The sequence below is a fragment of the Ursus maritimus genome, unplaced genomic scaffold (assembly GCF_017311325.1).
Source record: "Ursus maritimus isolate PB19 unplaced genomic scaffold, ASM1731132v1 scaffold_35, whole genome shotgun sequence".
NCBI lineage: Eukaryota > Metazoa > Chordata > Mammalia > Carnivora > Ursidae > Ursus > Ursus maritimus.
Window position 1 is genome coordinate 8,387,311 of NW_024426119.1, and position 142,309 is coordinate 8,529,619.

At 49.1% G+C, this 142,309-nt stretch overlaps 3 protein-coding genes across 3 annotated transcripts in view; all 3 read right to left on the minus strand.

The window, feature by feature from the left end:
* Positions 1-8,457: 8,457 nt before the first annotated feature.
* Positions 8,458-67,303, minus strand: PLA2G4E (phospholipase A2 group IVE). The gene is made up of 20 exons (XM_008702220.2): positions 67,121-67,303; positions 37,034-37,106; positions 30,970-31,106; positions 28,882-29,013; positions 27,946-27,986; positions 25,885-25,927; positions 24,979-25,042; positions 23,950-24,110; positions 23,761-23,850; positions 23,345-23,382; positions 21,505-21,640; positions 20,108-20,244; positions 17,724-17,946; positions 15,180-15,294; positions 14,584-14,721; positions 14,122-14,229; positions 13,379-13,582; positions 12,384-12,550; positions 10,980-11,163; positions 8,458-10,540 (listed from the first exon to the last, which is right to left on the minus strand). The coding sequence occupies exons 1-20, from the start codon at positions 67,301-67,303 to the stop codon at positions 10,323-10,325; spliced, it is 2,592 nt and encodes an 863-aa protein (XP_008700442.2). The 3' UTR covers positions 8,458-10,322.
* Positions 67,304-85,096: 17,793 nt separating this feature from the next.
* PLA2G4D (phospholipase A2 group IVD) lies at positions 85,097-107,166 on the minus strand. Its single transcript, XM_008702315.2, has 20 exons — positions 107,122-107,166; positions 102,879-102,951; positions 102,554-102,690; positions 101,863-101,994; positions 101,092-101,132; positions 100,709-100,751; positions 99,345-99,408; positions 98,844-98,980; positions 97,924-98,034; positions 97,757-97,794; positions 97,444-97,579; positions 97,021-97,157; positions 95,583-95,805; positions 89,781-89,898; positions 89,158-89,295; positions 88,810-88,917; positions 88,477-88,668; positions 88,034-88,200; positions 87,203-87,389; positions 85,097-86,126 (listed from the first exon to the last, which is right to left on the minus strand). The coding sequence occupies exons 1-20, from the start codon at positions 107,164-107,166 to the stop codon at positions 85,900-85,902; spliced, it is 2,454 nt and encodes an 817-aa protein (XP_008700537.1). The 3' UTR covers positions 85,097-85,899.
* A 28,765-nt stretch (positions 107,167-135,931) lies between these two features.
* The window catches only part of PLA2G4F (phospholipase A2 group IVF), a 15,142-nt gene continuing 8,764 nt past the window's right edge, over positions 135,932-142,309 (minus strand). The window contains exons 13-20 of the mRNA XM_008702314.2: positions 142,051-142,273; positions 141,043-141,157; positions 140,680-140,817; positions 140,483-140,590; positions 139,298-139,492; positions 138,865-139,031; positions 137,865-138,051; positions 135,932-137,577 (exon numbers count right to left, since the gene is read on the minus strand). Coding sequence (XP_008700536.2) covers positions 137,357-137,577; positions 137,865-138,051; positions 138,865-139,031; positions 139,298-139,492; positions 140,483-140,590; positions 140,680-140,817; positions 141,043-141,157; positions 142,051-142,273 — 1,354 coding nt within the window. The 3' untranslated portion in view covers positions 135,932-137,356. The remainder of the gene's footprint in view (positions 137,578-137,864; positions 138,052-138,864; positions 139,032-139,297; positions 139,493-140,482; positions 140,591-140,679; positions 140,818-141,042; positions 141,158-142,050; positions 142,274-142,309) is intronic.

A 142,309-nucleotide genomic window follows, 5' to 3' on the forward strand; every position in this document is an offset into this window, starting at 1 on the left:
GATATTTCTTACTTCACACTGCCTCCACTAAATTCTGGGTCGATTGAAGGCCTTTTGCCCTTATTTTTTTAAATTTGATTTAATGTAAAATTGAAGTTTTAATCATCATCCTCATTATTACAACCTAATTACCACATATTGACATGTAAAAGAGTTATTGTTACCTCCTAGATCTCTCTTTTTCAGGTTAAAAAGACCCGTCTAGGGGCGCCTGGGTGGCACAGCGGTTAAGCGTCTGCCTTCGGCTCAGGGCGTGATCCTGGCGTTATGGGATCGAGCCCCACATCAGGCTCTTCAGCTATGAGCCTGCTTCTTCCTCTCCCGCTCCCCCTGCTTGTGTTCCCTCTCTCGCTGGCTGTCTCTATCTCTGTCAAATAAATAAATAAAATCTTAAAAAAAAAAAAAAAAAAAAAGACCCGTCTAAATTGAGGCTGGGAGACATAATCAGCTATCGCTTTTGGTGTTCTAGGAAACAGTTCGAGAATATTTCTCAGTTGTTTTAGAGTGTTTCTCAGGTGTGATCCATGGAGTCACCTGCGTAAGAATAACCTGGGATGCTTGTTAAAATGCAGATTTCTGGTCATCACCCCAGACCCACTGAGTGAAAATATTGAGGAGGGATTGAGCTCAACAAGTGCTCCCAGGTGATTCTGACATACCCTAAATTTGGGGAAATACAATGCACAACAGGACTTCTCTAACTTGACAGAAATGCAGATTCTGATGCAGGAGTATGGGCTGGGACCCCAGACTGTGTTTCTAACAAGCTCTCAGGTGTTTCCAATGCTGTTTGTTTATGGACTGTACTTTCAGTGCCAGGGCTGTGGTGAAGAGAGAACAGGACTGGGCACCAAAAGACCTGGGTCTGAATCCTGACTACATAAATTAATGGCTATGTGGCTTTAAATGTAACGAGCTTCCTCTCTGCCTCAGTTTCCTTGTTTGTAAAAATGGTAACTGCTTGGGAGTTGTTGTGTGGATCAAATATTTAGAGGAAGCTGTATGTAACTAGGGAAGTAAAAAGAAAGCCAAAGGAAAACGAACTTAGATATCTGCCTCATATCAAAATAAAACAAAGATTAACCCTAATGTAAACTGTGAATTTTGGGTGATAATGATGTGTCAATGTAGACTAGGTTCATTGATTGTAATGAATCGATTACACTCTGGTGCAGGGTATTGCTGGTATGCGATGTTGATAGTGGGAAGCTATGTATTGTGGAGGCAGGGGGTACATGGAAACTCTCTGTACTTTATGCTCCATTTTGCTGTGAATCTAGGACTGCTCTAAAAAATTCTATTAAAAATAGTATATATAAAAATAAATCCATAAACAAAGGTAAAAGGCAAAAGATAAATTGGGGAAAATATTGACAGACATATACAATAGATATATTTAATTAAGGATATTAGAACTATCAAAGCTACTATAAAATTACTAAGAAAGATACGATGCTCCATTAGAAAATGAGCAGAGGAGGGGCACCTGGGTGGCTCAGTCGGTTAAGTGTCTGCCTTCGACTCAGGTCATGATCCCAGGGTCCTGGGATTGAGCCCCGCGTTGGGCTCCCTGCTTGGTGGAGAGCCTGCTTCTCCCTTTCCCTCTGTCTACCCCCCCTGTGCTCTCTCTCTCGCTTGCTCTCTAACTCTAGCTCTATCTCAAATACATAAATAAATCTTAAAAAAAAATGAACAGAGGACACAGGCAACTAACAAGACAAATATAATTGGCCAATAAACATTAAATGATGCTAACCTCCATTAATAATAAAAAAACATAAATTTAAAATAAATAGATAACATTAAGAATGGCAGACTCATTTTCTAAGATAATGCCTAGTGTTGGCAAGAGTGTGGGAAAAGGTATCATCTCATTCATTGCTGAATATGGTGTAAATTGGCACTTTAATGGAGTCCATACTTATCAAAAATCTTGAAAACACACATTCAAGACTTCTGCAACATCATACTTACTGGCGAAATAACTGAATACTAAGATCAGGAACAAGGTAAAGATTCGGTTATTTCACGGTGATAAGTGTTGTACTAGAGGTTCTAACCAATATAATAAGAAAAAGAAAAGGTATCCAGATTGGATAGGAATAAGTAAAATTGTCATCATTTGCAGAAGATATGACCATCTGAGTAGAAAGTTTTATGGAACCTACAAAAAAAGCTATTAGGACTAATAAGTGAGTTTAGTAAGGGTCCTGGATACAATACAAATATATACATATACACAAACCAGCTATGTCTTTATATACTAGAAATGAACAATGGGCCAGTGAAATAAAAAATCAATGTCACTTGTAATAGCATCAAAAACATGAAATACTTAAGGACAAATCAGATAAAAAATGTACAAGGTCTAGGGACACTTGGGTGTCTCAGTTGGTTAAATGTCTGACTCTTGATTTCATCTTAGGTCATGATCTCAGGGTTGTGAGGTTGAGCCCCGTGTCAGGCTCCAGAGCATGAAGCCTGCTTAAGATTCTCTCTTCCTCTGCCTCTCCCCCCGCTCATGTGCGTGCTCTCTCTTTCTAATAAAAAAAAAAAAAATGGACAAGGTCTATACACTGAGAACCATAAAGCATTTCTGACAGAAACAAAAAAAGGCCTAAATAAATGGAGATATGGTTATAAAACCATATACCATGCTTATGAATCCAAAGTCTCAAGATTGTTAAAATATCAATTTTCTCCAAACTAATGTTTAGATTTTAGTGCAATTCCAGCAGGCTGTTATTTTTGTAAGAATTGACAGGCTGATTCTAAAATTCATATGTAAATGCAAAAGACCTAGCCAAAACAACTTTGAAAAAATTAACAAAGTTGGAGGACTTACACTATCTAGTTTCAAGACTTATAAACCTACAGGAATCAAGACAAGACAGTGTGGTATTGGTATAAAGACAGACTAATATAACAATAAAAAAGAGTTCAGAAATAAACTCACACATGTATATAGTCAATTGATTTTGACAAAGTACAAAGGCAATTCAATGAGGAAAAGTGAACCAATAATGCTAGAACAACTGGATATTCATATGCAAAAATGTAAACTTTGATCCATACCTTGCACTGTATGTAAAAATTAACTCAAAATGACTATAGATATAAATGTAAAACTTAAAATTATAAAACTTCTAGAAGAAAACATAACACAGGGGCACCTGGGTGGCTCAGTCGGTTAAGCATCTGCCTTCGGCTCAGGTCATGATCCCAGAATCCTGGGATCTAGCCCCGCATAGGGCTCTCTGCTCAGCAGGGAGCCTGCTTCTCCCTCTCCCTCTGCTGCTTCCCCTGCGTGTGCTCGCTTGCTCTGTCAAATAAATAAATAATATCTTAAAAAAATAGTAGAAAATCTTTGGATATTGTGTAGGGAAAGTTTTCTTAGGTGATACCAAAATCATGATCCATAAGAGAAAAAAATTAATAAATTGGACTTCATCTGACCTTTGAAAGATACTGTTAAGTGAATGAAAAGACAAGGTACAGACTAGGAAAATATATTTTCAAATTACATATCTGATAAAGGACTTGTATCCCGAATATATAAAGACCTCTTAAAATTCAATAATAAGAAAACAACCCGGTTTGAGACATGAAAAAAAATTTGAACAGATACTTCACCAAAGAAGATGTATGGGCAAATAAGCACATACAAAGATGTTCAACATCATTAGTCATTAGGAAAATGCAAATTAAAACCACAACAAGATACTACTACATATCTATTAGAAAGCCTAAAATTAGAAGACTGACCATACCATGCATTGATAGTGGAATGTACAATTATACAACTCCTTTGGAAAACAGTTTGAGAATTTCTTAAAAAGTAAAGCATGTACCTACCACATGACCCAGCAGGGGGAGAGCACAGGGAAGAATTCCTAAGGGCATGAGAAAAGAGGTTGAAGGATTTGTTCTTTACCTTGATTGTGGTGATGGCTGACAGTTGTATACGTCTGCTCAAGCTCATCAAATTGTGTACTTTAAATATGTGCGGTTTATCGTGTGTCAATTTTACCTTTATTAGTTGTTAGAAATGCTCATACTTCTAGACTCAGGAATTTCATCCTGAGGAAATAATCAATGTAAAGCTTTTTCTAAAGCATGTTTATCAGCATAACACTTATAATAGTGAAAAGCTGTAATTAGATGTTCCCCCATGGAGGATTAGTTAGATAGATAATGGATTCCTATGCAGTCTCTGAAAATTGTGTCACGTAAAAAGAATGTTAATGACCTGGGAAAATACTCAGGATATTTTTTTAAGTGGAAAAAAGATTACAGAAGAGAATACATTCAATTACTATGGAAAACAGTATGGCGATTCCTTGAAAAATTAAAATAGAACTACCATATGATCCAGTAATCCTACTTCTGGGTATATATCCAAAAAAACTTAGAAGTAGGGTCTCTCAGAGATATTTGCACATCCGTGTTCGTAGCAGCACTATTCGCAAGAGCCAGGAGGTGGATGCCACCCAAGTTTCCATTGATGGATCAATGGATAAACAAAATGTGGTATATACATACAATGAAATATTATTCAGACTTAAAAAGGAAGTCCTGTCACATGCCACAATCTACAAGAAACTTGAGAACATGATGCTAAGTGAAACAAACCAGTTACACAAAGACAAATAGTGTCTGATTCCACTTCTACGAGGTATCTAAAGTAGTCAAATTCATAGAAACAGAAAGTCGAACGGTGGTGACCAGGGTCTGGAGGGAAGAGAGAATGGGCAGTTGTTTGGTAATATAGAGTTTCAGTTTTGCAAAATGAAAAAATTCAGGAGATCACGACAATGTGATCATAGTTAACATTATTGGCCTCTACACCTAAAAATGGTTCAGATGGTAAATTTTACCTTATGAATATTTTGCCACACTTAAAAAAAAATGAACGTATAGGGTTTTTGTACTTTTGGAAAAAAAATTAAAGTATCTAAGGAAGTGAAAACATGGGAAAGATAAACCCCAAAATAGTAATGATCTCTGCATTTTGGAATGATAAATGATCTTAGTTTCCTTCTTTATGTGCTTTAGCTTTTTTCAGATTTTACACGATAATTATGTTCTTGCTTTATAATCAGAAAAAACATTTGAAGGAAGAAAAAAAGTTATTGCCTTTAATCTTTAAAACCAGTGGAAGTCCTGAAAGAGCCTGGCCCAGAGGACACATCATAATGCCTTACTTTTCTCCCTTCTCTGGCTTCATACGACGCAGCCCCCGCTTTCGTATTCTCGACCCGTCCTTAGCGGAGCGGGAGACAACGCGCGCTCCTCGGGAACGTCATCTCGCATCCGTGTGCGAGCTGTGACCCTCTGTTGGTTTTCCTTCTTCAGACTCAACAATCCCAATTGCAGTCACCTGTTCGCTTAAATCCAATAGTTTTTTTCAGGCTAAAATTTTTCGGAGACTGGTGTTGGTTACCTGGATTTTTGTTGGATTAAATAATTCGTGAAATAAGTATTTTGATAATAAGACTCAACAACTCTCTTTGCTATATGGAAATTTTAATTGTAATGCTTGTGGAAGGGCTTTTTTCTTCTTATTCGTAGTAAGTTCATGTTCACAAGGCTTGTTCTACATATATAATTTTTATATAATTAATATTTTATATAATATAATTTTTATATTATATAATTAATATAATTTTATATAATATAATTAATTTTTATATTACATATTTTTCAATATATAATTATATATACATAATTTTTTTTTAGAGAGAGGGAGAGAGAGAGAGTGCATGCTCATGGGTGTGAGCAGGGTAGGCAGAGGGAGAGAGAGAATCTTAAGCAGGTTCCACACCCAGCCCAGAGTCCAACATGGGGCTCCATCTCACGACCCTGAGATCATGACCTGAGCCGAAGTCAAGAGTGGGACACCGCACTGACCGCGCCCCCAGGCGCCCCTCACAAGGTTTGCTGTAGATTATGTGCAGCGGTGGGCTCTATGTGCATACCAAGTGCCTTGTCTTACTCTGGAACTTTCATTCCCAGAGTAGTTAAAGGCCTGAGAGACGCATGCTAAAGAGATTAGAGGAGGCACTTCGGCCTGGAAAGAGCCCTCTTCATTCTCAGACACACCTCTCCTTTCTCTGTGGCCACTTACCCAGGTCACTGCTGCCACTGGGCGATGTAGCTTATAGTCGGTACTTGCAGTAAGACAGCCAGTTGCCTATACATGGTCCGTTTTTCAGCAACAGAACTCTCATTTTTAGCCAGGCACATTGCCACCCAGGTAAAAACAAAATTTCCCAGTCTCTGTGCAATTAAGTGTGCATAAGACCAAGTGCTGAGACCAATGTGTGGGAGTTGCTGGAAGTCTCCCTTAGAAAGAAAAGAGTTCAATCTTGCTCTCCCCTTCCTCTCTCCTGTTGTGTGGGATAGGGCTATGATGGCTGGAGCTTCAGGGCCCATCTTGGACCATGAGGCCAAGGACTACACATGGAATGGTAAATCGGAGCTGGGAGGAGCAGAACCCTGGACATGCCGGGCCTGCCTCGGACGGCCTCCCTGGGGGCTTCTTTCACATGAATGTATTGAAGCCGCCATTTGTTAGGTCTCTGCTAGTCAGAGATGAACGTAATTCCTAACTAACACTGAATTTGTTCCTAGAAATGGAATCTGCAGTAAGAGAACCCAAAATGTGACATTCCCTTGGTGGAAGAGAGGGAGGGTCAGCATTAAAGAGGCAATTACTGCAGGCTGAGATTTAAAATAGAGCCACACGTATTTTTCGAAATGCCTACTATGGAGAGATGGGATCTTGGTCCGCTCCACTTGAATCCAGGCTGGCTTGTGCGTGCTTCTGCCAACTGCGTACTGTGGAAGTGATGTCCTGTGACTCCTGACACTAGATCATAATACACCATGCACCTGTCACTGTGTAACACTCACTCTTGGAGCCCTGAGCTGCCATTTAAGAAGATTGATGATCTTGAAACCACCATGCTGGGGAGGCCATGTGAAGGTGCTGACAGTCAATCAAACTGAGCCTGTCCTTCAGCCCTCCCGGCCTCTCTCACCCAGGCACCGCACATGTGAACGAAAGAGCCATCTCAGAGGTAGATCCTTCAGCTCCGGCTATTCCAGACCGCAGCCATCTGAGCCCTCCCCTGGCAGTTCAGGTCATTTCAGCGGAGGCCCACACATGAATAAGAGTTGTCTTTGTTGTGCCCTTTCTAAATTCCTGACCCAAAGAAGCTGCGGTGGTTCTTTTATGCCGTTACATTTGGGTTTTTGTTTGTTTGTTTGCTCATCAATAGATAATTGGGACAACTGGTAATTCTCATTATCTTAAGGTAAAAGTTTACTTTTTTGTCCCAGAAAAGAAGTTCAGAGGTAGGCAGACCAGGGCTAGTTTGGTGTGCTCATGGTCCGCAGGAGTTCAGATCCCTTTATCCTCCCTGCTACCTGGCATGTGGACAAAATGGGTGGAGCTCCAGCAGCCATATTGAACCAGAAGGCAAACTTGAGGATGGCAGAAGCAAGAGCTGAAAGGAGCCTAGGTATCTGCTAAGAAATAGAGGAATCAATTTCTTCTATCTTCTTTAAGACACTCTTAAGAATCAAAAGATCAAAAGTTTTTGGATCTTTTTGATTATTTAACGAAAAGTAACGTTAACTGGTAGAGAATTTGAATAGATGAATCAAGAACTTAGGAACTGGTTTGGCTAGAGCTAAAGGTTTGAGAATTTTCAAGATAGAAGTGGTAGTTGAAGTTCTGGGTGTAGAGGAGATTGCCTAAGGAGAGTATGGAGTGAGAAGAGAGGAGAGCAGAGCAGAGAACCTCAGGGAACACCAGCATTTAATGGAGGGCAGGGGAGGTGAGACTGCAGGAAGGGCTGGAAAGTGGGAAGGAATCCAGGAAGGATGGTGTCCAGCAAACCTGGCCCCTTCCCTCTAGAGGGAAGCCTAGTTGGCAGCCCCTAATGTGTTCCCCATGTGTACACAGCTAATATGGAACTTTCCCTTTGTTTTGCAAGGCTGTTTTGATGAAGCCCTTCTACGTGGGACCAGAAGGAAGCTCCTTGAAGTGTGGGGTCAATTGTTAATCATTTTTATTTTCCCAGTGCCTACCACAGTGACTGGCATGTAGCGAGAAGGCAAGAAATATTTGCAGGCGGAACTGAGTTGAACTGCTGTTGGCAAGGAAGTCGTGGGAAGGGAGGGTTTCAGGAAGGAGGAGTGGTCTGCAGTGCCAAATATTGAGAACAATCAAGTAAGATAAGGCCTGGAAAGGGCTGGTGCCATTTGGCTCAGTGTATCTGGCAGTCAGGACATTAGTGACCTTGGGGAGAAGTGTTTTCACGGGGACGTGGGGAGAGAACACAGTGGTGGGTGAGAAGCCTAGGCAGGGGTGAGGGCAGGAGGTAGGCTGGTTTTGCAGCATCAGATAATGAATGAAGATGAGTCAACAGCATTTACCCACATGGCCATTTTATTCTGCGCTCAAATAATATAATGATTTTATAAGCCTCATTGTACACACTTTGACGAATTCAAGGCAGGGCTGTCTTCACTGTACAGCAAACAGGTCTTACAGCGTGGCTCACTCTGATTTAAGGAGAGCCTGTTTGTTGTCGACGGAGAGAAAAGATGTCAAAGTGGTGGCTGCTGGCTGCCCTGGCGGAGGGGACGGGTGGCGTCCCAGTTCAGCGTTATCTGGGTGGGGACCAGTTTTGCAGGTCCAGGAGCCCTGTTTACCAGGGGCTTAGGGGAGTTGATGGATTCCTGCTTTCCAAGCTTATAGGAGAGTATGGCATCAATCCACACCACTCAAATTTACTATGTGTAGCCTCATGGGGATGGGGTGCGGGGTGCCGCAGAGAGGAGGTGGGAATCTCCTTAAAATGCAGATTCTGATCCAGCAGACCTGGGCTGGTGCCCAGGCTTCTGCATTTCTAACCAGTTCCCCCACCACACTTTGAGTAGCAAGGATGGATTTTGGAAGCCGATTTTTCTGAACTTTCATTGCTTGTCACCACTCATCATCTCCTAACCACCCAAGGATTGCTTCGGGAGCATAGAGGCCAGGAAAGAGGGCCAAGTCTTCCAGGTGTGCTGGGCTTCATGCGGACCACACGCCTTTCTGGTCGCACCTTCCATCGGCCTGGGCATCTCCATGGCTCAGGTTACGTATTTCTTTAGTCGAGTTCCTAGCCTGATGGGAGGCCTGGATTGATGGGCTTCTCTGTGGCCCAGGGCTTTCCCAGTGATTTGTCTGCCAACCCTTGGCAAGGATGGATGGCCTTCTTCCTCAGGGCTAACCTACTCCTTTAAGGATTGATTCTTCTTTGTTTTGTTCTCTCGGGGCGACTCTCCAAGGGCTGGGGATGTGCTGGCCACGGTGTTTACATGAAAAATAAGACGAATCCCATTTAGAAATAAATAATCCCATCTGGAAACTGGGGAGGAAGGTGGGAAGAGAATGGAGGAGTGCTCCTGGAACAGGCTGGTCGGCGAGCGCTGGCCCGATGCCTGACTGCGTCTACCTGCTCAGACGTCCCTGAGCTGCGCCCCGGATCCTTGTTCGGTGAATGTGAGCAGCAGACGCGAGCTCTGCCTGGCATTTCACTGGCGCTGGGTACTCACGTGAGGCTGCCTGGTTGAGATCCCAGGGCTCACCGGTCCTGGGGCTCTGAGCGCCTAGAGAGGGGCTGCTGAGACCCGTCAGTCACCTGTTTGGCTTTGTTGCTGACGAGACCAGGGCTCGGTCTACTGCTCGGTCTAGATCTTCTGGCATCACACTATCTATGAATACCCTGATTCAAAACAATGAAAACCACAAAATATAATAGCCTATAAAAATCATGACTGCCTTAAATTTAAAAAGGCGTTTTCCCAGTGAACCCAGAGTACTCCTCAGGTCCTCCTCTTATTTATTCCTGGAGGCCTGCTATGCCAGGAGGCCGAGAGGAGTCGAGTCGAGGGGGCTTGGAGCTCCAGCTCACAGGCTGAGGTTTCTGGGGAACCTGTCTCTTCCGCAGGCCACACTTTTATTCTTCACACTTTGGGCATGTGCGGGACCCTGTGGCTACTGGACACCCCTCCCTTCAGGGAAAGGTATAAAAAAATTCCTGTGGGTCTAAAATCCCAACATATGCTCATGTTATGTTCTTTTGTCTCTTTCTCTCTATCTCCCTCAACTTTTTAAATTTTTCATTTTTCGTTAGAAAGCCCAGGTCAGCCTGCCTGTCCCCCTTGCCGGAGAGCAGAGCTGGCTGTGCAGGCTGGTCAGCCCCGATGGGCTCGGTGCCGCTGGCCATAGAAGCAGACACAGGATCGGTGTGGCTTGCCGGGACTTAGGAGGGACACTGGCTCTTCAGACGTTTCTTCTCCACCGCCAGTCTCAAGGCCTGAAGGAGCTTGTCCTTGTTATTCAGGATGTTGTACTCAGAGAGCTTCACCAGCTTGTCAAAGGCAGCCTCTGTGTATGTCAGCTCCTTGGTAGCGTATGGAGTTTTGGGGCCATAAATGTCCACGTGGCCCTGTTCCAGCTCCTCGGGGCTTCGCTCCACACCTGGAGGCAGCAGAAGGACTTGCTATACACAGAGGGTTGTAATGACTTGTGTCTGTATCTCTCCCCATGGCCCATCCCAGCACACGGGGGCACACACAGCCGTACGAATACGCACACACACACGCACGCACGCGCACACCTCCAAGCTTCTCAGGGGAGGGATGCAGCTTGCCCATCTTAGGGCCGCCCTAGCAGGACACAGTGCCAGGCACCTAGTGGGACGTCAATAAATGTTGAATGACAGAAAGAGTAGAGGATGACATTGCTGGCTCCTGCAGGGCTGGGGGGCTTTGCTTTCTTCCCCAAGCCAAGGTTGGTTCAGACTAGAGCTAAGCTGGGCTTCCCTGTTAGTAAAGTCAGAAGACTGTACAAGTCTAAAGATAGGAGCTTTCAGCCCAAGGCCAGCGGGTGGTGGGAACCGAGCTTGGAGGTGGCTTACCTGGGGCCTTGTACTTCTGGAAGGTGTCGTTGATGAGTGGGAAGAAAAGCACGATGGGGGCATCAGGCTCCTGGGGGTTCTCCATCAAGTAGCACTCCTTGAGGCTGTCCTCGTCCTCTTGCAGCTCGTATTTGGGGAAGGGGATGTTCTGCACGGTGCAGTACTCACATGTTTGTTTCATTGGCTGGAATAGCACAGGACATATTGGAGGATTAGGAGGGGTGGGGGTGGGTAAGCGACATGGAGTTCTTAGACCCAGCTTCCTGATTTCCGCAGCCAACCACTCAGGTCTCCAACTACTTTGCCTCCTGGTGCTATTTTTAGAATGAAGGACCTGAGGCAGTAGGTTGGTGTGCGTCCAACTGCAAGCTCCTTCTGAAGGTGGACAGGAGCCCTTTCAATGGTGCTTCACCCAAACACAGACCTGGGTAGGTGTGGGTGGCAGCCTGAGCGTGACTGGAGCTATGCCACGTCTGGCCATGTCTGGCCAGTCTCCTGTCGGTTGTGCGCGGCCTTTGGAACCGACAAAGGGCCACAAGGCTGGAAAGGACTCTGAAAGGTCATCTTTATAAACATGACAGAACAGAAAAAGCAGTGGACTGAGTGTCAGAATCCCCTACTTCCGCCCTCGTTCCAAGCTCACTAGCTGTGCGATCTTGAGCAAGCCACTTTCCCTCTCTGTGCCTCAGTTTCCTAACCTGTAACATGGGAACAAGAGCAGTTGTGCCATCCACCTCAAAGAGCTGGTGTAAAGATCAAGTGAGAGCACGTGTAGGGAAGCACGTTATCACTCATTTGTAAACTTGCGCCCTTATCATTGGTGTCATACTTATCCTCTTTCCTGGGCTTCAGGATAGGACTGTATTAAAGGACACCAAAAACCAGTTTCTTTCCCCTAAAAGGCCAGAACTTTTCAAAGGTAAATAGAGAAAAATAAATAAAAACCTCTGGTCCTGGCTTTTAATATAATCACATGGAGGGGTCATATTTCCTAGGGAAAAGGACAATGTTATTATTTTGAAAATAGGACATTATAAGCTCTTGAAGTGGTACAAAACTTTAGAACTGACTGGACTCCATTAAGGTTATTTTTAAAAAACTCCTTTTTTTTTTTTTTTGCAGCTGATGAATTGCCAAACACAGCAAATGCTCAGATAATATAATTGCTGAAATAAAACTGGAATTCGCTCCATGGCCTCTTTAAAGCCCACACTGCATGTGAGGGCCAGCTGGCCCCCCCCCCTGAGGTTTGGACGGCTGACCTCACATCAGGTAGTGCAGCTTGAGTTGCTCTGATGCTAAGTCTTGGGGCCTGCGGGGAGTGCGTGTTCTCCCAGTTCCCAGTTCCGTGCAGGCTCAGTCAGTGGCCCGGCTCAGGCAGGAGCCTTCCTTTGTCACACTTGCCTTTGTCTGGGACCCAGCGCAGTAATTGAGGTGAATGATGAGGTCGACTTTTCTCTCGGGCCTAAGGAGGGGCGGGTAGCTGGAGTTGACGAAGAACGCAGTGTCCAACAGGCACAAGTGGTTCACGGACTCTGTCAGCTGGTTCGGGAAACCATCTAGCACCGTGTCTGAAAGCCAGGATTTCCAGTTACCATCACGCCCTGGTGCCCTGATCTCAGCGGGTGGTCACAGGCAGCTGGTGTGGATGGAATGTCCTGCCTGGAGCTCCTTCACCTGGGCCTGGGCCTTGGGCGCTCCCCCGGGGAGTCCCAGTGCCCCTTGGGGTGAGCTGGTGCAGAATAGCATTATCTTGGGGTTGTAGCAAGCCTTTCATGGAACACACGTAGAAACCCACTCTGACTCGGCCACAGAGCTCAGGGGGTCGCAGCGGTATAAGACTGTCCTGTAAATTCGTGCACAACCTGGGCCCAGAGCCAGCTGCTGTTTCTGCCCCAGACAGTGAGAATGAGGATCATTAGGCCAGGCCAAAGCAGCCACTTGCAGGCTGTGGCCAAGGAGAATACCAAAGATGGGGGCAGGTCAATCTTCGAGCCTTAGTGGGGTGGGGAGGGGCACCGAACTGAGGCCGCATGACCACAGTTTAAGACCTGGCTCTGCCACTTACCATTTGGGGGTTCTTGAGCTGGACCATCCCTGCCCAACTCTCGGGGGCACCATTCACATTAAAAGGTGCCCCCAGAGCACAACGAAAGAAAGTCAGGGCCCACGTTTCCCCAACAGGGTCCTAACTTCTACCTGCTAGGATTATAGTACAGATTCAAGTAACTACATACCAACACTGCTCCAGCTACGTTCAGAACCTCACCAAACATGGAATACACCACGAGGAGAGTCTGCCCCCCGCCCCCAACGGACATGGTCATCCTTCCCCCACGGCAGCTTCAACAGGCACTTTCCCTTTATCCAGGCAGGGGCAGGCTGCCAGGGAGGGTTACCTCTCCACATGGAGAACTGGCTGTTCTGGAGGTAGTCGGTGTGCAGCTGCAGCCCCAACAGGAAGTTGTGGAACTGGGACACGAAGGCCCGGTGCGTGAGGATGCTGCGGAAAGTATTGGACAGCCACGACCCCGGGATCACCACCGCAGTGTCCAAGACGTTGGCATCACATTTGGGGATTTCAGGCAGGAGGGGCTCATCTTCTGCAGGGGACAGGGGGATGCAAGGCGGGTCACAAGAGCTGGGGTCCCCAGATGGCCCAGGCGAAGCCTGCATGTTACCCGGCACCCAGGGGTCAGCCACTGTAAGTGAGGTTTACACCTTCCTTGCCTGGTTGTTAAGGCCCTGGCCTTGGAGCCGGGAGGACCCAGGTGAGAGACCAGGGACAGGGTGGTGAAGAGGTGAGAGGACAGGTAAGGGGGGTGGGTAGAGAGGATAGGGAACCTAGAAGAGCCAGCTGTAACTGTACTCGTGGATCCCTACCCCCTTAGCTCTCTGGGCACTGTGCCACTCTGCCGGCCCCTCCCCCACCCCCAGTCAGGCCCAAGCTGGCCCCTGGAGCTTGTGACGGAGCCTCGATCACCCTCCCCTCCAGGCAGGGACGACCTCACCTTAACTGCTTTCTCATCTCTGAACCACAGACATGACGTTGAAACATGTGGCAGGTAGACTGGGCCTTGGTTTGTGACCCACCCCTCCCCTGCATCACCCAACCAAGAGGGGAAGCTGTGGGGTCACCCACCGATATCATGCACTCTCTCCCTCGTCCACCTGTGGAAAAACTCCTCCGAGCTTTGGGACAGATTCCAGGCATCAAGCAAGTTTAGTGAGAAGATACTGCTCCACAAGCCTAGGGAGCAGGACCAGTGTGAGCAGCTCTGCCCCAGAGCCCCCAGCCGCCCGAACGTGCACTGCTTCTCCCTTGGCCTTGATGTTGCCTCCTGGTCAGGCTGCTCAGGGGGTGAGACGGACTTCGGTTTCCCTCCCCCCACAGGGCAGCGGGACCCCCATGACCAATGAGGGCGTGCTGGCAAATGCAGGAGGGTCCCATGCTCAAGGGATAACCCAAACCAGCACCTGCACCTAGGACAAGATCCTGGGGGAATGGAGCAGGCCTCCCTGTCACTCCTCTAATTCAAAGGAGGGGGGGGGGACTGCCCAGGATGGGGTGAGGTGCCCACAGGCCTCCAGGGCCAGGAGTCACCTAGCATGTAGCACATTCGCGACTCTGGGATCCTCTTCATCAGCCGCCCCATGAAGAACTCGGAGCCGAAGAGCTCGGTGGGGATGAAGGCCCCGTACTTCTGCAGGCCCACCTCGTAGGGGGAGAACTCGCACCACTCTGCACAAGAGGCAGCAGGGCGGGGTGTCAGTCTCAGACCTGGGCAGCCCTGCCCTCCCTCCTCAGGGCTCCTACAGATCCTGGGCCTTGAGGGGCCTGAGACAAGGAGGCCGCAGTTCCCCCACAAGGCACATGGGGGCGCTCACGACTGGCTTCTGCGGGCCGGGCAAACCAGCTTTGCAACCTGCATGGCTCATCTGCTCCACCAAACGGGATAAATAGAGGCCACAACCGACCTCGAAGCAGGGCAGGTTTCTAGGGTCCCACACTCTGGGCACCTTAAGTACCCCTGTCCCGTCAAACCTCTGCTGCTAGAAAAGCCACAAGCCCCCACCAGCCTGACCCAGCCACACAGAAGGGGTGGCAAAGGTATGTGGTGGGTTGTGTGTGCTGGGGCGCTGGGTACCTTTGCCTGCTGAGAAGGGACACCCTTATAAGTTTCTAGCCACCGGTGTTACCTCTGAAATCCTGGTTGCTTACATCATCCTTGACATTGATGGTGAGGTAGACGGGCAGGGGGTTCTGGCCCTGGCACAAAGCAGCACGCTGATCTGACAGTTTGGATTCATTTCTCTGTGGGAAAATGAAATGATGAAGGAGAAGAGGCAGGCTGGAGGCAATGCAGAATAGGGGGGACGGTCTGGAACACCAGCAGGCTGTTCCTGGCTCCTGAGCCCACCCGGCCGCTGTGTAGGTCCCAGCTGACACCACTCAAACCTGCTCTTAAAATGTACCCATAGAATGTTTGCTCGTCCCTGGGCTATCCACCATCCCAGACGTATGGACGGGAGTGGGACCGAATCTATAGTTTAGGGTTGTCCCTCAGAGTCCCAGGATTCTCCTTATGTCTCAAGGACCAAAGAAAGAAAAGGTAGGGGTGGAAAAGGGCACCATTGTCCCTCTTCATCCCCATCATCTTCCACCCCACGTACACTGGAGCAGGTCCATTTTTCTTATCTGCTTTGCATGTTGGGCTTCCTCATAAAATTTGTTTGGGAGGGGGAAAAAAGCTGCTTTAAAAAAATTTTAAACAAAAGGCTTGGAAACGGTGCACAGCTGGCAGCCAAGGTCCCTCTAAGTCCCCAGAGCACGGTGCTGCTAAATTGGAGGGGAGCCTGCAGATCAGCCAGGGCCACTGGCCACCTCCTGAAATGAATCAGCCAGTATAGACAGGCCAGTTGGGGGGTTAGAGGCCTATGCTCTGACCCTAGGCTCTAAGCTGCCTGCTGGATGCCCATCCGTGGTTATTCAAGTGTGCGAAGGCCCCTGACCCTGTGTGGGCTACAAAATACACATGTGGGACAAACAACTCTTGGGCCTCCCTTGAAAGGCAAGCAGGTACCTGTCATAACAGCCCAGAGATCTGGGCACCGCAGAGCTGACTGTCCTGGAAGTAAACTATAGACTCGGGGAAGAACACAGTCCATACTCATTGTCAAGGGGGCCCAAGGGAAAGACGCTCCTGCCTTGGCCAGAGTGAACATCAGAGACCTCCTAATTTCAATCCTACATTTGCTTTCCTGGGAACTTTGGCTCCTCCTCATTCCAAATCCTAGGCACCACTCAGGTGTGTGTTGTCAAAAGCCGGGGTGCTTTCCTCCTCATCATCCGCGGCACTGAGTATTGTTAGAAATATTAACTACCACTCATTGATGTAGTTCCCATTGAAGGAATAGCACAGAGCAGGACCCGCATTTAAACCCCATGCTGCCTGAATCCAAAGGCCAACGCCCTCCGTCTCTGCCTGCCCTGCTTCATCATAAGCACAGGTTAGATGGTGGGTTATCAAGAGGGGGAGGGTGGGTGGGATCCGTCAGAAGCTGTGAGCGCCTCAGTTCGGAAGCCCCATTGCCTAGCACAGTTTCTGACATGCAGGAGCTACTTAATTTTTTTGAAAGAAAAAAAATGAAGGAACAAATGCCCTTTGAAGATGAGGTTTAGGTCATCCTTCATTTTAGGGATGACCTTCATCTAGGGACCTCCTAGAAAATAATTTGTTATCCTTCCATCTCCTGGCGAGTTCTGTTTGGAATTCAGAACTCCTTAGATACTTTTGGGAGTGGGGCAGAGAACTGTGGGTCTGGAGAGAAATTAAGTGGGAAGCTCTGCTTTGGGGCCAAGTGACAGCCGCAGTTGGCTCCTCCCTGTGGCCTGTGCAGCTGAAGGGTCTGGGTGTTCGCTGAGCTCGGGACCACAGTATCCCCCTTGATGCCACCGCTCCACCACATCCCCCAGGCACCCCCAGCAGCTGAAGCCCCCAACACAGACTGCTTCTCTTCTTGGGCACACAGGGCTCAGACTGTTGGATCTCAGAGCAGGAAGGAACCTCCTGGGGCCCATCCTCTGTGAGGCGGCCATGAGAAGGAGCCCTACAGACCTTCAGCTACAAGGAGTATAATTGACTCTGAAATCCATGGCTGGGTTTGTGCTGGGGTCACACTTCCCATGCGGCTGCTCCCAGCACATGACTGAGAGCAGCAGGGATCCTGAGGCAGGCGCATTCATGCCCATGGAGGGCACCAAACCCCTCTGACAGACAGCTTGTCTAGAGGACTTTCCAAGGGCCTTGCTGAACCTTCTAGACCAGCAGTCTAGGATGCTTCCACCCAGCCTTTCTTCCCTCTCTTCTCCACCTGGGGTCAGACTTGTATCAGGGTCTGATGCCTCTCCAGGCTCCTCCAGCTCCCTCCCCGTGTTCTCTCGTGGTGTCTTGGCATGGCTCTCAGAGGGCATGCTGCCACTCTGCAGGACTGCACCTAAGCCATCCCCACAAGGGTCTCAGTCATACACTAAGGGGATGTGGGAAGACAATTTCACCATCTTCCTCCATCATGCGCTTGGGCACCTCATGCTTCCTACAGTCCACAGATGAATCTGCAGGTCTAAGCTAACTTCCTTCTGCTGAGAAGTCAGTCCAGATCCCCCCCACCCCCACCCCATGAAGAGAGATAGCTGGTCAACAGCCAGGGCAGGCTGGACCTCAGAAGAAGCTGAGCACCTACCTCATCCCCCAGACAGGCCTCAATCAGCAGGCCCCAGAAATCTGTAAAGGTGACCTTGTAGCCTTCCTGGCTGCGCTGCCGAAGCTCCTCCTGGAATTTGGACAGCTGGTCTGGGAACAGGGCAGGCATCTTGTCCTTGACCACATGCCTCCGTGCCTCAAATATGGCGGGCTCCAGGTTTTTGGAGGACCAGTCGGGGTCACGGTATAAGGTCGCCATGGTCCTGGAGAGAGAGACATGCATGGGGATAGAACTGAGCCAGTCCTAGTCCAATCAACATTGGACCCTGGCCAGAGAGATGGTGGACAGATTGTGGGAGACCCTAACTCACCGGGAGTGGAGCTTGGAGGAAAGGGGTGGACATTATTATTCATAGTCACAGTGGCCACCGTGTGCCTAGTATAGCATGTTGCTTAAGAGTGAGGATGCTGGGAACACCTGGGTGGCTCAGTCAGTTAAGCATCTGCCTTCAGCTCGGGTCATGATCCTGGGGTCCTGGGATTGAGCCCTGCCTCAGGCTCCCTGCTTAGAGGGGAGTCTGCTTCTCCCTCTCCCTCTGCCCCTCCCCTGGCTCATATTCTCTCTCCTCTCTCAAATACATAAATAAAATCTTAAAAGAAAAAAAAAGAGTGAGGATTCTGGACCCAGATCTTCCTGTTCAAAACCAGACTCTGCCACTCACGAGCTGTGTAATCTTGAGCGAGTTATCTAACTGCTCTTCACATCAGTTTCCCCATCTGTGGAGTGGAGAGAATTATAATCGTAGCTACCTCAAAGAGTTACTGTGAAGATTACACGAGTTAATGCAATTTAAAGTGGTTCGAACAGTAACCAGCACAAAGTGCATGCTGGGTCATGGGTGGTGAGGCCAACGTTAGAATGCAGCCTTGCTGATTCTAAATCTTGGACTCTTTCCACTCTGCCACCGTCATTCCCATAATTACGATGCTGGCTACAGATTTATTTCCCCTGCTTCTCTTAACTTATATGTGGGCAGAGGGAAGGAATTAAACAAAGACAGAGATCCCTCTAGCCCTGAGTCTCTTCTTGGCCTGGACCCAGCTTTTCTGTTAATGTCAGAACAGCACCCGGGAACCCCATGTCCTAGGTGACCTTGTCTGCAGCTTCACTGTTATCTGAACAGTGGCCTCTTCCTTCACAGGGCTTGTTTCTGGTCTGGGAAGGTGGTGGTTGGTCAAGAGATGTCATCGACAAAAAGCACCCTGCTCTCCGTAAGATTCACTCTTATATGTTTAAAGAGCTTTCAAAACCATTACAAATGGTTGATTTTAAAAGAATACTTCCCAGTGCTTTCCCAGGCCAGGTGACACTTCCCCCTCCCCCCACATTCCTCTAAGTTCCTCCTAGTCTCCTGCTTGGCCGGCAGTGCTAGAAGGATGCAGGCACCCCTCGACCCTGATGGAAGCAGGTTTTATCTCCTTAGTGTACCACCCATGGGCTATGCCAATAAATGTCAGCTGTCCTTCTGTTCCATCTGGGCTGAAGCCTCAGAGTTCCTGATGCACCAGCAGCCCTTGGCCTTCCAAGGGCAAGTTCATGTCCACTGCTCAAATGAAAGTTACCTAGAGCTCCTCCAGGATGAGGGGCCAGCTTGGGACCTCAAGGGCTCAGAGGCCCACCAGTCCCTGACAGAAGAAGATGCAGGCCTGGTGGTCAAGGGACCCCTCCCACCCTGGACCAGGGCTGTGTTATGACTTCAGTCTTAAAAATATTCTATCATAAAAATATTAAAAATTATGTTTTATGATTGTTATATAAAAACAAATATAATAATGTTGTTTATTAATACACTTTCTTCAACCTAGAATTTTTTTTTTCCCCCCTATCTTAAAAGAAAGTAAAACCTTGTTGTGGGCCTCTACAAGCACTGTGGGCCCTAGGCACTGTGGCTCCTGCAGAGAAGTTGACCTCACACTGGCCTCGCCTTGGGGGGCTCGCTCTCCTTGCTCACCAGCAGAGAGTGACGAAGCCGCCAGGGCAGAGAGAGGGGCGAAGATGGGGGTGGGTTGGGGCCGCCAGAGCAGCTGGGCCGGCAGGGTCGGAGAGGGCAGCTGCCTCTGCCCGCAGGATGGGTCCGTGGCAGGAGTGGTTTCTGCACAGCCAGCCACCGCGTCCCCGCATCCCTGCCGCAGCCCCGAGGCACCCAGCACTGGGAGCCTCTCACAAAGACCCCGTGGGGTCAGTGCTATTGTCATCCCCACTTTACAGATTCGGACACTGAGTCTCCCAGAAGTGAAGCCGCTGCCCAAGGTCACACAGCCGCCCCGGTTTGCCAGTCACGCTGCCTTGGGGCGGGGAGAGCCCCGGCCGGCCTGGCGACTGCTTGCTCTGGGCTCCCGCGGGCAGCGGCCCCCAGGCCTTACCAGGTGGCCCCGGACAGGCCAGTGATGTAGCTGGCACAGTTCAGGAGGTTCAGCTTCTGCAGCCCCAGCAGGTGGCCGTACATGGCGGTCATGGATCTCGTTCCGCCCCCTGTCGCCATGATGGCTATCAGCGGCACCTGGGAGCGTACAGACGCAGACTGTTGGGGCGCTGCGGGCTGGGGGACATGGACTGACAGACAGGCGCTTAGGAAGAACGGTGGAGGAGGGAGAACTGGCTACAGACAGCAGAGAGCGAGACACTGAGTGACCTGAAAACTGCCTTTCACAGAGTGGTGGGCCCCCTGCTAGGTCTAGAATTTGATCTTCGCTCCAAACCCCATAGTTGGTGCGGGTGAACGGCTCTGAAGCGTCCCACAGCTTGGTCAATCAGAACGTCGTGGCTGAAAGAGTTCTTAGCACTGTTCGTCTAGCGCCCAGTTAACAGGTGCTGACACTGGGTCCAGCGGGCCAAGGGATGCTCTCGAGAACCCAGCCAGTGTGCGAGTCCCTAATGGTTCCTTCTGGGCAAGGATAGGATATTAGGGCACCAGGCCCACACCTGGCACATGACAGGTGCTCAGTATATACTATATGCACAACAGCAGGAATCACTGAATTCTGGACATGGGAAGGAGCAGGGCTGTCACCTCTGGATTTACATAGGGTTAAGATGCCCTTGGTGCTTTTCCCTAAAGATGGGAGAGTGGGGAGGGGGATCCTTGCCAAGATGTACTCTCTTTGAGCAGGGCCGGTGAGATCCTTCTGTCTGCTAAGCCCCATCACAGCCCTCCTCGGGCATGAGGGCTCCATCTTCTCGCCTCGGGTCAGCCTCAGGAGACAGGCCCTTGGAAGATGACCTGCTGCCTGGGGGGGGGTGGGGGGTGGGGACCTCAGTCCTACCAGGGAGGTGACAAAGGGCTCTAACCAAGGCATGCTTTCTGCCCTGTGAGAAGAAGCTAGCCCTGCAGGGGAGGCTGCTGCTCTGTAGTTTCCCACTGCTGTTTTTCTGGGGAGTTGTGTATGTGTGCATATTTGGGGGGAGAGAGAAGTCGAGAACAAAGAGCCCAGGGCCTTTTGGGTGGAGGTGGCACTGGCTGGGGAGAGGAGGCCATTGTGCCCCTGCATAAGTAAGACTTCACTGTCAGCTCAGGATCTGTTCGTGCATGGGGAGGAGCAGCGGGGGCTCCTTCCTTTCTCTCTCTACTTTGCCCTCCCCTTGCCGACACGCAACTGAATCACACCCAGCACAGCCCTCAGCCTGGCACCCAGCAAAGGCAGTGGCGAGGCCACCATGGGGCAGAGAAGGGCTTGGGGCTGGCCGGCAGGGTGCGGTGTGGGTGGGACGGGCTCGGCTCAGAGGGGGACGAAGCCCGGCCGGCAGACCTCTGCTTACTCACCTCGTCCACAGGCAGGTCGGCCTCCAGCTGCAACACCTCCTGCAGCGCCTGCGCCACCACCGGCTTCCGCTTCTGCAGGAACTCCTGCTCTGCCGGGCACAGGCTGAAGCCCAGCCGCACGTCCAGCGTCTGAGGGCTATGGGGACAGGGGACCGTGATAAGTGGGTCTGTAGATGTCACCGCCATGAAGACATGGCTTTAGGGTCCGTGGGGCGTAGGCTTGAAGCCTGGTTCTGCCATATACCATCTCTGTGACTTGGGGTCTCTGTTTTCTCTTCTGTAAAATGGGGCTAATCGTGCTTAACTCGCCGCACTGTCTCCAGCACTTAATGGCAAATGGAAAGCCCCCAAAGCCTCAGCTGACACACTCTGAGCAGGTCCTCGACAAAATCGGGACTCATCCCGAACCCTCTGCATCCTCAGCCCGATCTGGAAAGTCCAGGAAGGCTTCTCCCAGGTATCTTCTAAAACCCGAGGCTAGACATGGGTGACAAGGAGCCCTGGGGTCCTTTTGGCCAATCCCTCTGGACCAGGCTCTATAGTAAGGGCTTTCCTGTGGAGTCCACATTCCTTGGTAAGTTCTCCCTGCTCCTGGAGTAAATACTCCTTCTGTGTGTCTGTGCACCTGACAAAAAGCCTTCATAATCCTGCCGTCACCCTCTCATCCCTACAGGTCTGCAAGGCAGGAGTCGTAGCATGTCTAACACTTGCCTTCTTTTTACCATATCCCTGCCCTGGATAAGTCCAGGCTCCTGGCCTGGCAGCCAAGACCCTAGCTGATCTGTGCAACCTCACCTTTTGCAATTTCTTGGAAGGGCCCATTGGCTTTCAGATCCCAGAAGCAGTCCTGTTTCCGAGGCTTTGTGCAGCCCTTGCCCTCCCCAGAAGCTTCCTCCCTCTGCCTACTTACATCCCTGGTGTCGTCCCAGGCTCAGGTCCCCAGGGACTCTGGGTGAATGGGCATTGACAATTTTTGACCTCAGTCTTACTTAGTGGCCCGAGTCACCAACCAGACCACATGTCCTTGAAAGCAGAGCCTGGGAGCTCTGCCATCATGTTTCCTCCATGTTGAGCACAGGCCTAGAGACACAATTATAAGGAAATAACTCTTTCCTTGGCCTCAACAAAAAATAAATAATAAAACAACAGTAATGACAACACTGGTTGATAGTTGCTGAGTGTCCCTCTTGTCAGACAGATCACTGATTTTTGACAAGGGTGTCAAAGGACAATTCAGAGGGGAAGAATAGTCTTTTCAACAAATGGTGTTGAGACAACCGGATATTCACATGCAAAAGAATGAAGCGGGATCCCTATTTCACCCTGTATATGTAAGTTAACTCAAAACCTGTCATAGACCTAAATGTGAGAGCTAAAACCACAAAACTCTTAGAAGAAAACGGGAGTAACTCTTCATGATCTTGGATTAGGCAATGGTTTCTGAAATAGGACACCAAAAGGATGGGTGACAAAAGAAAAAATGTGCATGCACCGGACTTCACCAAAGTTCAAAATGCCTTTGCTTCCAAGAACATTGTCAAGATTGTAAGAAGACAACCTCCAGAATGGGAGAAAATATGTGCGATCATATATCTGACAAGGGACTTGTATGCAGAATATAAAAAGAACTCTCACAACTTAACAATGAGAGGCAAGTAACCCACTTTAAAAAAATGGACAAAGGATTTGAATAGACAGTTCTCCGAAAAAGATATAAAAATGGCCAATAAGCCCATGGAAAGATGCTCAACATCACTGGCCATCAGGGAAATGCAAATCAAAGCCACACTTCACGCCCTAGGTTGAGGAAGTCAGAGGGACAGACAGGAGGGTACTTTACCAGGGTGTAGACTTCATGTGTAATTCACAGTTCTCGCCCTGGGAAGGGAAAGACAGCAGCTTTTCAGGGATGACAATTTAGAGCCAAGTTGTCCCAAGCAAAGGAGGGGCAGCTCACCACACAGTCCACCCTGGCTGACTCAGCACACACATGTGCACACGCATGTGCACGTGCACACTCGCTGCCCTCATCTCCCCTCCTGGCTTGCCTCTATGATCCTCAGCTCAGCCTCTACACATTCTCTTTGGCTCCACAGCGCAGCCCGCAGTCTCCTACCCCACAAGCCTCCTCTGCCCCACCTGAGACAGCCCCCCACCGCGTCACCTCCGCCCCATGCCCCCCCATCTCCCTCCCACAGGAGCTCCGGGCTGTGGGCTGCGCTGCTCAGGGGCTCCTTCTCGCACCCCGGCCCTTACCACCGGCAGGGTGACGGTCTGGCCATCGGGGAGGCAGTCAAGGGGCTGGCGGACAGGGCTGTTCTTCCTGGGTGCACAGCAGCAGCAAAGCTGGAAGGATGGGCGGGTTCTGTGAGGGGGTGAGGGGCTCCTCTGGCAGCCCCGCCTGTGCCAGTCCCTTCCACCACCCCCACCGCCACTGTCTCGTACCCCACGGCTGCACTGGCTCTTGGGCACGTCCACGTGCATGCAGGGCTGGAAGTACTTGGGGTAGTGGAAGCAGGCTGGGTTTGGGGGGCAGGGCTCCTGGCAGCACGAGACGCGTTGGGTGTGCTCGAAGGACTCCTTCACTGTCACCAGGAGGTCCTTCACTGGAAGAGAGGACAAGAGGCCTGAGCCCCTAGAAGCCTCTCACTCCTCCACCCTAGCTTGGACCAGGAGAAAGCCAAGCTGGAAGAACCCCCGGGATGGGGATTTAGAAGCATCTAGGGCACTGATTAAAATGCCTCAGAGTTTCATTCTGTAGGGCTGGGCAGGGCCCAGGGATCTGTATTTAACGAGGCTGTGTGTGATGCGGACAAATGAGGTCCCCAGCAAGCCCTGAGATGTTGAGTCCTCTGGACTGGTCCTCTTAGATTCTGCTTCTCCGGGAGGTGTCCTCTTAGATTCTGCTTCTCCGGGAGGTGCCCTGCATATGCCCTCACCATACAACCAGTTTGGGGGTGCAGCTTCTTCCTCCCTCCCTCTCCCATGTGCATGCAGCTGCCCTGCTCTCCTCTCTTGGGACGGGGCTGGAAGCCTTGCGTGGGTGAGATGGGGTGGAGCGGTGAACAGAAGTGTCTTGTAACTGTGGATCTCTTAGGTCCCTGCTGGCCATAACATGCCAGGACCCTCTGTGGGAAGGGGTACAGCTAGAGGGGCCATGGGTGCTGTCAGCGCCCACCTGCCCTGGGGCTGACCACTGCACCAGACCAGGCATGCAGCACCGCCCCTGTGGGCAGAGTGGGCCGTGCTGTGCCGCTGAGCCCAGCCCAGGGCGCTCGTCAGGCCTGAGAGGTTCTGAGGTCCCATGGGAGCTTGGAAGAGCAGGCAGAGGGTCCCTACAGAGGGTTCATGACCCCTGAGGGTGAGGTGATCCCAAGGAGCCCCGGCCAAGCTCAATGGGGACTGAGCCCAGGGCAGCTGTGGGAAGAAACACTGCCCACCCCCACCCCCAGCAGAAGAGGTCAAAGGACTCACTTTTCCTGCTCTTCCTCCGCCTCCTGCATTCTGCATGAACCTCCAGGCAGGAAACTTGCCGAGACTGCAACAAAGGAAGGGAGGGTCAGTCTGAGCACCAGCTGCCCCTTCCCTCTGCCAAGCCAAATGGAGATGAACCAGGGGATCGATTCAGCACTAGTCTGATTTTGGGCCGGCTCCAGGAAATGATGGTGTGCAGATCACATTTTCTGAACCCAATCAAGGCTTGTCATCTCATTAAGAGATGGAGTATTTGAAAATGAAGCTGTCCTGAAAAATCTAGGCTGTATGGTCATCATTCACTAGGGGTGATGTTCTCAGCTACACATCAGGGATGGAGGCTGATTGACCCAAAATAAAAAGAGGCAACATTGCACCGTGAGCTTTGGAATGAGAACTTCCAATAAAATAGTCTTCTAAAAGTCAGATTCTCTTACCACAGCCTCCCCAAGACTGATTTCCGGGGGAGTGATCTCCTCGAATCCTGAGGCTTTAGATGCATTTAACTGAAATATCTGTACCGATAGCTGAATTATGAAAATCTTTTAAAGCACTGAGCTGGTAGAGGAGTTGGAGCCGGAGGGAAATGGGACAGAGGCTGAATGTGGGAGGAGGCTGCTTCCAAGTAGGTGCTTTTATTGGGGGGGTTCCCAAGGGGAGGGGTGGTCCTTGTGGGATAGGGGATGCTGGGCCAGGGTGATGGATGCCCCAGCTCCCGCCTCCCCGGAAGCAGGGGCCTGGCCCACCCGCCCAAGCCCCTGTTGGTCTGCTTTAGTTGGTCTGACTCCTGGCAGGCTCTGGGACAAGGGCTCAGGTGGGCTGTGTTCTCTCCCACGGTTCTGTTCCCCTGGGAGCAGCAGCCAGGTGTGGCCTCCAGAGCTACAGGAACCTGGAAGGACAAATTACCACCAGCACGCCATTGGTGATGAGGATCTCGGGTGGAGAGGGACTGGAAAACAAAGGGAGACTCCCGGTCAGTTATATCATTCTTGCTTGATTTCTCAAGAGGTGTTAAAGAACCTATAGGGTCAATAATGAGACGGCAGAGCCTCCCTGATCCTTGTCAAAAATAGCAGCTTAAGAAACCTTAGATCACGGGGCGCCTGGCTGGCTCGGTTTGTTAAGCCTTCGCCTGTGGGTTAGGTCACGCTCTCAGGTCCTAGAATGGAGTGAGCCTTGCATGAGGCTTCCTGCTCAGTGTAGAGTCTGCTTCTCCCTCTTCCTCTGCCCCAACCTACCGCACGCTTGTGCTCTTTTTCTCAAGTGAATAAATAAAATCTTAAAAAAAAAAAAAGCAACCTTAGATCTGTGGATTGTCAAGGAGAAAAGTAGCATACATTTTAAACAGAATAGGAAAAAAAAAATCAATGTATAGGTTGGAAGGAGGAGAAGAGTTCCTTTTTTTTTTTTTTTTTTTTAAGGATAACTGTTCTATAAATGCCCTGCCAGATGCCCAACTGTGCTTTAGGGCCAACTATAAGGAGCTGTGAAGATGAACAGGGGGCAGGAAAAGGCCCGAGCCGGCCACCTACAGCAGATGTGAAGAGTTCTGGAGGCAGAAATGACCCAGTCTCCTTTCTGTGCTTTATTTAATTCATGCATTTAACAAACAGTTCTGACCCAGCCAGAGAGGGGCCTGGTGCATATGAAACGTCTTCATGCTATAAAGTCAAGAATATCAGTCTCCAAGGTTACAATTAGCCTAGGGGAGTCTATAGCCTCCCTTGCCAAAATTAGGCCCGAGATGATTGCGTCTCCAGATCAACTCTAACTACCAATTTCGACATGTTTCATTTTGTAAGCTACAATGAATTTTCCCCCAAGTCTTGTTGAATTAAGAATTGGAGGAGAGAGCCCAGATGTTCCTCAATGGGAGACAAAGTTGGTTTTAATTTGTTAATCAGCCGTTGATGGGAAATGAGGCACCCCAAAGAGTTCCAAGCACCCCTAGGGTAGAGGACTCTCTTGGAGTGCAGTTTGACAAGCTTTCTTGTTCTAGCCGCTGCCTCTCACCCTCCCCCCTTTTCCTGGGCTGGTCCTAAGTCCAGGGGCTCAGCCCTAGCAGGGCTACGGAGAGGAGTTGGCTGCCCAATCACAAGGCACGCTGGCATCCTGAGCAGGCTTGTCCCTTCTCTCCCCTTCTCTCTTTGTCCTCTTCTCCTTATCTTCCAGCTCTGGGGCCAAGTTCTACTCGAGTGCCCAGCATAGTCATATCTCTAGGTCCCTGGGTCATTTTCCTAGTTGAAAATGATGGGAAATAACCCCTCATGTTGGACCTGAGCATTTCCTTGGTTGTGGTTCCAGAGTTGGCTACAGAGGGGGACAGGCTGCTTCAGGCCAGGGTTTGGGGGAGGTGTTGTTTTTTTTTTTTTTAAGATTTGATTTGAGACAAAGAGAGAGAGACAGAGAGAGCACGAGCAGGGGAGGGGGGGAGCAGAGGGTGAAGGAGAAGCAGAAGCTGAGCAGGGAGCCAGACACAGGGCTCATGGGGCTCCATCCTAGGACCCCGACATCATGGCCTGAGCTGAAGACAGACGCGTAACCCACTGAGCCACCCAGGTGCCCCTGGGGAAGTTTTGTTTTAACCATTCAGGGTCAAGAAGGAGACCCCCTGGTCCTGACCTCTTTCTCAGCCTGGCCTCTCCAAGGCCCCATCACTGTGTGGCAGGAATTCTTCCCAGAGGCCACTCTCAGGAATGCAAGGGAGCTGAGGCAGGCAATTTGGCCAGAATTCTAGATCTTTGAAGCAAAACTGTTGTCAGTAGAACAAGATGAGTAGGGGTGGGGCCCAGGCACCTACAGCATTTAGAAGACCCCAAGTGATTCAGAGGCACAGTGTGGGGTGCCAGGGGTGAGAGTGGGAGAGGGGAGGGCAGCAAAAAGGCAGACTAGGCTCTGAAATGCCTGCCCGGAACCACTTGGGAGTCAGGACCATGGAGGGGTCCTAGGGGGCTGGGGCCTACTCACCTCTCCTCCAGCAGGAACTCCACCTCCAGCTCTTCCATGCCCTGGCAGAGGGATAAGGGGAAAGCAGCTGTGATCTGGGGCTGCCCCTGTCGCCCCAAAACATGTCCCCTCAGCTTCCCATTGCTCTCCTGCCTTCCCAAGGGGCTCAGCACCTTGGGCAAGGGAGAGCTGAGATACCATCCCCAGCCAGCTCAGCTCTGAAAGATAGGTGCCCCTTCCCCCATGTATTCCTTCACACCCCTTGCTGTGTAACTTCAGGAAGTTGTGACTTCATTGGACCCAAATTCCCCTGCCAGAATGTAAGCCAGGCAAGAGCAGGGGGACTCGTCCTCTGCCGTGTCCCCAGGGCCTGGAACGGTGTCCGGCCTGTAGTGGGAAATCAAGGATTTGTTGAATGATTGAATTGATAACAGCATGGTCTTTTCCAGCTCTGATGTTCTCTGATTTGCAGGTTTTCCCTTCTTTACCCTCATCTGTCCTCTGTCCCCTGGGCTCTCTCAGCAGCAGGACTCTGAGGGCAGAAAGGGAACCAACAACTCCATCTCCATTTTGTACGGTGAACAGTGCTAGGGGCCTTAATTATGTGTCCTTCTCATGTCTATTTGTCTTTCTTCCCACCTATTTCTCCTCCTCCTAGCGATCCATATTCCCGTTCACCCACTCCTTCATTAGGCCTGCCTCATGTTTGTCCCTCTGAGGTTTCGCATTTCAGTGCCACAACCACCCTGTGAGGGAGGCATCACCGCTGCCATTGGACAGATGAAGAAACAGAATGCAGAGGTTACACAGCTAGTAAGCATAGCACTGGGACTGAGCCAGCGGTACTGTTGTTTCCTGACCCGGCGACACAGAGAGAAGACCGTAGAGTGGCACCATGGACATAACCAGCTGCTCCACATGAGGCAGGAGGCTGAGGGCCTGCACACCAGCACCCACCTCTGGGTTGAGTGGGAACTTCACGTGGGTTTTCTTCCGGAAGCAGAGTTTGGTGAGGTCATAGAGGATTGTCAAGAGATGGTCATCTGGGGTCAGTGTGTCTTCATCACAGACGCTCAGCTCTAGCACGTTCTAGGGGAGAAAGGAGGGTGCAAGTCTGGCTACTGTGCTTGCATAGACCCATTTTCCTAGCAAGGAGGTGGGTCTGAGGGATGGGGAACAGCACAGAGCTCCCTGCTCAGGTGTGAGAGACATCTGTAGAATAATGAACTCAGGGGGGATAGTGTCTAAACTAAACTCCTTTCTAACTCTCTGAAGACTTCCTGACCCTCTGCTCTGATTCTCCTGGAGAATTTTGCTCTTTTGCAAGATTGGCAAGGGCCTGTGAAGAGTGAGGGATATCATTTCACCTGGGGGAATAATGGGAGGCAGAGGGAGGCAGAGCAAGCAAGACCCTTGCCAACTCACAGACTGTGTTTAGCACTGGAGTCCCAGGAGCTAAAGACAGCCCATTAAATGCTAGAAAACCCAATTCAGGGAAGGTAACACCTTAATGTTCCAGGGAGGTGATGTGGCAGATTACAGGGATTCTCATACTTGATGGGCTTGGGGTGAGGTGTTTAAACTCTATCTTCTGATTTATCAGCCCCTAAAGAGGTCTCATGGGTGGTCCCAAAGCTGCATGTCAAGAGTTGAGCAGCTACCTGACATCTGGCTGAACGCTGAGGCCAGTGGTTTTGGGTGACATGGATTAGCCTCTGAGGTCTCTTGTTCCAAGGACCCTGGGAGATGCAGGTTGGGGCTGGTTTTGCCTCTTTGGTCCTTATCAGGTCGACATAACGTGGTCTGAGGGTTCCTTACTGAATATGATCTGTTGACCTTGGACTTACTAAAAAAACAGACATGCCCCAGAACCAACCCCGTAGATTCATATGAGCAGCCCCACAGATCTTTAGACAAAGGAAGTTGAAATTCTGATTTCAAGATGGCAGACTGAACCCATGCCAAAATCCCCCTTCCTCACCAAAACCATAAATATGATAGAAGAGATATTTTTATAGTAACAAATATAAAGCCCCTTTAAAAAAAAAGATTATTTATTTTTAGAAGGCGGGGAGCAGGCACGGGCAGAGGGAGAGGGAGAGAAAATCCCAGGCAGACCCTGTGTCAAGTGCAGAGCCTGATATGGGGCCCAATCCCATGACCCAAAGATCATGACCCGCGTTATCATCAAGAGTCAGATGCTTAACTGACTGTGCCACCCAGATGCCCCTAAAGCCATTCTTGAAAGCAAAAAAGGACTTATCATGAACCAGAAATGAAGAATCACCCTAAAATATGGAAGCAGTAAGCTGGAGATGTCAGGCCTCAAGTGCCCCAAGACTGTGATTGATACCTCTATGATGAGGCCAAGTTTGTTTTAGGAGCATTCTGCTGAGGGGGCACCAGGGTGGCTCATTCGGTTAAGTGTCTGACTCTTGATCTCACAGTTGTGAGTTTCGGCTCCACGTTAGGAAAAAAAAAAAAGCACTCTGCTGTGGTGGTCACAGCTCGGTATGCTCAAGGGAGAATTCTCCAGCAGGGGAATCACTATATATCTGAAGAAGGCCGACACCATGAAACAACAGCCCAACAAATTAAAGAATAGACACTCAAGGAGTTAGAAATAATAAAGCCTTCTAAAAAGGAGTTAAGATAGGGAAAACCCTCTGGCTGGAATTAGACTGGCCTTGGACCTAGTGAATAGAATGGCCCTTCCCCACCATGATTCTCCTACTTGGAGCATGTTCTGCAAACACGCTTAGTTTTGCAGCAAGAACCACAAGTTCCAGCAACAATTAGGTAGAAGGACAAGAGAGAAAGGAAAGAAGGTAGAAGGATAAGTAGACTCAGAGGGACAAACATGAGGCAGACCTAATGAAGGAGTGGGTGAGTGGGAAGATGGGTGGCTAGCAGGAGGAGAAGTAGGTGGGAAGAAAGACAAAAGACAAAAGAAAGACACATAAGCAAACAGAAGGACAAGCAGGCATGGAGGGGAATAGAAATGTAGGCAGGGCTGACAGACACATAGTGTCCTCTGAGTCTCACCTTCACTTGGCTCTGGATCTGGAAGCTGAAGGTTTCATTCCACTCTGGGTTCGGACAGTTGGAGATGGTCCTAGTCCTCAACCTCTCATGAGAAGCGGTGGGCAGCCAGAGGCTCACAAAGCAATCTGTCTGGCTCACTGTCCAAGGAAGACAAGGGTTGGGGAAAAGGTGGGGAGCCAACCCGGGTCCAGAGAGGAAAGTGGAGGGTCAGAAGGAAACTTCAGGCAAGTCACTTCCAGAGCAAGCCCTTGTCTCAGCTTCAGGCCTTTGTCTCCCCTCCTCACTCATGGGTCTGACTCTCCAAAGGCCTTTGTCCCAGAACCCCTGAGAAGGCCACAGCCTGCAGGCTAGGCAATTCACAGAGGGGGATTCAGATCCCACTGGTCCTCTCATGGACACGGATGGCTTCTGGCTCTTTTCAGAAGCATGCCAGCTCTCTGAGCAAACACCTCCTAGGTTGGGACAAGGTCTGGCTACGCAGTTTTTCCTCCGCCAGGGGAAGATCTGGAGGATGAGCCCCACAGAGTCCAGTTTAACTCTTGCCTTAGCCTATGCTACCAAGTAGGGCTCTACTCTTCCTCCAGGCTGCTGAGAAGCAAGGGGACAGAGTCTGCTGTGAGTCTGCCCAGAGGGCCAGGGTGGGAAAGGGCTTGGGTGGAATAAGAGTTTAGGAGAATCTAGAACCACCATTTACATAGGACTAATGTCCTGACTGCCAGGCTCTTCATACCCACACTAGTCTCCCAGCAGGAGGCATATGACCCACGAAATCCTCACATCTGCAGCCACGTGTTTTTTTTTTTGTTTGTTTGTTTTGTTTTGTTTTTCTCATTTGAAATGAACAACCCAAGGGCAATGTTGCTGGATGGGCTCTGGAGAAGGGACAAAGGATTTGTTCTTAAAAGGCCCTCCCAAAGTGGAAGAAGGCCTCTCAGGTCTTCTGGCTGGAGCAGCAGAAGGCATAGGGGTAAAAAAAAAAAAAAAATAGCAGCCTAGCCTGGCTCCCTCCATTCTAGCTGGGAGGAGGGAGGAAGAGGTGCTGTGACTGCCCTTGTCCCTCTCCTGGCAATCTGCTGGGGTGATTCCCAGGGTCCATACCAGAGATGTAGAAAATGGTGTAAGTCAATACAGTCCCCAGTGTCAGAGAATCCCCTAGATGGTGGAGCCGGTGTGAAGATAGGAGTTTTATTGTAGTACGACTGACCCAAACTAGTTCATAGTTGTTAGTAGTAATGTCCTGTGAGAGTGAAACACAAGGTGTCCCCCTGGACTGACTAGTCTCATGTTGTCACTCCACTGAGAACACTACCAGAGCTAAGAACCACTGTTTGCATCATGAGCATCCCGAGATTCTGATTTCATCTCCAACGTCTGATGAATCTTTGAGGGCTTGACATTCAGTGAATTAGAATGCATGGCCCTCCTCCCACTGAATAAAGGTAGGATGACACTGCCTTTTAGAGGTCATAATCACTTAATCCAGACACAAAGAATGACCAAAACCCAGAGGAATCTAAGAAAATGATGACCTCATCATCCCCACCCATCCCCTCCATGCCCAACCTGCTCCTCCTCGCCGTCAACTCAGGTGGCCAGGCCAGACATCAAGTATCATCCTTGGCTCTTACATGACGTCAGTTTAACTCTGTTGACCTCTCCAGCCCACTCACTTCTTACTTGCACTGCCACTGCCTTGGTGCAGGCCACCATTGCCTCTGCTGCCACTTCCCGACTGGATGCCGTGGCTCCTGTCTTGCCCTACTCTCGTCTTTTGTCTCAGGAGAAACCAGGGTGATCTTCTGAGAGCTGATCATGTTACTCCCAGTTTAAAACTTTCAGTGGCTCCCATCTGGCCTCCAGGATGAGTCCCAACCACTCAACATGGCTGCCTCTCCCATTTCCCCAGCCTCAGCCTCCTCCTTCTACTCTCTCTATCACCCAGCCCCTGCCCTGCCACCAAACACACACATATGCACTCGCGTGCACGCGTATATACATGCACACAAGCGCTTGCACTCACCCTCTAGACTCCAGCCAAACCCAGTCACTTGTGGGTCTCAGAAGTGCCATGCTGTCTTGCCATTCCTTCTTCCTAGAGCACCATTCTCTTCCACTTTCACCTCACCCTTCCCTTGGCTAGCCCCTTCAGGTTTCAGAAGGAACCTCCTCTGGAAGCCTTCCCTGAGTCCCCGAGTCTTGGCCAGGTGCCCCCCCCCCAGCTTAGGGTCTCTGCCCTTCTCTTGGCAGGACACTGGCTGTACTGCCCCACAGTGCCAGTCAGAGCATCTGTCTCCACTGCACCCTAAATGCTGGGAGGGCCTGGAGACCATGTGTCAGCACTTGCTAAACGTTTGCTGAATAAATTGAATTGAAAGGAAAAGCCCAACTTCCTGCTTGAGAGCACTGTATCAAATTCTGGGCTGAGTCACCACAGACATAGGTAAGCCACTTGGATCTCTAATTGTTCTGCCTATAGGAAGACTCCCCAGGGATCTCCTGGGACCCCCTCCATTGGCTTTTCCTGGACACCGGCCGTTCCTCCTCAGCCTGAGACACTCCCCTCAGGTCTGCCTCCTGTAGAGTAGGAAGGAGCCTGTAGGCAGGGGCCCCACCAACCCATTTGCTTAGCATGATTTGATCGACCCTGTAAATGCCCCTTTGCCTCTAAAATCCCTTTACTATTATCAGTCCATGCCTAAAATTCTCCCATTAAGCCTAGCAAATAAAATCTCCGTATTTTCAGCCTAAGGCTTAAATCTCTAGGTAAGATAAAATACCCCTGGAGGGACAGGATTGATCAGACACCCACACACCCAGCATTGATCTGTTTTTCAGTTCTTTCTGAGAGAGCTCGTCCCACCGCTCTCCACGAGGTTGGGAAGGAGAGTGCAGCCGAAGGAGGGGAAGTTCTGGGGAGGGAGAGGCGCCTTGATGGCGCGAGGCCAGCAGGGGCCTGGAGGATGCTCTGGGGTGGGCATCAGTAGCTGACTAGAAGGAGAGTGACAGGCGCGCTGGCAGTGAAGAAGGGTTAAGCAATGCTGACCCAGTTCTGAGGATTTCAGGGACTGCAGGGGATTTCCTAGGCATAGATGGTTCTAATCCTGTTCCTCCTGGAGTGACAGAGGGCTTGGTCATTTGAGCGACATGCCTCCTTTCCTGGAATGTGGGTGGCAGAGATGACTCAACGAGACCTACAGATGTTGAGAACACTATCTTCCTAATACCTCTGGAGACACCTGTCTCACGTCCCTTGGGGTTCTGGTTTGAGTTTTAACTTGATTTTCCCAAGAGGAATAAAAGCTCTTGGCTGCTGGGAGGTTCCAGGCGCACTCTATTCAGTCCTGGCCCAGGACTTGGTGAAGCGTTCCTTGACAAGGGAGTCATCCCCAAATCTCATCCCTTTCAGGCTCCTTGAAATCTTAGGAAAGTCAGATACACACTAGAGTATTGAACCAGAGGGCAGCTCATTTTTGATCCAAGCTAGAAGGAAACAGTTTGAGGCAAGAGTAATCCAGGACCCAGAAGACATCAGGATAGTCGCCAGCCACATCAGGCAAGGTGGCAACAGAGCCCAGCCTAGGTCCCCTGTGGGGTCTACACACAACATGCCCCAGGCTGGCACCCCCAGATACCATGTGTGCCTCCCACCCTGTTCCTCAGGGGAAATGAGGACAACATAAACAACGAGGGGTTCCTCCAAGGGGACCTGGAAACCTCCCAAAGGCAGCCTGCGTGCCAGAGGGGCTTGTGGGGAAAGGGAAGAGGAGGGTAGTGGGTCAGACCTCAGCCCATTTGTCCCACTGCCTGTTCCCCCATTCCCTCACCTCTGGGATATGCAGGGGACGGGTGTGGCAGAAAGAGGCTTGGACAAAGAAAAGGTCTGCACACACAGGTGCAGGCATGCCGGGAGAGTGTGAAGCCTGGGTGACCCTCAGGGTTGGGACGGACACACCTCAGGAGTGGAGACAAGTGAGGGCAGCTGTGGGCGTGTGCAAGCTGTAGGTATCCCGGGGGCGTGGAGAGTGGGTGAGCACTGCCCAGGGGTGGGTGAAGTGTCTGAGTGACCCACTGTGGTATGGCCAGGAAAGGCAGAAGACATGGCCAGGCCCTGCCCAGGGAACACTTCTCCTCAGATCACTCTCCGGTGGCCTGGGAGGCCCAAGAAGCCCGAGAAGTCCCTGGCTCTCCCACCAGCCTCTTGGCAGAGCCAGGCCCACACTGGACACTGGCTGACATGGGGTCTAGACACTTGCCTTCCGGGGCCCCAGCTGGTGTCCTTTCCGACCCCTTGGCTTTCCCTCAGCCCCAGGGCCCTCCCTCCTCTGCCCTGCACAGTCATGCCTGCATTGTGGCAACAGTTTCTCAGCAAGTGTGTCAGCCTCTCCCCACCTCTGCTCCAGGACAGTCTGCCTCACGCCTCAGGGAATCATGCAATCCCTTCCTCAGGAACTCGGGTGCCCTGTCCCATGGCTCCCCATCCCTCCTCTGCCTGGCCCCAGCCTCCATCTCCTGCTTGTCCCCTGTACCCCTCAGAGTCCAGACCTGGGATCAAACACTGCTTGCACCTTTAGGCAATCACTAGCCCTCCCGTGCCGAACGGGCCTCAGCACTGCCCTCGGGCTGTTCAGAGGAGCAAGCGTTGTTTGGCGGCTGCCCCCGCAGGTGCTCGCAGACGCCCAGTGGCTTCTGTCCCTCCCTCAAGACGGCCTCTCCGCCAGATTGGGCTCCCAGGACCTCTGGACGCTCGCACTCTGCCCTTCTTGGATGCCGGGCCCTCAGAGCAGCCTTCCTTAGCCACTCCCGGCTTTCAGTGTCCTCCTCCAGTTCTTCTTTTAAGATTTTATTTATTTATTTATTTGAGGGAGAGAGAGAACATGAGCAGGGGGTGGGACAGAGGGGGAGGCAAAGGGAGGGGAAAGAGTCTCCAGCAGACTCCCTGCTGAGCGTGTAGCCCAACGCTGGTGCCGCTCTGCTCTCCTAACCTGGAGATCGTGCCCTGAGCCCAGACCAAGAGTCAGAGGCTTAACCGCTTCACTGACTGAGCCACCCAGGCGCCCCCAGTTCTAAATTCTATAGCGACAAGGTTAGAATGCCATCTCCTGTTACTAGTCCATAATTGCTTCGGGTATAAATGTCTTCCCTTGTTAAAATGTACACTTGGTATCATAGCTCCCTGCATTCCCTGCCCCGCTGAGGCCCTCTCTAGCCTGAATCCCAGGGTAAGGGCAGGAGGAATATGATGGAGCTCTGGGGAGCCCTGGTGGCTCTTGAGCCATTCCTGTGTGGTCACCAGTAGGTGGGGACATGCTCTCAGCCCTGCGGCCTTGACACAGCTTCCTCCTCCAAGCTTCTCTCTGGATGGGGCAAGTTGAGGGCGGCATAGGGAGGGCATCTGGGTTCTCCTGATTTCTTGAATCCCACCCCAAAGGCAAGCACGAGGGGAGCATCCTGCCCACCCAAATGCCTTCATTTCTCACTGAAGCTGAGACTTCCCAGGGCCCCCATAGCCTGGGAATGCAGCAGGTGCTGGGATGAGGGCAGAGTGAAGTCTGCAAGAAAACACTGCACAAACAGCGCCGGTGAGTCAAACCGCATCCATGGGCTACACCGCAGAGCTGGTGCTATGTGGCTTCTGCCATGAACTCCAGAACCCGGTTTAGGATCCAAGCACGGAGAAGGTGCACTGGGACTAGGCTGACAGATGGGTCTCCCCCTCTCCTTCACCTCTAACAGCCCACCAACTCCTGCAGAAGCAAGGAGCGCCCACTGTGGGAGAAGCTGCTGCTCCTGGAAATGGGTGCTAGAGGAGGGGGGAGTGGGGAGGAGAGAGTGAGGTGCACAGGGTTCTCAGACCCAGGCAGACTGCAGGGGCTGGTAGTGCCAAGGTCACAGGTGAGAGGAGGAGCCCGGAAACAGGATATAAACCCCAAAGTCTGAAATACAACCTAAGTACAGCAGACACACCCACCCCCATACCCCCACACCCCTCTATGTGTCTCCAGCCAGGGCCTGACTCCAGCCAGGTCTCACAGGCAGAGAAGGGGGAAGACAGGAGGATACTCACCCCTATCAGCCTGTCGGACGTTTTTCATCCGGATGACCTTCACGGTCAGCAGGTGGCATGGAGACAGCCCGCCCTGTGGATTGAGAGGAGAGCGGGCTCACTCTTCAGGCGGTGACACTGACAGAGAGAGCGGCTCACGCCGGCCACAGGCTCCCACTGCTCAGACCCAAGAAGTTCCTCCCAGTCAGTCTGCACTTCTGGGCTCCAGAGGATGGTCCCCAAGCCTGCTGAGGTGAGGGGCTTTCTCCTTCCCCCACTAGGAGCCAGCACACCTTGGAAGGGGACGGCTTCGGGCCTGTTCTGTTCACGCTTCTTCTGTTTAATCTCAGGATTTGAAGTCCCTTCCCTGAGAGTTTCACCCAGGCCTAGAGGAGTCTGTTTACCATTCACTCCTCGCGGGCGCCCAAGGCAGACGCCACGGGACCCCTCCCACCGACCAAATGACCATATTTATAGAGGCCTTTGAACTAGAACCCTTTACACTCCACACAGCTCACCCTATGTTGCCAAAATCTCATTGTACTTTTTTTAAGAGGATGCAATTCTCTATTTAAAATATTATTGGGGTTTTGAGAAAAACATAAAAATATGAAGAAAAAGAAAAGAGTCTCCAGCATCCCACTGCTCAGAGATGATCACTATTATCGTTTTTTTGTTTTTTTAAATGTTGTAATTATTTTTATTTTCAACTCAGACGTACAGAGATAGTTCATCTGTCTTGGCTATGGTCAGAGAAAATAATATTGCAATAGCCAGCTAACATCTATTGAACACTTACTATTTGCCAGACACTTTTCTAACATTTTTAAATCCTCGTAAGACCTTTGTGACAGAGGTATTGTTATCTTTTTAAATTGAAATATAATTGTATTTGTTTTAAGTGTACAGCGTAATGATTTGATGCACACGGATACTGCAACATGATTGCCACGACGAGGTTACATCCATCCCCACACATAGTGACAGTGATCTTTCTCCTTGTCATGAGAACTGTCATCTCTTTGATGTCCTTCCAGCCTCTTCCAGAGCTCCATTCAAGCAGCAACAGCAGAACAATGCCTGGGAAGGCTGCTACATAGACCCTGAGATAGAATTAGGGCCTCGTCCTCCTCCATCCTCAACAGCTGCCTCAGAATCAGAGCAAAAGCCAAGCTGACGGTTATCAGTAGGTCTGAGGAATCCTTTCAGGAGGTTAGCTCTGAAATACTGGGTGTCTTCACAGTTGATAACTTGATCTCACAGGATTCTGTCTGGAGCTGTGTGACTCGAGCCAAGGGCCACACACACCACTTCTCCCCTGGTTCTGGAAGCAGGGCTGGGCCTTTGGCCAGACCCGCTCTGGGCAGGGTGGGCCCCTCATTTCTCACCCCCCACCCCCACCTGGCTGGTGTCCTGGTCTGATCTGGTGAGGAAGCGGGAGTTGGTTTTCACCTGGGAGAGCGGTTGTGGCAAAGCCTGTTCCCACTGGCCTACTTTCTCAGAGGGCAGCTAGAGTTCAAATGGGCCACCGGAGGCCTCAGCCCAGGTGAGGGTCAGTGTTCAGGGACATTTCATAGTGTTGAAGGGCTCTCAGCCATCGGGGTCCTTCTCCTGCCTTCCAGAGGGGCTGCCCTGCCTGGCCCCTGTGTGTCTTGCCTGGAAGGGAATGAGCATTCACGGCTTCCTGCAGGACCTCACTCGAGGTCCCCCTGCCTTCCAGGAAAAGTCCTCTGCTGTCATCTAACCCTGGAACCTTCCAGGGAGGCTGCCCACCTCTTCCAACTCTAACTCAGCAGCGCGAACCTCCTCAGACCTGCCGAGCGTCTGCCATATGCCAAGCGTGGTGTGTGTAATCTCTACATTCCATCTCGCTCAGTCCTCACGACACCCCCACGGAGCAGTTATTATTAGCCTCACTCTACAGATGGCCAATCTGAGTCTGAGTCCTTTGACGTTGGGCCCTCAGCTAGAATCAGAGGAGCCCAAGTTTGAATCCAGCTTTAATTCTTCAGCCTGAGCTTGTAACCACAGCCATGGTGCCACCTTACCTGGAAGCGACCCTTAACGGTCAACACAAAGACAGGTGCCCCTTGCCCCTCACCGCCTCCTCCTTCATCTTTTCCTCTTAGAACCTCTTTTCCTGAGATATTCTTCTTTTCACTCCGAATTCCCCCAAGACTCCAAAATAACCCCAAACTCTGGGAGTCCTTCTACGTGCAATGCTTTCACTAGCTACATTTCTGCCACTAGATTCCACAATCTCTCTTTTTTAAAGAGCCAGTGCACACCAGAGCCTAAGGGTTCTTGGAGGAGTTCTACTTCCCAGGAACCACAGAAGGCTCCTTTGTGGTCTGCCTAGAGTCTCAAATCACAACTTTTAGCTCAGGAATTTGCAGGAGAGACCTGATTCCAAAGTGCTCTACACCCAACTCTGACATCTCGCCAGCAGGGAGACAGAACCTGGCGGGGGGTGGGGGTCAAGAGATGGCCCAGAGGGGTCGTGCTGGGAGGAAGGCAGTAGGAACATGGGACTCAAGTCTTGGGCCCAGATGATTCCAATAACCAAGTCTGTGAAAAATGACCATCGTGGATAAAAATGAATGCACCTATTTTGCTCCTGCTGTAAGCAACTCAGCTGCAGTGGTGCTGGAGGGAAGCACGACTTCATGGCCCCAGAGGTAACTGATACGCGATAGAAAGTTCCAGCAGAACAAAGCACAATGTCTGTGGCTGTGCAGACAGGAACCAGAAACCAGCGACATTGTGGAACCCAAGTTTATGGGGTAGTGATAAGGGTAAACACTTTGAGGACTTGGACAAGCCTGTCCCTAGGTCAGGATGCCTTGGCTGGTTATCAGGGTGGAAATCAAAATATTTAACAACGGCCGTGGCTGGGCATCATGCCAGCTGGGCTGCAGCCCTGGAGCAGGGATGGAAGTGGATCCTCCAGTTCATGGGGGCATTGGAGGGTCGTGGGTAAGGACCACGGAGCACTTAGGGGGGCTGGAGCTCCAGGCAGGAACTGTTTGGCAAGCAGAAGAGTGTATTCAGACACATTAACAACCAATACAGCTGTGGGGGGGGGGGCTGATGGGTTTCGGGGAAGCCGTGTGGGAGAAAGGGCTCTACGGCTCAGGCCGCAGACACACCCAGCTCTGGCTCCGGCCTCCTCCCTGGCCTTGATTCCTGGGGCTGATCTTGCCAGGACTCTACTTCCCCTTGAGACCTACTCAGATCTTGTCAGCGCATGTGGAAAAGATGTCGCTCTTTAATCCTCAGGACTGGCTATTAGGCAATTCAATAGTCCCCCTTCTGACCCCCGACTTCATAGACAGGACCTTGCTATCTATAGTAGGGAGCAAAACTCACCGCCCTCCTCCAGTGCCCACACAGGGAACACTGCATCTGTTCTCACTTAGCACCCCAACCACACTCCGAGGAAGGTGCTATTACCCCTACTTTGTGGAGGAGAAGCCGGGGTTTAGAGAGACCGCATCTCACACGGGCACACTGCACGGAAGCGGCAGGGCCAGGACTCTGACCGCAGGGCATCACACGTTCCACCTGCCTGGGGGCTGGCTCTCATGGAGAATTAGCCAAACTGGCTAAAAGCTTGCTCCAGGTCATGCACTGGTCTACTTAATAGCAGAGGCAGGAGTAAGACCTCAGCTGCCACTTCAGGGCTCTCCCTGCACCCCACATCTAGCTGTCGTCACAAATCGGTCAGGAGAATAATTACCGACGGGCTCCCGGGGTCAGGGTCTCACATGGGGGTGGGAATTGGGGAGAAGGTCTGACAACCATGTTTCAGAAGTGGTGGGTGTGATACCCATCCCCCGGGGCCAGGCGTTCCCTAACCAAACCAGCCCACAAGGTCTGGGGTGGAGGAGAGGGCAGACAGCTCCTAGGGAGCCTGTGGGAACCCTCCCCAGGGCTTCTCAGGGCAGGCCTGGCTGGTGATGCCGCCTCCTCCTCCCAGGAGAACTGGGTGTATCCATCGCACTGGCTCCTTGCAACACCTGCATCAGAGCTCTCAACAGCCTGGTGATAGCTTCCAGGATGTGCGGGCCCTCCGTAAAAGGACACCATTGGGATGGGGACTTTATGGGGCCTCAGAACAGTACCCAGCTAGTCTGGACAACATGCCAGACCAGGGGGCTCCTGGGAGGAGCTACCATGGCTGTTTTCCTTTTTATCACACAGACTAGGTGAGGGGTCAGGGCAAGAAGTCTGGCTCTGAGTCACAGGGCCTCGGGGACCTGGGAGGCACAGGCACAGTTCTCAGAGGCTCCACGCCCCCCTTCAAGGTGCTCTGTCCTTTCCGTGGAAGCTCTCCCCCAGCCCAGGTTCCAGAGACTCCATCAGACTGGGGATGCAGGAACAAGTGCTGACGGGAGGCTCTCCAGCCCCCTGAGGGTTGTGGGGAGATGTGGGGACACCCCGGAAGGTGATGCCTGTCCTGGCCAGGGCAGCAGGGCACCAGGCACCATGCAGCTCGGAGCTCCCCTCCTTGGGCTCCTGGGAGGCTGAGGGGGTCTCCACCTCCCACCCCGAAAGGACAAGACATTTTCAGGGCATCACTCATCTCATTCAGTGATTCAGTGTGGGCTGGGGGAGGGGTCTGGAGAGGAGAACAAGGAAGGAGTTGCTGCTGCCAGTTGTGGCCATGGCGTGCCGATGGCAAACTGGAAGCTTGAGGTAAATGGCAAAGCTGAGGCAGAGGTGGTCTGGAACCCTGGCAACCTGACCGCTGCACCCAGGGTCTCCCTAGGAGGCTATGAGGAGTCAGATGGACCCAGGAGTCTTGACCACAGATCCAGCTGGGCTTCTGGGCTGCCATGACAGGTTGGCAATGTCACCGATCCTTCCGAGACACACAGCACACACTCACGCAGCACAGCAGTGTAAAAGGTCCACGGGGTAAATGCCCGCTCACCGCTAGGGCAGGAGAGCACGGATCCGCCCCTGCAGTGCTGAGCACCGTCTACCTGGGGGCTGGCCTGGCCCCAGAAGGCCCTGAGCCACACCACAGCACCTGCTCCAGTCCGTGGGTACCCTCAGCTGGGCCACCCACACAGGAGCCCCAGCTGGGCCAGACCACTGGGAGCCAGGTCGGGGCTGCCCAAGCCTAGGTGCTCCTTGTCTCCGGAGTCTACAGTGCTCCCAGCCCTCCCCTGCCTCCGCCTGCCTCCCGCCCTCAGCTTCCAGCCCCACCTACCCAGCATGGCTCCCTCACCTCCAAGGCGCAGGGGGCTGAAGGCTTGCCATCTTCTGCTTGGCACATGTCTGGCAGGTAGTGGGAGAGCCAGGCGGGCATCTGCCTGTGCAGCATCGTGGCGGCTCGACCTCTTAGTATCAAGGGACCCTGAGGCCTTCAGATCTTGGAAATGCAGGAACCAGCAGGGGGCTCTGACCCTTGGGGTCAGCAGTCTGCTGCTCCCAGAAACTCAGAGCCACCTGGCCGTCCCAGGAAATGGGTGGCAAGGAGAGCATGCTGGGCCCTCACCACTTAAGGATTAGCCCAGCCATGAGTTAGGAAAGCCTTCTCTCTTCAGCTTATCAAGGTCATGGTTCAGAGTTGCCCTTCGGGGCATCTGGGGGGATAGAGGATGGTACCCTCCCTCCTAACTCCACATAGTCCCACAGCTTGGTGCCCAGACACTGCAGGCAGGGACCACATGGGAGGCAGGGATGATGGTCAGGACTCCCAAAGTTAAAGGGAGAAAAAAAAATAATTGCCTGGATCCTTGGTGAGGAAAGGGTCAAGTGCAAGTGTCCCCAGCTGTCCCTCCTGGGAGGCCAGGTGGAGAGAGGGTGTGCCCAGCTCTGCCTATCTCAGGGCAACTTAGAGGATGCTCCCGCCCCACCCAACTGATCCCTATCTCTGGCCCCATGGCTGGCTCACTCAGGGGCCCGGTGAGGTGACTTCGCCTGCCCGGCTGCCCAGCTGGGTACACTGGGAGTTTCCTGCCTGAGCTATTGCCCGAGGCCCTACAACCGGCTTTTCTGGCCCACATGTTAAAAGCGATTTTGTGCAATTGAGGGTGAGATCTGAACACAGGGCTGACTAGGCCTGAATGCAAGGATGGAAACTGGTTGGTGGTACCTGTGGGACCTCTTCCTGTGCCAGGCAGAGGCGCCCCCCACTCTGCTCCCTTCTGCTTGTCAGGCCCTCCAGAAGGCAGATGGGGCCTCAGCCTGGACCCCTCTCAGCTTGCATCTACCATCTACCCCCTGCCAAGGACACAAACTCAGCACCAACACCCCTCAGTGGAATCCACTAAATTCAATTTTGTTCACATACTTAGTGAGCACCAACTGTATACATGCTATGAAGAGAGGAAACTCCAGGTTTGAAGTAGCCGATAGTCCAGGTGGGGGGACAGATGCATCCAACCCCTCAGAGGCTCAGAGCTCCAAGCCTCCCATGGTAACAGGGGGCATCCTAGAAGGAGCAAGACAAATCCTTCACATTTGTAAACATCTGTGGTTTACAGAGCTCTGTCACATAGCTAATAACTGGCTAGGGAGCCCAGAAAATAGAAGGTGGATGTTGGCTGGGACGTGAAAGAGCAGATCTGGGAAGGCTTCACAGAGGAGGTGGCACCAGATTTGGGTCTTAGAGGATGGCTAGGATTTCAAAAGCTGTTGATAGGTGGGAAAGATATGCTAAGAGGAAGGAACAGCATGAGCAAAAATTAGGAGGCCAGAGAGCAGGGTACGCTCAGCTATGCAAGTAATCTGGAGTAGTAAGCTGTGGAAGGAGATGTAGGGGGGTGGACTGTGGGGCATAGGGAATGTGGAAGTTGGGCAGAGAGAAGGGAAGCTTTGTGAAGGAACAAATCTGGAATGATGCATTAGGGCCCAATAGTTGTGACCCTGAAAGGCCAAGCTTTAAATGTGAACTTACTCTGTGGGCAATGAAGAGCCATTGATGGTTTTGGAGCAGGAGAATGACATGATCAGAGCTGAACTTTAAGAAGACAATGCTGATTGCTGTTGTGGGCAACCCAATCCACAGTACTACAGTGTCCTGAAAGTGAGGGGTGAGGGGTATGGTGAGTTCTGGGGGACCTCCTCACTGGGGATCCTTCCTGTCTCTCCCTTCTCTCCACTTTGCCTAACAAATAGGCCCAGGGCAAGCCCCAAACTCCAGGGCATTTCCCAAAGCCTGGTACTTGATCCTCTCCTCACTGAAGAAGCCCGGCCACACCTTGCTCCATCCATCCAAGGTAACATATGGAAAAATCCAGGTCTCCAAAACTTGTGTTTCCTCAATGTCCACAAACGCCTCAAGAGCAGGGCCTCATTTTAGCTAGATGAAATCAAATTGAATAGGAGGTTAACAGGAGGTGAGCGGGAGCTCCTTCCTCTGCACCCTCAGCGTGGCTCCTGACCCAGGCGGGAGCTGGAGCGCTGGTGAACTGAGAGGAACACTCCAGCAGCAAGCACGTCCTCACTGCCCACTTTACACCCAGCTCTGTGCTGCCTGTTCAGGGCACGGTCTGGAACAATACGACCAAGAATTTATGATCTGGTGAGGGGAGAAGAGGGAGCTGAACTCAGGGGAAAAGGGTCCAGAGTGGACTTTAAGTGGGGCGGGAAGGGAGAGGGGCCTCCGTGGGGAAGGCGGGAAGTGTGCCGGGAAGTTGAGTAAGGAGTGCCAGTCCCTGTGACCCAGTAAGGAGTGCATCAACCTCCCTTTCTCATCTAACACGACTCCAAACGGACACACGGTTTAAGCTAAGCCAGTACTCCTGGTACACAGCTGGTGCTCCAAGCCAGGTCCCCTTCCTCCCCTTGTCCCAGAGTCACTTTGTATGGAAATTCCAAAGTTGTCGCTGCACAGAGTGGAAGGGACTGAGTTCCTTCCTACTCAGCCCCTCTACTCCTTGGCGAGCAGGGAGCCTGACATCTCCCCAGAGACTCCAAACTGCGTCTCCTGAGGCCTCTGGCTGTGGCAGTGTCTGGGGCCTCGTTAACGGACTCCCATTGGCTAAGCTAACCAGGACCTGCCTCTTGCCAGCAGCCCCTTGGCCTCAGGGAAGCCAGCACTGAAAAGTACATTTGTCCCAGTGGTTCAGCTGACATCATCCCCCGAGAACCCCGCAAGGGTGAATTCCTCACCTTTCCTTTTTCAAGATGCCTCTGGTACCTGTCCCTTCCTTCCCATCCTGCCAGTGGCATCTGTCTCTCAGCCTCGTTCTCCTCTCAGGGATTCATCCCCCACACCCCTGGCTGGCCAGGGAGCTTTGTAACCTGCCATTCTCCTGCTCAAATGCATCTGATGCTTACCCATCCTTTGCCAACAAATTCTGGATTCCAGTACCTTCCTTAAAGCAAGTAGAGTCCCCAAACAGCCCTATGTATATATGGAATTTTAGAATATGATAAAGGAAGTCTTTCAAATACGGATGAAAGGATGGGCTATTCGTTATTGGAAAAGCTAGCTTGCCACTGGAATAAAATAGTTAGATCCCAACTTCCTAACTACAAAACCAAATTCTAGACAGATTAAATATCTAACCATTAAAGTAAAACTATAGAAGATTTAAAATAAGATATCGGAGAATATTAATATGATACTGGGATGAAGAGAATCTTCCTAAAAAAGGTACAAACCTAGAAGCCAATAAGGATATATTACCAGACTTGAGTCTAGAGAAACATGAAATTTCAGTAAAGCAAAAAGATGCCGCAAGCACACTGCTACCTGCAAAATATACCCCAAATTTCTTCCTCTTAATAAATATCCATGGGTAACAAACTCACCCTTAAAAAATACCGGTGAAGAGGAAAGTCTTGCCCTACCAGATTCTGAGATAAACTACAAAGCTACACTTCGACAAACAGTATGTTGTTGGTGTAAGAACCGGACCGAGGGGACGAAATAGAGGGATTAGACACGCCCTGATCGTTAAGGGAACTTAATCAATGATAAAGTTGGCACCACAAATCAATAGGGAAGGAAGTTATTTAACAGATGACGTGGACACGAGTGGTTCACTAAATAGAACAAAACAGTTCCCCACTTATTTCTATACTTAAAAAAAATAAAAAAGGCTGTAAATGGGACCAACACCTGAAATGGGAAACAATAAAGTTAATAGAAGACAATGTAGGAGACTCTACTTGTGATCTGGGGGTAAGAAGGATTTCCTAAACTCTTCGAAACCATGAACCATAAGGCAAAAACATTTCTAAATGTCATTACATAAGGATTAAGGACTTTTTTTTTTTTAAGATTTTATTTATTTGACAGAGATAGAGACAGCCAGCGAGAGAGAGGGAACACAAGCAGGGGGAGTGGGAGAGGGAGAAGCAGGCTCATAGCAGAGGAGCCTGATGTGGGGCTTGATCTCATAACGCCGGGATCACGCCCTGAGCCGAAGGCAGATGCTTAACCGCTGTGCCACCCAGGCGCCCCAGGATTAAGGACTTCTATCAACTGAGATCACACAAACAAAGATGATAGATCGCAGACAGAAGGACGAAAGATATTTGCAATGCATTTGCAAATCACCAAAGGATCGACATCTAGCATATACAAAGAATTCTATATAATCCGCAGGAAAAAGATGGCTGTGCCAACCTAAAAATGGAGGAGAGACTGGAACCTGCAGTTTTATAGGAAGGGAAACTCACAAAGCTAACAGGCACCTGAGGAGGTGCTCAAAATCATGTGCTTTCAGGGAGGGGCACCTTGAAACGCCAGTGGAATTTTGCTGTAGCCATTCAATCGGGAAACACTGAGAAGGCTGAATCACGGTTGCCTCTCCTGACGAGACAATGGGGAAGGATGTGTGAGTACAGGGAGATAACAACCAATCATGAGAGCAAGGATGAGACTTACAGGATCAGAGAGGATGCGCTCCACGTCCTCAGCCCTCTGCACGCATGGTGATTTTTTCCCTCCAGCTTTCCCCAGCTTCACGGCCACTGCTCTAGGGCCAGTCATCACCCCCACTCATCTCAACGACTGCGTTAGCCCGACTGGTCTCCCTGCTTCCACTCTTGCCTTCTTCCAAGCCATTCTCTGCAGAAGGCCCAAGTGGTCTCCTAAAAACATCAGCGAGGTTCTGTGAGGGCCCTGAGTAAAACCCTCCGCTGGTGGCTCTCACTTCTTGCCATGGCCCTGAACGGTCCGGTGTGGCCTGGCTGCTCGCATCTGTTCTAGTCCTCCCCTCACGCACAAGTTCCAGCTACACCAACCCTGCACGCCTGGAACATGGCAAGCTCTTCCTACCTCAGGGATTCCGCACTTGCCATTTCCTGGCCTGATATCCCTGACCCTGACTCTGTGGGTTGCTGCTCTTTCTCATGGTCACAGATCTGCTCAAATGTCCTTTTCTCCAGCAACTCTTGTCTGACCGCGCTCCAGACATGTATGCCTCTCGCCCACCTACTCGCTTTTGGGTCACTCTGGTTAATTGATTTGAATTAATGTATCATATCTTGGATTATCTTGTTCATTGACTCTTTTTGTCTCTATCAGACTGTAACCCCTTATAGGGTAAAGATATTGCTTGACTTGTTCATCACCTAGAAACACCTAACCCCACCAGTAAAGGAACGGCTTGAATGTTAGGACACATTCACACACAGGAATATTATGCAAATGTCAACAGAAATAAAGCGGCTAACATTTACTGAATGTACACAAAGTGAAAAGAATATTCTACATGGTTTATATTACCTGTGAAGTAGATGGTATTATTATCTCACTAAAAAAAGAACTGGAACATGGAGAGGATAAGTAATTAGCTCAGGGTCACCACGGTAAGTGACAGGGAGGCAAGTCAGTGTGACCCCAGAACTTCTGGCTCTAATGACACACGCATCGGGAGATGTGTGTTAATATGCTGAGATGTACCAGAACCTCTGGCCAACAAGCTAGACCCGACTGCATTTCATGATGAGGAGACACAAAATAAGCATGAACATGACACGAAAGGACCTTCATCCCAAGGTAGGTAATATTCTTAGTGTTGTCAATAGATCTGGCTCACAAGTATTTTCCATTCTTCCTCTTTTTTTTTCTTTCAAATATTTATTTATTTGACACAGAGAGAGAGAAAGAGTATAGGCAGGGGGAGTGGCAGGGAGAGGCAGAGGGAGAAGCAGGCTCCCTGCTGAGCAGGGATCCTGATGCCGGGCTCCCTCCCAGGACCCCAGGATCATGACCTGAGCCGAAGGCAGACACTTAACCTATTGAGCCACCCAGGTGCCCCTGGTTCTTCCTCTTTATAACAAGATGTTTAAAGCCCAGCTGACCGCTTCGCATCCTCAAAGTGCTTGTGTCCACAGTCAACATTTCTCCATCTTGTGACGTTCCTGCTCCTAACAGTTGTGGCCTCTGGTTTCAACTAGAAGATAGGTTTTATTTTCCAGCTCCTGACTCTCTCTCATATAGCGAGAGTGGCTGGAGCCTTTGGTACACTGCATTTGCCCTTTGTGAGGATGACATTGCCGTTGCCTCAAACCTGACTGAACATGATATAGGTTAGGGGTCTAGACTTTAAAGTTTCATAGACCTGGATTTGAACCCTGCTTCTGCTACCTGTTAGCTGCATGAACTTGGATAAGTTTATCCTTATACACTTGAGTTTCTGCCTCTGTGAAATGGAAAGCATAACGATTTCTACCTCAGGGAGTGGTTACAGAGGCTGAAGGAGATAAAGCACTTAGCACATGGCCGACCTTCTGTCAGCAATGGTTTCACCACAGAGGCGCAGTAACGTCAGAGACACCAACACGTCATCCCTGCCCAAGGAGCTCCTGACTATTTAGGTGAATTGGAAGGCCACACAAGTGGTCTCAGGATGATCCTGTCACATATGAGGAGAGGTGGGAAAATATGCCACTCCGAAAGCATGGCCACCCAGGGCCGGGAAGGTCAGAAGAGGCTGCCTGGCACAGGAAGACCTTGCACTTGCCTTTGAAGGAAGGGTAGGGACCTGATGAATAAAGCAGGAAGGGGCCTGTGTGTCAGGCGAGACAGCATGAGCAAGGGTATGAAGACTCAGGAAGGAGACAAAAGGAAGTCTTGGATATCAAGTGCAAGAATCATGATCTTTTGTTGGCAGTGGTAAAGCTCAGGGCAAGTTTCTGAGCAGAGCATGTTTGAGAAAGACAGCAAATCCCGCTCCCCTGGGCAGAACAGGCGCCCAGCAGCACCGTGTGGTCCGTGCGGCTGGAAGGCAGGCGCGCCTCCTTCACTCAGCCTAGTATGGCCCCTGGGGGCAAGCCCTGGTCTACGACAGGCCCCTGACACACCTCTCCCCCTGCACCTGTGAGGAACGCGGCTGGGTCTCGTCCTTTCCACATGGCCTATCGGCTCCAGTGCCGTGCAGACTGCCTCAGATGCTCTAGCGGCCACCCTGGACCCTAGGGCCTGGGGCTTGGGAAAGATGAAGATCTGCTTATCTGTGCAGGAGGGGGCGGACTCCGGAGCAGGCCTGTAAGTGTCAGAGGAAGATGGTGGGCGGGGTTGCAGATTCTATTCATTTCTTCATTTTGTCTTCAGTCGGCCCTGTCAGGCCAGAGCAGCGTCCTGTCCGTCGCGGTTAGGTAGGGGTTAAGTCTACACAGGCAGACACTACCTTTCCATGTGGCTGCTTTACAGGGTTGGGAGGGCCTCTTGAAATGAATGCAAGGCTGGATATTGACGGAGGCCACATTGGGCAAAAGTCACCTGGCCGTGGAGCCCACACGGCACCAGGTACCCACAACAGAGGACATTACATTGGGGGAGAACATTTGCTCCACACTACGCCCTGATTCTGGAGAAATAGCTTCTGGACAGATACTGCCTGCAAGTGAGGGACTCCATGATTAGGAATTATCCTCTCCTGAGAATCAAAGATTTACCAAGGGGTTCGAAAAATCGATGAACAAAACCATAGTGAAAGATCACCTCACACCTGTCAGATTGGCTGTTATCAAAAAAACAGGAGATAACAAGCGTTAATGAGAGTGTAGAGAAAAGGGACCCCTCATATATTGTTGGTGGGAATGTAAATTGGTGCAGCCACTGTGGAAAACCGTAAGGAGGTTCCTCAAAAAATTAAAAATAAAATTACCATATGATCCAGTAATACCACTACTGAGTACTTACCTAAAGAAAATGAAAACACCCATCAGAAGGAGTATGTGCACCGTTATGTTCATGGCAGCATTACTGACAATAGTCAGGACATGGACTCAACCTCAGTGTCTATCCACAGACGAATGGATAAAGAAGAGATGCCATTTATATATATGGAATATTACTCAGCCGTAAAAAAAAGAATGCGATCTTTTCATCTGCAACAACACGGATAGATAGAGAGGGCTTTGTGCTAAGTGAAATAAGTCAGACCGAGAAAGACAAACACCACGTGATTTCACTTATTTGTGGAATCTAAAACACAAAACAAAGAAACAGAACCAGACTTATAAATACAGGAAACAAGCTGTTGGTTACTGGAGGAAGGGTTTAGGGGGTGTGCGTAAACTAGGTGAAGGGGGTTAAGAGGTACGAACTTCCAGTTATAAAATCAATACGCCATGGGGATGAAATGCACAGTTTGGGGAATCGTCAACAATACTGTAATAACCGTGTATGGTGACAGATGGTAACTAGACTTACCATGCCGGTCACTTCATAATGTATAAAAATATCATATCACTATGATATAAGCCTGAAACTAATAGGATACTGCATGTCAATTACACTTCAGTAATTAAAACAAAGGGTGAACTGTGACCATTTCAACCAATGCAGTGTGTTTTCTGTTTTTGTCCCTGTGACCCCTACAGTCCTGTCTTCCCTCAAACTGGCCGATGGCCTCCACTGCCCCAAGGAAGGAAACCATCTTCAAAATACAAAGAGACACAGAAGTTAAAACATGGCTTCGGAATTTCTCTAGGCCTCAGTTTTCCTATAAATAACAGATATGGAAAAATACCTGGGCAGTCGTTTATCCTGCGGTGTGCGCCCACCTCCGCCGTGCAGTAGCAAGGGTTTACTAGTTAGAGACTCTGGAGATCCCCGAGCCGAGAGCATGTCAGTCCTGCTTCCCACTGAGGCCTGGGAGATGCGGCCTCCCTTTGCCCACTGGAGAGCGGATGAAAGAGGCTGGGGCAGACTCACGGAAACTCTGCAGGGCTGCCAAGGGCTCCAGAAGTGAGGAGGGCTGTGGGCCTGCGGGAGACGGTGGGGCTGCGTGGGTTGAGGGCCACAACGGCACAGCCGGGCTCATGGAGGCTGAGGTCTCAGCTCCGTGGATGCCGCACGATGGGGCGCTCGTGGACAGCCTGGTAGGATGATTGTGCTTTTGGTAAAGTGACCTGTTGGTGAATTGACTTATTTTTTTTTTTTTTTTACTTTAAAAATCAACTTCCGGCGGTATAACTTAAGTACAATAAAACACACCCATTTGATGAGTTTTGACAAACATATACGGCTGTGTAACCACCACCACAATCAAGATGTGGGTCATTTGCCTCCTTCCCAAACGCTGCCTCATAGCCCTTTGCAGTCAGTCCTTGGCCTTTCCCCTGGCCCCAGGGCGTCACAGACCTGCTCGCTGTCACCGCAGGTTAGAGGTGTTTCTCCTGGTGTTCCACATAAATGGGTCAGAGTGTTCAGTCTTTTGTGACTGACTTCTTTTGCGTAATGTCTATGCATCTCTGTACTGAGTTTGTTCTTTTTCGTTGCCGTGTCGTATTCTGCTGTAGAAGTATAATTCGTTTGTCCATTCATCCGTTGAAGGGCAAAGCTGTTTCCAATTTCTAGCACTTACGGATAAAGATGCGGTAAACATTTGCACACAGGTTTTTGTGTAAATACGTGTTTTCATTTCTCCTGGGAAAATACCTAGTTGTTGAATGGCTAGGACTGAATGATTTTTACAAAGCAATCCGGAACTAGGGGCTCATGTGACAATCCCAGGCCCCGGAACAGAGCCTCCCATCCTCAGCCCTTCTCCACTCTTGCTCCTTTCTCTTGTCTTCTCTTCCTCTCCCCTCACCCTTCCCTTTGGCCTTCCCATTCCACAGGCCTCTCCTGCCAGGCCTGAGGGAACCCACAGGACAGATGTTGGGAGAGTTCCTTGCTTCTCCCACAGAAGGGTGACAAGCGGCCCTCACTTTTCTTGGTCTAAAGCTGGCGGACCAAGCATCCCCCAAGCTCTTCCAAGTCTCTTGACATCAGCTTCTCAGGCAGGGAATCTGGGGGGACCCCAGACTCCACAGGGAGAGGATTGGGGAAGTCTTCTAGCAAACTCAGCTCTGGGGTAACATGTCAGGGCTGAGTTTGTACTGGTGCCATTGTTTTAAGAACTGTATCTGACAGTTCTAGTCTATCCCATTCACTGGTGCTCTTTTTTCTTTTTTTAAGGATTTTATTTACATATTTTTTTGGGGGGGGAGGCAGAGGGAGAGGGAGAGAGAGAATCTCAAGCAGACTCCTTGCTGAAAACAAAGCCCAACTCGGGGCACGATCTCACGACCCTGAGATCATAACCTGAGCCGGAATCAAGAGTAGTACACTCAACAAACTGAGCCACTGAGGTGCCCCTGGCACTCTGTCTTTTACCTGAATTTGGCTCTAGCCAAGTTCTAGCAGAGGAACATAATTCCCCACTGGTTCCATCTGGTTCAAGCCCCTGAGTCGAGGCTGTGCAGTCACTTCCTGAGAGCTGCTCCCCACCATGTCTCGGGGCAGAGGTGATGAAGACCAGGCAGTGCTGGCCTGTGAGGGTCTATGAGCAGCAGATGCCTTCACACCACGTCCTGCCTTTGACAGGGCCCCCCAGAGCTGAGGCATGCCTTGGCTCCTTACTGATTTCAAGGTCAGCGTCCGTTCATTCAGGAAAGCACTGCGGTGTGCTGGGCAGAGCCCCGGGCTGAAAGCCGGGCTCCAGTTCCAGCTCCGCAGTATGATACAAAACAGAAGGCTCTCTCTCTCTGGGCCTCACTTTCCTCTGCTGTACAATGGGTAGGCTGGACAGGGTGAGTCCCGAATCCCAGGAGCGGGGCTGGCATCTGTATTTTTTCATCATCTCAGGTGAGTCTGAGACACAGCCACGGCAAGACCATGGAACCGGGAAGGCTCGGAGTCCTTTGCTGCTGCTGACGTCAGGAGTCTGGCCTGCCCTGCTGCCTGCTGAGGCCTCATCAGGCTTGGGCATCAGCTCAGAATGAGACTAAACGGGGGATTCTCAGGGTCCTTCTGAATAAAGTACGACAGCTGCCAAACTGTAAAAATGGTGTGTTTGATGCTAGAAAGGAGGAACAGCCAACGATATGGTCAGGGAAGAGCTAAAAGTGACTAAAAAAGGCTGACATTTGGTGAGGGGGTTGGGAGGTCTGAAGAGGAGAGCACTGGGGGTGAGTGAAAACAGAGCCTGTGGCCTGTTCTCAGCACGATCCAGGGCTGGCGACCCCTCTTACCAGCTTCTTCCCCCAGCTGCATGTGTGAGTGTGAGTGTGTGACTGTGTGTGTGCGTATGTGTGTGACTGTGTGTGTGTGCGCACATGCTTGAGAGGGGGATACACGTGGGCTTTCTTCAAGGGGGTGACACTGAGCCCTCACTGGAGAATAAAGTCCTATTGTGCCGAACTGGATTAGTGCCATCAGCCCCTAGGGGTCCTGGAACGTCACCCTAATGACGCATTTCCACCTGTCCCCACGAGCCTCAGCCCTGCTTGCTCTGCCAGACTCGGGGTTCGTGTAAGCCTCGTAGCTGGTTCAGGCAAAATACCCTGAAGGTTTTTTTAGTGGGATTTGGTTGATGTTGGTGTCGTGAGCAGGGTTTCAGTTAAAGGCTGCACTGAGGAAGTGGTGAGTAGCGCAGGTGACTGACGCAGCAGTGACTTCTGGGAGGCCTGCTCCCACTTGGCTGCTTGCCCTCCTCTGCCCCCGCCCAACCCCTTACAAGTGCTTCAGGGCCCAGGCCTGGAGAGCAGTGGGGAGCTTCCGGGAAGATGCACTGGGACAAAGGGCATTCCTGGCCTTGGGGTGGGTGGGGCGGGCCGGCGTTGGGGCTGACTCTGAAGTTGGGTTTCTATAATCTAGGCTATGCCTGGGTGAGCCTGAAGATGTGGGTGAGCCAAGCACAGCAGATAGCATGGGCCCCTGGGTCTGTGAGGAGCAGAGAGGGGTGGGAGCCCTCTCCCTGCCTGCCTCCAGCCTTCTGGAAGAGCCGCCTCCTGCTGCTAGCTGGGTCCTCCAGCTCTGTCCAGAGTGGGCCCTGGAGGGGGCTGGGCTCAGGCCTCATGTCCCGAGTGCGTGGGAGCTGGCAGCCTTGTGGCCGTCTGCTGCCAAGTACAGGTGACACTTTCCTCCTCCCTCTGTGCACATGCCTTTGTTGGGGTGTGGTAGGTGGGAGCAGGGGGTGCCAATCCTCTTTCTGGTGATACAAATCCTCAGAGGGAAGGACTCTGGGCTCCAAGAGGGCAGCCCAGGCCCCTGATGTACCTGGCTTGGAGCCCTTAACTCCTGTTTGCTGCAAACAATAACCAAAGACTCATTTAGGGAGACCAAACGACCCGGTTGGCCAAGGAATGAGGGATTTCCTGGGACAAGGGACTTTCAGTGCTAAAACCAGAATCTTGGGAAAACTAGGATGATTGGCTATATTATTTCTAACTTTTTGTGAAAAAAAAATTTTTTTTTAAAGATTTATTTACTCACTTGAGAGAGAGATAGAGCGGGGAGGGACAGAGGGAGAGGGAGAAACTTTAGCAGACTCCTCACTGAACTCTCAGCCTGACGCGGGGCTCAATGTGGGGCTGGATCCCACGATTCCGAGATCATGACCTGAGCAGAAACCAAGAGTTGGAAGATTAACTGCCTGCACCACCCAGGGAGCCCCTTGAAAATATTTTTTAAAGCAAAGACAAACCTGGTGTGCCACACGTGCAATTTGTAATTATCCGTACTTATGTGTGTTTATAACTACTTCTAGGCTTTATAATTATTTGAGATAAAATAATTTGATTGTATTCTGACTTTACTTTGCAATATTTAACAATATCTATATGGAACAATTTCACGTATTCAAGCCAGTTCTGAGGTTAAGAGGTGATTGAGTCTGTGTGTGGGATCGTGGTATGTGGACGGAATGACCCCCCAGAATCGCTTTCCCCTTCTTCTGATAAAAGCACATTTGGGATCTTATGGAGCTGTCTGTCAGTCATGGGGAATCTTCCTCCTTCCTCAGAAGTGGGCCGCTGGCCAGCCTGGCTAGTCAGCATTCCGATCCCCTTAGATTCAGAGATTGGTTCAGGAATAATTAGATATTTTCCCGCTTCTTCTTTTTAGGATTATATGGGGGGAGGGGAAGATTTGTGGGAGGGAGAGAGAGATATTATTCTTTTCTCTAGATTATGAACTCTAAGGAAGATGTAAGCATTGAGTTATCACACCATGGAAGGGTTTAGCATAAGAAACTAAGCTGACATAGAAAAAAGCAAAGTTGAGAGATGGGGAGAAAAAGAGAAAGTTCTGAGGATGTGGTCTGGACCACTAAATCCAGCTATGGCTGAAGCCCACCTATCCCTTGGACTTATCAATTACATGAGACAATAAAGGCATCCCTGACCCAACACACCTTATGCTTACTTGAATCCAGCTTCTGTTACTCTGCCACTTGTGGCTGAGGGGTTCTGACTAATACACCTGGCCACCACCTCTGTGGCAGGACTCCATTTGGGGCTCTGTTAGGGAGAGGGGAGGGGAGGACTATTGGGGTTTGTATCCTCTTCTGTCTCCTGAACCGAGTTCCTTACATCTTTATATTAGGGAAACCATATCTCCTCCAGGACACATCTAGGGTGGGAGGTATATGTCTGTGTTTTTATCTTCAGGGGTCTCTTTTGGGGATAATGGGACAAGAGCTCTTCCAAGTTCTTTCTCTCATCTGCTCCCAAACCTCCTCTTGTTTCAGAATCTGCTGAGGTCTCTTGTTGGTCCTTGACTCTGAGAGTCAACCCTGTGATACGTCTACCTCCCACTCACATGCCTTTGCCTTTGTGACATCCCTGCATAGGTAAAGCCTTTCCTAGTCATGGGAGGACCAACGATTGCCTTCATCATTCCATTTCAACACCAGGTAAACGAGGATGGAGAGAGAGAATTGATTACTGTCCCTGCCAAGAGCTGGGGTAGAGGAGGCTCACTCCTTCTTCCGGCTGGGAGTGGAAAGAGGCAGCCATCCTTTCCCAGTGAGTAAGGCTGAGTTGACAGAAGGGAAAGGCCAGCAGGATAGGGCAAGCCCAGAGATAATGCATAGGAAGAAACAGATGGCAGAAAGGCCACAGGAAATGGAAATCAAATCCTAAGCAAGTCGGGATATGAATTCACAAATGAGCTCAACACTTGACCTTCAGGATGACCTTTTAACCCAAAGACATCCAGCTGGGAGAGGATAGGAGGAGGGAAGGAGAAATTGCTTTCCTGCCCACATACAACAGCCTCCCAGCAAAACACATCTTCCCCCGCTTAGCTTTGAATTTGAATTTCTCCTTTTAAAAACGTATTAAGCAAGTTTATGACATACAAAATGTATAGAGAATAATAAAGTTAACATCCATAAATCCACTACCCAGGGTAAAAAATAAAACAGGGGTAACAGAGTTAAGTCCCCTTGTGTGCCCCTCACATGGTCATTTCCCCTCTGTCCTGCAGGTCACCACAATCCAGGATTTCTAGCCATCGTTCCGAGGCATTTCTTCATTCTTTTTCTAAATATGTCTGTATTTCTAAGCTCCATTTTGTCTCACTTTGCATGTTTAAAGGATATGTATTCTACAGTAAACTTGGTGTTTTTCCCCACTAGATATTAAGTTTATAGAATTTGCTTATGTTGTTAAGTATATAGACCTGGCCCATTCATTTTCATAGCTGTAAAGTATACCACAGTTTATCTATACATTTTTGTGTGACGGACATGTAAGTTGTGTCTAAGTTTTTGCTATTACTATATTTCATCAATTCGAATGCATGCATTTTTTTCACATTAAAAAAAATCTCTGAATTAAGAGATACTTATTAAAAATCAATGATGTGTTATACTTTAATTGGCCCTGTTTTCCCTGAGTGAATGATGTACCGTAGAGTCAATGAAGTATATGGTAGCACCAACCGCACCGTGAGCTTTTCTGTATGCGTCATGCTTCTTTAGTGTATATCCCCCTGGAAGTGGAAATTGCTGGGCTATAAGGTATATCACCACCAATTTTAGTAGATATTGCCAAATTGTTCCCCACAGTATTTTTACTGATTTATCCTCCCATCACCATGGAAGAGGATTCCCTGGATATACTCCGGAGTATTGGCTGGCTTTCTGAGTTTTGCTAATCCAATGGGTATGAAATGGTATCCCCTTGTGGTTTTTGTTTTTTTTTTTTAAAGATTGTATTTATTTATTCGACAGAGACAGAGACAGCCAGCGAGAGAGGGAACACAAGCAGGGGGAGTGGGAGAGGAAGAAGCAGGCTCATAGCGGAGGAACCTGATGTGGGGCTCGATCCCAGATCACCGGGATCACGCCCTGAGCCGAAGGCAGACGCTTAACCGCTGTGCCACCCAGGCGCCCCCCCTTGTGGTTTTAATGTGTGTTTCCCTGATTATTAGTAATCTTATTAGTAACCTTGGGTATCTTTTCAAGATCTTTTACTTTCTCTCACCCATATTCTTGGTACTTTTTATCAACTCCCCTGCCTCAGTCCTTCCTTTACCATAGTCAAACCAACCACCATCAATATTTATTAGTCTATAGTAGGGATTATCAGAAGCTATAAAACTATTCATGCCCAAGTGATTCTACTCATGGAAACTCATACCGAGAGAAAAAATGCTACATGCTTAAAAATGTTGATTGCATCTAAATTTTTGATGGTTAAGAGTTGAAAATCATCCAAATGTTAAATAATACATACATTATGGCATATTCCTATGGTTAAATTCTATGCAGTCATTAGAGAACTATAAAGAGGATGTATGCATGTATCTACTTGAATTTAAGGCATAGTAAGGATGGCTGATCATTAAAAAAAAGCAAAAATCATAAATTTCCCTGTAAAAATCCCAACCACCAGAGAAAATGAGATCCTACACTTAATAGCAATATAGTAAGTAAACCTGAGGGGAAATAAATAAAATTTATGTGTAAAAATGATAGCATTACAAATTAATGGGCAAAGATGGATTTTTTGGATATTATGTTGGAAAAAGGTTTTTTTAATGTTTTATTTATTTGAGAGAGCAAGCGAGCGATTGCGCGTGCATGCGAGCATGAGCGGGCAGAGGGGGAGAGGGAGAAGCAGACTCCCTGCTGAGCAGGGACGGAGAGGGCTCCATCCCAGGACCCTGGGATCGTGACGTAAGTGGAAGGCAAATGCCTGACTGAGCCACCCAGGCGTGTCAATATTATGTTGGAAAATGAACTAGTTTCTGAAAACATAACTATTTTGCCATATGGAGAAAGGATACACTGGATCCACACCTCACTTTTTTACATTAAAATAAATTCCTAAACTAAATACAACCTAATTAGTTATTGTTTTATCATTAGTAAGGAAATGAGACCCAAAACTGAGATGCAATGAAGGAAACAAATAATTCTGACTATAGACATATTAAATTTCTCTGTGTCAAAACAACCACAAACAATACTAAAAGACGAATTTGTAAAAATATTTGTCAAATTTACAATGAAGGGCTGATTTTCCCAGTAAACAAAAGGCTCTTTCAAAGAAATACTAAAAAGTAAACTATTTAATAGAAAAATGGACAAAAGATACAGATACCCTGGTAGTCAGGCATATGTCAGCATCTCCCCAACTGTGGTAAATGTTGGAATCACCTGGAGATCACTAAACAAGTATCAGTGTTTGGCTCCCAGATATTCTGATGTACTTGATGGGACATGTGACCTGGTGATTGGGATTTTAAAAGCTTCCGTGGTGATTCTAATGTTCGACAAATTCGGGATCATTGGAATATGCAATAAGCCCGTGAAAGATTATCACTAATAATAAGAATGTAAATCAAAACAACAAAGTGATGCCACTTTTCATCTATCAGATTGGCAAGGATGAGAAGTTGATAAGGCTTCATGTTGGTTCGGGTGTGGAAAGGATTCTAGGAGACTTTGTTGATAAAATGTAAATTGGCACAAACTTTTTGGAGGGCAATTTGGAAATCTTTATTAATATTTAAAATTTGCATGGACTTATATCCAGCAATTCTATTTCTAGGAACTGATTGTGCAGAAACTCTTGTATAAATCCTCAGAGATGTTTGATGTAGCGTTATTCCTATAACTACTTTTCATTTTTGTTGTTGGTTGTTTACTTAGCTTAACAAGGGCTATGGCTTGGGAGTCGTTGATGGACAGAGGTAGCAGTCATTCGCTTCTTAATATAGGCATGGCGTTTGGGCCTTGGGCGTTGCTGACCGCAGCTGGGTAGTACTCTCTCTTAGGAATCCAGTTGCGTCCATAAATTTATGTAGGAGCAGAGAAGCCTCCTGGTGGAAAAAGGAGGTTGGGACCCTGACCCCTTCCCATTGGGCATTCAAATTATTGACATGTCTATGATGAACTGAAGAGACCTCAAGAGACCCACTGAGGTCAGATGGCAGGGAAGGACATTGGGAATCCCAGGGAGGAAATGCCCATAGAGATGAAAGAAGGCTGGACCGGTGTCTGGGACTCAGTATTAGGGCATAGCTTATTGGAATCTAAGGCACAGGGATAATGCTGAAACTTTTTGCTCACTTTGCTACCATGGGTCTATCTGGGACGGAACTGATTCCCTGGGGGGGGGGGGGGGGCGTCGAGAGAGCCTGATTACCAAGTGATAGTTGATAACCTGGTAACTTTTCTGGGGGATTCTCCTCATTAATCCTGACCAGACAGGCGCATTCCTTCGTCTGAGCAAATCAGCAGAGATACTTCTGAAGAGAAGTCTAGAGTCAGCAGAAAAGTGATAGGGGAACCCCCTCATGGACAAGGACAACAGCCTGGGCATCCTCTGAGTTGCCTGGAGAGAAATCTTAGGGAAATAACTGAGATCTCTGCCAACTTGGCAAAGAGGAGAGAGGACTCATTGTAGTTTGGATAGAAATGGCATGTTTTCTAGGCTTTGAGGTAATACAGCACCAAAAATTGGTGGGTATGAGCACACTTAGATGATGTGATGATAATTGTAGCCATTTTTTAAAATCTTTTTTTTCTAATGGCCAAGGAAAACGATTACTATTTGCTGATAGGTAGAAAAGTTTTACAAAATGAGCTCAATAATGCCTGTATATATAAATAAAACTGATTTCTAGGTATCTATGTGCCTAGAAAAAAGAACTGAAAGGAAATCTATTAGGGGTTCAAGAAGTTATTGCTGGATGATGAGATTATTGGGAATGTTTATTTTCTTTATTAAACTTTAAAATTTTCTAGTATCAATCCTGAACATATCTCACATGTTCTTGACAGGAAACCCATTTTTAAAAAAAGTAGGATTACTATATGTTAAATAAATAGATAAAGTAATTGTGTGTTAAATAACTTACATGTTAAGTAAATGAAGAGACAAGGGAAGGAAAACTACTGGATTTTAAGCTTACTATGTGCTGTCATCATACCGGATATTTACATATGTTGATTGCAAAAAGCTTGCAGGTGTATTCTCTAGGGCCTATTTTCTGAGAGCAGCAGGAAGCATTGAGCAAGGACAAGGTCAGGGATGAATTTTTCCTCAAGTGCTCAGAGGCCCTCTCCTCCTCCCACCTGGTCTACTGCCCACCATCTGGATCCTCCTCTTTCCCCCAGCTGGAAAGGGGACAAGGGGACAAGGCAGGGAGCGAAGCCGCGGTTCACTGAAAACTTGGCTGGAGCACAAAGTAGAGCCCAGGACAGCAGGGTCTTGCCACTGCCGGATACGGAAACTAACTCAGGGCATGTAAAGGGCTGTCAAGTACAGAAAAGGATTAGATGGATGTCCTGTTACATCTGGTGGTGGAAATGGGCCTTTGTGGGTGGGTAGATTTGACCTCAGTGTAAGAAAGAACTTGGTCACATGGGAGGTATGAAATTCCCATTGCTGGAATTATGCAGGGGTGCCTGCCTGGGAGGCACAGAAGAGATTCCCCTACTTTGCAGGAGATGGTTCTAGAATCTAGAGGATCTGCTTCAGCTCTGAGATTCTGTGACTCCCTATCCAGCCATGCCCTTGATCCAGGGGAAGGTTCGCTAACCCCTTTAGCTGCTTGAAACATCTGTAGGAGAGGCCTTCTGAGGGTCAGGTCAACCTATGTCACCTAACATGTAAGCAACTCCCGAGATGGGAATTTAACTGGGCGGGGAGGAGAGGGTGGGACGGGGCCAGCTTGGCCTGGTGGGGGAGCTATTAGGAGACGGGGGTCTTTGGGCCCCATAAGTTAGATTCTGTAGGTGGCTGTCTGCCCTGCCTTTCTTAGACCCAGCCCTGGCACTCGCCTCCCAGGGCAACTCTGACAGACATCTGGAACCTTTGTCCCGCATGGCCCTCACCTGCCCGCTGACGCACCCACGTAAGTGGCAGGTACTTATGGGGACCTGCAGCACAGAGATGGAAGATACCAAAAAACAAAACAAAACAAAAAACCAACCAAACCAAACCAAAAACCAGCAACCACCACAAACCAAAGAGGCCTCTGACACAACACAACAACAACATTTCACAGACTAGCTGGAGACTAACACCCACACAGGCAAATGTAGAGGAAAGAATAAGAGTTTTGGAGTCAGAGAGGCCTGGATTCATATCTTGCCTGTGACACTTACTAGCTGGGTAGCAGTAGGTGATTACTTTCTCTCTCTGAGACTCATTTTCTTAACCTGTAAGATGGGGTTAATAGTATCTATTTCACAGGATTACTGTAAAGACACACACACACACACACACACACACACACACACACGCATACAGGATAAGCACGCAGTCTGGCATATAATAAACCTTAATATATTGTAGCTATTGCTATTTTTAATATTTATGCTATGAGACAAATAAGTTGGGAAGAACTAATTAAAGGCAAAGAACCTAAAAGTCAGTTTGAGCAAGAGAAGTCAAGGAAAGCTTTGTCCATTGAGGACAATGACCTTTGGGTACCTATCAGTGCCAGACGCTGTGCTGTACTGGGTGTCAAGTCAGATGTGGCGCTGGCTCTTACGGAGCCGTGAAGTACCGTTGCTAGGCAATGAGGAAGTAAGTGGAAAGCAATTTATAACAATAAATTCTGATAAGTCCGACCAAGGAAAAGCACAGGGTGCTGTTAAAGACCCTAGCAGAGGGTACCCGATTTCACCTGGGGGAGGAGTCACGGATGAGCTCTTGGAGGAAGCAGCCTTTAAGCTAAACTTAAAGGAAGATCAGAGTTAGCCCCGCATGGGCTGCAGGCACAGCATGTACAAGGTGCCGAGAGGTGGTAAGAGCTGGTGCATCCAGGAGCAGAACGTGTGTGGCTGGAGCATTGTAAGTAGGGAGTGACGAAGGGAGAAATGCCTGGGAAGGTGGGCAGTTGGCTGAATCCCATGAGGCCTTGAAGCCTTGGTAAGGATTTGGTATTTTATCGTAAGGGACTGGATGCCATTGACGGATGTTAAGCAGAGAAGTGGTGTGAACACAGTCACTGGCTACCAGGTGGGGAATGGAGGGGACAAGATTGCAGGTGGGAAGATGAGTTGCAGTGGGTCGATGGGAAATGGTAAATTGGGCCAGGGTGAGGGGCAGAGATGGAGAGAAGTGGTGGGATTCTAGAGAGACTTTGGGACAGGCCCTACACAGGAGGAAAATGGGTTAGATATGAAGGGCGGGGAAGGGACGTGCAGTGGGCTTCAGTCACCTAGGGGGAAAGGTGTAACCATCGGGGTGTAACCATCGGGGTGGTCCTGAAGGGAAGTCCACCAAGTTGCAAAGTGGAGGGCCAGTGGGGAGAGACTGGGGAACTGAGCCTTGAGCTGGGCCTGCAAGGAAAAGCAGCAGGAGGACGAAGGGCTCTCCAGGAGGGAAGCAGCAGAATCCACAAGAGGTGGGAAGGAACTTGCGTCACGCCAGGTGGGAGGCACTGAGTGAGCGAGCCCTACTGGGCCACAGGGTGTGTGACCCAAGTTGGGAAGCCGCGAGGGTGGGGCCTGATTTCGCCAGGCCTCTGGAGCCAGCCAGAGGTACCAGCCTCGATGTCGGAGATAATGGGAGCCATGTGGGCTCTTGCCAGCAGCCAGCCAGCCAGCCAGCGGCCCATCTCTCAACGTTCCAGGTCTGTGCCAGACAAGACACGAATAAGTGGCACAGAGGTTGTGCTTTTTACCGACAACGTGCTCCAAGAACAGTATGGGGCATTTATAGAGCAAGGCTCTGGGCTCCCAGGGCAGCACCTCCTTCTTGGTGTCTTCCAGCCTCACGGGCTCTTCTTTCTCAGTCTCCTCCTATGGCTCTTCTGCCTCCATCCAGAAGGCAGGGAGCAGGAGTGCACAGACGTATGCCTCTTCCGTCTCTTCACTCCTTCCTTCACCTCATCCAGCTCTCTGGCTTTAAAAACCATCTATACTCTGCTCTATGTATTGAAACAGATAATCTCCCTACCCTCGCTCCCGAGTCCCCGACTTGTAATTTCAACGGCCCATCTGACATCTCTACTTGGGTATATATCCGGCATCGCAAATATAAAACATCCAAGACAGACACCTCCAGTCCCCTCCACCCTGGACCCCTTTCTACCTTGGTGCTCCCCAGCCGAGTGCGGGTACGCCCCCTCCACTTATTAAGGCAAAACCTAGGAGGCGTCACTGATTTCTCACCCCACATCCAAGTGACAGAAAGTCCTGTAAGTCCTACTTCCAGAAAAATCCAGAATCTGTCCACTTCTACTGTCCACTGTGACCACCCCAATCAAGCACCTGCTGTGTCCTCCTGGACCACAGCAGACGTCTCCTCACTTGTCTCACTGTTTCCCCTCTTGTCTGCCCAGCAGCCCATTCTCCACAGACTGGCCAAAGTGATCTGTGTGAAACACAAATCAGATAAAGCCGCCCCCCCAACGAAAACCCCCGGCAGCCCCCCACTGCTTCAGAACAACATGAAAGCTGCCTCCGGAGCACGGGGCCAGCATAAGACTCTGAACTCGTCTTCTACCACTGACTTCTTCCTCTCATTCCCTGCTCTCTTCTCCCCAGACACACTGGTTTTCTCTGTTTCCAGAACAGATCAACCTTGTACCCACCTCAGGACCTTTGCACTTAGAATGTGCTCTCTCTTTGGAACATTTCCCCATCAGTCTTCTCATGGTTCAGGTCTAGGTTCAAGTGTTACCATCCTCTTGATGGCCCCTCCCTGCTGCTGGTCCCTCATGATCACATATTTTGCTCTGTTATCTGTGACACAGAATTAGTTATCTATTTGCTTATTGTCTGTCTCCCCCATTAGAATGTAAGTTTGAAGAGAGCTGGATCTTGCCTGACCTGCTCAGTGCTCTATCTCCCACTCCTAGAACAACGCTAGGAACACAGTGGGAGCTCAATAAATATTTGTTCAACGAATGAATAAACACTTTGGATGTGGTTCCTGGTCTTGAGATGAGAAATACGTAACGAGCTACAGGAAGAGTTAGCTAGAAAACAGAGTTAGGCTCTGAAAACTGATTTACAGCTAATCTGATAACCTGATTTTTGCTGAAACACTGCTGGATGACAATACCCAGTGCTGCTGGCTCCTAAGGGGGCTCCAGAAAGACAAAGACGTAATCCACATGGTGGTCCTGGAGGGAAACCCTTCCAGGACCAAAGCGGAGGGCAGATGGGGAGCTGTTTGAACATTGGTGGGTCCTTGTGGTTCCTCTAAATTTGTCGTGTAAGTAATCAAGGACTTCTCTGTCCCCAAATGCACACGCATCCTCCCCAATCATACAAGCCCCGCCCCATACATACACTCCCTAACATTAAACCCCCTCCTGCAGAGCTGTGTTTCTTATCTTGTTCAGATATTTCAGAAGGCCTTAAGGAATGACCAACTGACCAGTGTCTGAGAAATTCCACAGAAGTTTGCAAAAATAAAGCACCTAGAAAAACTCTAGCATTTCTCCATAAATCTTAATAAATGACAGTACAGGCACACAGCCATTGAAGTGACAATTGTGAAATTTAAGTATCAACCTAGAAAATATTTATGACTATAATTTTAGGTTTTTCCCTGGACATAGGTCTGGTATAAATATTATAAGCACCACTATATCAACATTATCCAAGAAGAAAAAAGACTAAAATGGACAGTTACTGTATTAAGGGATTGTGATGGATTTTTCCTTTATATTTCCAAACATTTTTTGAAATGATTATATATATATGTGTATATATATATGTATATATATATGTGTGTGTGTATATATACATATATATATGTATATATATATATATATATATATATGAAAATATTAAGGTTAAATACAATGTCTTTGTGTGGCTGCCTCTTTCCCGACCACGTGGCCTCATTCCTGAGCTGTCGGGCGTAGGGATGACAAGGGCAGAAGGGAAGAATTATAAAGTCACTAATGGTCAACATTGCTCCAACTTCATACGCTCCAAGCGTCTGCTAAGCACACTACTTATCCCTCATAATTTTTTCCCCTTAGGTGAAGAAACTCGAGTCTGAAGAGGTTAGGGAGGTGGTCTAAGGTCACAGGCAAAGGATAGAGAAAGGTATCAAACCCTAGTCTGACTCCACAGCCCATGCTCTGCACCACACCAAGGAGGACAACACTCTTACAAATTCTAAACCATCATGTTTGAATGGCAGGCCGCCTCTAAGTGTGAGTGAGGAGGTTTCTGATACCAGGGGAAGCAGGGGCAGGCCCTGACCTCTCTGTCAGGGCAAGAGCTGAGCATATCTCCACCTACTGAAGCATGTTAGGAGCTGGAGTCGTCTATTGTACCACAGGGACTTCTGGAAAGGAGGTGGAGTCAGGGAAAGGGGAAGAAACCTGCCCACTGAGGACTGGGGGATTACAGGAGGGTGGGACAGGTGTGGGGCAGGGAGGTTCAGGGAAGCACTGGGGTGGGACCCTGGACCACTCTTCACTTGCGACTCTGACAGGAGTCACTGGCAGGAGTCCTACTGATTCTCTGGGGCAGTCAGCCTGGTCAAGAGGTAGGGTGGTGTCCTTGGGAGGACTGTCCCCCCCAGTAGCCCTCAGTTGCCTTGTGTGGTGGATGCTGATTGACCGCTGCAGCTGTGAAGTGGGGCCTACCTGAGCCAGGCAAGGGGACCCTATGGTCAAGGCCCAGGATGGACCCACCAACCCTGGGGCCAGACAGAGGGTGAGGCAGAGACAGAGGAGGCCAAGGGATCATGGACAGTGCTCCCTATGAACGAGGCCTAGGCCCACAGAAGGAAGAGGCTTTCCCCTGCAGAGGTCAGCCTGGCGCCACTGCCGAGACCATAGCTGCCAGAGGGACACAAGAACATTGCCTCCTCTCCAACTGCTGGGTGCCTCCAAGAAGCTCACACGCACCCAGAGTAGGAGCTGGTGGGCAGATCTGGACCGACTGATAACTACCTGAAGACACTGTTGAAATTCTGTAGCCCCTAAATTACCAACGGCATTTATTCTCTTCACGGACCAATAGGTGGGGTTCCTGGGGAAGGCCGATGCAGCACATTCCCCCCAACATTTACGACCCCGCCCCGCCTCTACCATGCACGGTTTGAGCGTCTGCTCTGTGCCACACACCCTGCGACACCCGTGTCCACTCTCCTCCGTATCGTAGTAATAGAAATGTCTTCCAGCTCAGGCCTCCCGTGGACTAGCTGGGGGACCTGAACCCCTGAGCCTCTCCACAAACAGGAACGCTAACCCCTTGGCAGCAGAGTGTCAGGCACTTAGAATGCACTCGGTAACAGGTGTCACCGGGTCAAGGAGGCAGGCAAGGACAGGTGAGGGGGGTGAGGGCGAAGGGATTCCTCCGGGAAAGAAAGGAATGAACAAAACAACCTCTTTACAGAGCTGCAGGTGATCTTGCTCAGGGCCAGCAAAGTGGGGGTACAATTCTCAGGGTAGGAGCCCCTTCCCCAGGAATGCAGACATACCTCAGAGCCCCAAGGGGCCATGGGAAGCAGAGGTGGGAGATTAGGAGGTTCTGGGTCCCGTGGCAGCTCGAACTCACTGACATTTCTTTCTGACCTGCTGTCTTCTTCAGCCTCTTGCAGGCTCTGGGGGATGAACACGTCAGTTCCCAGGCCAGGACAGCCTTCCGAGCTCTGGAGAGTCATTCTGGCCACGTCCCCCTCTCTGGGGCTCAGGACAGGCTGCGTGGAGCTGGGGCTGGTCCTTCACAGTGAGGCGTCTGGACATCCTCGGGAAATTTCAAGGGAGTTTTGCAAAAATGTGGAACAATGCCATTGGATTCCTCGGGAAGACAAATAAACCTGATGGATTATTAAGGAGGTGAAAGATGCCAGGGCTTAGCTAAAGAGTCCCGCTTCTCTGTGAGTATTTCAAACAATCTGGACCTATTTTGGGGAAGAGCACGTTCGTGTGCCGTGTGAAAAGTGAGCAGGGGGCTAGGATTACGCTCACCCAGGACGGCGTTCGGGCAAGGGAGGCCTGCCTTTCTGAGCTGGGTCCAGGCTCACGGATAGCTCCTCACGGCTCAGCAGCTATTTTTAACGTCCTGAAATCAGTATGTCAGTGGGGAGGGCAGGAGGAGGCAGGGCTGGAGGGGAGGTGGCGGAGGCTGTCCAGGCCCCCGAGGGAGGCGAAGCCGCTCTCTGGCTCTGAGCTGACAGCCCCACGTCTCTCCATTGAGCCTGAAAATAAATACCTGACCTGGGGTTCAGGGCTGACGGAGGGGGCCACGGTCCAGAAGAGAACTTAATAATTCACCGTGTCTCTCGTTTGAGCTCGCTCTTTGGTTTAATGCATGCTGTGCCTGGCAGCTGAGAGAGAATGCATCATAGCTCCGTGGTGAAAACGGAAACACTCAACTAAAAACAAAACCCAAGCGCTCGGTGTGTCCTGTTGACAAGGGTTTTCAAGTGTCCGTTCAAATGTGCGTCTTTCGTCTCTCTGTGCGTCGGCTCTGAGTGATCCGGCATCCTCTCTAGTATGGACACCCCGTGAGCTCCCCCGTTTCCAGGCTCTTTTTCTGAGGCCGTGGTTTTCCAGGGGAGACTGTCTCTGGCCTACCAGCCGCCGCATGTGCGCCCCGCGGCGGCCAGTCCCGCTGCCCGGAGTCACGCGCCGCCATGTTTCTGCGGGCGCTGAAGACCACCGCGCCTGCGCTCGCCTCCCCACCTGCGCTCGCCTCCCCACCTGCGCTCGCCTCCCCACCTGCGCTCACCTCCCCACCCCCAGACGGGCCCTTGGCAGAAGGAGTATTTTAAGCTGAAGGCGACTGCGAAGAAGCAGATACAAGAAAAGCTCTCTGCCCTCCCCTGTTTGCTTAAAAGCAGGACAAACATTTAGAAAGGTGTCCCTCCTCCCCTGCCCGCCAGGAAGAAGTTCATCAGCGGAGACAACACCTGACCCTCATCAGCCCAGAGAAGCACCAGAGGAGTTCGCGTGAACAAACTTTACTAACTAGCCCTTCCCTTCCATTCCTTCCCCCACGTGTCTTTCTTCCCACAATTTGCCACCCTAGAAATTCAAGGTCCTTTTCCTGTGTCTTGTCTCTTCTCTAGAACCGTCTTGCTCAGGGCACCTGGGTGGCTCAGTGGGTTAAGCGTCTGCGTAAGGCTCAGGTCACGATTCCAGGGTCCTGGGATCGAGTCCTGCATTGGGCTCCCTGCCCAGGTGGGAGTCTGCTTCTCCCTCTCCCTCTGCCCCCCTCTCTCTGCCTTTCTCCCTGTTCATGCTCATACTCTTGCTCGCTCTCTCTCTCAAATGAATAAATAAAAAATCTTTTAAAAAATGTATTGCTCCCAGGGGCGCCTGGGTGGCGTAGTCGTTAAGCGTCTGCCTTCGGCTCAGGGCGTGATCCCCGCGTTCTGGTATCAAGCCCCACATCAGGTTCCTTGGCTAGGAGCCTGCTTCTTCCTCTCCCACTCCCCCTGCTTGTGTTCCCTCTCTCGCTGGCTGTCCTGGGGGGGCCCCCCGCGCTCCCCCCCCCCCCCCCCCCCCGTGCTCCCTGACCACACATATGTTAATGCACTTCTGTAGGTGTTTCTCGGTCATCTGTCTTCTGTCATTCTAATTCACAGGACACCACCCTGGGCAGAGAACCTGAGATGGGTAGAGGAAGAGATTTTTTGTCTCCTACCTGCTACTTGGAAAACATAGCCTGAATGACAGCAGTAATAATGATAAAAGCGAGCACACACGTGGGTCCCTTTACAAAGGAGGCAGTTGGGAAGTGACCTGCAGAGCCGCTGGATCTCGGACCAGCATGGCATGCAGCAATTTCCTAAGTGGGGCCATTTGTGAGGGGCCTCAGTTTTGGAAAACTTTAGTAGAAGCCAGGGCCAGCAAATGATCGGGGAAAATGCATTTATTCATGGAGTAAGTGTGCAGATGCCAAATATGATAATATTTTACTTTTCATTTTGCCACAAGAGAGAGGAAGCTCAAGGTTGGAAGAAAAAAAGTTCTGTGGGTGGAGATATCAGGTCTACAAGGGCATTTAAAGCCAAGATTCCTCAACGTCCAAGAGAAAGCCATCCATGTGACCCAAAAGAACTTCTGATCATAGGTGAACTTTCAGAACGCCGGGGGAAACCTGGGTCAGATTAGGTACTGGCAGGTGATAGCTGAAGATGAGTGAATTAAATACCTAACTGTACCTACATGTTCTCATTTTCTTTCTTTCTATTTCTTCTTCCTTTTTTTTTTTTTTTTTTTAGGGAGGGAAGGGCAGCGGGAAGGAGAGAGAATCTTAAGCAGGCCACACGCCCAGTGTGGAACCCAATGTGGGGCTCGATCCCACGACCCTGAGATCATGACCCGAGCCAAAGTCAAGAGTCAGATGCTTAACTGACAGAGTCACCCAGGTGCCCCTTGTTCTCATTTTCTTAATCTTACCCAATAGAATTTATACATTTAAAAGATAAATACAAATATTAGAATGGGATAAATTAAAGCTTTTTCCGGTCAATATTTTTCAGGCTTAGGGCAAAAGGAGGGCCCAGACACAGCCACTCAGAGCCCTCTGCCCAGCCCGGAGCATCCTGGAGGGTACCTGGAAGGGGCTGCTATGGCTCATGGAGCAACGACACCCCACCATGAGAGCAGAACCCAGAACGGGCGCTGGTTCTAAGCAACTGACCCGTCAGATACTGGGGTCAAGGCTGACTGGGGCTAGTTGGTGGTGGCAGAGCTGAGGGCCCAGCGTGGGAGAAGCCGTGGCTCACTGAAAGGTGAAGAGAGAGAGCAGTCTCATCAGAGGCCTGGATGTGAGGCTGCAGAGAGGGGACCCGGGGCTCTTCCCCTGCCTCCCTTCTTCCTGCCCTCAAAGACCCTCTCCTTGCTTGGTGAAGCTCCCCTTCCATAGTCCCAACTTCAGGGCTGCTCCAAGGCAGGAGCATGGTGACAGGAGAGACGGGGTGAGGGAGCAGAAGGCAAGCTGAGGACGGACGAAGCACAGGCTGACACCCCCCCACCTCACCCCCCCACCCAGACTGGGACATGCGTGGCGTTCCTCAGGCACTCCTGGCTGCCCTAAGACTAAAGGGGGGGGGTGACAAACAGTTAATGGATAGAGTCCTGCAGAACGTGAGTGTACCAATGACTTAGTGATTTACAAGAAAAAAGCATTCTTATCAATAGCCTAACATACAGAGGCCCATAACTCAATTTCCTGGAGCCCTAACATCACCCTCCCCTCCATGAGTGATGTGGGAAACAGAGGCAGAAGGAAATGTAAATGAAGTTAAGTTAAGCAGCCTATTGACTTGTAATGTAGGACTTGTAATAGAGTATAACATTCCTCCAGAAGCTCCCAACTGTCTTAATGTTAATGCTTTGCTAGAAGGAGAAACAACCTTAATGTGACACTAGCCAGCCCTCTGGTATGGTACCCCGAGAGTCTTCCTTAGCGTGTGAAAGTCCTTTTGGACACCTGCCTTTTTCCTTACCTCCCCCAACTCCAAAGTATATAATCAGCCATTCCTCACAACCCCGGTGCAGCAGCTCTTTCTGCCCACAGGTCCTATTCCCTTTTGCACCAAAGAAGTCTCAAGAATTCTTCCTTGGCCATCAGCTCGGGACCTGACCTACATTCCAAAACTACATCACGGGGCACCCTCCGCCCACGGTGCTCTCCTCTCCTCGCTCCTTGTCTGGAAGTCTTCAGCCTCCTCCACCCCAGTCCACACTGCTTCTCACATCAGGACTCTGCTCCAGCCCCCAGGAGAAAATGCCGAAAACAGCTCTCCTTCTAGGAGAGAAGAAGATGAAGCCAATTTGACACACACACACACACACACACACACACACGTAACTGTGGGGTGACTGATGTGTTAATTAACTTGATTGTGGTAATCAGCTTACAACGTGTACACATATCACATCATTACGATGTACACCTTTTTTCCCCTAAAAGATTGTATTTATTTGAGAAGGGGAGAGAGAGAATGAGCGAATGGGTTGGGGGGCAGAGAGGGAGAAGCAGACTCCCTGTGGAGCAGGGAGCGCATGCCACGCAGGACACAAACCCAGGACCCTGGGATCATGACCTGAGCTAAAGGCAGACACTTAACCAACTGAGTTACCCAGGTGCCCACGTCGTACACCTTTTAATTGAACAACCTAAATATACACAATTTTTATTCGTCAATCACATCTCAGTGAAGCTGGAAAAAAAGAATCAGAAGGTGATGGGTAGTGTCCTTAGTGTCGCAGTGGCTGGAACTGCCGGCCTCTGTGGTGGCTTATACTTGAGGCCTGGAGCCCCTCCCTGCAGACCCTCTGGGGTATGACGGCCTGTGGGGGCTCCATTCCCCAACCCGGTGAGCAGAGGGGGAGGAGCCTTCACACGTTGCCCAGATCTGTGTCAGAGAGTATCTGAATGTGTTTTCTCTTTAGAAATGAGGAATGTCTCCAGGCTTCCTCTAGCTTAGTCCCCTGCAAAATCCACTTCCTGCATATTACAAATAGAAGGTAAGCAGGTGAACTTCAACCTCAGCCAAAACACATGTTCTAGTCCTGAGCCGCATGTGCCCAGAAATCCCCGAGGGCCCCCCTCCCCACCAGTCCCACAGAAGTCCCCACTCCCCTGGGCTGCAGCGGGGTCGGTCACTCCCCCCAAGATTCTTGGTGAATACTGGCCCAGAATGGCTTCAGTCGGCATTGTTTCTAATAGAACACATGTTCGAACTTAAATACATACATAATCAAATATTTATAACAGCTGCCCGGTCCCACCCATTATGTGCTGGTCTCACTGTGCTCATTTCTGCATGTGTGGTCCTCTCCCTCCCCAGGGAATGGCTGTGTTGGAGAGAAGTGCTGGACAGGGGCTTGGAGGAGGATTCGAGGGAGTAACAGCGTTTAATGGTGAGAGCAGACACCCCTCTGTGTTTAATGTGTTTAATAGTGTTTAATGGTGAGAGCGGACACCCCTCTGTGTGGCCTTAATACACATCTGCTTTACCATGTGGAGGAAGTTTTGACTCCGTTCTGTTAAATATAAGTAAGCACTTTAATGAGAAGTATACTAATGTGGATGAACTTTTATCTAGAAAATGTTTTATGAAAAAAGCCTAAAATTGTTAAAGGAGTGGGAAATAGGAATCAGAGCAGGGGAGGAGAGGCTGTATATTCCCCGTTCCGTTCCAATTGCTGGTAACAGGAATGTGTTTTTTAACTTTAAAACTTATGTAAATTTAAAAATTTTAAATGAGAGAGAAAAGGAAAAAATTGTACTTTCCAGAACAAGTTCAATGAAGCCAATTCAATTTCTTGACCGATTTTCGATAGAATAACACTGAGCTGTTTTTCCACTTATTTTCATTGGTTTCAAGTCTTTTCCATGGACCATGAAATTGTACCTGTTATAGTGGAAGGGAGGACAAGGTTTTCCTCTACTGTCTTAGGTTCTTGGCTGGAGCTCTGTAACAAAAGACAACTTGTCAAGAGAAAAACGCAAATTTTAATAGGTTAAAAAAAAACGAAACACGTGCAAGGGAACCCCCACAAGAAAAATGAAGATCCAAAGAAGTAGCTGGAGCCAAACACTTAGATATAGTAAGTCGGACAAAGGGTAGTAAACTGTGAAAATGTGGCAAGACAAAGGGGCTTACGCTAGCGCAGTTAATGGTGGAAAAGTAACTGGGAAGGTAAGAGTTCATTTAACCAGGTCTGCTGGATAGATTCCTCTCGGCCTCAGAGCTTCATCTTTGATGACAAGAATGCTTCTTTCCTCCTGGTAGAGGGAAGGCATCTTCCACGAGGGCATTTTACCTCCAGCTTTCAGGACGAGAAAGGAAGTTCAGGTAGCCTCTTGCGCCTGCTGTTTTAAGTGCCTCTTAATCAAAATGACCGACATACCAGAGCAGCAGATTTTGGGGTGGCAAATCTGGTCTCCTTCAAAGCTTCACCTTTGTGAATTTTCTTTTCTGACTACTATTTCTTAACAAGCTAATTTTTGGTAGGTCATTATTTTTATCCCCAAGATGTGATTCTTTAGAAGTTCACCATGTAAAATTTTAGCTGTTGGTTTTATTTGGCTCCGGTTCTTCCTAAAAATCATGCTTGCTGGAAACTGGATACGTGACTGATAATTTTTCTTTTTCATTGCAGAAAGCATTGGTAAAGAAAAGGCATTTCTATGGTATGGTTAAAATGGCAGGATGCTTTGTTAGATTAAAATAATAGTTTAGAAGGTAGGAAGTCCTGTGCATGAAAAAAAAAAGGTATCCTCAGTTTTCAGGGGCGAGTTCTTTAAGGAAAAAAGTTTTCCAACAAGAAAGCCTCCTTATGAGACATAGAGGGAGAAACCATGTACAGCAAGGGTTTGTCGAACAGTCCAGCAATATCAAGTCAATTCATACTAAGTGTTAAAATTAGACCCAGTGGTGTTTAAATTAGAATTTTGGGGATTGGCTCATTGGCATATTTAATTAATTAATTGTGTAGGCAGCATTGTATGTCCAGGTTTGGGGAGCAGTGGACCTACTTCATAAGCATTGCCTCTACCTGTGGGCTTTCGATTTAAGGGAAATGAAAAAATTCACAAATAGAAATATAATGCGCATAATAATGTAAGTTATTTAAGTGAACAATGGTCATCTCATATTGTCTGGAGGACTGTATTTTCTCCAATATCTATATCTTTGACAGAGTAGTTGGGGACAGTTATTGGGAAAAATAATACTGTTTCCTGTTTCCCCTGGAAAGAGCTGGCTCTGTAAAGGGCTTACATTACAGCCTGGCAGCCGGCAAGCGCCCAGAGCACAGGAGCTGCCGCTGTTCTCAGCTGTTGGCTCCTGAGGGCATTCTGGTTTCAGGCAACAAAAGCCCCCTTCATTTAGCTCAGAAAAGGCTTAATCAGGGAGTAGCTGATTCAACTTCAGCCATGGATACAGGGAGGTAATAATCAATTAGAATATCTCCTTTCAGGTCTGTGGAAAAAGTATTGGGTGACATGAGGGAAGTCACAAAAGGCTTGCTGCTTCTCCAGTAGTCCTTGGTGCCAAACTGGATGGAGCGAGCCTGTAGGAAGCTGGCCTGGGTCTTGGGAAGGGAAGGGGTTCCCACAGCTCCAGAGCATTCTACTGGCAAGCTACCCAAACTTTCTTTCTTTTTTTTTTTTTTTTAAAGATTTTATTTATTTATTCGACAGAGATAGAGACAGCCAGCGAGAGAGGGAACACAAGCAGGGGGAGTGGAAGAGGAAGAAGCAGGCTCATAGCAGAGGAGCCTGATGTGGGGCTCGATCCCATAACGCTGGGATCACGCCCTGAGCTGAAGGCAGACGCTTAACCGCTGTGCCACCCAGGCGCCCCTACCCAAACTTTCTGAGCCTCGGTCGCTTCATTTATAAAACAGGGACAATAATGATGGTGCCAGCTTCAGAGAGGTGTGAGGACGCATGCCCAGCACAGAGTAGGCTGTGATCAATGTCAGCGCCTTCTCTGCCCAGTCACCGTCCCAGAAACTGTAGCTTCAATTACCCGGGTTTAATACCAGAACTGATTCACAGAACTATTACAGTTCTGCTGAGACTCCTAAAATGATCTTGGTATAACAATGATTTTTTTTTAACAACTAAAGAAAGATATATTGTCTTTTTTTCTTACCCCATGAAGGGGAGTGTGGCCATCTTCCTAACTTTCCTTGAAGAACCAGCTTTAATGGGGACGCCTGGTTGGCTCAGTCGGTTAAGCATCTGCCTTCAGCTCAGGTCATGATCCTGGGATTCTGGGATCGAGTCAGGCTCCCTGCTCAGTGGGGAGTCTGCTTCTCTCTCCCTCTGTGCCCCCACCACTTGCGCTCTCTCTCTCTTAAATAAATAAATAAAATCTTAAAAAAAAAAAAAGAACCTGCTGTAAGGGTGTTCACTTAGCATTACCCACCCCCCCACACACACGCACACTGAGTTCTTCATGGAAGAGCAGGAGATGGGGCAAGGTTTGACTTGAGTTAAAATTTCCCTCATTCAAGGGGCCAGAATGCAGACAGAGGGAAAGGAAGTTAGCTCAGGGCCAGCTTGTGCCTGAAGCTGTGGTCTAGAAAAGTTTTAGACCCTGGCACCCTGGCACCCCAGGCCTTGCGGCAAGTGTCTATGGGCTGGTGCACACGGCAGGAGCTGAGGAACCCAGAGTGGGTCTGAACCAGGAAAATGGCAGGCCAGCCAAAACCACCTGCCCCCGGGGCAGTGGAGCCTGTGGATGTGCGCACTGAGATGCCCCCTCAGCTTCATTTCCCAAGAGGGAGCACAGGGGCACATCAGGCAGCAGCTGCCAGTGGGGTCCATGGTCAGCCGACCCAGACCACCCAGCAGTGGGCAAGGAAGACACGAGTAGCGAGTAGCAGGAGCTTCTGTACTTCACCATCCAGGCCCCAGGACCGAGCAGGGGCCAGAAGTAGTCCCGTGCTTCAACAGTGACACCATGTGGCACTGAGAGCAAAAACAGCTGGGAATTTTGGCGGAAGGGATGTTGTCTAGTTTCCTCTCCTCAAGATTTTAGCGGCCAAGACCCGCCATCTTTGGGCCAGCAAGCATCCCTGGAGGTTTTGTGATGATTATTGATGGGAGAAATCCAGGGAGGAAAGACAATTTTTTTTTTTTAAAGTAGGCTCCATGCTGGGGCTTGAACTCACAACCCTGAGATCATGAGTCAGAGGCTTAACCCACTAAGCCAGGAAAGACACATTTCGAAAATGGACTAGGTGGAGGCTTGAAGTCAACTATACTAATAACTTTTAAAAATATAATCTCAATTTGAACCCCCAGCTAGGGGGGTGATTATATGCTATTACCTCAGGCACTAATCATCACCCCTGTGTAGATAAAGACCATGTCAAACAGCAACGTCAAGTTATGGAACCTGACATCCAGAAGAGCTCTCACCCCTTCCCGGAGGAGACAGACTCATGATGCTCAGACTTTCTCCAGAAGACAGTGCTCCTCCCCTTCCTGTTGCCTACTCTACTACGTGCTCTGTCATCCACCCAGTTGCTCAATGGATTAGTCAGGACTGTTTCAGTTGTAGGTATCAGGAGCAATTTATTGCCTCATCTAGCTGGGGGAGACACTGGGTTAGCTCACAGAATTGAGAAATGAACATTTTGGGAAGTTGAGGAAGGATAGAATGTGGGATTTGAAGAAATAGGCTCTCTGTCCTGCTCCCACGTCCTCCCTCTGCTTCTCTTTGCCCTTGACCTTATTCTCTCCTAATGTGGACAGTCCCCTTCCACCTGTGGGGATATAACCATTGGCAGCGCAAACTTAGCAAGCCCACATCAAGAGAGAAGTTTTTTTCACCAGGTACCCTTATCCTAGAAAAGGGCTCTGATCAGCTTGCTTGAGTTCAGTCTGGGCCCCTGTGCTAATCCCCAGTGTCAACAAGATGACACACTATGATAGGGCCAGCCCTGGTTACACCCTCTCACCTGAGGCCACTGCGCAGGGGTCATTGGCAGAGAAGAGTGATGGGAACACTTATTAGTAGTGTTAGCCCACTATACAGATGCTGGTGTCCCCAGCATTTTAAAATAAACTGTCAAGTGAAGCTTTATGTACAGACAAAAAAGTGCATGAATCTTAAGTGTGCAGTTCAATGAATTTTCACTGTTGAGCACACCTGTGGAATTAGCACCCTGATCGAGAAACGGAACATTACCAGTATCCTAGAAACCCTCCTTTTGCACTGCTCTCCTAAACCCCAAAGGTAAACAGTAAGCTGATTTCTAATATTTTGGAACTTTATATAAATGCAGTCATTCCGTACTCTTTTATGCCTAGTTTCTTACACTCAACATTATGTTGATGAAATCCATCCATATTGTTGTGTGTAGACAGTGTTCATTTTTACAGCTGCATAGTATTTGGTTGCATGACTACACCAAGATTCATTTATCTATTTCATGGTGATGGACATCCTAGCCATAAAGAGAGAGATTCCAAGTGCTATTGGATTGAGATAGTAGTTCAATGAGAGGTTTTATGTAGGCCTCTGAATCATGTCCTTCCTTGAAGATATATGCATGTCCTGGTTAGTAATTAACATTTAAGGTTGCTACCTGAGTTTTAAATCATATTTTGTGGAATGGTTTACAGTGATGGGTACGCGCTATGCATTTGCAATCCACTGCGCCTCGCCTTTTTTTTTTTGGCCATTTGGCAACAACGCCCCCTGGTGGTGGCTGCCTAAACTGTAACCATGCCTCTTAGAAGTTAATTGCCTGCTTTAAAACCAAGCATTTTATCAAGTGTCACAACCCGGGATGTAATTGTACTTGAACCAGTGATCGCTTATGTAAATAAAACTGCTCTGTCTTAATCTCACAATCAGGATACAGGCCCATCTCTAAAATAATGATAACATATTAAGAATAACTCATTTATTAAGTACCTGTGTGCCGATGTTACGGCAACCGTTTCATATACCGTGTTCTGTGTGATCTTTACAGCAAGGCTGCAAAGTGGTTATTGTTGTCTGCTTTTAGAGATAAGAAAACAGACTAACAAAAGTTCAGTACTCATCTCCAGGTGCACAGACCAGGATCTGGACTTTTCCAGCTCTCGCACGGTCTCTAACGCCTTCTACGACAGGAGGCACCTCACTGTCCAGGTTTGTTCCCTCTAGACCGGACCCCTCCCCAGGACGGCTGGAGAAGAGGTTGGGCTCCCTTCTGTAGCTCTCTGCTGGGAGGCAAATGCTTCTAGCTCCTCTTCCTATGCCTCCCTCTGCCCATGAGGAGGGACATTCACTCCTGCTTTCCCTCGTCCATTTACACAAGAAGGACACATTGTTCTCATTAGTAGAAGCTCAAGACATTGGGACGCCTGGGTGGCTCAGTCACTTAAGTGGCTGCCTTTGGTTCAGGCCATGATCCCAGGGTCCTGGGATGGAACCCCACATCAGGTTCCTTGCTCCGCAGGGAGCCTACTTCTCCCTCTGCCTGCCACTCCCCCTGCTTGTGCTCTCTCTCTGACAAATAAATAAATAAACAAAATCTTTTAAAAAAGAAGCAGCTCGAGACATTGCCTGGGTCATGTTGTACTAGCGGATGGGTTAAAATGCCAAAGGTCAAGAGTCATGTGGGTGTTTTCTCCACCTCCCTGCATCTGCGCAACTTCAGGGCCTCCTGTTCTCTGTCCTTGCTTACCGCTCATGACCAGGTGCTAGGACGACAAACCTTTCCTGGTGTGCCTGGACTTGCAGTGTTCTTGTTCCCAAGCCCCAGGAACTCCCTCAGTCCCAAGCCAGATGACTTCGCTCTTGGTCCTGGGCAGTCAGGACCCAAGTCGTACCACGGATTCGGCTGCCGTAGAGCCTGTGGGAGGATGAGACATTCTTTAGCCTCCTGGCTTGTGATGTGTCTGCCGATCCGGCTCTGCACTGGGAATGAGAGTTCTCGGGGGCTTGTCCCACCGCCAAAGATGGGCTTTGGCAGTATGCGGCGGGGTGGCCTGGCACCTGGACTCTGCAGGGGGCCTGGGTTCGGACCCTGGCTCTACCTCTCTTGCTGGCTCCGTGGCCTGGGGCAGGTGATGTCACGGACTCCAGCCTCGCAGACTCTCAGCACAGCACCTACCTCACTGGGCTAGCATGAGAATTAAATAAGAAAATGCAAAGGTCTCGAAGAGTTCAGCTCGCGGGTCATGCTCAATGAATGGCAGTCATCGCTGGTTCCCTCTGCTGTGCACAGAGCAGCCTCCTCAGGCGTGGGAACAGCATCCTGCTAACTGCCGGCTGCCATGGCACCCAGGTAGCGATCCTCGCTCTTTTATTTATTTTTATTATGGAATGTTTCATAATACAGAAGAAGAGATACCCTACACACTCGCATATAGGATGTAAAAAGTAATAACACACATATACCCAAGTACTCACCACCCCTACCACCCTGGCTCGAGACCCAGAATATTGCCAATGCTTTCGAAGCTTCTGTGTGCCTCTCTGTAATCATAACTTCCCTGTAAGGGTAACAACTAATCTGAATTTGTGTTCATCGTTTTCCTGACTTCTGTTATATGTTTTTACCACATGTGTATATATCCCTAAATAAGATACGGGTAAGGTTTGGATATTTGGGTACTAGTCCAAATGCACCACACTTCCTTGTTTCATCTGTGTTGTGTTGCTGGGATTCATCCGTATCAGTGTGCAAAGCCAATAGCTCTTTATTTTTCCTTGCTGTATAGTAGTCTCCTGTTGGAGAATATTAATTTATTTATCCATTCCCCTATTGATGGACATTTGGATTTAGCTTTTGGGGAACATAAATAGTGCTGCCACAGTCTCATATATGTCTCCTGGGACACACGTGCATGAGTGACTCTAGGGTATAAACCTGATCCTAAAATTCTTCCTTGATTGCCCAGAGGCAAAGGCCTGCTTTTCCTTCCACCTCAGGGTTCTGAGTCCAACATTCTCCTCTCCTTTAAACTCTCTTTTTTTAATATATTAGTTAGGATTTACAATTGTGGGCCACGAAAATCCCAACTCAGGTGAGATTAGGCCAAAAAATGGGGGGAGGGGGGAGGAACATATTAGAATGAATGATCGAACAGTCAGGAGGGGGGCTGATTTAAACTTGGGCTTGACACTGTTGACACAGCACAGTGTCTCTCTCCAGCTCTGGGCCTGGCCTCTGTCTTCCCTCCATCCTCGGACAGGCTCTTCCCTCCTCACAGCCAGATGGTGGCACTCATCTCAGCCTCACCTCCACCCAGGTTCAAGTCCAGTGGGAGAAAGTACCCGCCTGTGTAGTCCTAAAAACGTCTGTTGGTATCTGTCCGGCTGCTCGCCTACTTGTCTCTAAGCCAGTCTCTGTGGCCCAGGAAATGCAGCACGCTGCTCTGAGGCCAGGCCCGGCCACAAGCCCATCCCAGAGTGGGGGTGGTCGGTCAGAGCCCTAAGCTTCTGGGCTGAGAATGGAGGAGAGGGCTGTTCCTCACAAGGGAATGGGCACCGTTCCTAACAGAAGGATAATGACCACAAGATGAATGGCGCATGTCCTGAGCCTGTCACGTGACCTTGGACAAGTTGCATCACATCCTCAGGTGTTCCTTTCTTTATCTGGGGGTGAGAGTGACGAGCCAAAGCTCTGAGATCTGGTCAGGCCCCTGGACTCTGACTGTGTGGGCTCTGGCCGCCTTGTCATTCTCCTCCTTGCTATTCTGGTGCCTTTTAAAAACACAGCTGGTGGGGCGCCTGGCTGGCTCAGTCTGTAGAGCAGGCACCTCCTGATCTCAGGGTCATGAGTTCAATCCCCATGTTGGGTGTGGAGCCTACTTAAAAAAAATAAATAAACAAATAAAACCACAGCTGGGCTTGACCTCTTTAGAACTTTGTGTGTTGGCATTTGTTGCTCCCGTCTTCCAGAGCATTTCCCTAGTTTAAGGCTCAAAAATGCCAGACTGTGGTTCTGAGCACATTCCCCTGGAGGACAACATGGTGTTGGAGGTAGCTCACCACAGGACAAGTTCTTAAATCAAGCCCACCACAAAGGCCAGAAGTCTTTCTAAAGCACCTCATCACCACCACCATTCTTTTCGGCTACAAACTCCTCCAGCCTCTCCTGTGGATCTTTAACCCCTTACAGCCCTGAATCTGATCTGTCATAGAGTTTGGTCATTTTCGTTCTCTAGAATGTCCTTCAGACCCTCTCTGTGGTTCTCCTTGCTTGCTCACATTGACGAAGCCAGCTGCCATGTTGTGACCTGCTCTGTGGACAGGCCCAGTGACAGGAAACCAGGGGCAGCCTCAAGCCAGCAGCCCACGGGCACCTGAGTCCTGCCAGCAGCCACATGGGTCAGCTTGGAGGCAAACTGTTCCCCAGCTGATTCGTGGGCTGATTGCCGGTGATGGCCCAGGCCCACACCTTCCCTGCAGAGGACCGGCTACATCATGCCTGGATTCCCAGCCCACAGAGAGATAATGAGCTCCAGGAAATGGTTACAACGAAACGGAGATAGCAGGAATCCTGAACTTGCTCCTGAACTGTAAGGAAGAGTCTTAAGATTTCACCATTCAGGATGACAGGGCATTTTTTCTTCTTCTAATGGATACTGTATTAGGGTTATTCTGAGAAACAGAACCAACAGGAGATACATATATAAATATATATATGAGAGAGAGAGGAAGAGTGAGAGGGGAGGAGGGGTGGGAGAGGAGAGCAGAGGGAGAGATATTGATTGATTTACTGTGAGGAATTGCCTCATATAATCGTGGAGGCTTTGCGAGTCTAAAATCTGCAGGGAAGGCTGGCAGGCTGGAGACTCACGGGAGAGTTTCAAGGCGTCCAAATGCAGTCTGCTGGCAGAATTCCCTCTTGCTTGGGAGGTCAGTTGTAAACCTATTAAGGCCTTCAACTGATTAGATGAGGCCCACCCACACTGTGAAGAGTAATCTCTTTTACTCAAACTCCACCGATTTAAATGTTAATTTCATCCAAAAACATCCTTCACAGAAACATCTAGAATACTGTTTGACTGTCCAGGCATTGTGACCCAGCCAAGCTGACAAATTTAACCATCAGAGAAACCCTATATCAGGTTAAGTAAATGCCCTTCCATTCCTAATTAAGAACTTTTCATAAATTTTAAGTTTGTATTGAATTTTATCAAGCAATTACTTTTATATTATTATTCTCATTTGGTCTATGCATTGTTAAATAAAATATGACAGGAAAATGAATATCTCTCAGCTCACTCTTTGTTTGCTGTTCCCACTGTCACCACCTGTGCTGAGCAGAGAGCAGATTGCCAGCACGGGCCCAGGGGCAGTGATGAGACAGCTTACAGGGCCTTCCTGTCCCTGAGTCAAGCTCCAGGCCTGGCCCAGGAGGGGCCCACAGGCTGCAGCAAGACCCTTGCACAATCTATATGGAGCCTGTGGGTGGGCCTGACAGCTGCCTGAGTTGCAGTCCTCGCTCAGATCAGGATGGGCTGATGAGACCTCAGGTAGTCAGGGAAACTGGGGTAACAGCAGCTAGTCAGGGGGTGGGGGGCAGGGGGATACAAACACACTCATATGCCCACATGTACACTCACGCAGCAGGTGTGGCCTTAAGCCTCAGCCCAGCCCACTCTGGGGCTGCATAGAACTCCTCCACCCTCTCTCTGGCTTTAGGGAAAGTTCCTGAAATGGAACAAGACTTTTTTTTTTTCTCCTACTTATGCGCCTTTCATGCTCCAGAAAGTAGGTGCCCTGAATCAGCCAAACTGCAAAGTTGAGGACATAGTCCCCCACACTGCCAAGTCTGCCCAGGACTTCTGACCCCACTTGCCAGGGAGCTCACCAAACTGCCGCCTGAGGCAACAGCCTCTGTACAATAGAGCCCTGGCTTCAGACCACCAGCCACAAGGTCAGGGTCCCAGGACGACCCTCCCTTCAGACCAGCTGGCTGTCAATTCCGGGGTCCCCAGGACCTCAGGGTGGATAATTGGCTAGAGTGACTCACAGAACTCAGGAAAGCTCTGTACTTGGGATGACTGTTTATTTTACGGTGAGAGGATAGAGATTGAGACCAGCCAGAGAAGAGACACACATGGCAGAGTCCAGGAGGAGCCTAAGTGGAGCTCCCAGTCATTCCCTCTCCACAGTCACAGGCAGCGTTCCCCATCCAGCCACAGTGTGTGACAATACCCATAGAACATTACTCACCAGGGAAACTTCCCTGGGCCTTTGGTGTCCAGAGTTTTTACTGGGTCTCAATCACATACCTCCCACGTGGCTGACCTTTGGTCTCCAATCCCTCTGGGATGTCGGACTCATGGCTTTAGTTCCATTTCCTCCGGAGGTGGGAACGGATACCGACTGCTCCAGAGGCTCCATCACAAATCACACCCTGAGGCTGTCCAGCAGCCAGAGCCGCAGGCAAACACAGACACTCCCGGCAGAGAGGCATTCGAGATCACCTCTCAGTAGCCCAGAGCAAAGGCCAGACCTCTCTTTAGGTAAGGTTAGTTCTTCGTTGTGCAATGTGGCACACTATAAAGTGAGGACCCAAAGACGTAGTGCGGTTGTAGCAGTTAGAAGCCTGGCTAGATTCAAAAAAATTTTTTTTTAATTTTTTTGGATTTTATTTATTCGAGAAAGACAGAGAGAGACAGAGAGGATGAGCAGGGGGAGGGGCAAACGGAGGGGGGCAGAGGGGAAGGAGACTCCCCACTGAGCTGGGAGCTCAACCCCAGGACCCCACATGACACCAGGACCCCACATGGGGCTTGATCCCAGGAACCTGAGATCATGACCTGAGCCAGTCAGATGCTTAAGGGACTAAGCCACCCACATGCCCCAAATCTGGCTTGATTTTAAAGTCTCTAGTTCCAGTGCTGGCTTTGCCACTTTTGAGTTTAGTGATGAGCAAGTTGCTTAACCCTTGTTCGTGCCCACCAACAAAGTTGGAAGGCTCACAATTCCTGATTTCAAAATTGACCACAAACTACAGTTATCAAAACAGTGTGGTATAGCATAAGGATAGACAAATAAGTCCATGAAATAAGTCCAGATACACATCCTCACATCCACAGGTAACTGATTTTCAGAGATGGTGTCCAGACAATTCAATGGGGGAAAGAACAACCTTTCAACAAATGGTGCTGGAATAGCTGGATACCCATATGCAAAAGAATGAAGTTGAACCCCTATCTCACACCATATACAAGAGTTAATTCAAAATGGATCAAAGACCTAAATGTAAGGGCTAAAGCCATAAACTATTAGAAGAAAACAGGTGTAAATCTTCATGACCTTGGATTAGACAATGGTTTTTTAAACATGACACCAAAAGCACAAGTAGCAAAAGAAAATATAAATGGCACCATCAAAATAAGAAAGCTTCTGTGCTTCAAAGCATGGTATCATCAGGAAAGTGAAAAGGCAACCCACAGATTAGCAGAAAAACTGCAAATCATACATTGGATCAGGGATTTGTATGTAGAAAATATAAAGAACCTTAACAATAATAAAAAAGACACATAATCCAATGAAAATGGGCAAAAGATCTGAATAGACATTTCTCTGAAGAAGATCTACAAAAGGCCTAAAGTGTGTGAAAAGGTCCCTAAGATCATTTGTCATTAGGGAATGCTGATAAGATACCACTTTATACCCACTCTGATGATTGAAATCAAAAGACAGACAGTAACAGGTGTGGTCTACAAAAGGCCTAAAGTATGTGAAAAGGTCCCTAAGATCATTTGTCATTAGGGAATGCTGATAAGATACCACTTTATACCCACTCTGATGATTGAAATCAAAAGACAGACAGTAACAGGTGTGGGCAAAGATGTGGAGAAGATGGAGCCCTGGTACAAGGCCGACAGGAACCTGGTAGACATGCAAAGAAAAACATGTTCCACATACAGATTTGTATGTGATCATAGCAACATTATTAGAGCAGCCGAAGAGCGGAAACAACCCAAGTGTCCATTACCCAATGACCATCAGGTAAAGTGTGGGAATTTTATTCAGCCATAGAGGGATGAGGCCCTGATGCCCGCTACCATGTAGATGGCCTTGAGCGCATCACGCTGAGTCACGGGAGCCAGACACAAAAGGCCACATACTGTGCGATTCCACGTATAGGAAATGTCCGCAATAAGCAAGTCTATAGAAACAGGAAGTAGATTAGTGGTTGCCTAGGGCTGGGGATGGAGGGTTGAGGTTGACAGCTAAGGGGTGAGGGGTTTCTTTTTGGGGTGATGAAAATCTTCTCGAAATGACCGTGGGGAGGTTTGCACGACTCTGTGAATACACAGTAAAAGCCATCGAGTCATGCTCTCTAGAAGGATGAATTAATTACGTGGTATGTGGATTATATGTCACTAAAGTTGCTTGTATAAAAGAAGAGTGAGAAGGAGGAGGAAGGGACGAAGAGGAGACTCTCAGGACACAGCGTGATTCCTGATGCCTGGAGCCACCTCTCAGTCAGGCCCTGCCCTGCCTGTCCCCACTCCTGGTCTGATACGTGCAGCTGGTACCCCAATCCGTTCCGCTGGGCACGAAAGTCACGACATGTGAACATCTGTCTGGTCGGACCCGCTATGTTGCACACTGGTCTGGTGAGGAGTGTACTTTCAGCTCCTCCCCACCCAGCGATGAAGGTGAGGGAGAACTTGGGGGGCCGTGAGACCCACTGCAGAGGCGGCCCAGGCCTGGACAGCCCAGCGAGGGCTGTGGCCGTACCCAGCTGTGCTTGGGTTAAGCCCCCAGCCCCTGGAGGGTTGTCAGAGGGTTGGGGTCCCCGAGCAGCCTCAATTCTGTGCCGCTGGAGGCCTGGCGCCCAGGGCCCGGTGCTTCACGGCAGTCCTCAAGGCCTGCAGAATGGCGCCCTGGCTGTTCCGTACGTTATAGTCACTAAGCTGCAGCAGACGATCAAAGTCTTCCTCCTTGTAGGTCATGTTGAACAGGGAGTAGGGGGAGGCGGTCCCAGTGAGATCCACCTGGCCGGCTGGGAGCTCTGCGGGGCTGCGCCGGACACCTGTCCAGGGGTAGGAGGGGTTAGGAGCAGGACCCAGAGGCCTCCCGAGCTGGGCAGAAGGAAGCCTTGCGGCTGGGCACAGGGTGGGCCACTCCTCACTAAAGGGGCTCCTCGCTTTCCCCCCAGTCCTCTGTGTCCTTTGCCCAGAAAGAGAAATGTGGACAGTAAGGTACTATTTTGAGACCTGAAGCATTTGCTGCCCCCCACACTTCCCTGTGGCAATGCATTCCCACTATTCAGGCAACCCCACCGGATCTGTTTCACCTTCGGGGGCAAGGTGGAAACAGCTGGACCACAAAGTCAGTCAGCTTAGTGAAGGATTCTTAAAACTCATGGAAACAAGAGTCTAAAAACCAAAGCGATTTTTGCTTTGTAAGAAGCCAGTCTTCTTTGAGAGAGAGAATTCCAAGATGTGGGCTGAGCCTGTTAAGGGTAAAGCTGGAAGGTGTGGGAATTAGAGTGGAAACCAGGGAGACAGGAATAATGTACGAAAGCAGAAGTGAGGCTTCCCCACCGGAAAGGTCTCACCAGTTGGCAGGAGGCAAGGATTGGAAGGCGTGCGATGAGGGTTTACATTTCAGGAACACCAGAGTAGAGGCCCAGCTTCCTGAGAAAAGACCACAGGCTGGGCCGGGATCGGCGGGGAGAAACCACAGGTAAATTCTGGAGAAATCTGAGAGCCAGGGGCCCGGGGCCTCTCTGTCCTGGCTGCCTAGCCCTCCAACAACGTGGTGCCTGAGCAGGGGTGGACATGGCTGCAGACGGGGACGACGCAGGAAGGCCTCTGGATGCCGGGATTCCCAGAACAGGGGAGCAGGGGAGCCCAGGTGTAGCTGGCGGGGGGAGGGCAGGGGGGCCAAAGGAGCCTGGGGTCATGACACAGGACAGCAGCACAGTGAGAGCGGAGAGCAATGCAGGGATGTGGCACCCTCAGCAGAGACCAGCACACTGCCGCGTCCAGAACTGAGTGGGACTAGCCTAAAGAGTCCCTCCCTCTGCAGGAGCACTGGGAGGGACGCAGGCAGGGCCTCTGAGGGTCCAGGCTGCCAGGCAGTGAGGAAGGGAGGGGGACTTACCGGGGGCTGAGTGGTCCCTGAAGGAGGCGTTGACCAGTGGGAAGTGCAGCAGGACCGGGGCATCGGGGCAGGAGGGGTCTGAGAAGAGGTGGCACTCTGTTGGCTGGCGTTGGTCCTGAGGGCTGGGCTCCACTCGAGGGAATGGCAGTCCCCGGGCCCGGCAGTACACCTCAGTCTGCTGCAGTGCCTGGTTGGGGAGAGGGGGTCCCAGAGAGAACCGGCTACTTCCTGGTTGTCTCAGGTCAGTGTTCTAGAAAATGCTAGAGCTCCAGCCCGAACGGACTGCTCAGTGTCAGGACAACTTGGTCCTGGCCTGTGTGTGGTCCAGTTAAGATACACAGTGTTTCAGAGGGAGGCGAACATTCCAATGGTCTGCCATGTTGCTTCATTAATATCTTTACGGGAGGAACAGACCCAGCACTCCTGCTCCCAATTGGGATTTTGTTGCTAGGTTATGCAAATCCCAGAGCCTAGAGGGCCTCGGTAGGGGACCCACTTCTGCACCAGGGCCCTATTCCTCCCCCCATCCTGCCCTGCTCCTGAGTCCCCAGGGAGGCCCCAAGGGGATGGCGATGTGGACAAGTCAGGGTCTCCTTCTACCTTCCTCTAGCTGTTCTTCTTGGGGTGGGCCCAGCGAGCTTCCTCCCTGTCCACCTGTCCTGGGAGCCCAGGGCCCCAGCACCTCCACAGTCCTTCCCAACCAAGGGCCCTGGCAGGAGTCTGTGAGTCCTTGGGGACCCAGGAGGTCAGGGCCAGTGGCCCAGTGGCTCTCTCCTGGAGCGTGGCCTGGCTGCAGGGTGTCTGGCGTTCCCAGGGGACAACCAAAGGTACCTCAAAGGGCGAGGGTAGGGAGTAGTCGAAGGCAAGTATGAGGTCCAGCCTGCGGCCTGACCGGAACATGGAGGGACAGCTGGTGTTGAGGAAGTAGCCGGCATCTACCAGGCAGAGCTGGGGCTCCTGAGGAGTCAGCTGGCTAGCGGTGGAGTCTAGCTGGCAGTCTGATGGGGGAGGCAGGTGACAGTCAGGGGCAGCCACTCTGCCACACATCAGCTACCCTTCACACTGCATTTGCCTCCATGTCCCCTTCTGTCCTTGGACATCACTCTCTGTATGCACACGCCACCCCAGCCCTTCCCAAGACCTTCTGCAGGCCAACCCCAGAAGGGGATGCTGTGACACCCCCCCCCCCCAGTCCTCTGCCAGTCCTAACCACATTCCATCTCCTCCCTGGGAGCCCAAGCTTGTTACCTGGGAGACACGGCGGAGGCCCTTACCTGCCCAGGTGGAGAAGTCTTTCTGGCTACGGTAGTCCTGGTGCAGCTGGAGGCCCCGGAGGAAGTTGCAGCTGTGCTGGTGGAGTGGCCTGTCCGTCAGCAAGCCCTTAAACGCCCTGGCCAGTGCTGTCCCGGGTTGCAGCCATGAGGCCTCCAACCATGAGGAGGTCTTCGAGGAGGCAGGAGACTCCTCTGGGCTCAGAGAAACAGACATTGGTCCAGTGAAAGGCCTGGAAATGCCTGGCCCTGCCTGCCCTCGGATAGTGCCCCTCCCGCAAGCATCTGAAGAGGAAGTAGCCTCACCCCAGGCTCCCTCCCTGTCCCGCTTCTTACCCAGGCTCCTGATCTTGTCCTTGATGTGCTGCTTGCGGGTGTCATCAGAGCTGATGAGGCCGTACCAGACATCCAGCAAGTTCAGGGAGAAAATGTTGCTCCAGATACCTGAAGACCAAACCCCCACAAAAGTCAGCCTCAGGCCTCAGCACTCCGCCTCCCAACACGCGGAGGGCGGGGGTGGAAAATGGGAGGCAGGTGGGCTGCTCGGGCCTCGGCTCTTGTCCACAGCCCCACCTCAGTGGCGCCCAGCCCCAGGGGCTCTGCCAGACCCGAGTACAGGAGTCATGTCCAGTCAGGGAGGCCTGGCCCAGGCTGGCCCGAATCTTCAGAGTAATCACCGCTCACCTTCCAGAAAGCAGATCCGGGACTCAGGGAGCCTCCTCATCAGCCGGCCCATGAAGAACTCGGAGCCGAAGAGCTCGGCAGGGACGAAGGCTCCATACTTCAGGAACCCGACCTCATAGGGGGAAAACTCCACCCACTCTATGGGAACAGGAGTGAGAGGCGGGAATGAGAGGAGAGTGGGCTGGGGGAAGCCCCAGCTCTGACAGGGGCCAAAGATGCTGCCCCCCGCCCTGCCCCCCCGCAGCAGGCCCCAGCCTCCTCCCTGCCTGGCTGACTCCTGGGCTTACCACCCCCGCTCCCAGCCCCTTGACCACATCCCCATCACCCACCCCCACCACCAGGACTGTGAGCTCTGCTGCCTGGCTCATCAGCCCATCGGAACCGCCTCCCTTCCAGAAGGCTGAGCAATCTGTGTAGGAGTTTCCTGTTTGAATTCTCTGGAGACCCACAGGGTGCACAGGAGGTGTGTGTGTGTGTGTGTGTGTGCGCGTGTGTGTGTGTGTGTGTGTGTGCGTGTGTATGAGCGTGTGTATGAGTGTGTGCGTGTGTATGAGTGTGTGTGTGTGTGTGTGTGCGCATGTGTGTGTGTTGGAGGGTTACGTGGACAGGCCTAAGGACTGTACCCTTGAAGTCGAGGGTCTCCAGATTGTTCTCTTTGACATTGAGGCTCAAGTAGAGGGGCAGAGGGTTCTGGCCCTGCTCCAGTGCTGCTCTCTGTTCCGACAGCTTCTGATCCATCACCTGGGGTGGGAGGCATGAGGACCTAGGTGTGGTTGGAAGTGCTCTAGAGGCAGCAACTCCACCAGGACTGGGGGGGGCACAGGCTGAGGGGAGGAGGCAGCTCTCCATGGGAATTTGGGTGGCATGGCTGGGTGCACCCATCCAGTTCCCACTCCCACCCCCATATTCCGACCAGATGCAGGGTCGCCATGTAGGGCTATGGAGGTTGTGCACTGCATATCTTAAGAGAATGCCATTCACAAGGACTATGGTGTCAACAGTGACACCCCACCTCTGCTCCTGTGGTCTGTGGCCCATCTTTATGGGTTGAAGGGTGGAGGGGATGTGGACCCTGATACACAGACACAAAGACACACACACACACACACACACACACACACACACACACACTGCTTTCCAGAAAGGACACAGGAATCCCCTTTTACAGTATACACTGTAAGCTCTGTCAGGGGATGGGCTGCCCCTTCTAGATTTACATGAATGTAGTCCAAGTCTTGGCCCCTCTGAAATGCTTTCCAGGCATCCTTGCATCCCCCTTACCTGCCCCCCTCTTTCCTGCTTTGCACAGTCGTATGAAATTGTACCCCATTATTTATTCTTGCCTCTGTTTCCAATTTTCTCTTCAATAAAACACCAAGTTCTGCCTTGATGGCAAGGACTATGGCTTGCCTTTTGGAAGAGCCTCCCAGAGTTCTAGGGGCACAGAAAGGTCTCATTCCATCCCGGACCAGAGATGCCAATAGGGTTCATTTCCAGCATCACCAGCGTTAATGGTGGTGGCTGCCTGGAGCCGCGCTCGGGAAGGAGCCAGCCACAGGCGTGGCTGCTTCTGAGGGAGCCGGACACATACCACAGAGGCACAGTCCCTCTCTCGGGCTCTCTAAAGCGGAAGGCACCTCACTCAGCAGCGAGATCTAGGGGGTTCCCAAACTGCTCAATCTGCCCTTATCCTGATTTACCTAGAAGATGTGCTAAATGGACAGATTACTAGGTTACTTCTGAGAATCAGCAGAAGCCATTGAGGAATTTGTTTTTTCTTCAAACTCCCCAGGTGATTCTAATCATCAGCCAGGTGTCCAGGATTCTAGCCCCACCCTTCCAATGGGGAGTCCCCCTCCCACACCCGCAGCAAGGCCCCAGCATTCCCCGGTGTACTTCTTCCGCCCGCACCCCTCTGTCACTGGTGTGTCATCTTCCCCCCCCCAGTACCACAGGGGTGCCCTATAGGACCTGAGTTATAGGGAACCCACAGGAAAAATCCCCAAATGCGGCTCAAGTCCCTGGCGCTATGTGTCACAGCTACAAGTCAGCCCGCAGGTGCAAGTGTGGGGGTACCGAAGAGGGAGGGAGCTTGATTAGTAACTGCGAGTGTCCTTCTCAAAGTCTTTTTATTTAGGAATCCTGTTTGCCTGCTCTTTGGACATGTAGGATGACGGGAAATGCAATCTTTTACTCCAGATGCACCGTTTCTGACCAGGGGGAAAAGGGTCAGCACACCCCTCCATCTACTGAAATAATACCCAGTATTCTTTTTCCTTTTAATAGCTCACCAGTGGTGGCCGGCCTCTGGATCTCCAGGCCCCCTGTTTCCAAATGAGCATCCCCAACCCCGCAGAGCACCGCTCTGATGACTCAAGGGTCCCCCTGAGGTGTGGGAGTTTGGGTGCAGCGTTGGCGATGTGTTGACATGGTCTAGGCACTGTATGGACAGGGGGACTAAGGGCAAAACAAATTTTGACCAGAATTGAAGAAAAACATGTAAGATCTTCTTAACTCAGGAAAAGACAAGAGAAAAACTTTGCGTTTCTTCCTGAGGAATGGTGAGAAGCTTCTAAGCAGTTCAGTGCTTGCCAGCAAAAGATTAAAGAAAAAAGTTTGAAAGACATGGTTTGAGAAGCACTGATTATAACTGGTATATTTTATAAGCACGTTTTTTTTTTTTACAAAAACTGAAGCAATATTATAGAAGTGTATAGACTAATAAAGTTCCGTGTAAAGTTCAGGGTATACTATTTCTGTAATAATAATATTAATGAAATTGTGATTTCTTATGGAGTTATATTTTCTGACATTTAAAATGACTTTTGGAGCTCTATATTAGCATAAAATAGAGTTACTAAATGCTTTTACTCAAAAACTTAGATTTGAAATACACACGAAATTTGTCTGATTAAGGAATTATTTTAAAAAGCATACATATAATGAATGTTACCTTTAAGAAATGAAGTATGATAACTAAAAAGAAAAGAATAGTTAGAAAGCTTTAATATTGAGACAAAAATTTTAAAACCATATGGGTGCTCATTTTTAAGGATGCATTGTTCGTTCAATAATACTGCAAGATTTCTTGTGAACCAAAAACACCCCAAACCTTATTAAGCTGTCTTTTAAAAAATGACTATAAACCTTGTAAATAGCACCATGCATTAAGTCATTACTGGAGGATCAAATGGTAATTAAATAAAAGTCTTCTTTATAGCCTCGAATCAAACTGCATTTTTTAGCACCTCATAAAGTAAATTGTTAAAACAAGCTTCTCCCAACTCTATAGTAATTAATTGCCACTGCCAGGCAGAAAAGTCATTAATAAAACACAATACCCTCACAACTGAACATGAACTTAAAAAACAGATCTAAAGAATACATAGAATATATTAATAAAATAAAAATATTTCAAGTAGTTACCTTGGTTTTATAAATTAAATGCCATTTCAATAAAATTCTATTTTTTAAAGATTATTTATTTTAGAGAGAGAGAAAGAGTGCACACATGCATGTGAGCAGGGGGAGGGGCAGAGAGAGAGAGGAAGATAAGCAAGACTCCTCGCTGAGCTGGGAGCCCCACATGGGGCTCCATCCTCAGACCCTGAGATCATGACCTGAGCTGAAACCAAGAGTCTGACGCTTCACCAACTGAGCCACCCAGGTGCCCCTCAATAAAAATGCTAACATTTCTCACGAAATGCGACTAGCTGATTCTGTTACATGTATAGACCAGCAAAGGACCAAAAGGAGCCAGGGTAATTCTGAGAAAAACCAAGGTGGCGAATGGGGGTAAACCTGCCCTATCAGATACCAGCATGTATTACAAACATAGAGTCTCTAAACCAGTGCAGTGTTGGCACGTGTTAGAGAATCAGCCCCATTAGAATGGAAGATTGCTCAGGAAGAGCCCCATGAATATGTGAAAGCTGACAAAGGACACAAGAGTAATGCAGATTTGTGGGGAAAAAAGAATAAGTGACGTTCGGAAAGTCTGTTATCCATATGGAGGAAAAATAAAATTGGGTTCGTGAAGATATGTTAAAGTCCTAATTGTGAAAAACAAATCTTTAAAACTTTTATAAGGATATATAGGAAGATATTTTATAACTTTAGGAGAGGGAGAGATTTCTCTTGGGAAACTCTAAAATCACAGACAGTAAAGGAAAAAAATGATACATCAGATTATACTAAAATTATGCATCAAAATCTAGGAGAAGTGATAAAGAATTACATCCAGAATCTGTAAGGAATTCCCACAAAATCCTATTAAAGATGAATTAGTAGAAAAATGGGAGAGGATTTGAGTAGGTAACCCACAGAAGAGGAAGTCCCAATGACAAATATACTTGAAAATATGATCAGTCTCATGAAAAATCAAGGAAATGGAAAGCTACAATAAAATTTTGTATAACACCCATAAAATGAACAAAAAATTAAAAGTCTGAGGAGCATGTAGAGAAAAAGAAACTATGATACACTGATGGTGGGAGTGTGAATTAATGAAACCTTTTTGGAGAATGATTTGGCAATAGGCAGGAAAGCTGAAGCTACAAGCACCCAATGGCTTAACAATCCCACTGCCGGGTGTGTATCTTTGAGGCTCAGAGACTCTCTAACATTTGTGCACAAGGAGACTTATTCGAAACCATCTGGGCAAGTAACATTATATTTTTCTTAAGGATGTATAATAAAAGGTATATGCAATAAAATATATAATAAAGGCAAATAAAGTATTTTATGTAATTACATGTTATGTATTATATAATACAATCACATATACAGACTGAAGATACGAACGTGATGATAAACCCAAATTCAGGATGGTGGTTACCTCCGGGGGTGGGAGGGAAATGGGACTGGGGAGGCATCCACAGGGGCTTCAATTCTTTCTGTAACACACTAGTTCTTAGGCTGGTTGGTGAGACTGTGTATATTCATTACATTATTCCTTATGCTTTACGCCATTTGCTTAGGTCTGAAGATTATTATAATACCTAATGATAAATACTGTTTTTATAATAAATATTTTCAAACTAATACATAAAAAATAAGAATGGCTGGTAATTTCCAAGTAGCATTGTTCTTACCAGCAAGAATAAAATTTAAAGGGGCGCCTGGGTGGCACAGCGGTTAAGCCTCTGCCTTCGGCTCAGGGCGTGATCCTAGCGTTCTGGGATCGAGCCCCACATCAGGTTCCTCCGCTATGAGCCTGCTTCTTCCTCTCTCACTCCCCCTGCTTGTGTTCCCTCTTTCGCTGCCTGTCTCTATCTCTGTCAAATAAATAAATAAAATCTTTATTAAAAAAAAAGAATAAAATTTAAAGAAAAAAAATCCAAAGCAAATTCATTTTTCATGATAATCATTGTTGGTCAAACTCCTGATACCCAAAGATAAGAAAGGTAAGTATCCTTCCTCTGCTAACATATTTGATAGTTTACTTTTTTATTATGAATGTTACAGATACTTTTTTGTGTTTTAGTGGTTTCAAATGCTTTAAAAGAAGTATTCAGATAATTATATGTGGTAAAACAATAGTGGAAAAAAATAACTGATTTTAATTATTGTATCAGTTAATGTAAGATTTAGCAATTAACTTACTAAACTTTCCTTAAAGAAGCAACTTATTAAAAAATATATCTGCTCAGTTTGATCTTCATGGACTTACAATAAACAGTAAAGAAATAAAATAGCTGGGGCATCTGGGTGGCCCTGACGGTTAAGCCTCTGCCTTTGGCTCAGGTCATGATCCCAGGCTCTCTGCTCAGTGGGGAGTGCACTTCTCCCTCTCTCCACTGCTTGTGCTCTCTCTTGCTATCTCTCAAATAAATAAAACAAAATCTTAAAAAAATATATATTTATAATATCTAACAGTGCTAACTCTATGCCAAAGCACCATTGAGTGCTCACAAGCCTGTGAGATAAGTACTATTCTCACTCATCCCCACTGAACAGATGAGAAAACTGAGGCTCCGAGAGGTTAACTTGTGAAAGAACACATAGCTAGTAAGAGGCACTGAGATTAAACCCAGGGAATCTGACTCAAGAGTCTGTGCTTTTAACACTTCCATGAAGATATAGAAGAAAACATTCTATATTGCAGTATTAATAAAATAAAAATTATTTGAGCAATCTCGCGGACACTTAAACATAATGTGAAAGTTCTGTTTGTTTAACTGACCTTGGCATTGACTCGTCCCTAAGCTCTTGAGAGATACAGAAATCTCTGTTTCATGGCAATGAACTGAAAAATAGCCTGACTCAGAAAGGCAGCATCCCTAAGTACAGCACACACTGAGACACTGTGGTCCCACGTCCTTCCCCCCACCCCGTAGGAAATGCGCGCGCGCAGCAGCTAACTGCAAGGCTGCCCCAGCCCCGCAGGCGCACGCACGTCGCACTTGCCAGCATTGGCGCCCTACCTGGCCGTGCAGCATGGACTCCAGCACGAGAGCCCACAGGTCAACAAAAGTCGTGGGGTGGCCCTGCTCCGCCCGCAGTTCCAGCTCCTGGTGGTAGCTCGCTAGGCGCTCTGGGGAGAAGGCCTCCATCTTGCTCTTGGTCAGGTGTTCCCTGGCATATTTGATGGGTCCTTCGAGGTCCTTCTGTGACCACTCAGGGTCCCCGTAGAGGTGGGCCATTGTCCTGAGAGAATAAAGGGACAGTATGGTGGGAGGTGGAGGCCCAGCTTGAATCGCTGCAACTCCTCCTTCCCACCCTCCCATTTCTCCCATGATGCTCCTGCAGCCAAGGTCCTTCCCATCTGGAAAATGTGTCTCGGGTCTCTCTCTCAGATCAGCACTGCCCAATATAAATGTAATGGGAGCCACATATGTAATTTGAAATTTCCTAGTAACCACATTTTGAAAAAGTAAGAAGAGAGCAATAAAAATTAATTTAAATAGTATTATTTTAATTTAGTACATCCAAAAATTCTCATTTCAACATGTAATCAACACAAAAAATTAACATAAATTTATATTTTTTCAAACTAAGTCTTCAAAATTCCCTGTGTATTTAATCGTTATAACACATCTCAATCTGGACTAGGCACATTTCAAGTGGTCAACAACCACTTGTGACTAGTGGCTACTGCATTGTACAGAACAGATATAGACCCTACACCCATCTTCATGGGCCTGTCCTGAAGCCCTTTAAGACTCTGCTTGTCAACAGCTGTCACCTAAAGTCCTCTGAGTTTACTCTCCTTTTACTCCTTAAAGTCACATTTCAATAAGACTCAAAGGAATGAATCTCTAACAGTGAAAAGTCCCACTTCATCATAGGCAGAGTGGGATTATAGGGAGGCAATGCTGTCTTTAGGTAAGAGGTAAGATAGTACCTCTTCATCTAAATTCATCTATACTATAGGGATTGGAAAAGAAACTACCCTAGAGAGTGGTATGAGGATTTAAATGAGATAATAATGTTTAAAGAAAAAAGAGCTACCAACTTGGAGTTCCTGATACACGTCAGACAAGGTAGGTGTTTTACGTGGGCTGCCCCAGGACAATCTTATGGGGTAAGTACTATTACCCCCATTCTGGAGATGAGTCAACTGAGAATCAGAGGAAATCAGTTGCCCAGTAAGTGGTGTTGCAGAGACTCAAACCCCAGCTCCTCCTGAGTCAGCTGCCTTAGGCCTCTCCAGTAGCGTGGAATGGGTGTCCTCCAATGCCTCTGTCACGAGAGGACCTCTGTAAGATCTAATTTCTCCCTTCTGAGAAAGCCACCTGGCAGCTATCAGACTGCACTGCTCACACCACTTGGCTTCCACGCGTAGATGGGTTCCCCTGGTGTCTGCTCCATTACCCTTTGGGACCTGATCATCTCTGCTCTTCCAGTCCCCAGGGCCCTCACCATGTAGAGCCTGAGATGCCGCTGAAGTAGGTCACACAGTCCAGGAGGCCCAGCTTCTGCAGGGCCAACAGGTGGCCGTAGAGAGAGGTCATGGCCCGGGCACCTCCTCCTGTGGCCATGATACCCACCACAGGGACCTGGACCGCACAGACACAGGCTGCCTTAACCAGGACCAGGACGGAGGGAAGGGACCTCGGGGCCAGGGCCTGATGGAGTTGGGGTTAGACCTAGCGCCCAGCTCCTCCCCCAGGAAGTGACAGCTCTTGGCCCTGGACAGGGCCAGAAGGGAGTGAAAACCCCAAAGCTCACCCCCACGCCCCACACAGCCACTCCCGTCTCGCTGACTGGAGTGTCTGGAGAGGGCAGAGGAATCAGGTGCTTCCTTAAGGCCAGTCCAAGGTATTGCACCCACGTCCCCCAAACCTCATCCTCCTGTAGGTCTCTGTCCAGCTGCAGGGTCTGCTTGAGAGCCTTGGCGACCACCTGTTTCCTCCTGCTCAGGAAGGCCTGCTCCTCTGCGCACAGATCAAAGCCCAGGTGCACAGCCAGCTTCTTAGGGCTGGGCAGGAGACAATCCAGGGGTCAGGGGGCACTGCATAGCTCAGCCCCGGGCTGGCCAAGCCCATGACAGCTGCCGTGACCTCCTGGCTCCTGACCCCAAGGGCCACCCTTTCCACAGCACTCCCTGCCTCACGACCACTCCACGCTGTCCCCCACAGATAAGAACGTCCCTTACCAGCTCTCAGTCTCGAGCTGCAGCCTCACTCCTGGGGTCTGAAATCAAAGCAAGAGATCAGACTAGAATATCCTCAACCCTGAGGGGAATGTGGGTATCCCCTGGGGGCCTGGGCTCCCCATCTTTATTCTCACTGGCACTTCCCATCCAGTCTCAAGGCTACTTACATTTGTAGCGGGAATGTTAATCGTCACCTCCTTTCCCATGGCCAGTGACCTCAGGGGCACAGTGAGGTGCCCAGCTGTCTTGTCGGAATTCCAGCCATTGCTTTCAGAGCTCTGGAGGGAAATATTCATTTATTCACCCAATCCTTACTGAGTATCTACACAGTGATCCAGACAGACACAGTCCCTCTCTGATAATATAAAAATAATCACAATATTTATAATTATGATAATTACAATACTTATAATTACTAATTATTAAAATACTTGCGGATATTTTTTGTTCTAACTGAATCGTGTATGTGAATCGATAACAAAATAGGTAATGAACGGATGTTAGCAAATGTTATAAAGGGAAAACAATGGAAAGGAAATAAGCAGTGTGATATGATACAATAACCAAAGGGGGGGGTGTGTGGGGTCTATCTAAGATGGGAGTCAAGGAGGGCTCCTACGAAGAGGGGTCCTTTGAGCTGAGATCTAGAAGAGGAGGAAGAAGAGGAAGAGGAGGAGCAGGCAGCCTTGGAAGCAGCCGGAGGAGAACACAGAAGGCCCTTGGCATGTGGGGAAAGCACGAAGAGAAATACAGCTGGAGCATCATGAAAGAGGGGGGGTGTGGAACAAGGTGAGGCAGCAGAGGTGGGCAAGGGCCAGGCCGTGCAGGGCCTTGGAGGCACAGATACGGGATGTTCTTCTAAGAGCATCAGTGCAGGCACTGTTGAAAGGTTCAGACAAAGTCTGACAAGGCAGGGCAGTCCCCCTGCCCACTCCAGGCTCCTGGTGATTCTCCCTGTCTGCCAGGGGCTTGGGGGCCTCACTGGGGGGTGGCTGGCGAGGCCACAGGGGCCTGGCGTTGGCCTGAGAGGGGCCCGCAACAGCTGGAGCTGGCCCAAGGCGGGGAGAGCTCCAAAGCCAAGACCCACCCTCACACGCGCACTCAGCTCTGCGTCTTGGGCTGCCATGTAATGGAAGCGGAAGGCAGAGGCTGGCCCCAGCGCAGATGTCTGTGTGTTTTCATAGGACCCCGTCAGCACGAGCTCCAGCTCCAGCTTGGCCTGATCTAGGTAGAGAGTGGGCAGATTAGCACGAGGGGAACAAGAGCCAGGAATCCGAGCAGGGACCCCAGGAAACTGGCAGTATTGCTGGGACATGGTCAAGACCTGGGAGTGTGGACCATGGTAGACAGGATTCTGGAGAGGGCCCTCCCCAGCCTGCTGGGCCCCACAGCCCCCATGGCACTCTCACCTCCCACAACATACCCTCCCCCAGGTCAGGGGACCCTCGAGCCCACAGGAGACCTGTTGCCCTCGTGCTGTGGGAGCAAGAGGAAAGAGGCTCTGCTCGGCAGCTCACCTGCCGCCCTGCACAGGGGTCCCAGCCACCCCATCTAGCAGAGACCAGGCCTGGTTCTGAGCTGGCCTCACCTGTGACGGTGGCTACGCTCTCCGTGTGGTCCAGATGGACATCCAGGCATGACAGCTCTCGGGCCTGGGGCAGACCATATCATGGGCAGGGGGCTCAGCAGGGGAAGCAGAGGGCTCCTCAACTTCACCCTCTGAGCCCCATGGTCCCAAATCCACCCCACACAGAACAGGAAGTGGGGGCCAGAGTGGGACTGGAGGCAGAACCGCCACCCACCCCCTCTGATCTGCTAGGACTGCTAAGTCAGATGCTCTGGAGCAGCCAGGGGAGCCCGCCTCCACCCCGTGCACACCCCCAGCTTTCAAAGATTTGCCAGACTTGGGGGATCTCTGAAGGCCGCCCGTCCCTCAGGCACCGTTCTTTCTTCTCCATGTTTCTCTGTGGACTCAGCCTGGAGAGTGCATTCTACAACTGCTCCCAAACAGGACTATGCAGACCACTGGTCTACAGGTGATGGAATGATTAGAGAAGCCCTTAACATTGTAGCAAGGCCAGTATCTCCCAGCTGTCCTCCAGCTGACCAGCCTGCCACAGGAGCCCACTGCATGCTCCTGACTGACTCTCTCCTGCAGACCTGCTGAGTTTACCAACCCACCACTGGCCTCCATCCCCTCAGATCAAAAGCAGCTGCCATAGGTATGATGATTTTAATGTGCATTTGTAAAAGTAATACGAGCCCATCAAACAGGCCCTTGGACGACCCTGAGGGCAGAGGCCTCCTTCCATTTGGGGCTCTAAGCGCCTTGCCTCACATTAGGCCCAGCCCTGCTCCCAGGTCATGCCTGCGTTGCTGGCCTGCAACCTTGGAGTAGAAAGCTTCTAGTGCGTTGTTGACCACCGGTTCCTGTCCACTGCAGCTGTGTGAGTTTGCTCCGTTTTAGAAGAGCTCATCAGGACTTGCCACTGTCTCAAGGAGGAGCTGATTGACCCCCGACTCTATCCCAGAGTTCCCAGGTTGGAAGGGCAGCTCCCTGGAAACTCCCTCTGAGCCTCTGCTGCTTCAGTACCAACACCCCAGCTGGGCCACCACCTTCCAAGGCTAAGAACTAGGAGTCTGTCACAGGTGAGGTAACACTGTCAGGAGCACCTACGATTGCGCCGACACTCCCTAAGCCATCCAGTCTTGGGCCAGAACCTCGCCCCGGCAGCGCCTTGGCCTTTCTCTCTCCATGTTCCCTTAAGACTCTGGCCCCTCCCAGCCCCCAGCCCCTGACCACAGCCCCAGGTGACCACCTAGCTGGGAAGCCAGGGGTGGTCTTACCACAGTGCCCTGTCCCTGCCTGTGCCTTCAGCACCCCCCAGCCTCAATGTCGGCTCTGGAGCCCCTCCCTCCGCCCCCCCTCACAAGCCTGGGGAAGGTGGCTACCACAAGGACGTTGTTGGTGATGAGGTTTTCTGGACAGTCTGACCTGGAAAAATCGAAACATCCGGAGCTCAGCCTGAGAAAGGCAAACACTCCCTGCACTGAGCTGCCCCCTTGCAGGGAAGCCTCCAGCCCCTGTGGGGCCTCCCTGGGTGATGCCGAGGGACCCTAAGTCCTGGATACCGTTCAGGATGACGGAGATGCTTCTGAAGACTGACATGTGAGGAGAGAGAGGGAGAGTGGGGCCAAGGAAGCAGTGACACCCCCCCCTCCCGCAGACTGGCAGGGGTGGAGACACGAAGGACAGAGAACTTGGGTCAAAGGCATTTCCCTAAAAAAAAGCCTGGGTCCTGAGACACTCCCTGGGATGTGTGATTATTACGCACGTTTTTTCCAGCAGGAACTCCACGTCCAGCTCCTCCTGTCCCTGAAATCAAAGATGAGCAAGTCACCAACATTTACACTTATTTTTAGAACTGACACAGTTCTTGGTCCATGCACTGTCGCATCTTGAGCAGTCTCTCAGGGAGGCACAGTATCACAAGTCTTCCCACTTTACAGATGTGGAAATCGAGAACTGGGGAGAAGACGGGAGCCTGCCCAAGTTACCCACAGCTGCAGAGAACAGGTCTCCCTCCCTGGCAGGGCTGAAAGAGGCAATAGGGAGCACGCGCCAAAGGAGGCTTAAGGAAGCCCAGGTCCCATCTTCTGTTCCTCTTGAGGGAGACCTGACCCCAGAACCCCACCATCCCATTCCCCAGCCTTCACCTGCTGGAGAAAGGGCAGAGACCTTCATAACGCAGGCCTTGGGCACCTCGGGAGAGCAGAGAGCAGGTGTGATGGAGCCCCCCACTGCCCCAAGGATTGGTTACACGGAGCTGGGTTTTGACTGATACTAGGAAGTTCTCTACCCTCAGAAACCTCCCTCCCATAGTTGACTAAAATCTCTGCATTGAGCGATTCAGTCTGTAACAGTTTAGTTAAGCCTTCTCCTTTCCTATTAAAATGTAAATATCTCTGGGAGGGGCTCCCGTCTTCTGTGAATGCCTTCAACGAAGGCGCATTCCAGCAGCTGGGAGCAGCTGTGTGACTTCCTTAGCCTGGAGCGAGGGGCGGCGGGAGGGCTGGAGTGCAGAGGGGTGAGACTCCCCACTCACCTGGGGCTGCAGGGAGAAGGTCTTCCGGAGCAGCTTGCCGGGGAGGACTTCTGAGACGTCATAGAGAAACTTGAAGCAGGCATCATCTTCCGTGACTGAGTCCTCATCATAGACATTTAGCTCCAGGACATTCTAGGGACCCAAGAATAGCACATTATTTACTCATTACTGGACTTCATACCTGCTGAGACTTTACTTGATGCCCAGGGTCTGAAAAGATTATTATGCCTCCAAACTTCCTACTTCAAAATAAAAATAATAGTAAAACTTAAAAGCACTAAAAGGAAATCCAACAAAGTTCCTAATCTCCCCCTGCTCATTTTTGTTTTTATAAAAATTCTTCCAGCGTTTCCCCAGTGTGGCACACCCCTCCCCCTTTGCTGGTCCCCCAAGGCATCGTAGGTACCGGGCACTGTAGTAGGAGTCTTCCACGCATTATCTCATTTAACCTCCTAACAACCCCATCAGGAAGGGAATCTTACTGTCTCCACTCCACAGATGGGCTTAGAGAGGAGCAGCGACTTGGCAGAGATAAGGCTCACAGGTGGGTCACACGTTCTCTCCCACACAGTGCACGCAGGTTGGGCTCAAAGACACTCCTCCCCAGGGGCTCTGACTGAGCCCTGGAGGAAAGCGCTCTCGTGGAAAGAAGGAGACAGCCTGTTCCTAGGTGGGTGGTCCTGGCCTTTACCTTGACCTGACTCTGGATTAGGAAACTGAAGGTCTCATTCCACACAGGATGACTGGAGTTGGTGATTGTTTTGGTCTTAAACTTTGTTCCAGGGACGGTGGGCAGCTGTAGGGTCACATAGGGGTCTGCCTCACTCACTGCCAATGTTAAGAGAACAGAGTAAGAGAGAATTCCTTACACTCCTCTCCAGGGGCCTCGCCAGGTTCCTACCATGACCCTGGTGGCCACTGTGGGCAGCCCAGCCCAGCCCCCAGGTTCTCGCCTGCGCATTTCCCGTAGCGCCTGGTCATCTCTACGCCCCAGGAGCCCAGGAATAGTTACTCACACAGGTCAGTCCAGCCCAGGTTCCGTGCCTCCAGAACCCTCACAGTGAGCCGCCAGCAAGCAGAGGCCTCCCCCTGGAGAGAAATAGCAGACCACTCAGTCCTTCCTGCTGGTTCCCCAGCCCCACCCCTCTGGTGGTGAGGTTTCTCCTGACGTGCTCAGTGATGCTGCCAGGCCTTCTGGGGCCAAACAGCTTTTGCCCACTGCTGTCCTTGGAGCCGTGGTCCTGGGCTGCAGCAGTCGGGGCATGGCAGACCAATCGGGGGTGGAATTTGTGGGACCCCTTCCCCTTCAGGGACAGAATTGCACAGTGTAGTGGTGACAGCAGGGAAACGAGGGCCAAGGCACGGCCACTACAATGGACATGTCAGTTTGGGGTGTCCCACCCCCAGAGCTCCCAGAAAGCATATAACTCTACCGCCCAGCACTGCCTCCCTCCCCCCACCGCGCCTTCTGGACAGGAAGTGGTTCTTGACACCAGGGAGGCTGAGCCCTGGGACACCCAGCCATGGGTATTCACCCTCTCTTGGGTGTGAAATAGGAAACTTGCAAGAGCATCAGGCCACTACCGTGAACAGGAGGCCATTGTGTACTAAAACCCTGGGGAGGCCACGTCAGCCCACAGCCAAGCCCAGCGAGGAGGAAGCAGAAACTGAGTGGGCACAGGCTCATGGGGGCAAAGGGAGCAGAGGTGGCGGAGGAAAAGCAGAAGGCACATAGGGTGTGCCAAGTCCTTCTGGGGACAGGACACAAGGGGGCTCTCCTCAAATCCCTACTGCTGAGGTCCTTGCTGCAGCCTGGAACCCCAGGGAACTTGGGTTCCTGATCTTCTTGAGGCCTAGCTATGAAGCTCTTTCTGGGCGCCTGGCACCAGTTTCTTATGGTAAGCACCCCCCACCCCCTCCAATCTGAGACAAAGGTGGCACTGGGCTTGCATGACTAACATTCGGCCTTGTGGGGTCGCGGGAGACAGTGTTGTGACGAAACCAAAGAGCTCTTCTGCCTTGTGCCCTCCCGTCACCAGGTCCCCTTCATGCCTGTGACCCGGAAGTCTCCGTTTGGGCTCTGCACAGGTGCTGTCTACTGAGGGCTGCTTCAGTGCCCGCAGACGTGCTGTCCGCTCGCATAGAGAAATTTAAAGGACGATGAGGCCACAGCAAAGCCATGCAGGACTAGTGCCCTGTGGGTCCCCGCGTCACTCTCCTGCACCTTCATGCTCAGTGTCTGTCATTCCTGTCAACTCTCTGGCAGAACACGTGACTCCCCAACCTCCCTGCATCCCCCCACCCCCAGGCACACTGGTTTCTCCTTTCTTGGGGATTAACTCCAGGGACACCAGCAATGTTTTGACTCCATAGGCCTTGAGCTAGAGCTTATAAATGGCCGAGATGTCATGGCTTTCTAGATGCCTGGCCGCATTTGCTCCCCGCACCCAGATCCATCACTGCCTGCCACAGAGAAAGTGCTGGCTGGGCTCCTGGGGCCCTGGACGGAGCTGGGCTTCCGTGTGTACGCTCCAAGACAGGAGAAAGACAGAGGCAGCCCAGACGCCCCCTCATCCCTGAGGCCCTGGCCTGTGGGAGGCTCTAGAGCCAGCTGGGGCTACAAAGTGTCCCCACTGACTCCTTTCCAGCCAGTCACCATGCCCAATTTGAGCATTATTGCCCATTTCTCTCTCTGGTCACCAAGAGCCTCTCAGCCTCAGACAGCCCACTGTCCCCTGCCAGGATATTTTCCCCAGGGCGAAACCCCATTTCTCATTACCTCTAAAACCATCATTAACACAGAGCACCACAGGATGGGCTGTGACAACAAATACAATGATGGGGCGTTACTCAGGAAGGTCGAGTGGAGCGAGCAAGGCAGGCCCCAGCCAGGACATCTGGATCTAGACCTTAGTTCCCTGCTTACTTGCAGTGTGACCCCGGACAAGTCACTGAACCTCTCAGTGCCTCCATTTCCTCGTAAGTAGAGGGACTAACTAAAGAGGCTAAACGTGTTAATGCCTGTAGAATGCTTAGCAAAAAGGGAAGCAGTTTCTAGATAATTTGTCTTATTACTATTTATCAAGTGCTTGTTATATTTCTAGGTGCTGAACTAAGCAGATTAGGTATTCCAACTTGATTTATCCTCCTACAACCTCCTAAGATAGTACTCTCATTTCCTCCCATTTTATAGACGAGAGAATTGAGGCTTAGAAAGGCTGCGGTAGGTCAGAGATTTAGCCGGTGACCTAGTTAGGATTCAAGCCCCGGTCTTCAAGGCCAGAGCTCACATCCCCTGTACTGTTCTACCTTCCCAGGACTTTGCTCCTTTGTGAAAGCATGCAACTTTCCCCACTGCCCTGTGGATATCTAAACAGTAGAATTTCATAGATTTGTTTTAGACCAATATGGATATTGAACTAACTAATAATGATACTCCTGAGGGCAATGGGTCCTCTCCTTCCCTGTTGAAATGTCCTCCCGTCTGAAATACTGCCTTAATTGATGACTGCCCCTGAATGCTATGAAGGGATTTTCCAGCAGGGATCCCCCCGCCCGGCTTCCTGTAGGCTCCTGGGAATACCTCCCTGCTGAGAGTCTCAGCCACTGTTTCTCCCTGTGCAGGGACCCCAGGGCCTCCTCCAGCCTCCTCCCTGTGGCCCCTGCCCATCACAGGGGATGTGACCCAAGCGAGTCTGACGGGGCTGGAGTCCCCATAGAGGGGTCCAGACCACGGCGTCTTCACCAGCAAGAGAAAAATGAGCGAGTTGCCTTTCCCCCTGCTGGCCCCCAGTGACCCACTGCGGTAGGCGAGGTTGGAGAGAGGAGGAGTGGAGACTTCAGGCACAGCCTCAGGCCCTGAGGCTCCTGAGTCATGCTGAGCTGATGCTCCTGGATCACGCATCAGGCACGTCCCAGAGCAAGGCCTGGATGTCGGGCCTGCCCTGCCAGCCCAGCTCCCACTGCCAGGGCAGGCTCTGGTCCCCTGTTCCAGCAGGAGCGAGGCTGGGTGAGGCCACTGCTGAGGCTGCCCCAGGAGCCGACTTGAAGGCTGGGAGTTAAGGGCCTGATCTCAGGGATTCAACCAGTCCCAACAGCATCAGCTGGAGGCAACGTGCTTTCCAGGCGTGTGGGCAGACTCAAGCCCCCAGAGTCACCGCAGCTTGGGCTTCGGATCGCGCCTGGGCTGGTCTAGAGCAGGCAGAAGGGAGCAGGAGAAGGATGCCCAGCCTTCTCCAGGGAGATGAGGATGAAGAGCGATACAACAGAAACTTCCATAGCTGGGTTCTGGGGCTCAAGTTCCCTATGGGAGCCCCTCCACCACCCTGCTCAAGCAGCCTTGGGGTCTTCCCAGATCACCATCAGGGTGTTTTCACTAATGTCCATCTTGGGGGGGGGGTCCTCTAGACTTCGGGCTGACAGGGGCTGGGGCAGGAGGTGTTGTCCTTCAATGGAGGGGTCCCTCTATATTTCCCTGGATGGCCTGGTACTTGGCTTGAGCCAGGAACACTGGTCTGGAGCTACTTGACTGGATCTGACTCTGGCCTGGGTCTCAGGGCCAAGGCTCCAGAAACCTGGCAAAGTCTGCCAATGAGACAAATGCTTCAGGATGGTGAGCTTGGCACACTTAGCCTCTTTCATGGCCCACTGCCTGGGGCACCAGGGGAGACCCGAGGAGCCAATCCTTCTTGGCCTTGGTCCACAGCAGAGGATGAGAAATCTGGGCTGAGAGGAAGCAATGGAAGGAGTGGGGCCAGCAGTTTGTAGACCTCTTTGGTCTGGTTGCAGCCTCCTCTCTTGGCCCAGTAAGTAATTGGCAGTGGGTGGGGAATTGGCCTGGCAAAGCTCTGGGGACACACCGGGTGGTTCCTTGTCCCCCGCCAGTTCCAGGAGGCCCATGACCTGCAGTGATGAACTATTGGCTTGGTGGAGTGTCCTCTTGTGACACACAGCCACCGTGTTCTCAGACGCAGCATGCGAGCTCTGGCGGGAAGGAGGGTAAGAGGCACTAGGGGACACAGGCCCTCACTTCTATGGATGCTGGCCATCCATCCACTCCCCACCCATGCCCAAGCACAGACTCTCTTACCCTCTGCCTCCCACCCTTGGCCTCTGCCTAAGAAGAGACCCCAGCTCTGGGACCCAGGCCTTCCCCAGAGGCCAGAATCACCTTGGTTTTCGCTGCATCAAGCTTCTCAGAATGCACCTGGCCCCAGGCCCTGCCCTGAGTGATGCCCATGGGCTTGGCGACACTGTTACCTGGTGAGGGCGGCCAGGTGGTCCCCTAGTTGTCAGTCTTTCCATACCAAGCCTTCTGGCTCCACTCCAAGACCAGCTCCCACCAAGACACCAGCTCCCTGGCTAGCTGGCAGCAACTATTCCAATGGGATGGGGCTGTGAATCTACCCGCCTCCGAGGAGCCACAAACCTATAAACAGGTTGGGGCTCCACCCCTGGGTCACTCCCTTAGCCTAGCATCTTCCCCTTTTCCCCAAGAGGCTGGGCCAACCAGCATCTCCAGAAACCTCTGGCAGGGCTCCAGGACCCACAGGTGGAGCACCCCTTTCAGACGTGGGGAATCACTACTGCAGATGCAGCGAGGAGGGGAGACAAGTCCTGGGAGCAGTGGCCGGAAGCTGATTCCCCTGAGGCTGAAGGTCTGGGACAGGGTAGGGGAAACCTACCCTGGAAACCTACCCTGGAAACCCTGCAGTCCAGCCCCCACCTGAGCCAGGCAAGCCTCTTAGGGAGGAGGGCTGAGCATATGAGAACAGACAAGAGGCCAGACCTCCTTGGCAGTTCTCTGCAGCCAGGATCCTGGGTATCATAATAAAGGCAGTCGCAGTGACAGGCCCTGAGCAGAATCTGGAGAGCTACAAGGGGAATCTAGACTCTCTGGTTCTAAGCCCCTCACTTTTAGCTTTACCCTCCCTCCTTCCCTTTGGCTTATTCTAAGGAGTTTAGAAGATTTCCATTAGACTTAAATGGCCAACTTTGTAATACAGGTAACAGAGACCAATCAAGACACTCTTAGACTATGAATATTACAGAAGAAAACTTTGTGAAGTTACCTGTTTAGACTGCTCAGCGTCCACAGCAACACTCAGTGTTCTCCTGAAATGACATGAATTCAGTTATTTCATTGTCAATCTGCTATGTAATTGAACAACATGATTTGTTTTTCAAGGCAAATGAAACTGAATTAACGTTAACTTAGCACAAATGGATCTAAAAAGTATTATTACAGGGACGCCTGGGTGGCTCAGTTGGTTAAGTATCAGCCTTCAGCTCAGGTTATGATCTCAGGGTCCTGGGATCGAGTCCTGCGTCGGGCTCCCTGCTCAGTGGAGAGTCTGCTTCTCCCTCTGTCTCTCCCTCTGCCTTTCCCCAGCTCGTGCTCACTCTCTCTCTCTCAAATAAATAAGATCTTAAAAAAATAAAAATAAAAAGTATTATTCCAGAATTGGCCCAAAAAAGAAAATTAATAATAGCCTATGAAAACGTGAAAAACAATTGAATGGGAAATATTTCTAATTTGCACGAGCCAGATGTCTAACGAAAAAGTAAATGTAAAATGTAGAAAACTATGAAGAACGACTGATCCCAAAGTGGGTCATACACGGAGTGATGCAGAGTCACACAGCTGGTCTGTGGCAGAGCCCAGGATTATGCTCTCCGGACTGAAAGTCTGCGTCCCCTTCCCCAGTCTGGGCTTTGCCTCACCTGGAGCCTGCGTACGCTCCATGGCCTGAGCCTGTTTCAGAGCCATCCCTGGACTGTAGGAGTCCTGAGAAATACATCTCGCTGAGGAGTGAATTCACCTCTCCCTGAAGTGATGTGGGCCTCATATGGGACCACAGATTGTCGGGGGGAGCGACAGAGGCAGCGCTGCGGCATCGCCTTCCATGAGGTAACCCCTGTCACACACGTATGGCAGGGCCAGGCACCCCCGTGTCCCCAGAGGACTGGGGCCCGGGGCTCAGCTGCTCAGACTCGGAGGAGAACTTGGTGCTCAGTTTCCCCATCTGGGCAGTGACGGTGTGGTTGATGCTAAGCCTGGTAAAAACCATGACATTCCTGACTCAGAGGTTCTTAATTTGGGGCTAGGGCCCATGGATGGGATTTGGGGCACACTCAGTGGTTCCTGAAATTATATACAGAATGATGTGGGTGTGTATGCATGTGAACGCTTCTGGATAAAGGGTCTAGAGCAGCACTGTCCAATAGGAATGTCATGCAAGCCACTTATGTCATACTAAATTTTCTAGTAGCCACATTTTAAGAAGTAAAAAGAGGAGAAATTAATTTTAATAGTGTCTTAATTTAACCCAATAATCTAAGGTATCATCAGTTCAACGTGTAATCAACATATGAAATTATTAAGGAGATATTTTACATTTCTTTCACACTAAGCCTTCAAAATCCACTGTGTGTTTTACACTTAGAGCTTATAATTTTGTGTAAATTTCCTAGGCTGTGCTTTTCATCCCCACCACTTATTTATTTTTTAAGTGGAAGTTCATACCTCTTAATCCCCTTCACCTATTTTGCCCCTCCCCCAGCCCCCCAACAGAGTTGGCTCTCTGTATTTATGATTTTGTTTCTGTTTTTGTTTGTTCATTCATCTGTTTTGTTTCTTAAATTCCATATATAAATGAAATCCCATGGTATCTGTCTTTTTCTGTCTGATTAAATTTGCTTAATATAATGTCCTCGAAGTCCATCTCTGTGTTTTCCCAAATGATAGATTCCATTCTTTTTTATTCCCTTATATGTATCTACACCACGTCTCCTTAACATATTCTCTGTTGATGGACATTTAGGTTGATTCCATATCTTGACTATCGTAAATGATGCTGCAAAAATCCATAAGCGGTCCTATATCTTTTTTAATTAGTGTTTTCATTTTTTTCAGTTAAATACCCCAAAGTGGAATTGCTAGATTGTATGGTTGTTCCATTTTTACTTTTGTGAGGAACCAGTATACTGCCTTCCACAGCGGCTGTACCAGTTTGCATTCCACCAAGAGGGCATGAGTGTTCCTTTTCTCCACATCCTCGCCAGAACTTGTTATCTCTTGTCTTTTTGATACTAGCCATGCTGACAGGTGGGAGGTGCTATCTCACTGTGATTTTGATTGGCATTCCCCTGATGATGAATGACGTTGAGCATGTTTTCATGTGTCTGTTGGCCATGTGAATGTCTTCTTTGGAGAAGTGCCTATTCAAGCTCTCTGCCCATTTTTAAATTGAACTGTTTGTGTTCCCAGTGTTGAGTTGTATTTGTTCTTAATCTATTTTGGATATTAGCTCCTTACCAGATAGATCATTTGCAAATATCTTCTCTCATTCAGTTTTGTTGATGGTTTCCTTCACTATGCGAAAGCTTTTAGTTCAATGTCATCCCAATAGCTTAGTTTTGCTTTTATTGCCCTTGCCAGAGGAGACAGAATCCAAAACATAGTGTTAAGGTCAATATCCAAGAGTCTACTGCCTGTGTTTCTTTTAGGAGTTTTATGGATTAGGTCTTTAATCCATTAGAGCTGATTTTTGTGTCAGAAAGTGGTCCAGGTTCACTCTTGCATGTAGCCATCCAGTTTTCCCAGCACTTACAGCATATCTTAATTCAGAATAGCTACATTTCAAGTGTAATAGAGCGGCCACATGTAGCTAGTGGTTACCTTACTGGAGCAGGGCTATAGAGGGGCCGCAGAGTAGGCAAGGACAAGGGGAAAAGAATTATGTGCTGAGACTTAGAACCTTGCTTGGTTCACACTCAAAGTGGGAAAGGGGAGGGACCAGTAACAGGGGAGCAAAGTTGTTGGTGTAATTCTTGCTGATCTCCCCCCGGCCCCCAGCCTCCCTGCAAAGGCTGTGATTAGGGAGCAGGGCCTGGGAGAGGTGGTCCAAGAAGGACAAAGGTCAGGGTGACGGGACAGAAGAGGGCAGAGAAGATTTGGGGGCAGTCCTTCTGAAGCAGGGCCAGCAGACATAGCAGGGTTTGGCTAAGGCCACATGTTGCTCACCTGGGCCAATGGGATCCTGGGGGTGGGGGGGAGGACATGCCTGTTGAGCCTATCAGGGCAGGCTCCACCCCAGCTGCCTAGCTGGAGGGGACCTTGGACACCTCCATTTTCCATTCTGTCATCCCATACCCTTTGCTTGCTTCCTTCTACTCTCTCCTCTCAGAGTTTGTTCTACATTCACAGTAAATGGACATCTATTTTTACATTCTGCATCCATAGACCCTTTAATTTCCCCAAATCTCCTCTGTGGAAGCAGCTCTTTCCCCACTCTCAGCCTCCAAGGATTGGGTAGTCCTGTTGCATCTCTAGCCGCAGGAATGCAATGTGTGCCACAAGTTTCGTTGGACTCGTGACTCAAGCTGGCACAAAGGAAATCCCGGTACATGAAAGTACTGAACAAGGTGATTTGTCTTTCCTGCCAGGCAAGCCCCTGGCAGGATATGAAGCAGAAGCTACTGATGGTAGACATCTTGCCATCACAAGGGGAAGACTGTCAGAAAATGGAGCCAACGATAATAGTTAACACTTAAGCAACTCTTACTCTACACAGGCAGAGGTGGGTTTATTGTGAAGCCAATGTTGTGTAAGCTTCCTGCACATGCCCTCCCGAGGCTCTGAGAGGACCCTAGCAATAGGTTCTTGTGCTCACTCACATGTGTTAGTAAAATTTGCAAAAGTAAGCTTTTTAAACTGCAATTGGTTGAGACCCCTGTCTTCCCATTCTTTCATCTCTTCTGTTGGCACTTACATGACTGTGTATTTTTAGGATCTGGCTAAGGAGAAGGTGAGTTGGAGATATGATTAATTTTGATTTATTGGGACACGGTTATATGGTTTGCAGTCAGTTTCATGTATACTGAAGTTATTGCTAGCCTTTGTGATTTAGGAATAGCTCCCATAAAGACTCCTACCTCCCACTGTGCCAACTCATCTGGCATTGTGGCACAGAGGTACAAGACCAGAGATTGTACTGAGGTATGAGAAGAATAGTGTGGAGGAAGACAAACGAGGTTGGAAATATACAAAGCCAGAAACTAGTCTGTGGAAAATTTGTCCAATCAGACACATAAAGTCCTAAGAGAAAGATTTAGTTTTCCCTGACACCTGATGAAAATAGAGGTCTCTCCTGAAGGAGATGTTTTCAATGTCTGCAATGTACTTTTTCCTTTATTTGAAGGGAGTCGCAAGAAATGGAAGTTACCATATTCCTATACAATAAGTAACTAGCATATCCACAATAGCTCAGATATGAGAGACATTTGATAGATGTTGTGGCGGATTTGATTTTTTTCTAAAGACGGTTGCAAGAGTATCTCCCATCCTTCATGCTCTTCTAAAACCTTGCAAGGGTGTGTGTGTGCAAATTCCCCTCTTCTTGAATCTGTGGGTTGCAGACTCTCTCTGATGGGATCTGAGCAGTCTGCTTGACTCCAAGGTTAGGTCATAAAATGTGATGCAGCTCCCCCCGCTGAGAGCTGTGAGAGATGCCCAAGTCCCCCTGTGGTTGCTCTACAGTGAGGAAGCCAACCCCTGTGGAGAGGCCATGAGTGGGGCTGGACTCGCCAGTCCTGTCTCCAAATCCTCTCAGCCCAGCTGCAGGCTGGGGGATGAATGAGCCTTCAAATGGATCCAGCCCAACTGTTGAGTCACCCCCAGCCTGTGCCCTTTCTGAATTTCTGACCCACAGAACCTGTGAGCCTAGTAAAGTGGTTGCTGTTTTATGCCATTAGGTTTGGCTGGAGGGGAGGGGCGTGTTACAGAGCCATAGTCACTAAATCAGAGGTTTTCCCAAATTTGCAAACAATCCTAAAGTTTGACATGACACTACCAAAGAAGAGTAGCGAAGCAGAAAGAAACTACTGATAATTAACTATATGACCAACAATTTTTTTCAAGTTTGTATTTCAATTTCTGTTAGTTGACCTACAGCGTAATATTATTTTCAGGTGTATGATGTAGTCATTCCACACTTCCACAAAACATCCAGGGCTCCTCACAACAAGGGCACTCCTTAATCCCCACCACCTATTTCACCCATCCCTCCACCCTATGACCAACAAGTTTTAAAAATCCTCAGACAAGCCAGAGGGAAAATTGCTTTCTATTTGCTCTGAAGAAAATGATATTGCAAAATCAGTGTTGAATAAAGAGGAGTCAAAGAGTATGCAACCAAACAATGAAGGGAAATGTGTAGAGGTTAATTAATGACAATTAGTATAAATAGTATGTTATTTTTAAATTTTTGTGATGTTTTGGCATTTATCAGGCTTTTAAAATTTATGTTTTTGTGTGATTTCTTTTATCATTCCAAATAAATACTTTTGTACCTAGTTTTGTATCAACTTCAGGCTCCATGAAACATGGATCTAGGCCATATATCACACTGTTCAAAGCACTTTATATATGTAACATATTCATTCATCCCCCAAAACTCTGTGAGGCAGGTGTTATTATCCTCACTTTACAAATGAGAGAACTGATTCAGGAATTGGTTGAGGGACTGCCCCAAGTCACCCTGAGGATCTAGTCCAGAGGCAGTGTTCTTTTTTTTTTTTCGTGTGCACCACATCTTTATTCATCCATCAGTGGACATTTAGGCTGCTTCCATGTCTTGGCTATTGTGAATAATTCAGAGGCAGTGTTCTTAACTACCACCTGCAAGAAGGTCTCTCTCCAACAGAAGTGCAGGCAAGGGGGAGCATGAGAAAGGCCCTGGATCCATCCTTACCTGAAGGAGTAGATCTAGTTCTGGGCTTTTCATTTGGGTCTCAGCTCTTCCCTCACCCACCTTAACTCCAGGAAAGAAGGGTTCACAGTTACTCCTCTCCCTTTACCTTCCCCTAGAAAAGCATTTGATGACAGTGTCATGGAAGAGAGGAGGTACCTGACAGGGTGGAGAAGGAGACAGAGCTGATGTGCAGCCAAGTCTCAATTCTAGGCAGATGTCCTGAAGCGGGTGGTGAGACAGGTGGCAAGATGTATCGTGTAAGGCAGGGATGACACATGCTTCAGCATTCAGCATTAATTAGCATGTCAAGATCAAGGCATAGGCAGGTCTGCTCTCTTGCCTCATGAGGAAGTGATTATTCACTCTGTTGGCAAAAGAGAAAGGACCATTTCCTGTCCAGGACTGCTCAGGACCAAGCAGGAAAGAAACACTGGTCTTTCTCATTCTAGGACTATTGGAATGGATAAGTCTTTGTCTAAGCAATGGATAGGATACACCCAGTCAATCCATTCATTCATCCAACAGATATTTATTGAGTGTCTACCATGTCCCAGAGAGAGAGCCAGGGGAGTAAAAACTACCCTGATCCCCACTAAGGAAGCTTCTGTCAGGCATAAATCTGTCTTCTACATCACGTCTCTCAGCCAGTAGAACACATCAGTGTCTCAGAACCTGGGGCTTTACACTGAAGGTTCTGGAGTGCTGGGGCTGGTACCTGACCCAGAATAGAGCTTCTGGAATTTCGAAATAAAGAGCCATGGAAGAGCTATAAACAAACATTATTCAGCTAATTAATTTTGTCTGGAGGCAATGGTAGCCAGTACACGAGCTTCAGGATGAGTTAAGAAATAAGAGCATGTCTCAAGAGCTACTGATGTAACTGGATCAACCTCCCTGCAAGACTCCTCTGCCTCCCCTGCCTGGCTTCCTCCATCTCTGGAGGACTCTGCCTGCCCCCCAACTCTGCCCTATTGGTCTCTTCCTCTCAGATTCCTCTTTTCATAAACCTTCCACACACTGGAATGGTGTGTGAGCATTTTCAATTTATTGTATTTAAAACTTTTACGTTCTAGTTCATAGTTTTAAAAAAAGGTTAGTTAAGTCCTTTATACATTTCAAAACACAAACCAAAACAAAACTATTGTAAGCATGAATAAGGCCCTCTATTGATTTTTATTTCTGTGGATTAGTTTATCTCAGTAGAAAAAATCTTTCTCTAAACTTCAGTAGTGGCCTCCTCCACATCACCAGATTTCACGGGAGAACACTACCCAGACCCATGTCCAGCGTTTCAGGTATCCTGCTCTGCTGCCAGGAGTTCATATGAAATATACTCTTCTCTCTCCACCCAGCACTGACTCATCTGAAATGTGGTAGTTTTCCTGTAAACACCCAACAAACCAACAACCCCAAGGGGGAGGACCCTGAGACAATGATCAGCTTGCCAGGGTTTAGGAGAGGTGTGGGGTACAACAGTGCCACCTGCAAGGCCTGGAGCACCAGACAACCTGACCCCTTCCTGTGACCGAGTAGAGCAGCACCTGAGGCTCCCCTCTTGTGCCAAGAACTCTTCCCTCCCTCTTGCCCCACAGGGGGTGCAGTGAGTGAGATGGAACTGAGCACAGGGGGTCAAGCCTGGCCCCCATCACATTTCTCAGCCACAGCTGTGGTTGATATCTTTTCTCATGTAGAGGATTTTAAATATAAATATAAATGTGCTTTTAACGTTTTGACCCTTCCTCCTTCTCATCCTCCCCCTCTTGGCCAATGGCACCTGTTGTCAAAGCTGGAGATAAGAACATACAAGGGGCTCCCCTCTTTTACTTCAAGTCTTAAAGTCAGCTCTCCAGAGACAAGGCCAGAAGGCTGGACATTGTGAGAAAAACAGTTGCCAAAGTTTCCCTTTACATATCACAAGCAAAGCTTTGAAATGTGAGTCCTATGTGCTTAGGACACAGGTGCACCCAACATAAAGATGAATGGAGGGGTGCCTGGGTGCCTCAGTCGGTTAAGTATCTACCTTCTGCTCAGGTCATGATCTCGGGGTCCTGGGATCCAGCCCTGCGTTAGGCTCCCTGTTCAGTGGGGAGACTGCTTCTCCCTCTCCCTCTGCCCTCCCTTCATGCACTCTCTTTCTCTCTCTCTCTTTTGTGCTCTCTCTCTCTTGCTATCTCAAATAAATAAACAAAATCTTAAAAAAAATGTTCAACAGAGAAAGGCCCTATAATTCTGGGATGGGGAGGATGGAGAATAACAAGAAGTCAGAGAGTCATGTATCTCAGCTCCTGCCTCAGCCCCAAACCCTGAGAGGCCATTATGCACATCTGTGACCTTGGTCTTCTCCCCAAAGATGCACCCTGGGAAAAGTCACATCCTCTGAGAGAAGTGTTTGTTTGACGTGGTGATGTCCATGGTGTCGTTAGAAATGATCGAGAAAGGATCTAGGTAGGGCAAGAGCCAGTAATGGTGGCCCCCAATCTCTCTAGGTCCCCTTATGGTATGGAAGAGATCCAAGAGTCTTCCTGAGCCCTCACCGAGGGTGTAGAAGGTAGCTAAGTTGAGAGCCAGGGACCAGTCTAGTTCTGCCATCAAAAGGCATGAGCTATGACAAAAACTACTGCGGGACCAGTCTGAGTCAAGAGATGGACATGGTCTGGATGAGGCACAGATTATTTTCAGCTCCCAAGAGAGCAGAGGTGGGTCTGAGTCAGCAGGGTCCTGGCCCTGACCTGGCCAGCATAAAATAGGACAGTTGTCCCACCAGCTGTGGTATCAGCTATGGTGCAACCAAGAGCCCAAAGCCCAGGCCAGGGAAACCCCAGAAAACCCCAGATAGCTGGGCTACATCCCCTCAAGGCTGCTGAAACTCCCTGCTATGCTTAGCTGCCATCTTGACTACAAGGATGGGGTGGAGATTTCCAGAATAAGCATTTCCTAAAAGTGGTTGAGTTGACCAAGAGCCAAACCTGAAGTGGTAGATTTTAGTTCCTCCCAGGCCATTGCAACTTCCCCCTTACACATCCATCTAGAAGCTTGGGGGCTGGGATATAAGATGACACAAGTTATCAAAATGAAAAGAAATCTAAATGGGACTTCTGGAAAAAGGTTTGCAGAGGAGGAATCCTTAAGGGAGACCTGGAAGATGAGTTAGTACTTATTGATCATTACAACACCAATTTACAGTATTCTGTGTGTTTTAAAATGGAGTACCAGTATATTTATTGGTATAAAATATTATTTCAGAAGTCATCCAGCCCCTGTGCTCAGCCTTTTTGGCTATCTGCAGCCCCTCCCCACTGCCCTGTCTACCACTTCCCAGACCCTCTTCCCACAGCCCTTTCTAGGCCATCTTTATCACTCAGTTCCTACAGCCTCTTGTCTTGTCCATATCATATTACCAGCCCTTCCTATCCCCCCGCTTCCCAAGAAGGCTGAGTAGAGGAGCCCTGTGAAGCAGATGCTTCCTACTTAGACATGAGTCAGGAATCCATGAGACCCTTCCATATACCTCCCAGTGCAAATGAGTGGCCTGGAAGCAGAAGTCCTGGGAGCCCCATTCCTGGAAGCCTCTGACAATAGGCCGGGGACCAGCTCGATCAGGGGCTGCCCCTCTGAGGACACTGGGTGGAAGACACTGAGATCAGAGGTGACAGAGCCAGCCTTTCTTTGGTATCTAAAATGTGGAAGCAGAACATGAAATCAGTCTCTACATCTTAAAGCCAATATCAATGACTGTTGTTCCCTTTATACTGAGAATACTTGTTGAGCACAGCTCTTGACTGCACAGTCTGGCACGGCAGCAAAATTCTAAATCAAACCGAAGTATATTCTGCATAGAACATATTTATCTATATTTCGTTCATCTTTAAGAAAAGGAGAAAATTATTATCAACAAGGCAAAGCTTCTATTGAAAGAAACATGTACTCTCTAGTTAAAGATTTTTCTGAACGCCTGGAATATGAATGTGAAAGTATTGAAATTAATAATCATAACTTTGGGGGCGCCTGGGTGGCACAGCGGTTAAGCGTCTGCCTTCGGCTCAGGGCGTGATCCCGGCGTTATGGGATCGAGTCCCACATCGGGCTCCTCCGCTATGCGCCTGCTTCTTCCTCTCCCAGTCCCCCTGCTTGTGTTCCCTCTCTCGCTGGCTGTCTCTATCTCTGTCGAATAAATAAATAAATAAATAAAATCTTTAAAAAAAATAATCATAACTTTGGACAGAATACTCTGTCTATAAGTGATGAAACTAAAGACCAAGACCATCAGCAAACACTTTCTTTGAAACAAAAAACATAGCTAGATATTAAACGATTACAATCTCTACAAAAAGATAATTCATGAGTTTCAGTAAGATTTTCTCAAAGTTATCAAATAAGAGCTGGTCAGAAGACCCAGAGGAAAGTTAGAAGTTTGGAAGTTTAAAGTTTGAAAGGTTTTTTTGTTTGTTTGTTTTATTGAAGAATAATTAACATTGACTTGTATAGATTCAGAAAGAGCTTTTCCAGCATCTGGGATTATTGGCTCTTGACTCCAAGATAATAACTTTGACATACTTAGTTTTTTAAGAACATAATTATAAAAAAATCAAATAATGTTATTTCTCTGTCAACTTTTCATTATTAAATATTCACCTTTTCATATAGTGTTTAATTTGCTATTTTAAATATTTTTATTGACTTTCAAGGCTAACTATATATATGTTTATGGATATATATATATATATATATATATATATATATATACATATATTTAATGTTATTATCCTATGTAAATGGAGGGCAAAGAGCAGTGGGAGCAGGAATGCAGGTCATGTAGCAGCCTGACTATGGGCAGCTCAGCACTGAGGGGTGCACTGGTGGGAAAGGATGAGACTGCTAAGCAGAATGAGTCTCCTTTTCACCACCCTACAGTCTGCTGACCCTGGAGAAGTTCTCAGTATTGGTTGGTTCAAAGTGGCTTGGGGGAATGAGAAACAGGGACAGAGAAACAGACTTGCTCAGATCAAAGGATGAATCCATGACAGAGCCAAGAATCTGGACCAGGATCTCTCACACATGTACACACTCATACCCTTTCACACACATCATTTAGCTTCCAGAACAATAAGCCCACATTTGCATGGAGTGGCAGGTGTACAAACTGGCCCAAGTTCAAAGAGCCAACTGTGGATGATTAGGGAGGAAACTGAACACCCATCAGCAGGAGCCATGCCAGCATGGGTCCATCACCCCATAGCCTTCAGGAGGCGGAAGGAAGTGCTGGGTTTTGAGGGGGGATGCGAGGGGCTGGAGAGCTGAGAGAAGGAGACAAAAGGATGGTGAAACAGAAGCCAAGACCAGCAACTGAAAATAAAGTATCAGTAGAGACATAATGGTGAGTGAAAGAAACCAGACACAGAAGAGTACACACTCCATGATTCCATGATTATCAGGATCTGGAACAGACAAAATTAATCTTTAGTGATGGAAGTTTAAATTGGTTACTTTTGCTTGGGGTTATTTTCTGGGAGGAGGCACAAGGGAATCTTCAGATGAGATGAAAATGTTCTATGTCTTGACTGAGGTGGTGGTTACTCAAGATGTGTGTTTATGTAAATATTCAACCAGCTATATATCTATGATTTTGTACCTTACTGTATAAGTTACACTCAATTAAAAAGTAAAACAAACAAACAAACAAACAACAAAAACAACAATAATAGAGCTGGGAGTCTCCATTTAGAAGTGGGGTCAGAGAGTGAAAAAGTAAATTAATTGGTTTAAAACACTAGGAAAGCTCAGGTACCCCTAAAGGTAAAAATGCGATGAATCTGCAAATAGGATGATGGATTGGAAACTGGTACAAGAATCCTAGTCCCACAAATTTCCTGCCAAATCCCAGCAAAAGATGGAAAATTTACTCTAGGGAGAGGAGGAAGATTTGAGGACAACAGACAACTGTGAATAGGCAGTTTGAAAGGGAGTCCATGTACTGAAATGAGTGTCACCACCTCCAGACTTCTTTCCCCACTCAGCCCTCAGAATGCTGAAAGCCAGCCATATGCCTCTCCTGCCACCATCCATAACCATCACCACCAGGCAAGAGAATAGAGATTTCCTTCCAGGGAAACTGAACAAAGAAAGAGAAAATGCTACCAGTACTAAGAGGTAAGCATTTTACTACACAATTTTGGATCTCTGTCTAATCAACCTACAGTGAAGTCCCTACTCAACCAGGTCAGACCATATGCATAGGGCTTCTGAGGTCACTTGAGTGCCTCACTCTTAATGTGCTAATAGTCAGATGTCACCAGACATTTGAAGAAATTCTCTAAGTCATCTAATGATGACAGAAGATAAAAACTACAAACTAAATAAAAAGACTTAGAGGAAACAGAGACAATGCAGGAGATAGAGGAAAACTTAAAAAAAAAACCTATAATTAATATTTTTGGTGAAATAGGGCACCTGGGTGGCTCAGTTGTTAAGCATCTGCTTTCGGCTCAGGTCATGATCCCAGAATCCCAGGATTGAGTCCCACACTGGGCTCCCTGCTCAGCAAGGAGTCTGCTTCTCCCTCTGACCCTCACCCCACTTGTGTTCTCTCTTTCATATATATATATTATATATATATATATATAATATATTAGTGTGTGTGCGTGAAATAAAAAATATGAGGTACCTATGTAAGAAAAAAGGGGACGCCATAAAATGGGACATTCAGAGAATATAAAGAACTCCTGTACATTAAAAATATGATGGCAGAATAAAATTAATAGAAGAATTAGTCAATAAAGTTGAGAAAAATCTCTCTAGAAGCAAAACAGAAATAGGAAGAAATGAAAATAATAGATTTAAGATATGAAAATTTAGAGAATCATGTCAGAAGTCCAATTCTTCCTAATAGGGGGTTCCAGGAACAGATAATAGAGGAAGTATTTAGAGAAATAATATAAGAAAATATTGAGAACCAGAGTCCCTGGATTAAAAGTTTCACTGAATACATGGAACAATCAACAACAACAACAAAGACCTTCACCAAAGCACATTATCATGAAATTTCAGAAACCTGGAAATAAAAGTAAACAAAAACCACAAAAAGGTCACACACAAAAACCCAGAAATTATAATGTAATTAACTTAACACCAACACTGGAGATTAGAAGACAATGGGAAAATATCTTGAAAATTCAGATAGAAAATGACTTCCGTATTAGAATTTTATTCCCAAACTCTCAGTCAAAAGTGAAAATAGAATATAGGTATATAAAAAAATGCAAGTTCTCAAATTATTTTTACCCCTCTTATGAGCTATCAGAGTGCTTTCTAAGCCTTAAATTATACATGGATCACCTGGGGAACTTGTTAAAATTAGATTCTGATTCAGTAGATCTGGGGTGGGGCCTGAGAGTCACCATTTCTAACAAGTTCTCAGATGATGCAAAGCTGCTGGTCCATAGACTATCCTTTAGGAAATAAGGTACTTTAAGAAATAAGGTCCCACCAAAATAAGAGAATAAGCAAAGAAAGAGGAAGGAAGAAGATCCAACATAAAAGCAAATCAAGGGAGGGAAGATCCAGAAGTATGCTGAAGGGAAGTTCCAGGACATTACCTACAGGGCAACCAGTAAACTGGGACATCAAGGAAGTATCAAAAGGAGGAGGAGGTTAAAGAGGAGGAAATGATGATGTCAATGAACCACCTGACATATTGAGAGATATACACTTCTGGTGGAGAGTTTGAGGACAAATTAGTGATAGTAACAGAGAAAACTAAGCAAATGAAAAAGTAAGGCAAGTATTAACTCCAAGGAAAACTAAAAGATAAGAATGAAAGAAATGTAATCATATATTATATAGTCAAAATAATATAAACAATAAATATTAACCAAAAATTATACTGGGGAGTTGAGGGAGGGTAGGATGAAAGAACTAAACCCTCATCTTCCATAGGAGAAAGTCAATAAAAATCAAGAACTAACAGTATAAGCATGTTGTTTAGAAATATGGAGGTAGATACCTAAAGAAACAATAAAAGAATTCAAAGCAGATGCTGCTGGGTAGGCTGGAGTGGGGCAGGGAATTTATGTTTTTTTCATTATAAGCTTTGTAAAACTATTTGATTTTTTAAAAACTAAGTATATGAATAATTTTAATCAAAATAAAAATAAAGAAAATGATTTGAATGTTTTGTCATTAATAATAAACCACTTATAACACACGTCACAATGCGTTGCCACTCCTCGGGGCAGGAAGTATTTGGGGGTACATCAATAACAAGTTCCAGAGATGGTTCTGAAACCCCCTGACATCCAGGAGGACACTGGATAAGATAATACTATGCTGTGCCTACTTTTTCCAGAGAAACTTTTCCCTCCTTGGTTCCCTATTTCAATAAGCAGCGATGTCCACTCAGTTACCCACCGGATTAGTCAGGATTCTTTCAGTTGTAAGTACCAGAATCCAAATTCCAACTGGCTTAAGCAGAAAAGCAATTCATGGTCCCGTGAAGCCCATAGGAAGCCCTGGGAGAAGCCCCGTTTCCAATCCTATCTTCAACATTCATCATTATACAACTTGGACAAGACACTTAAATCACCTATAAAATGGGAGTGATCGTAGTATTGTTGTGAATATGAAATGAGTTAACATTTTGAAGTACTTTGAATAGTGCCTGATGTACAGCTAACACTCAGCAGATATTAACTATGATTATTACAAACTATTATCCAGGAATCACCACAAAATCTGGAGGACAAATAAATTATTCATTCTGGATACATTGTAGTGTAACTGCAGGATACCAAAGACAAAGGAAAAAAGTATTGAAAGCTTTCAGGAAGAAGAGACAAATTACCCACAAAAATGGACAATTAGGTTGGAGCGGGCTTCTCAACAGCTATAATAGAAGCCAGAAGAACGTAAAATATCTTCAAAAGGCTGAGAGGAAAAAAAAAAAAACCTGCCAAATTAGAATTTTAACACAGCCAAACCATTTTTTAGGATGGAGTATTAAATGAAGAAGAACTTACCAGATCACGAACAACTGAAAATCTACCACCAACAGCCCTCACCAGGCATGTCTAAAGAATCACTCCAGGAAGAAGGAAATAGAACAAAGGAGGAGATGCAAGAAATATTGATGGAAAAGTAAGTTAGTAAGCATATGGTAAACCAAAATATTGACTATACAAATAATAATCATGATGATGACTAATAATGGGGAATAAAAAAAAAAGAAGGAAGTAAAACACAGAGTGATGACATGTGAACTAGAAGTTGTGACTGGGGCTGAGGAATTCTGAGGACACGGTATTGTTCTGGAGGAGAGTGGAAAAATGGACCAACTTGAAACTTTGTTCATTTAAGTAAACAGGTTAAAATTTGAGGGTACTTATAAAAAGAATAAAAATGAAGCCTATAAATCCCAAAATAATAGAGAAGGGGGAAAAAGAATCAAAGAGAATTCAGGAAGAAAAAACATTGAGAAAAAGCAGAGTGAATAGAAGGCACAAAATAAGATAGTAGTAATGAATCCAAACATCTCAATAATCATAATAAATGTTAATGGACTAAATGTGTCAGTTTAAAAACATAAATTTACTTTTCGGTATGATTGAAGTTGATCACAATACAACATTTTTAAAAAGGAGATTGTCAGTCTATGGTTTCTGAAAAACCACTAAAAAAATAAGGACATACAGAAAAGTTGAAAATAAGTCTAGAAAGAGCTACACCAGGCAAACCCTGATTATAAGAAAACTAGTGTACATATAGATAAAAGAGACTTTAATGCAAAAGTCATTAGGGATAAAGAGAATTGCTCTGTAAAGATAAAGGAATAATTCACCCTGGAGATATGACTGTTTGAAACTTGCATGTACCTAAGTAACAGGCCTCAAAATGTTCTAAGAAAACTTGACAGAATTACAACACTGACAACTCCACAATCACATCTCTCATTAATAGATAAATAAAATATACAAAACATTAGAAAAATATAGGGGCGCCTGGGTGGCACAGCGGTTAAGCGTCTGCCTTCGGCTCAGGGCGTGATCCTGGCGTTGTGGGATCGAGCCCCACATCAGGCTCCTCCGCTATGAGCCTGCTTCTTCCTCTCCCACTCCCCCTGCTTGTGTTCCCTCTCTCGCTGGCTGTCTCTATCTCTGTCAAATAAATAAATAAAATCTTTAAAAAAAAAAAAAAAGAAAAGAAAAATATAGAAGATTTGAATACCCCAGTTAACAAGTTTGTCTATGGGACATAAATAGACCCCCTACAGCCACACCATTTAGAGAATACTCTTTCTTCTCAAGCACAATGGAAAATTTATAAACATTGATCATGAACAAAGCTTTATGGTAAGTCTCAAAAATCTTAGAGGTAGCATAAAGATAACATCCTTTCACCAAGATGGAAATAAACTAGAAGTCAATTACAAAAATATGCCTTAAAAATCTATGATTTGAAAAATATGAAACACATTTCTACATGGAAACATAGAATAAACTTACTTTTTAAAAAAATGAACTTTATTTTTAAGAACAGAAAAATTGTGAGGATAGTACAGAGTGCTTATATATCTTGTGCTCAGTTTCCCTATTATCAACATCTGATGTTACTGTGACACATTTGTTACAATTAAATGATATTGATACATTATTATTAACAAGTATTTACTTTATTCACATTTCCTTGTTTTTTTACCTAATGTCTTTTTTCTGTTCCAAGTTTCCATCTAGGATATGACATTACATTTAGTAAGTCATGTCTCCTTAGCCTCCCTCTGGGCTATGATAGCTTCTCTGATTTTCCTTTGCTTTGATGACCCTGACAGTTTTGAGGAATACTGGTCAGGTATTTTGTAGAATGTCCCTTGATTGAAATCTGTCTGATGTTTTCCTCATAACTAGGGTTATGGCTTTTGAGGATTTATTCAATCGTTTATTTATATCAGTATGACTTCATAGATGTTTATTTTATGCTTTGGATGATAAATACTGGGTTATTTTGTTATTCAAATTTATGTGTATGTAATATGTTATATATTTAATATATTATATATGTATTTATAAACCCGAGTGTATATAACATATATCAAGCCATGTATATATCCATATCTATCATTATTTCTATATCTTTCTATCACTGTCTGTATCAAACTAAATGTGAGTTCATACTCTTTGAGTCTCTAGTTCTTTACTTTCTTTTTTTTTAAGATTTTATTTATCTGAGAGAGACAGACAGAGTGAGAGAGAGAACATGAGTGGAAGGGAGGGGAAGAGGGGGAGGGAGAGACAGATTCCCCATTGAGCAGGGAGCCCTATGTGTGGCTTGATCCCAGGACCCTGGGATCATGACCTGAGCTGAAGGCAGACGCTTAACCTACTGAGCCACCCATGTGCCCTAATTACTAGTTTATTGTTTAAAAAGGATTCATAGATGACTAGAGTGAAGCACATAGTACTGGATTAGAACTAGAGACTTGATGGGGCACCTGGGTGGCTTATGGATAGACTCCATATCTAAAGATGTCAATTGTTTGTTTGTTTGTTTTTAGATTTTATTTATTTATTTATTTGAGAGAGAGAGCATGAGAGGGGGAAGGTCAGAGGGAAAAGCAGACTCCCCGCTGAGGAGGGAGCCTGGTGGGGGACTGGATCCTGGGACTCCAGGATCATGACTTGAACCGAAGGCTGTCGTTTAATCAACTAAGCCACCCACACACCCTAAAGATGTCAGTTCTTTTAAAAATAATCTATATATTTAATGTCATTCCAAATGAAGCCCCAGAAAGTTTTCAATGGAATCTGATGAGCTGAATCTAAAATTTATATAGAGGGTCCAAAAAACAGCAACAGGCAAGAAAATTTTAAAGAGAAACATGAAAGAGAGTTGCCTTACTATAAATTAATCGAAGCAGCTAAGTCTTGGCGCAGTAGCCAAATAGACAAATATTAGCAGAATGTGGAGCCCGGAAACAGCTCTACCCATGTTGGACACTTGTTAGAGGAAAATGGCAGTGTAGATCAGAACAGAAAAGATGAATTAAATGGTGCTGGAAAAACATAATTTAGGCCCTTTATTTTAAAAGCAAAGAGATTATTTACAGTATCAGGATAAGGAAGGGTTTCTTAAACAAGAAACGCAAACCATAAAGGAAAACAACTATATACTCAATTACATTTAAAGATAAAACTCATTTTTAATAAAAGACGCCTTCCAAAGTTGAGAAAATAAGCCACCGACTGTGGGAAGATATTTCGCCAAAAAAAGGACTGGATCAAAAAAATATTCATATATATACAAGTCAAAGACAACTGACTAGAAAAATGGGCAGAGTATATCAACAGGCATTTCACAGAAGAGCAAAAAAGAATACCAAGAAACACAAAATACATTTAATCTCACTAGTATTCAGGGAAATGCAAATTAAATCCACAGAGAGATACTATTTCACATACATCACACTAGCAAAAATTCAAAAACCTTATAAGATTTTTAAAATGGTACAGTAAATTCAGCATTTTCCCCTTGGAAGTCATCCAAAGCAACAGGATAAAATAATATCAGAAACACAAACCCTACCTTTGATGAGACTAAAAGACATGTATTTGAATCCCAACCTGCAAACCGCCTGGAAAGACTGCCCGAAACAGCGCAGATCAAGCAGGAGGGAGCAGGTAGGGGGGCAGGGCTGTGGGCGAATGCTGAGCCCAGAGGCAGAGGCAGAGGCAGAGGCAGAGGCAGAGGCAGAGGCAGAGGCAGAGGCAGAGGCAGGCAGAGGCGGAAGAATATGCCCTGACTTGCAAAGCCAAAGTGAGGAGTGGGTGCATGCGCTTGGGGAAAGAACTTTGTTGGAATCAGTTTAGTCATAAGAAATGTAGGAGGTAGGGCTGACAGATAAGTCCCAGAAACAAGCTCCTTGAACAAGAAGCCGAGTACTCCAAAAGCTGAGCAGACCCACAGCTGCCTCTCCTTTGGCTGAGTAATAGCGCCCAAATATTGGGATGGCTGAGAACACGGGCTGATTGGCAACTGGTTGGGCCACCCCACTCATCTGGTTGTTCAGTCCTTCTGCAAGTGGTAGGCGCTGCCATTAGCACGGATGCTCACCCTTTGAGCCCACTCCCGTAAGTCCATCCACTTCCCTATCCATCCTAACCACCCTCTCCCCTAGACCTCCCTGTTCCCAATCTCCCTTCTCCCCAGACTTTGTGTCTTGCTCTGCCCTGCACAAAGGCACCCAGCTGAGGGGTGAGTGGAGGCTGATACACAGCTCTTGCTCCAATCATCAGGTTGGTGCCCTGGCCTGGGGCTGGGTCAGAATTAAAGAAGGGGCACATTTTGTATTTTATTCACCCAGAGGAGATGTTTCTGCAATTTGCTAGCCCAGAAAGGGAATTGCTTTGTACTTTGCGCGCCCACAGGGAGCATTTTATGCAATCCTTCACAAAGGCTCTGTGAGCCCATTTGCTAGGGGACAGAAGGAGAGGGTCTCATCATATCCTATAAACTCTTTCTCATTTTAATCAAAAAAGCAAAATCCTGATTAACCAGAAATAGAAAGTGTAGCAGTCTGGGTCCAATCAAGAGTAGTGTAACATAATATAAAAAATTGTTAACTGTGGTAAAAGAGTACCTAAAAGATATGAAGAAACTGCATGGTCCCCTAGCATTCTTGGAGAAGCTGGCTTCAGCCCACTGGACAGCAGAGAAGTTTGCTGGTTCGGCCACGCCAGAGCGAGTCTGGACTTGCTCGGCAAGCAGTAGGCACGGCTACAGAGTTTAGAAGGGGGAGCAGGTGACCAGGTGATTGATCCCTGACTCTTGCTGCCCCCACTCCCTGGACTGACCCTCAGGCCTGTGTTCTAAATCTATCCTGCTCGGGCATGAGAATAACTCCCAGGAATATTGTTTGGTTGAACAATATTCTGCACAGGCCTGAGGAAGACCTTATTGCCCTCTCCTCTCAAACCAGCCATGGACATAGGGAGGGTGTTAGCCCGGATGCAGGTCCTGGGCCGTAAGAACAGCTGCAGGGGTGTCCCAGGTCTGGAAGAACTGGGAAATGCCAGCCCCGAGACGTGGCTTTATGCTCAGTGTAGATTGGGTTAAACCTCCAATCCCTGGATGGTCAGAGTATGGCCTTCAGGGTCTCTGGGCACCTCCTTCTGCACCCTCCCCAGGGCCCAGTGTATTAGGGAGGCCTCAAGGTGGTGGTGGCCACACAGGTGACAAGTAGTCAAAATCTTTCCTCTTGGACATCATACAGGAAAAAGAACAGTGGGAGGAGAAGTGAAAATGTTTACTTGGTTGCCCTGGACACTGGCGTCAGGGGGGAGAGGAGGAGGTTAGGAACAGGTCCCAGAACCACCCCCCTCCCCCCAGCTGGTAAGAGGAGACTTCCAGGCTGGGGACAGGTTGGCCTTTCTGCTTGGAACTGGAAATACTTGGGGGCTGGTCCCCCTTGAGAATTCAAAGGGGCTGTTGCTGTTTATCTCCCTTTTTCCTGGAATAATAACAGTCATCACTTCTATGGTCCATCATTATAATTATTCACTGACATCCACTCTCAACCCACTTACCCATCGCTTGCTTCATTATACCCACTCAACAGCATCCAACCCTGGTGGAATCTGACTTTTGGACCACTTGCACCCACACGGCCAAATGTCCCACTTTAACTCCATGACCAAGAGCCTCAAGTGGGATCTTGTGCTGCCTGCAGGCCTAGCCCATGTTCTAGTCCATTCTCTCTCCCAAACCACTTGGTCATATTTCCTCCTCCATCCACACACCTCCAAAACCTCCTCCAAGCTCTCAGCCGATGACCTCAATCCCCATTTCACTGAGAAATAGAAACAATTTAGAAAAGAACTTCCCCAAGCTCCCCCCACCAACCATCTGTAGCCATGCTGTGTCCCCAGCCTTCCCTTCTGTAACTGGAGGTCAATCATCCATCTCCTAGGGCCAACCACCTGCTTGTCCACTAGGTTCCATTCTCTCTCCCCTACTCAAGGATACTGGTCCAGAAAATTCCCATTTTCTTTCCCATGTCATCAATTTTTCTTCTTCTGTTGAACCATACCCATCAGTGACTAAACATGCAGTAATCCTTCATTGTCAAAACACAAACACTCTTGCTTCCCCCACAGCTCATCCCTTTAGCTACTTCCCCATTTCTTTGGTCTTCTTTATAGCTTAGCTCCTCAAAAGATTTATCTGTATAGTCACCAATCCGTTTCCTCCCATTCTTTCTCAAACCAGTCAGGTCTCTCTCCCACTGCTCTACCAAATTGCTTTTCAAGGCCCCCAGCGAACCTGCATTGCTGGTCCAACAATGAGTCCTCAGTACTCACCAGCAGCACGTGATGCTTGCTGTCAGTGGTGCTCTCCCGCTCCAAGTGCTTTCTTCTCCTGGCTTCCTGGACACACTGACCTGGTGTCTCTCCTACCTCACCAGCCGCTCCCCTTCAGTCACCACAGATGTTTCTGGCCACCTTCCTGACATCTGCACGTTGGAGTCCCCATGACTCTGTTCTTACACTTCTTTTTCCCCCTTTTTTCCTTCTGTCTATATTCACTCACTTAACAATCTCTTCCAGTCTCTTGGCTTTGGTGATTTCCAAATTTATATCTCCAGACCACAGAGGGCACGTCTACCTGCTAATGGACCATGTTCTCTGGGAAACACCAGAATTTCAGGCTGTTGCAGGCTGTGGTGGCAAGCCCCTGGCCGTACTGTCCCTCAAAGAAAGGGGATCTCTGGCCCTGGGACTCCAAACTGCCTCTTATTCTGGATTCCCCCAGGGTCAGCCTGACCCCACAAGCAAGCCTTCTCTGGGAGTTCCACTCGGAAGCTGCTTGTCTAGACCCAGGTCAGGCCTAGATTCCAGAGTCAGGGCCCCAGAAGCCAGGCACAGTCTGGGAATGGGACCAGGAGCCTCAGGATAGTGGCCCTGGTCACATGTAGGCCAGTGTATGGGACACCAGAAGACTTGAGAAGGCAGCCAGCCTGCAGTAGTTCTCACTCAGAGGAAGGCACAGATCCAGAGAGGGGGTCCACAAGGGCTTTACTGAGCATGAAAGTCCGTAGGTACACCTGGGAGCACCTTGGCAGCCTGGTGAGGGCAGGGAGCCTGTGTAAAGGCTCTGGCCTCAGCTATTGATTCTAGCAGGTAATTCAAGAATGTTATGACTGAGGAAGGTCAGGGGTCCCTTTGGTCCGTATTTCCAATTCCTTCCATCTACGGCACTCCTATTCAGCACAGTCGCTGACTGGGCACACTGGCGTAAGTGGACACGTCTGCCGGGAGCTGGGGGAGAATGGCTGAGAGGGCTCCAGGCACCCAGGCCCTTCCAGCCACCTAGAAGGCTGAGGGGCTCATGTCTCCATTCAGGAATGTCAGAGAATAGCAGCCAGCAGCTGGGAAGCCCTGCTCTCGGCTCCTGGCTCACCCTGCCAGTCCCTCGTGCCCTGGCTCTGGCTCCGTTCCAAGCCCGTCTCTTGACAAAGATCCCTGTGCCCTGGGTGGTGGCAGTGATCTTCGCTGCTCAGCAAGGCAGGGATTTGTGGGATTGGAGTTCCACTCTCTGGGCGGCTCCCATGCCAAGGGCTTTTTCCTCAACCTCTTGGAGGTCAGCCAGCTCCGCCAAGAACCACTGGCACAACTAATAAAAGAGAAAGTACATACGCGTGCACAAAGGTGGGACACCTTCTCAGGCCAGGAGGAGGGAAGGAAATGAGGCACCTCCATGGGGCAAGATAAGGAGCAAGTCCTGTGAAACATCCCTGGAGACCAGGTCCTTCCCCCGGCCCAGGGGAGGGTTGGGACCAGAAGTTCGGTCACTCTGCCCAGCACAACCAGCCACCCCCACCCCAGGAGTGTGGCAGCAACAAGCCCAGGTCTGAGCCAGGCTGCTCGTTTGCACCTGGCAGTGTGGGGGAGCAGCGAGGACCGAATCATTTAGGAGCAGCCAAGAGGCCACTCTCAGCAGCTCAGAGCACGCAGCACCCTGTGTAAGAATGACAAGCATGTACTGAGGACACACAGTGGGCCAGCTACAGTCGCAACATGTCACGCGCTGATTCATCTCACCCTCACAGTGCCCTGGAAGGGGCCTCTGAGAGGGAGGCGGCCAGCCTCTCTCAGACCAAGACCTTACCCTTTCATGTGTCAGATCCAACCAATCCCTCAGTAGAGGGGACAGTAGTTCAGACTGATGGTTCCTTTGGGGACTGAAAAATACATTGGGGATCCAAAATAAAAAAAACAACCTCAGATATTCTTAATAGAATAAAATTTTACATAATCATAATGCCTAAAATTTCTTCATTATTTAGGATATACAACAGTTAATTTAACCTAAATTGTTTCTTTAAAAGACAAATTCGTAAAATTTACTGCGTAATTAAAAATCACTAATTTTTTTTTTACATTGGGAAGTGAAATTGGAAATTCTCCTTCACAATATTTTACTTATCACCAGCACCAAACCTATCAGATTGATGGAAAAGATATAAACAGATTAATATATTCAGAAGCCATGATTCAAAACAAGAAAGGGAGTTAAGAATCAGAACTCAGACAACCCTAAATAAGGGGGCAAGTTGGAGCCTTAGCAGTTTGGGGCGCCCTCCTTGGCTGAACCGTCAGCCAAGGGCTACACGTTGGCTTCACAGCCCGGCCCCTGCACCCCCTCCACATCCTCCCCTAGCACCACACTGCCACCTGAAGGCCACCATTGCCAATTGCATGGCCAATAACGAGCAGGAGCCATCAGAGCCTAGAGCGTCTATAGAAGAACCCTCTCATAAATGAGATTACAACCAAGAATTACCAAATATATAAAGCAGGCAAAGTCTATGAAAGAGGAGCAACAAAGAACTTACCCCAAGGAAATAGTTCACAGAACATTCAGGAAAATGTTTAAAAATTCCTATGTTAACACCATCTGAGTTAAAGGAGCGAAGCACACCAATGCTGTGAAAACGGGTAGTTTTGAAGATCCTATTAGAGAACTTAAATTGAAAAATGTGATACTCAAAAGCTGAGCAAAAATCCCCGACAGATGGATAAGGAGCAGACTGGATACAGAGAAAGATTGTATTTGTGAACTGGACGCATGAAAGAAAACACCCCCAAGAACATAGCGCAAATGAAAAGACAGAATGTGTAAAAGCAAAGTTGAGGGACATAGACACTCGATTCCAATACTTTGGTATCCATTTGAAAGGAATCCCAGAAAGAGAGAATGAAGAAGAGTAGTGTTTTGATAAAATTGGTAGACAATTTCTTAGGGCTTCAAAAAGATATGAGTCCGGAAATCGAAAGAGTTCACTGGTATTCTTTTAAGGTCACAGTATAGGAAAATCATAGGAAAATTTTGCAAGTCAAAGACAAAGAAGAAGCCCTAAAAGTTAAAGACAAATTACCTACAGTGGGATGAGAAATAGACTGACATCAGATTGCCCATCAGTGATATCATATCAAGAAGGCATTAAAATCTGAACAAATATAAGTTTGAGTCAAGAGTTTTATATTCATACAGACTATTATTCATAAGTCAGGGCAAGAAAAGATATCCAGACATATAAGAACTCAGAAAGTTTACCACCCATAGACCCTCCTTTAAATGCCTATTCAGTTTTGAAATCAACAGAAATAAAAATAAACCCCAAAGGAAAAAAGGAGTTATAAGAAGCAATGAGCAAATAAATCAGTAAAATATATTATAAAGTTGAAATAAATATTTCTATTTTAAATTTTTGTTTTTGTTTTTAAGATTTATTAATTTGAGAGAGAGAGAGAGAGAGAGAAAGTGTACGAGCAGGGGGAGGGGGGAGAGGTAGAGGGGAAATAGACTCCCCACTGAGCTTAGAGCCCAGCTCAGGACTCCTTCACGACACTCAGATCATGACCTGAGCCAAAACCAAGAGTCGGACGCTTAACCAACTAAGCCACCCAGGCACCCCATCTATTTTGAAGTTTTTAAAACGCTGGAGATAAAATTCAGGCAAGAGCCCCAAGGTAGTTTGTGGAAGGTTTAGGTAGCTGGGGAGCCAGACGTAGGGCAGAAACTAGAAAATGTGTTAGCATGCTCAGGTTCTTATCTTATTTGAAGAGAGAGAATGGAGACTGACTAGCTTTTTAAAAATAAAAGTTTAAAAGCTTAATGAGAGCCCCAAACTGGAAATAACCCAAATTTCCATCAGCAGGTGAATGAATAAGCAGTCTGTGGTATATCCACAAAATTCCAACCTAGCAATAAAAAGAAATGAACCACTGGTACACACAACAGCACGGATGAATCTCAAAAGCGCTATGTTGGTTGGAAGAAGCCAGACCCAAAAGAGTACACACCATATAATTCCATTTATATAAAACTCTGGAAAGGACAAAGCTGGTCTATAATAACAAAAAGCAGATCAGCGGGCGCTGGGACCAAGGGTGGGAGACTGATTGGGATGGAACGCAAGAGAACATTTTGGGGTGATGGAAATGTTCCGTATCTTGATTGTGGTGATGGTTACATGTGTATGTAAATTTGCTAAAATTCATTGACCTGTACACTTAATCTTTTTTTTAAAGATTTATTTATTTGAGAGAGAGAGAGAGAGCGTGCATGCAAGTTGGGGGGGGTAGGGACCAAGGGGGAGGGAAAGAGAGGAGGCAGAGAATCTCGAGCAGAACCCCCACTGAGCATGGAGCCTGACAGGGCTCCATCTCACGACCCTGAGATCATGACCCAAGCTAAAATCAAGAGTCAGCCACCCAATCGAGCCACCCAGGTGTCCCAAACATTTACCGTATACTTAGAATGGGTGCGTTATACTATTTGTAAATTACACTTCAATAAAATTGATAAGGGAAACCATCAGCACTCTAGAAATAGAAAGTAGAACTTTCACACTAGCAGAGGGGGATAGTGGAAGAAAGAGAATTGAATCCAAAAACAAGAAACAGGAGGCTTAGGTGGTACCTGCCTGAACCAGAGATAAAGGGGTATCTGGGCCTTACCATAGAGCCCTCAGCGCAGGTCCAGAGGACTGAGTGGGAGTGGGTAGGACAGGGCACATGGTCTGCAGGAGACCAGCGTGGACCCAGCTTAGACGTCTGTACTGTTTAAACTCCCCAGGTGATTCCACTGTGCAGCCACATTACAGAGCAGAGACCACTACTCTGAGGTCAAGGGATAAAGAGCCCCAGAAGGGGCGCCTGGGTGGCTCAGTCAGTTAAGCGTCTGCCTTCGGCTCAGGTCATGATCCCAGAGTCCTGGGATTGAGCCCCACATTGGGCTCCCTGCTCAGCAGGGAGTCTGCTTGCCCCTTTCCCTCTGCTGCTCCCCCTGCTTGTGCTCTCTCTCCCCTTTCAAATAAATAAATAAAATCTTAAAAAAAAAAAAAAAGATCCCAGAAGCCTGACAAACACCAGCTAGGCAGCCAGAGCCTGTCTCCAAGGCAAGTGTCCCACCTCCCTTCTGCTACCTACTCACCCCTCCCCACCTGACCGCCCCGGCCTTCCTCATGTTTTCTTCCCTCTGTCTTTCTCTGACTTTCCCCCCAACCTTGCCTCCTTTTAGCACTCACTTTTCCAAAGCCTGCCACCCAGGGTTAGCGATTAGACTTTCAGAAAGTCTAATTAAATAGTCTTCTATTACATATTTTTTTTCAAAACCAAAATCTGACTAAAGTAAAAGGTTTTAATTTTTTTAAGATTTAGTTATTTTAGAGAGAGAGTGCGTGCATGGGTGAGTCGGGGGAGGGGCAGAGGGAGAAGGAGAATCTCCTGCAGACTCCCTGCTGAGTGCGGAGCCCAACATGGGGCTTGATCCCACACCCCCAAGATCATGACCTGAGCCAAAACTAAGAGTCGAAAGCTCAACCAACTGAGCCACCCAGGCGCCCCATAAATTAAAAGGTTTTTTTTTTAATATGTGTGGGCTCTTACTTGCTTAATATTTCCTGTGCCTCACTTGTCCTAATAGGAAAAAAATTAATTCCTGCCCCTGAACTCTGGTGACTAGCCTTCCTGACTCTCAGGACAGCCCCAGTGTAGACCTCTCTCTTCTGCATGGGGAAGAGTCCTGGACGCCCTGCCCTGTTCCGTGTTCCTGTGGATTTTCAACAGCTATAGAGTGGGGGACTAGGGGGGAAACGGATGCAGGCAGAGTAATTCAGGTAATCCTCCTTTCCTCCTCTCCAAGAATGACTCCATCTGAAATGAGGGAGCTTTCATGTAAACTCTGAGCCAAAGAATGGAGTAGCAGGGAGGCAATTAGCTGCAGGGACTGAGCTCCGGAGAAGGTGAGGGGGGGACTTATGCCAACCAGCAGCCTGCCAACATGAGCTCCCCCCCCCCCCCTGGTGCTGTGCCAGCCAATGAAAGAAGAAAACGCTTCTCTTTCTTCTGTCTCTCCTTTCCTTCCTTCTTCCTTCCTTTCTTCCTTTCCTCCCTCCACCCCCACATCTGTCCAGCAACTCTTTCTTTTTTCTGCAGGAGACTCTTGTGAATGCCCATAGATATATCTGAAGAAGCCAGGAGGCCTAATATTTCAACTAGTGTCTTTTCTCACATGCCTTGGGCTAAGACTGTGGGCCCAGGGCTGCCGCGTGGTACAACCCCACAGGGCAAGTTCATACAGTCACTTCACATGAATGGCACCCCCTGGAACTGTGTCGTATACAACCTGTGCAGCCATACATGGCAGCCTTGGTGGCCACCCTTTTCTTCCTTTGCCTGATGAGGGGGTCTGACAAGTTAAGGAAGACGTCCCTGCTCCTGTATTTCTGCCCAGCCTCAGAGTGAATCAAGCCTGTAGCTGTGTTCTTGTGGCCAAATCCCTCCAACCTGGTAACCCTCGAGACCTTGAAACATGCTTCTGGCCATCTCGGGCCAGGGTTGGAAATGGGGCAGGAATGCAGTAGAAATAGACTTAGGTCCCTCCGGGAGCCAGAGACAGCCTGTGGCTATCTGAGGCATTAAAGACAGACAGACTAAAGATTCCAAGTTTTGAACTCCATGAAAATCTAAGAACTCTACAAAGTTCTCTAAGTTATGAATTCTATGGGGGGGGGTCTTAATAAGTTACTGATGATGCCAGCACAGCAGGGGTGATGACAGTGGCCATAGCAGGAGCTCAGGGGCCAGCCTGGGGCTACCCCAAAGGAAACCTCTCATTGCTGAGCCAAGATAGGGCTGGTGGTCTATGATGGGCAGCAATGGTGAGGAAGCAGGAGGGAACCAAACTGTTCCCCGTCCCCAAGCCAGCCAAAAGCACTGGCCCTTCTGAGGCCTGGCTCCTTTAGCCCTCCTGCTCATGTCCAGCTGGAGGCCCCAGGCCAGGCCAAGCTGGGAGCACAGACTGGGATCTACCTTCCTCCCAGCTGGGAGCCAGAATGAGGGTTTTCTTCCCAGAGTCAGAAGCCTCACCAGGCTTCCTCTAATAGGTGTCCCTGACTGAAAGAGCGATTGTGACTTTGGTCCTAGAGAGGATGGAGGGGGAAGGCTGCAGCCCGAGGGAGCACTCTGGAGGAGAGGGCAGTAGAAGCAAGGGTTCAAGAGAGTATGGCATCCGGGCCACTGAAGGGCCCCAGGCAGCTCCACACTGTGTGGGATGGGGGTGGGGAGAAGGAGGCTGCAGATGCCCACAGCCTGTGGGACCCCAGATCACACCTAGTCAGAGTGGATCTCCTCTCCACAGACTTCAAATCTGTGCGTGCTAGAGATGCTCCTGCTGTTCGGAGGATCCCACCTTGGTCAGGGGAGATGGAAGACAGGGAGAGAGAGGGGCAGACTGCCCAGACCACAGCATGTGTCTGCGAAAGAGGCAGGAACCCAGGCCTCTGAGTTCCCAGCCGGGCGCCCTCCACCATGGCCCATCCCTGGCCAAGACAGGTGCTCGGCTGCCCCACCCTCACTAGGAACACGCACACACTTCCTCTGCTCCCTGATAAGCAAATGCACCCTCCCGACACACCCATGGAGCCTCTGGGAACGGCCGCCTATTTGCAGGAGGTGGCAGCTGTGTACGTGAGGAGAGAGCGTGGCCTGAGTTTAAAGAGTGAAGCATTAGTCATTAACACAGAGACAGGAGCACACCCAGCGGCGGGAGCCCCACCAGGATGGGGGGGTACCATCCCCATAGCCTTCAGGAGGCTAAGCAGTGAGAGGGACAGGGGAGGCCAGAGGCGAAGGAGAGTCAGCAGGCTGAAGGACGGAGTTAGTGAATGAACTGGCAGCCCCGGAAGTCCCCCCTTATTCACGATCACACTGAGCACTGTATCCAGGACCCCAGCCATTTGCAAAAGTGTGGATTAGATGGAGGCCTCTTTACTTTTGGTCTCAGCTTAAGGAGAGGAACCTGTGCCTCAGCTCTCACAGCTCCCAGTCTGGTGAGGTCTGAAGACCTGGGCCCTCTAAGGTCCTTCTGCGTTTGGGACAGGCCCTGGGGCTAGACTGTTGCCTGATCCCCTCTACACTCCAACGTAAAATGAGCACTGCTCACCTCTGCCCCCCATCCCCAAGAGCCCCAGAGAGACTTACTGCCCCATCATTTCCCAGAAACACCTACGAGAAGGTCACAGTCCCAAAGCCAAGATGCCATTATGCAGGAGCTTTCTGGGGCCTGGAGGGCCTAAAGCAGGTCCCTGTAACATGGGAGGCAGGAGCCCCTCAGCGTCTACCACTCCGCTCTCTCAAACCCTGGTTTGGAGCCATGTCACTCCCCTCTCTCACGGTCTTCCCACTCCAGCCTGGTCAGCCTCCGGCCCTGTCCCCAGCCTGCCGCTGCTGCAGAGCCAGCCGGAGGGCCTGCCTCACGGTCTCTGCGTTGTTCAGAACATTGTAGCGACTCAGAGCCACCAGCCGCTCAAACTCCTCAGGCTCATAGGTGAAGTTCATCATGCCATAGGGCGTGTCTGACCCGTTGACGGCAAAGTCCCCACGGGCCTTCTCCTCAGGTGTTTGTCGCTCCACACCTGTGGGTGGGAAGTGGAGATGAGGCCAAGCTGGGGGCACTCTGGGGCTAGGAGCTGCCAGCCCGGAAGCTCCCTGCCCCCTGCCCTAGGATATCTGGCCAGACCCACATTTCCTCTCTCTCAACCAGCAGGAGGAGTGGGGCCAGTGTGAGGGCTGAGGCCCTGGGAGCAAAGGGCAGCAGTGGCCAGCTGGGGCCTCCGGGAGGCACGCTTTGGTACGCTGTCCCGGAAGCCCACTCTCAGCACAGCGCCCCACCACCAGACCCCGGCCCAGCGCCTCCCCTCACCTGGTGCCAGGTGTGTGCGGAAGGTACGGTTGACAAGGGGGAAGTGCAGCACAATGGGTGAGCGGGGGTCCTTGGCCTCGGCGAACAGGTAGCACTCTCGGGGCTCCTCCAAGTCTTCAGGGAGCACCTCAATCCTTGGGAAGGGGATGCCTCGGTCCAGGCAGTACTTCTCTGTCATCTGTAAGACCTGGGCAGGGAGGCCAGCTTCTGACACTGCCTCCTACCCCCTACGCCCACACAGCCCCCCTGCTGGCTGAGTGACTACAGGCAGGTGACATTGCCTTTCTGAGCCCATTTCTTTATTTACAAAATAAAAACGGGAATAACTCTAGTGGGGTGGTTGTGCAGATTAATGATGATGATCCCCAGCGTTCTCACGGTCATTCCTCCCAGAACCACCCACTGCTTGCCTTCTCCGACCCCTCCCTGCTCCCTCTTAGGGGCTGATTTCAGTGTCACCAGGGGGAGACTGAATGATTACGGAAGGTCACATGGGAAGAGGCTTTATCCATCATCTAATCCCAGGCTCTCCTTAGACCCAGGAGGATAAGGAGGAGAAGAAAGCCAGCAGTGCAACCAGAACCCTCATCCAGAAGGTGGAACGTGTCCACTACCCCACAGGGCTTGAGGGAGCTGCCGCTGGAGACATCCCGGGGGGAGCTGATGTCTCTGTTGGTACCACAGTAACTAAGGGACACCAGACCCCAACACAGGTCTAGACAGAATGCTTTCAGAAACAGGCAGGGGCCAACACAGGAGCCTTCTCTTCACCAGGATGGAAGACTCCTGAGGACTGTCTTTGGCTTCTTCTCCCGACTCCCACTCCATCCCAGAGCCTCAGCAATCCCCCTCCTCCAGCTAGGGGGACAAGTGCCACTAAGGTCTTCACAAGGTACCCGCCCACAGGTTAGAACGCAGGTCCTGCATGAAGGCCAATCCCTAAATGCCCAGCCGGGCCGCCTCAACAGAGAACCTCAGTTCCTCCCCACCACCACCTTACCTCAAAAGGGGCCTCCAGGGAGTAGTCAAAGGACAGAATGAGGTCCACCGCTCTCTGGGGCAGCAGGTTCAGTGGGAACGGAGAGTTGATGGCAAAGCCCCCATCCACCAGGCACAGGCAGTCCCGCATGGGAGTGAGCTGGTTGGGGAAGGCGTCAGGGTGCGTAGCTGCAACAGGGACAGAAGCTCGCTCTTCTCTTCACCTTGGGAACGCCAAGATCTCTCTGTAGAGATCTCTCCTCCCCTGCTTCTGATGGCAACAGAGTCTCCCACCCCAGCCCCTGGCCCTGCCTCCCAGCAGACATCCCAGTCCTTCCCCCACAGCCCCCTGGGCAGCAGGAGCCCACAACCCAGCCCCAGGGGAAAAGGCAGCGCGGGCCCCAGTGAGTCAGAGGCGTAGGCAGCGGGGGACCCCCACCCAGAGCAGCACCCACCTTTCCAGGCCATGAACTCCCGGCCAGCTACATAGTCTTTGTGTAGGCAGAGGCCCCTGGTGAAATTAAAGTTCTCTGCAGAGGTAAAGCGGGAGGTGAATATGTCCAGCACAGCCTGGGAGAAGGGGCCCTGGGGGGTGAAGAGCCTGGTTCGCAGACGTGTGGGGTCATGCAGCTGGAGCTTCTGGCAGTCATCTAGGTGGGGGTGCGAGAGTGAAATACAGTGAGAAGTGGTGCCCCCCTTTGTCCAGTGGCCCTTATGGCTCAGGGAACCCCCTTTATCTCCTCCCCACATTCATCCCTCCTTCACCCCAGCTCCCAAGCCTCAGACCACTGCTTCCCAGAACCTCTTTTAAATGACCTTTTCTTTCAGGTTGCCTATATTTTGAAAGTTGCCTATGGCATTGTATTTATTAAGTGATCATTTATTTCCCCTTTTGAAAATTAAGTTGTACATACAATTTCCAATCAGAATTTCATCCAGAAAAAACCCACTGAGGAGTACTGCGTGCTGGGCACTGTGCCAGGCACGAGGGATGCGAAGGTGACTAGAGCCCGGTCCTGGCCCCCCAGGGCTCACAGCCTACTTAGGGGAGAGCCATATAAAGAGATCATAAATCGTAACAATGCCTCAGGATAAGGATAAGTGCTGTGGGACGTTGGTGGTAAGACCCTCGATCAGCCTGGAGGGATGGAGTAGGACAGAGAAGCCCCCAGACAAAATGATGTCTGAGCTGAATCTTAAGAGATGAGCAGACATTATCCAGGGAAGAAAGGTGGAAAAGGTATTCTGTGCAGCAGGAAGCTCGTAGGCCACTTAAGGAGCAGCCCTGAGAGGAGCCCCGAGGGCTGTGGACAGACAGCCACCAGATGCCCAGTGGTCCTAGACTGAGTTGACATAACGGGAACCAAAGCAGAGAATTCAAAGCTGTGGCCTTGTCATACAGCACTCACAACTCCCACTGGCTTTTCTGACATGGGCTTTTCCCCCAGCTCCCCAGGCACACTGTCGCCACAGGCCTCTGGGCAGCGGGAGGCCCTTAGCTAGAAGTCATTTCCTCAGGACTTCTCTGAACCCCGTGGGACAGCCAAGTCCTGCATCACCCCTTCCTTGTCCTTTGTGCCTCAGCCAGGGTGCTGGGGCTAGAAGGAGGGGTGCGGGGAGGTCAGCGTGTCCACCCTTACCTGTGATGTTTACCTTCCCTCTGTGCCCATCTAGGAAGCTGAGGCCCGAGCCAGCAGTCTTCAGGAAGATCTCATCCACGCTGGCTGCAAAGGCACTGCCCCACATACCTAAGAAGAAAGGCAAGGCCCTGGGTGCAGCCCATCTCAGGGCCTGGCCCGGCCCCTGCCCGGTCCCCAGCCCTCCAGCCCAGACTCACCCTGCAGGTAGCAGATCCGGGGCTCGGGCCGGGGCTGCAGCAGATGCCCCATGAAGAACTCAGAGCCAAAAAGCTCAGTGGGGACATAAGCCCCATACTTGGGGAAGCCGACTTCATGGGGGGTGAACTCGCACCACTCTGGGGGCCCAGAGTGAAGGGAATGTTAGCCAGAGCCTTCCACAAGGACCCCAGGGTTTCCCCTCCCACTTGAGTGCCGGGGCAGGAATCAGACTTGCCAAGAGCTGGAGGCAGCAAGCCCACCGTGCTCCAAGGCTCCCATGTGTACGTGACCAGTGCTGGCCTCTCACACCCTCCTACCAACCACTGCCTCCACTTGCTTCCCGGGTCCCCACACCCAGGCACCTGCAAAGTCCTCCCCGCTGATGTTGGTACGGACATTGATGCTGGCGTAGATCGGGTAAGGGTTCTGGCCCTGGCTGACAGCCTCCTGCTGGTCGGACAGCCTGGCGGGGTTTTCCTGGCAGGCAGGAAGGGAGGCACTTGGCTTTTGGGGAACTCCCTCCCCCCATCCCCATGGCCTGAGGCCTGATACCCTGTAGGGAATGGCGTGCCCACCAGAGACTGGGGCTGCCAAAGCCAGTGCTCTAGAGACAGCTCTCTAAGGCCAGGCTTTAGGCTGCAGCCCAGGTAAGGCCATCGTGAGTTTTGTGCGATTCCAGGGTCATTGGGAACTCTGCCCACTTTCCTGTTCAAGAATGCATATTAGAGCCCAAGGGAGTCAGTGACCTTTTTCAAAGGAAAAACTGAAAAAATCCAGCTTACTTTCTTTAAAAAATAAATCATTCAAAAATATGGTTTCTTTTCTTAGACATGAGAAATCACTTGTGATATACCTCCACCCCCCCGTGGGCCAGGCCCCCAGGGCTGAGACCCTCACTCAGCTCTGACTCCTCTCATCTCCCAGCTCGAGCCGGGCCTGCAGCTCTAGGAGCAGCAGGCAGCTTGGCCAGCAGGCCGGAGTGGCATTCGGCCTAGGCTGCAGGTTGGAACCCTTTGGAACACTTTCAAAAGCACACGTGTGCTAGTGCTGGAACCCAGACCAACCCTAACCAGTACCTCTGGAAGTGGGGCCCAGGCCTGGGTGTTTTTGAAAAGCCGTGCAGGTGATTCTAATATGCAGACAGACCCAAGAACTGCAGACCCACCCCTCCCTTCCCAGGGGTTAGGGGCCAGGAAAGAGGAAGCACAGTCAGCCCACCCAGGGGTCTCACCTCTTGTCCTCAGAGAGCTCAGACCTAAGGGACAGCTTTGCAAATGTTCCATCGTAGCCTAGCCACGAACGCAGAGTGTGTGCTGGTGGGGCAGGGGTGGAAAGGAGCCAGGTTTATTTATTATGTGCTCATCTCTTACCTCCTGGTAGAGGAAATATTCAATGAGGAGACCCCAGAGGTCGATGAGGGAAACACTGTGGCCGCTGCCTTCCAAGCTCCCCAGTTCCTGGGCGTAGTACTGCAGGCGCTCCGGGGACATCGCCCCCATCTTACTGCTGCAGACCCGAGCCTGGGCACGCTCAATGGGGCCCTGCAAGGCCACCTGGGACCAGGATGGGTCCTGGTAGAGGGTGGAGATGCACCTGGGCACAGAGGGTATTAGGGGCAGTGGGGCAGGA

Bases quoted from the DNA above. Each gene is read 5' to 3' on its own strand.
- PLA2G4E (XM_008702220.2), bottom strand. From the start codon at position 67,303: ATGACTCTCCAGAGCTCGGAAGGCTGTCCTGGCCTGGGAACTGACGTG. The intron at 25,928-27,945 runs GTGAGTAGGCCC...TTTGTTTTCCAG, and splicing joins GAGTTCCTGCTGGAGGAGAG to TCCCTCTCCACCCGAGATCC. The intron at 25,043-25,884 runs GTAATTTGTCCT...CCTTTGTTGCAG, and splicing joins TCACCAATGGCGTGCTGGTG to TCTCGGCAAGTTTCCTGCCT.
- PLA2G4D (XM_008702315.2), bottom strand. From the start codon at position 107,166: ATGGAAAGACTGACAACTAGGGGACCACCTGGCCGCCCTCACCAG. The intron at 97,580-97,756 runs GTAAGGGACGTT...TCTCCTGCCCAG, and splicing joins CAGCTCGAGACTGAGAGCTG to CCCTAAGAAGCTGGCTGTGC. The intron at 87,390-88,033 runs GTACCTTTGGTT...CTCCCCAACCAG, and splicing joins CCCTACCCTCGCCCTTTGAG to GCACTGCAGCAGACTGAGGT.